This window comes from Lagenorhynchus albirostris, chromosome 2 (assembly GCF_949774975.1).
Source record: "Lagenorhynchus albirostris chromosome 2, mLagAlb1.1, whole genome shotgun sequence".
In the NCBI taxonomy this organism is placed as follows: domain Eukaryota; kingdom Metazoa; phylum Chordata; class Mammalia; order Artiodactyla; family Delphinidae; genus Lagenorhynchus; species Lagenorhynchus albirostris.
In genome coordinates, this window is record NC_083096.1 from 103,241,934 (window position 1) to 103,386,112 (window position 144,179).

The 144,179-nt window shown below is 38.4% G+C and overlaps 2 protein-coding genes and 1 non-coding gene across 9 annotated transcripts; 1 reads left to right on the plus strand and 2 right to left on the minus strand.

Annotated features, from left to right (window-relative positions):
- Positions 1–12,900: 12,900 nt before the first annotated feature.
- On the plus strand, positions 12,901–23,725 carry F3 (coagulation factor III, tissue factor). Its single transcript, XM_060139541.1, has 6 exons — positions 12,901–13,163; positions 14,246–14,357; positions 18,235–18,425; positions 20,217–20,395; positions 21,247–21,406; positions 22,739–23,725. The coding sequence occupies exons 1-6, from the start codon at positions 13,064–13,066 to the stop codon at positions 22,873–22,875; spliced, it is 879 nt and encodes a 292-aa protein (XP_059995524.1). The 5' UTR covers positions 12,901–13,063; the 3' UTR covers positions 22,876–23,725.
- Positions 23,726–37,319: 13,594 nt separating this feature from the next.
- On the minus strand, positions 37,320–119,220 carry ABCD3 (ATP binding cassette subfamily D member 3). Of its 7 annotated transcripts, none has more exons than XM_060142465.1 (23): positions 119,055–119,220; positions 95,372–95,408; positions 89,022–89,120; positions 85,084–85,172; positions 77,407–77,476; positions 75,905–76,002; positions 75,424–75,547; positions 73,204–73,260; positions 71,109–71,251; positions 68,358–68,427; positions 66,012–66,081; positions 65,830–65,927; positions 65,626–65,717; positions 63,965–64,056; positions 63,815–63,878; positions 63,623–63,686; positions 51,060–51,137; positions 50,889–50,954; positions 50,698–50,787; positions 50,100–50,219; positions 43,466–43,570; positions 40,449–40,505; positions 37,320–38,328 (listed from the first exon to the last, which is right to left on the minus strand). In XM_060142465.1, the coding sequence occupies exons 1-23, from the start codon at positions 119,162–119,164 to the stop codon at positions 38,251–38,253; spliced, it is 1,971 nt and encodes a 656-aa protein (XP_059998448.1). In that variant the 5' UTR covers positions 119,165–119,220; the 3' UTR covers positions 37,320–38,250. The 7 variants fall into 7 exon arrangements, 4 of the variants coding, with proteins under 4 accessions (XP_059998448.1, XP_059998449.1, XP_059998451.1 ...); XM_060142466.1 differs by lacking the exon at positions 77,407–77,476 and adding an exon at positions 79,155–79,224; XM_060142468.1 differs by lacking the exons at positions 37,320–38,328; positions 40,449–40,505; positions 43,466–43,570 and adding an exon at positions 48,528–48,917 and having other exon boundaries at positions 50,091–50,219.
- LOC132516646 (U6 spliceosomal RNA) lies at positions 91,440–91,546 on the minus strand. Its single transcript, XR_009539453.1, has one exon. It is a non-coding gene; the product is annotated as a U6 spliceosomal RNA (small nuclear RNA).
- Positions 119,221–144,179: the final 24,959 nt, after the last annotated feature.

The window sequence follows — 144,179 nt, forward strand, 5'->3', positions numbered from 1 at the left end:
CAGCGTCTTCTGCGTTATAGCACATATTTTTGCCTTCACCTCCCTAGGTCCCTTTGAGGGCAGGGGGAATATCTTGGTCTTCCTGGTGCCCCCGCAGTACCTTGCCCCGAGCTGGCACATAGTGGGTGCTTAGGGTAGGATGCTAGCAGGCTGGATCATGGTCAAATATACATGCTCTGGATTCAAATGACCTGCTTTGAGCCCCCAGCTCTGATGCATCCCGGTGTGCGATCCTGAGCAAGTTTCCTTAGCCTTGCTAAAGGCTAAGGTGGAGGACTTACAGCACCTGCTTCTCAGGATTTTCATGAGAAGTAAATTAGATAATCCTAGTGCACGGTAAGCACTCAAAACATCCTGTGACTAAATCATGATGACCTAGACAGAAAAGTTTATCAATGCTGGTAAAACAATTGGTACTTCCCTGTGAAATGTTCAGGCAAAGGGAAACCTACTCATTTTAGACCGGTGTTTAGTACCGATGGGAGTGTTAGGAGGTGGGTATGAGGAAAAACGCCATTACCTATCCAGTATTATCAAGAAGGCTTTAAGGAATTGAGGTTTCAGGAGCTCTTAGTTGAAGGGAGCTTGCCCGGGAGAGTCTTATAGGTAAGTGGGAGGATCCCAGAAAATTGCTCTTCGCCTCGCTCTCTGAACTCCGCCTCTCAAGTTCTCTCCTCCCCAAAGCCCTTCCCAGAACAGCACATCGCTGCTGAACTTGGAAAGGGATCGACACCGGGGAGCAGGTTCAGAGACTGTCATTGTCATGCAGTCATCTGCCTCCCAGTCTTGCCCTAGGGCATTGCCCACCCTGTCTCCTATGTGTAATGTGCCCCACAGGTGTACCTGATTACGTTATTCTGCCCTGGGAGCTGTGTGCTCATTGTGTGTCGACTGCATGGCTGGATCTCAGTAATAATGGACATTGCTAAGCCTGCAATAACTAGAAACAATGCATTTGCCAATGCGGAAATAAAATAAGCAGACCCACAAGCGAGTGGCCCGTAATATCTGAGTTAATTCTAGTGACAAAGAAATGGTGAGTCTGGGTGCTTTGAACCATGTCAGTTTAGAAGGTATATTCACAGAAACGATGAACTATAATCTTAGAAGATAAATATTAAAAGCTTTAAAAAGTAATTTGAAAAGAGTAATATTTGATACAACTAGTATATATCAGCCATGAATATAAGCTCTGGCCCACATTTCCAAGTCTCTAAGAAAACGAAAAATGGACTATGAGGTTTGGACCACTGTTCCATTGTGCCCATTTTACAGGTAGGAAAACTAAAACCCTGAGAAATCAAATGGCTTACATACCTGCATACATGCACACACAACACATAAATTTCTCTCTCCTGGGGGAAGGAGTGCATGCCACTTTTCCATGACCACTTTTGATTTTAAGACTCAACCATTTCACAAGGCCTCAAAATCCAGTGTGCTTTGCTCTTGGATTAACTGTGCTATTTGAACTAAAGGCTTAACTTGTTCTTAATCTTCTTTTTGAAATGTTGACTTAGAGAATTAGCTTCCTGCCCATCAGGTCCCAGGCACAGATGAAGCAAACAGCCAGCATGCACAGTTTAGCAACAGATAGAGCCTGGGTCGGAGATCTGGGGACCAGTTTGTCATGGCGCCTGTGTCAGAGCCAGCATACCAGGGTTAGAGATCAAGGCAGAGACAGAGATAGTGGAGGTTATCTGAGGAGGCACCAGATATGATCAGGAAAGAGCATCGTGGCCACAGCCAAGACTTCAGTGACTGCAGCAGCCCTCTTGGGTAATTCAGAGTGGGTGGACTTTTCCATGAAGGAGAACCAGAGATGGTGCCTTTCACACACCTGTTGTTATCGTTATCCATCACTGATGAGGCTGTGGTAACCATCCCTGCCCCACCGGGTTAACGAGCAGCTGGGAATCAGAATCTATGAGTATTGCCCGGCAGAACTGGATTAATATTTCCAGTCATAACATGACCTTTCTGCCCTATGTAGACAGAGTAAAGTGACTTTCTCAGGCATGGGGACAAGGCGCTCCTTTCCCTCTCTCGGGGTATTTGGGGGCAGCTGGTGAGAGCTTGTAGTTCATGACCATACAGTCAGCTCCCAGCTCCTCTCCTTTATGACAAGAAAATTCTCTCCATCTGACCCCACAGCTCCCTGACATCCCATACACTATCTCACTCAACTCCTGCTGCCCCCGTGGGGTTTTTCTCTCCTGGCTGCCCTTAATGATGATTGGAACATTATTGCCACGTGATAATCATGTTTCTGATGGGAGGAAGGGAGAGGGCCCAAGGGGATTTTTCCTAGCATCAGCCTCAGGCACCATCAACATTTTTCTAAGCAGCTTTAAAGGTGATGCAGAGGGATTCCCTGGTGGCGCAGTGGTTGGGAGTCCGCCTGCCGATGCAGAGGACATGGGTTCGTGCCCCGGTCCGGGAGGATCCCACATGCCGCGGAGCGGCTGGGCCCGTGAGCCATGGCCGCTGAGCCTGCGCGTCCGGAGCCTGTGCTCCGCAACGGGAGAGGCCACAGCGGTGAGAGGCCCGCGTACGGCAAAAAAAAAACAAAAAAACAAAACAAACAAACAAAAAAAGGTGATGCAGAAATGGCCACATAGGCAGGGCACAAGGCTAGTGATGGTTTAATAAGCAAAGCCCAGATACCCAGGTGCTGGTGCCACCTGACCTGCCCCCAGAGGCAGGCTCAGAGATTGGCATGAGGCAACCTAGCCTGGGTTTGGGGAAGTGACGCCCACAGAGGAGTCAGGTCTGTGGTGCAGGCAGCCCCTGGATCCCACAGGGGAGGAACTCAGCTGAGAAGCCTCCCTCCAGGGCTCTCAGGTAAGGAGCAACCATCCTACAGAGACAAGTGGAAATACAAGGGAGTCCAACAAGTTCCCTCTTGAGCCTGGACATTTGCATCATGTGTGAGAAAAGGCATGTGGAAGGCGGATAAGTGGAGGTGATTACGGTTTAAACGAACTCATCAGCTCCATTATGCCATAGCAAGAAGTAGGTCAGAAGGGTCCTCCTGACCCACACTCTAGTTTATTCATCATAATCATGACCCATGTTTCTTAATGAGTAACAGAAATGCTGAGGGACATTTATTTCATGCTGTCAAGGCAAGAAGAAGCCATTTTCAGGTAGAATCTCTTTTTATTCTGCTCTAGAGAGGGGAAACAAATCTGAATGTGGAAAAACATTAAGGACCATATGAGTTGGAAACAAAGCAAAAGAAGGAGCCCTTTATTCTTGAATAAGACCAGGTTTTGGCTTAGCTTCCGTTTGGAAATTCCCTTTTTTTCCGAAGCCTGGAACTTCAGAGAGGGCCAGCTTCACAAGGTAGGAAGCACTGAGGAAAAAGAGAAAAGGACTTGAATCCAAGCGTCAGTTTCCGTGGAGCTTTCATAGGACCTGTGCATGCTTTAGTGCTGTCCTTGGGGAGAGTAGCATGTGTGGTGGTTAGGGAGTCGCACCCCGGAGCTCAACTGCCTGCTTTCAAATCCCAGCTCTGCCTCTTCTCAGCTGTGGAAACTTGGGCAAACTCCTTAACCTCTCTGGCCTTTGGGTTAACTCGTGTTATAAAATTCTATCTACCTCTCACAGGGTTGTCATGAGGATTAAATCAGCTATTACCTAGAGGATGCTAGAATGATATCTTCCGGCCATTTTCACTAGTTGTAAATAATAGAAATAGATCGCTGAATATTTCCAAATGATCATTTGTTTCTCCACTGGCATCATGACATCAGCTAAGAAGAAATAAGAGGCTATTTATAGAGGGAACAAAGATAGTTTGCAGATTTCCTGGATTCTCAGAAAGTGACATCATGTCAGAGCTATGTCTAGTGTGTTGTCCATTCATCTAGCAAATATTTGATGGGTCCTGGCCTTCTGTGGAGGAGCAAAGGCAGACATGTTCTCACCTGTGTGGTGCTTAGACCAGGGAAGAACAGAATATCATCATAATAACCTCAATATAGGGCAATGAAGGTGGCAAGAGGGTAAGTACGGGATTCTGGCTGCTGACCAGGTGGAAGACTGTGTCTTTAACAGCCCCAGCCCCCCAGGTGCCCAGCACAGGCTAGACACATAGTAGGTGCTCAATAAACATTCAAGGAACTAATGCATACAGTACTTATTGTGTGGGACTGTGTGTCTCGTGTTGCCCTTTATCTCCTACTCTTCAGAGCAGGAACACATCTTCATTTTTGCGACCCCAGCACCTAACGTCACGCCTAGCACATAGGGTAGGGGGCGATAAATATTTGTTGAATTGATATGAATGATTGATAAGCCTGATGTGTCTCTCCCCCTGTTCAGCGGTGGAGGCCTTTCTTGCTTTAACCCAAAGAAGTGAGAAACTTGACAAGATGGGTAGCCAAGTTACTTTTAGGAGCTGAATCTTTTCATACCCATTAAAATTATATATGTAACTGGTTTTCTGCTCACTCTCAGCTGCCACGACCTCCTCCTTCTTATGAAAACTCTCTCTCTTTAGGGTTAGGGTCCCACCTGCCCTCCCCCATCTCTCTGGAAATTTCTCCATTTTTTTCCCTATCATCTCCCTCCTCCAGCTCCCAGCCTCAGTCCTAAGCCCAGCGGTCGCCATTGCTGCTGTCGGGCCACTAACGCTATCAACCCCCTCCCTCCAAGAGCAGACCCACACCCTGGCCCCAGGAGCCGACACGTGTTCCTCTGGCAACACTGACTGGCCCAAGGAGTGGGCATGAGCCTCAAGCAGGGACAAAGTCCTTCCCTGGCATAACGGCTGCACCCTGGGGTGATGAAGCTGACAGGACATGGCCCTGGGGCTGTTGGCAGCAACCAGGCCATACCACGTGGAGTCTCCCTAAGAGACAAGTGGAGGCCAGCTGAAATGGGAGATGGGAGAGAGAGCAGACAAGAATGAGAGAGAGACCCAGTCTCTGCGACTTCCCTGGTGGTCCAGTGGTTGAGACACCAAGCTTCCAACGCAGAGGGCACGGGTTCGATCCCTGGTCAGGGAACTAGGATCCTGCATGCCATAGGCACGAGGCCAAAAGTAAGTAAATAAATAAATATGACCACATACATTAAAAAAAAAGAGAGAGAGAGAGAGAGAGAGAGCACGAGAGAAACCCAGCCTCAGAGGGCTCTGGTTTCTGTAGCCCTTGCACTGGGCTGTGAGCTTACCAGACGCATAAACCCGTGCCTTCCCCTTTAACTGAGCTGGGCAGACTGGAGTGCTGCTGTCTGCAGAGGGATTTGCTGCCACCCTAACCCTCCTTGGGGGCCTTGTCCACTTTTACAGCTTTGACCAGACTTCTAAGCAAATGGCTCCCAATTTCTATCCCTAACCTCAGACTCTCCACAAGCCTGTGCCCCGGTTCCAACGTTCCGTGCAGGGCACGGTTCCTGGATGGCCACTGCCCGCCTCAACTTCAACTTGTGTAAGGCTCTTCGCTGCTGAGCTGCTGACCTTCTCCATGCTCTACCTTGAACTGCGGTGCCTCGTTTCTCTCCCCCGAGGCCTTCCTCCTCTCTCTGCTTCCTGCCGCCACCCACGATCAGGCGCTAAGTGCTGCGGCTTCCTCCTTCGCACTGTCTCCTACGGCTGCCTCCTAACTCAATTCTTCTTGGCACGGCATGATCAGAGGAATAAGCTTCTTGAGGTTCTCTCTGCTGAATCACGTCCAGGCTTCTTAGCGGAGCCCACAAAGCTGCCCGCCAGCCATCGTCCTGGTTTCTGGCCACACTCCTCACCTACAGGACCCCTGCGCCCCAAACCCATCGCGCATAGCACTCTGCTCATGCAGGCCTCAGCCCTTGCTCACCCCTCCTCCGCCCGCCATTCCTCTGCGGTCCAGCTCAGATATTGCTTTCCTCCAGGGAACCTTCTCTCTTCCCCCGGAAATGTGAACTCTCTCCTCAAAGGTCCCAAATACATTTTAGGTCTTTAAACAAAGTTTTATGGCTATGGAGGAACTATTACGTGCCAGGCCCCGGGGACCTGACTTAAGGATAACGCAGTCTCTGCAGGCACTGAGGCGTCAGTGGACTAGCAAGAGACATGGCGACACATCCCGCTTCACTTATACCGCCTCCTCCTGTGGAAGCTTCCATATTAGTCTCACTCCCCTGATTAGCTTGAAAGCCATTTTAGAGAAGGGACCCATAGTATAGTTCCTGGCACATGGCCCTACACATAGGAATTCCTCAATAAATACTAACCTATATAAAGCAGCGTCTAGGTTAAAAAATCCATAAAGGATAAGAGATGTAAAGAACATTATTCTTTTTAAAAATTAATTTTATTGAAGTATAGTTGATTTACAATGTTGTGTTAATTTCTGCACACACACACTCTTTATCATATTCTTTTCCATTATGGTTTATCATAGGATATTGAATATAGTTCCCTGTGCTACACAGGAGGACCTTGTTGTTTATCCATTCTAAATATGAGTTTGCATCTGCTAATCCCAAACTCCCAACCCAGCCCTCTCCTACCACCCCCCGCCTTGGCAACCACAAGTCTGTTCTCTATGTCTATGAGTCTGTGTTTCACAGGTAGGTTCATTTGTGTCATATCTTAGATTTCACATATAAGTGATATCAGATGGTATTTGTCTTTCTCTTTCTGACTTCATTTAGCATGATAATCTCTGGGTCCATCCATGTTGCTGCAAATAGCATTATTTCATTCTTTTTTAACAAATACTATTCTTAAAATTAAGGTCCAGGCTTAAAACTAATCTTTTCAGTTTGGTCATTTTAACAGCTGTGTATAAAATTTACCAAATTCTGAAAACTACTGCCTTGGTACCACAAGCACCCTCTAGAGTATATGTCCTGTTACTCCACTCACCACAGGGAATAGGAGTCGTTTCATGGTTTGTTTGTAGCTGATTTAGAACTGTGAGTTGCTACAATATAGTAACTTAAAGGGTGATCGTTTAGGACAGCAATTACAACTTGCCAAACATTATAAACATGCTTCCACTGTGGAAATAACTTGGCTTATTCAGGAATTACTTACAGGCTTGAAAGCTCTGTTTTCAAGAGTAATTGATGTAATAAGACAGAGCATCATTCACTAAAGGCAGCAAGTGATTGGATGAGTGATGGGCTAAAATTTTGGAGCATTTGTGACCTATGCTATTTTATAAAATGTCAGCAAATGAATTATCTAAAAAAGAATGAATCCTCCTATGCAAATGTTTTTAAACTGGTTATATCATTATTTTTTAAATTTTTCATCTGAGGTGGTTATTTCATTATTTTTAAAATTTTTCATCTGAGGAATTCCACACCCAATTATCTTTTTCTATTAGACTTGCCTTTTAATAGGGTTGTCTTTCTATATTGGAATTCATTTTTTTCCATGTACAAAACTTTGAGAGTTCATCGATACATCCAACCTGATAAAGTATATGTACTTCAAGCCCACAGATAATTTTCTGAGTTAAAGACACCTGTTTGATGGACTGACCATGACATACCTAATGGTTATTTATTTTAATTTGCATGGAACAAAATTTATTAATAAATAACATTGTTAAGATTGTTCATATCCAAACTAAAATGCTGGCAGAAAATTGTACAAATCATTGCATAGGATGTAATGTATGTACATAGGAAGGATTCTTTTTGTTTTATATCCAAAGTCTAGCAGAGAACTCAGCATCAGGCAAGATACTCACGCATTTATTGAATGAATAGATTTCTGTTCATCAAATTAGTGCATATGTCAGGGTAAGTCCAGGCCACTCAAGACGGCTGGTCTCTTGCTCTTGGTACATCCGCTACTTGACCAGTGCCTGCTTCACTCACATGACTATCCAGTCCTTACTTATAGGGCCTAATTTGTCCCTGGTAACTGATGAGACAACCTGATGTCAATTCCCTCTATAAATGGTAGCCTCCTTCTTCCCTAAGTAGTAAAGACTGCTGCCATTTCCTGTTCACTGTCTGCCGCACATGGTGAGGTGTTGCTCCAGGACACTTTGGGTAAGAATCCCCCATCTATTAAACCATTAATGTCTCTGTCGCTGTCTCCAGGCTTTTCATCTCCAGGCTGGGCAACTGCAAGGCTTGCAGGCCTGTGGGGTTCAGCCCACAGTCAGGTATAAGGAGATCTAGAAATGGGGAATTAAGGGATGTTTTCATAACATGATACCATATAAAAACTTTTAAATCATATGTGTTATATTACTAAGAACATATGTTAAAGGCTTTAATTTTAAATGACTTTTTCTAACTAAAACAATGTCCACAATTTACATTTATGATTTATTTATTTTGTCAACATTGTATGTAGATAATATATGATGAATATTTACTGTTCATCAAAATGAAATTTGGCAGGAAGACTGATAAGTCTTAAGCTTATAAAGATAGTTGTGTGCTGAAAATAATAATCCTGTCTAAGATTTGAACTGGAAGCTTTTTCTCTAAAATTATACTTTTCAGAATACTGGTGCTATGGGATAACATTTGGCAAAGTTTCTTGTAAACTATTCTAGACAGCTAGTAGGAGTATTTTGAATGACCAGGACAATAGATTTCATTTTATGGACTCTCAACTATTTAATTTCGGTCTAAAGGTTAACTGTTAGACTAGTGTATAATTATTTTCACAAAATGCATAATCATGACTGTCAACTTTTCCATGACTAACTATACCCTGCCAGATGTTTTTAAGGTTCTGCTAAGTCACATTTTCTTTCCGCCGGACTCTGTGTTCCCACACTTATTCCCTCTGGTCTTTTTTCATACTTTGCCTTTTACCTGAATTTTGGGTAAATGGTTTTATTGCTCTTTTTACTATTTCATATGAATATAATAGTTTCATATAAATTACTCTCAATTTCACCTTCTATCATAAAGCTTAACCCATCCCTTTCCTTGGGAGAGATACAGTTTGTGCAATTTATTCTGAAAAGTTATTAAGCCTTTCTAAGCAAGGAAAGCTAGCAACAGCTCATCAGATGACTGAAAATCTGCTGAATCACTCTAATATCGAGTCTTTTAGGAAAATGCTAACCATTTCCCAAACTTTGACATTTGTTTTCTGCTCTTCAGCCACTTATCCTGATTAGATTTTCTGGCTGTAGCAAGGATCATTAATCATTAGACAGCTGGGGCTCACTGTCAAGTGAGACCTTGTAACACATGGTGGATTTGTATTTTCTTACCAAGTTGAGCTTTTAGGGAACATTCGCTGCTGGCCACTAGCAGAAGAATTTCGATGACAAATTTCATCTCTCTAATGCCAGTGAAAATATCTGGCTGCATGCATGGTTTCAAAGTGTTTATTGATTCAAAATGTATTAAAGCCTACCAGGTGCTTGTAATTGTGTGAGAAATGTGAAGAAAAAAACCCAGTTCTTATTCCCCGAAGGAGCTCTAGTGGGAAAGACAGATGACAAACACACAGTTGAAATCAAGTAAAGTATTCAATGAGGTCAAGTCTGTGAAACAGGTGGGGAGAGCTATAAAAGTATAGAGGAAGCGCTGCAACATTGCCCCAGTCACCTTCAGAGTCTTCACCAACCACATTTCATCACTGGTTATGCAAAGGCAATGCAACCCTGCTACATGACTCCATGCATGCATGTTTGAAGGAGAAAACATCAGAATATTTCTGCGGGAGAACAGTGAGGTCTCCAAACTGCAAATATTTTCTACACCAATGGCAGAGCATTGTTGAGCACCTACGGTTGAATAAACTAATTAAAGTGAGCTTGGGTTTATGACCTAATCTTACTTCCATGCATTGGGAGAAGAAAGCATGGTCGTGCAAAGAAATCTCCTGGGGTCAGAAAACCAGATGTGTATTGTGAGATTAGGCAAGCGGGGTTCACTCAGGCCAGCTGAGCACAGGATCGTCATCTGTGAAGGCATGTCTGTCAGGTCCCCCCAGTCATGTGACATTCTAAGATCTAATCATAAGGGGATTGGTCAGGCCAGCCTGATTATCATTATAGTTTAGGACCATTTCAAACATCTGAATCTCCAAGGTGTATCATATAGGAGGAAACTCTGGTAACTGCTGAGCTCCACTTTATTGAAGGGGGTTAAAAAAAACTGTTTTAATAATCAATCGGTTTCTGTGCAAAAAATTATCAATAATGAAATTTTAACCGTGCAGAGCAGCACTAGAAAGCATTTGGCCACAGTCTGATCAACCAGGAAAAAAACTTTACTATGAAATGTTACTTACCATAGCCAGTTTTCTTCCTCTTCTTGAAAGTGGTCATTCTTTTTTAGCATTTTTCAAATCTTTTATTTTTTTTTACCTTTGATAATTGACTTTATTTGTGGAGTTTTTTGTATACACAAAAACTTTAATTTTCACATATTCAAATATGCCTTCACATTCTTGCATAGCTTTGGGGTTTGCAGTTTTAATTAAAAAGGTATTCCTAACTCCTATATTGTACATGTGTTTTAGACTTGTCTACATTTAACTCTTTTTTTAAATTTATTTTTTATTTATTTATTTTTTAACATCTTTATTGGAATATAATTGCTTTACGATGGTGTGTTCGTTTCTGCTGTATAACAAAATGAATCAGCTATACATATACATTCATCCCCATTTCTCCTCCCTCTTGTGTCTCCCTCCCACCCTCCCTATCCCACCCCTCTAGGTGGACACAAAGCACCAAGCTGATCTCCATGTGCTATGCGGCCGCTTCCCACTAGCTATCTATTTTACATTTGGTAGTGTATATATGTCCATGCCACTCTCTCACTTCGTCCCAGCTTACCCTTCCCCCTCCCCGTGTCCTCAAGTCCATTCTCTAGTCTGCGTCTTTATTCCTGTCCTGCCCCTAGGTTCTTCAGAACCATTTAAAATTTGTTTTTAGATTCCATATATATGTGTTAGCATACAGTATTTGTTTTTCTCTTTCTGACTTACTTCACTCTGTATGACAGTCTCTAGGTCCACCCACCTCACTGCAAATAACTCAATTTCGTTTCTTTTTATGGCTGAGTAATATTCCATTGTATATATGTGTCACATCTTCTTTATCCATTCATCTGTCGATGGACACTCAGGTCGCTTCCATGTCCTGGCTATTGTGCATTTTTCAAATCTTAAAGAATGTCATTCTATATTCACTCAAAAACCTATGCTAACACCCGACAAATTCTTCTCTTTCCTGCCTGATAACTTTAGTGAATATGCAAAATAAATATTCTACTTTGTCAACATTTATGGCACCTTTGGTATCACAGTATAATGTTAAACATATTTTTCTTATCAAACTGCTGATCTTGACAATTTAAACAATGCTGATTGTTTAAAGCCCTTTATGATTTCAGGACAGTCAGTGGCTCCAAATACAATCAATTACTCTGCAGACAGAGCAACAATTCCTTGGGTCTTGTAAGGCACTTGATTGAAGTGTAACATTTTCTCCCAGCTACCTTCAACTCCAGAGCACAAAGAATCACAACCCATGTGGGGCTAAAGATCCGTTAGGAAAAATGACTCCGGCCAGAGACTGCAAAAAGGAGGATTGCATGGCTTAGTTTTGCAAATATAAATTTTGTTTTAGAGTTGGAGGAGAACTCAAAGAGGAAACCAGCAAGTGCAGCTTTCAGCCTCCAGGAAGGAAGGACTACAAGAGCTAAACCTGGATGTGCTATTTCAGTTCGAGGAAAGGGGGAAAATTTAATTTTGCAAAGTTTCATTTCTTTTAAAATAAGTGTAATGCTATGGCTCAGCAGGCTATATGGAAATGTGTATAGAGTGTGCACTAAAGTGCGAGGCTAATTTCCCTAGAAAAAAACTGGGAGAGAAAGAGAGAGAAAACAGACTCCACTCTCCTAAAAACTCTCCAGTCTGTCGAGGAGGCAACTACAGAGTACAGTAAAAAAAATGACGGCAATACTTTGACAAGAACGCCTACAGAGCCGCTCAGTAGAATAAGAGTTAACATTCTCCTGCCTGACAACTTTACAGCAAAGCCCAGAAGAGGAAGCCAGAAAATTCAGAAAAACCAAAGCTTAAGTCTGTCTATATTTTTAAATTTCATTTTTGGTTTCTTTATACTTGAGCAGAACTCAGTCCCGCAAACGTCTTCTTCAACGGCGGCAGATGTCACCTTGGAATTCTCCCAGAGGCAAAGTGCTAGATTTGGGGCAGTTCTTCTTCGGTCACTAACCCGAGGTGGGCTGGGTTGTGCCTGAGCTGACTGAACTTCGGACCCGTAGAAGCACCTGCATTGGCACCATCTCATAGGATGCACCCAGGCTAAGGGCCCGGGGAGGTAGGCGAGCCAGGTATCATTGCCTTCGGGGCGAAAGCCGAAATCACAGCTAGGAGAGGGCTCTGCTCCTCGTCACGCTGTTACTGGGCTGCAGATTCCAAGGCTCAGCCTGACGCGCGCAAAGCGCCCGGGAAATGCCCTGGGGGCCGGAGAGGAGCCCGGAGCCAGTACTTTCTATTAAACTCGGTAAGTACTGCGCTCCCGCTGGCGGGGACACTGCATCGCCAAATGGAAGGGAGGGTTCCCTCTCCTCCACCTCGAACTCCTTCCAACCGCCACCTTTTCCTTCCCAACAGACCTGCCGCCCATTCAGGCGGACATCTGGGTCGGTGGCCTGAGGGCCAGAGCTGGGAGTCAGGGGGTCTGGGCGGCTGGGACCCTGGTTCCCCTCAGCACCTGGAGCCGCCACTGGCCGAAGGACACTCGCGCTTGACGGCCGATTGAATCACGGGTGAATCAGCCCGTGCAGGGTTTCGGAGTTTCCTACTGGGAGGAGGCGGGGCCGGGGTGTGGATTCGCCAGAAGCAGCCCAGGGAGGCTGCTGGAGCCTGGCTGGGGGCGGGGAGTCGGGAGGAGGGGCGGGGGCGGCCGTAGGGCCTGCGGAGGCGCGGGCGTGCGAGGGGCTCTTTAAAGCGCGCCGGGCACGGGCTCCCACAGACTCGGGGTTCCTCGCGCCCCTCCTGCTCCATCCCGCAGCCCCAGGCGCCTCCAGTCCAACCTCAGCAGCCTCCCCGCCTCCCCAGCCTCCGGGGCGCAAGGAATCCTCCCGACCTCGCCGTCAGCCCGTGAACATGGCGACCCCCACCGGGCCCCGGGTACCCTGCTACGAGGCCGCCGTCGCTCGGGCGCTCCTATTCGGCTGTGTCCTGGCCCGAGTGGCCGGAGCCACAGGTGAGTAGCACCCTCCCCCCCACCCCCGAACCCTGGGGCCCGCCACCGGGAAGAGGGAGGACAGTCCTGGCTGGCAGCAGGCTCGCCCTGCCGCCCTGAGGTGCCACCCGCCCGGGACCCGCCGCCCCTTCTGCTAGAGATGCTTGCTCGTGGCGTACAGCGTTGCCTAAGTGCGTTCGGGGCTCTCGCTTGAAGTTTAGGAAAAGAGCTTCCCAGGGAGCCGACACCTTGAAGGTGGTGGGACGTGGCTCCTCACCTGCACGGGTCGGCGTGCAATGTTTGAATGTTATCCTTCATTATATATGCACTTTCCATAATAAAAAGCGGCTCTCGGTCTTATCTTGATCGTCTGTGTTTTAGATTGCGTTAGAGGCAGTCCCTGCAAAATGTCGCTTGGACTGGAGCAGGCACCACATTGTGCATGCCCTGTAAGCCTGTTCTGTGTGCGGGCAGGGCAGAGGCTGATCTGCTGAGAACTGGCCAGGCAGACCTTAACACTAAGGCATCCTAACCGAATACATCCGACGGTGTTAACAGGCTTAACGGCTGCATGGTTGTCTGTGGAAGTTTCAGTATAGAGACATTTTAGATACAAATGAAAAAAGTCAAGGTTTGGGTTTTTTATTGGATGCAGTCCTAACTCTTCTTACACATGTGGGCTTTGTCCTTTAACGTAATTTATGGAAAACCCTTCCTAGCCGGCTTTCCCTGCTAAGTTGAACCTGGAGTCCTGCCCTTCCCGAGTTGGGCCGTGGACACCCTGGGCCACTGATGGCTCCTGGGCTGTGCTTCCAGGTCATTATCACAGGGCTTCCCCCATGAATAATTTCAAACAAGGGTTTCAAGATCCTTGTGTGTTTCCTCAGATTACCCGGTCAATCTTGCCATGAGGAAATTCTGGGTTTAGGAAAAAATTGCAGATTTTTTCTTATAATTCAGTTAAAGCTTTTGTGATTGGAAAAATATTAATGTGAGGTTTATGATGGTGTTGGGGAGTGGGAAGCTGTTTTATACCATCAACATGAAATCGTGTGCTGAGAAGTTCATGTAAACATTAATAGCTGTTTCTCTGTTGTTTAAAGGCACTACAGATGTAGTAGTAGCATATAATTTAACTTGGAAGTCAACTAATTTCAAGACCATTTTGGAGTGGGAACCCAAACCCATCAATCATGTCTACACTGTTCAGATAAGGTAAGCCAGGTACCAAAAAAGAAAAATAAGATTTTTGCTGTTTCCTGTGCTGAATATAAATGTCTTTAAAGCTGATTGATGGATGAGATTATTTAACAGATAACAAAGAAGAGGGCATTCATCATAATTTGCTGGCCAGAGCCATACTCTGTCAAGCCTGCAACATTTCCAGACCTTAAACTGATAGAACATTTTAATTGTTTTTGGAGATGATGGGGAAATTTGTAAGTGGAGTATAAGCTATGGATAGGAGAACCTTCTTGAGCAAGCCACGGTGGCACTGATCGCTGATAATTCATCTCATCTAAGTACACAGCTTTTTTCCGTGCTGTCTAGACTGGTAGCGGGATTTAACATGTTAGAGAAGAGGTGGGGAGGAGTTTGGATGTATACATTGCCTTTAAACAGTGTTTGATTCATTAATCTTTGGATTCATGATTCAAAATTCGGTTGCATACATGATCTTGGAGGGGGTCAAATTCATGACTCACTGAGCGGGAATGGAATACTCCTCTGTCTGCACCCTGAGCTGTCAGGGCTGCTCTGCTCATCCGTCCCCATCCCCGATTGGCAGCTGTCCCCAAGAGCCCCTAATTCAGCATATTCAGTCTCAATGTCCTCTTTTTGATGGTCGTCACCATATTCTTAGCAAGTTTTTGGTTTCTGAAATGTTCTAGGAAGCTTGGTAGAGCTCTTATTAAGTAGAGGAGAGCAGCTGTGGAAATTAACACTGCTTGTAAAAGGCACAAAAGTATCGCTGGCTAAAATTAAAGGTGCTTTGCCATTTTGTTTAGCTTGTGCCAAGCCTTTTGTAGCATTTGGAATGCAGCTGCTAAGTATGGAGTGGGGCTTTTAGGTGGTTTTTTGTTTGTTTTTTTTTTTCCAAAATCAACTTCATGACAACAATTGCCAAGGCAACACGGAAGAGAATTTGTGTGTGCATGCATGCTTGTATAGATACATAGAAAGATTTAAAGGAATTTCATAACTCGAGGTAATAATTACTATTATGGTCAAACTTGTCAAATCAGATTCTACTGGTTGAGAGTTAGTAATTCCACTGATACAGAGCTGAAGTTTACCTTAGTAGATGCTTTCCTTCTGGGTAGTGAAAATAAGATTTTAGGAGGAATGCTTACCTCCGAAATATATTAAGTTTGGTGAACACGAGGAAACATATTTCTGAGTTACCAGCTTTTGAAACATAAGCCTTTGTCAACTCAAAGTTCTTGGACTTTGCATGGCTGTTGTTACATAAGTGGACGCAGTCCCCTTGTGCAAACATCCTAGTGCAGAGCTGCCTCTTGGGGGCGCCCGCGGACCCGGGCTGGGGGTGGTTCCCGCCGCACCGGCCGTCTCCACACCTGTGCTGGAGGACGTGTGAGCAGTCCCTCGCCCCTGCCGGAGATCCGCACTCTTCGGCGACCAGCCCACGGGTAAATGGGATTCCTGGGTGAAGGGACCGTAGCAATCATTTTATAGAAGAGGAAACTGGCCCTGGGAAGGTGAGGGACTTATTCATGACTGCGCTGATGGGGCTCGCCCAGCAGGGTCGGGTACCACGGTCTACCCAGCGACGCGCACCACCACCCCTCAGTGGGTCTCCCCCGGGTCTGATGTGGGGCTCCAAAGCCGGGAGGAGGAAAGAAAGTCATTCCCACTGGTCTCCTCAGTGCGCCTTCCTCCCTCCCGGTTTCTTTCCCTAGAGAAAGCGTCTTAACCTGCTGCTCCTCCTGACCCACCCACCTCACCACCAGCCAGTCCTCAAACACAGGGTGCCGCTGCTGTGTCTGAAGCCCCTCCTTGGAGCGCCAACTGCCTTTTCCCCCTTTGGAAATGTTCACCGGTGGTTGCAAAGTGTTACTGGCTCAAGCCTTAGCACCGACCATCCCTTGTAGTATTGATTCCATGAAACGTTCTGAATTCTAAAACAGAACTAACTCCCCAAGCTTGTAGAAAACAACTTGCTTCTTAATTGGAGAGTCTGGATTCTGTTGGGATTTTTTAGAAGTTCAGGCGGAACTTTTATTATTTCCAAATCAGGAGATTTTGCAATACCCAGAGGAACCTTGGAGGCGTTTATATTGTTCATGCTGATTATAGCATTCAGAGGAAATGAACTGCAGAATTGCCCCTTCCTAACCTGTTCACAGCACTTCATGGCTTTATTACTTTTGATGATTTAGTTGCTTGTGCTAAATTTTGTCAGAGGACTGTGGTTGCTACTGTGAGCTGGAAGGAACCAAATGCTATCTCTCAGGCAGAGTATAGCCTCAGCACCCAGCAGTGTTGCTCCTGTTATCTGAACCATTTGTTTGCCATAGCAGTGGAGAAGAATCATCAGGTTCTCATTCACTTTTTAAAATAGAAATGATGTAATTTAAAAAAATGCATTCTGGTCATTCTGGAATTAAGACTGCATCTCTACTTTTATCACAGAAAATTAGAGAAATCTAAGAGTATGTAAACTGATATTTCTGTATCAATCTTTATCTGTGAATTTAAGGACCAAGAGTGTGTTTACTCACACCCTCTTAGCCCGATTACTTAGTTCAGACTTTTAAAAAAATACTTATTTATGGTTCTCATGCCTGGATTTAGACAACTGAATCCATATGGCAGCTTGTTTTCCCCGGTTCCACCTGGAAATGTAAACCATCTAGTATCCAGCAAGGCCTGGCCATGTGCAAGCCCTAAAGCCCCACTGCGTGATGGGGGAGCACAAGGGCGTGGAGCCCTGGTACCACCCTCACCTTAAGTGCTTTAATGAGATGTCAGTGCTGGGGGATGGGGAAGGGAAGGATAAATTCTGAGCAAGGAGATCTGGAGATTCCTGCAGAAGGTGGGATTGGAACGTGGCCTTGAATGAAGGGTAGGGAACGCTAGTGGTTGATGATGGGGAAGGTCAGGGTAGCTGTCAACTTATGTGGGACAGATGTGTGTGGATCCAGCTTCAGTGACATTTGTCTAGGAATTGTCTTGGTTCTGTAGAATAATTTCATTTTTAGAAGCTCTTTATATCATTTCAGGATACTTTCATTTTTGGCAGTACTTTAAATCATTTCCTCTTCAATGACATCTTACAAAAGAAAGCTCTGTCTTTCGTCAGGTCTCTTAGTCTCAGACTTTGACAGATAACCACCTGTGTTGTTGCTCTATAGTTTTTGACAGCACATCTTGTGAAAGTGAGGGAGGCATGTCGTATAATGAGAGGAACAGACCCAGCTCTCACCACATAAGCTGTGAGACCTTGTACAAGTTACCTAGCAGCTCTGTGCTTCAGGGTCCTCATATGTGAGGAAGATCCAATACCTTCTTGGAAGGATTATACCAAACAAAGTAACATGGCTGAGGGTCCAGTACAGTGCCTGGCTTATAGTAGATTCAATAACTGTTAAATAACCACACCAAGAATGGTCACAATAGAATGTAATAGGATAGAATATATTACATAGAACATAGAATGTGGTAAACAGAATATAATAAGTGGACTGTAATAAATAATTGGGTCTTGATGGAAAATTGCCCTTTATCCCACATAGTCATGACAAATCATCTACATTTTAAGGAAGATATGTAACAAAACGGTTCAGAGCACAGACCCAGTAGTCAAATTGCTGTCTGGCTCAAAATCCAGCTGTGTGACGTGGAGCTGGTCACCCAGTCTCCCTTTGCCTCCATTGCCTTATCTGTAAGAACAATTACAGAGCCACCCGCAGGTTGCTGTGAGGATTCAAACTCATCTGAAGTGCTCAGCGTACCAAACGCCTCCTCGGGATCGCTTGTGGGAAGCTGCTATTGTAACAAGGCACCCCAGCCAGAAACCAGTTTGTCTTGTTGGATGCAAATCAATAATGTTCCATTTCTCTTCCTTCAGCTCTAGATTAGGAAATTGGAAAAACAAATGCTTCTACACAACGGACACAGAGTGTGACGTCACCGATGAGATCGTGAAAAACGTGAAAGAGACATACTTGGCCCGGGTCTTTTCCTACCCATTGGATGCCATCGGTTCTACTGGGGAGCCTCCGTTTACCAACTCCCCGGAGTTCACACCTTACTTAGAGAGTAAGTAGCTCGGTTTGTAGTAACCATTCATTCTTCTTTTAAAAACTTCTGAATATTCTTGTGGGCTTGTGACCCTTAGGAGCCATGACATAAAAAAATATTTATCCATAAACACATCTTCTTTCTCAGAAACTGGTAAGTGCCACAGGCCTCTTCGCTCATTCCAGATGTGGCAGGAGGTTCACGGAACGTGAACTTTGGAGTTGATAACAATGTCATCAAGTAGGTTTCTCCACCAGTCTGTCCCCAGACCCTACCAGTAACTGGCTGGATGAGGGGCAGGGAGTAAGAAATTCACCAAGCCTGGGGTTCCAGTATTTCCCCATATATATTTAGGAGATTCTATATACCTCACTTCTGAATTTTCAGAAGTCCCAGATGAGGGTTTTTCACAGATGGTCACGAGTCCATGGGGAGAGTTCCGTCTCCCTCCAATCTCATCATCGGGCTTGCTGACCTTTCTAATCGCTTGACCATGACCTGAGTCCTGTGATGTGCTGCCACTTGCCGGGCCAGCTCCCATCCTGCTTCCTTCATGCTGGTCTTGAAAACGCAGAATGCTTTTCTCCCCAGCCTTTGGCCCAGTAAACTGACTTGAGCGTCTACTAAGGGAGAGCAGAGGATTCCTGCCAAGTAGGAGACGTAAATTTTTTGTCACGGCTATGGTTCTGAACTAGGTATTTTAAATAAACACATGTAGCACATTGAGAAGAGTGAAGTCAGCTGCTCTAGCAAGAAGACTTGGAATGAAAGTGCTGTGTTATTGGTGCTTTTATATTTACCCTTCTGACACCCAGAGGGGAGTTTCTCAAAGCAGGGATGGAGAGAAGGGGCCAGAGGGACAGGCAGCTGCCTTTTCCCTTAGCACCTACTTTGAGGGTGGAAATAGGCCCAGCCTCACCCCAGGTGAATCTGGCTGCCTGCCCTGAGCCCCCGTGTGCCAGAGCCCGCCTTCAAACTCCCCTAGTGCTTCTACCTGTGTGCCTCTCCCAGCACTTAGCTAGAGTAGCAACCCTGCCCACAGCCGCCTGCAGGGTCACTGACATTTATTCTCCCTCCACTGGCAGCATCCTCATGATTCCTTTTTATAGTTCTTGAGTTTTTTATCAGCCACTGCAAATCCTTTTTCGGTGCAAGAGGGAAAATAGTTTATTTATTTATTTATGTGCTCACACACACACATACTTGCACATAGTTCCTGTTAAGTTATTGGGATTTGTTTTACTGTCCTTCAACCAAAGCACATGAGATAATCGAGCCATCAAAGAGACCTAGTGGTTAAAACTGGTTCCTTGAGGTACCAAGGACAGACATTTCTTGGGCTTTCCCACAGCCTCTACTTTATTGTATGTAAGATCTGGAACCTTATGCAGTTGGTTAACCACATGTGGCTGCTGAGCACCTGAGATATGGCTAATGCCCTAAGTGTAGAATACACGCTGGATTTTGAGAAAGATCTCCAAAAGTTTTTATATTGATTAAATGTTAAAATGATAATATTCTAGCCATATGGGGTTAAAAGAAATATATTATTAAGATTAACTTCACCTGTTCCTTTTTACGTTTTCTAATGTGACTCCAAGGAAACTTAACGTGACATCTGTGGCTCCCACTACATTTCCGCTGGACAGCACTGCTGTAGAACGTCTCGGGGCCCAGCTCTGGGGCTAGGGAGTTGGTTCTATGAGCTGTTTCATGAGGGATGACCAAGTTGTTATTAACCGTGATTAATGGGATTCTACGTTGTCTAGAATTCTTTGATTCCAACAAAGCTCATTTTCTGTGTTTTAGCAAACCTTGGACAGCCAACAGTTCGGAGTTTTGAACAAGTTGGGACAGAACTGAATGTGACCGTACAAGATGCACGTACCTTAGTCAGAGTGAGCGGCACATTCCTAAGCCTCCGCGACGTTTTTGGCAAGGACCTGAATTATATACTTTATTATTGGAGAGCTTCAAGTACAGGAAAGGTGAGCGCTCTCTTGTTTTTATGACTCGTTTTAAATTGTAGATCCTTGATTTTACAGCCTACTTCTTTTCCAACTCAAATATCAGAGCGGGTGGTTGAGAGGACAGGGTGGCGGAGTGGGAGGGGCCGCTGTCCTGGTTTTACCTGTGACTTCCAGCTGCCTTGGTCAGGGCCTCCTCAGATACTCAGGTTCCTCAGCCAGGGGGCTGGACCAGTCATCTCCAAGGTTCCCACCAGCTTCCTCATTTCTTCCTCTACGGAGGATCCCAGAGACAAGATTTGTTTTCCATTCAACAGTTAATACTTCATTCCTATTTTCCTTTACTGCAGATATCTTTTTTTAATTAATTAATTAATTTTTGGCTGTGTTGGGTCTTCATTTCTGTGTGTGGGCACTCTCTAGTTGCGGCGAGCGGGGGCCACTCTTCATCACGGTGCGTGGGCCTCTCGCTACCGTGGCCTCTCTTGTTGCGGAGCACAGGCTCCAGACGTGCAGGCTCAGTAGTTGTGGCTCACGGGCCTAGTTGCTCCGCGGCATGTGGGATCTTCCCGGACCAGGGCTCGAACCCATGTCCCCTGCATTGGCAGGCAGATTCTCAACCACTGCACCACCAGGGAAGCCCCAGATATCTTCTAAAGGGGCTAACAACTGGGTTGGATGTGCCCAAACTGGATATCTTCATCCTTGGGGAAAAAACATCCTTAGCAGTTATCGGGGGAACTTGGTGAGCCAACTCACTTCCAATCCTTTATGTCAGATGTGTCCATGTAGGCTTTAACTACCACAGTGACTTAGTAAAGGGGGCAGAATTCACGGAGCCCAGATGAATAAAGGACTCTATCTTTTAACAGAAAAAGGCCACGACGAACACTGATGAGTTTCTGATTGATGTGGATGAAGGAGAAAACTACTGTTTCAATGTTCAAGCAGTGATTTCATCACGAAGAGCTAACCAGAAGAGTCCAGAAAGTCCCATCGAGTGTACCAGCCAAGAGAAAGTTCTGTCCACGGGTGAGTGGCTCTACCCCTGATCCACCTGGGAGGGAGGGAGGGGTGCCTTCCAGGACGAGGATGTACTTTCTTCAGGGGAAAACTGCCTCGGTTTTTTGTGGTTTTGGGGGTACTTATAATTTTAGGCATTTAGAGATGTTTCTATGTTGTTCCCTTGTATTAGCAAGTGTTTTTCTGAGCACGCACCATGCGCTAAGCTCTCTGCTGAGCCCTGGGCCCATGGTACATGTTTAGGATTTAGCATCAAATGCAGATTTCTCTGAGCATTTCTTCATACTTAAATTCTGATTTGGGGAGCTTGGGGGGGAGCTTCTGGACCAGGTGCAGCAGCACCTGATGCACATTTATGAGCACCTACTGGGGGCTGTTGCCACAGAGGTTTTAACCCACGAAGGGAAGGGACTGAGTCTATCAGGTATACCACGTGCATGTGTGTGTCCCTGGCCGGCACGTGTGTGTGTACATTATGTGCCACACCAGGGCCCTGACACCAAGTGAGGAGTGGATCTTATCTGGAGATGCCACGGAGGCTCAGACACGTGCATGAGGGTGAGAGCCCAGGAATCTCCCACCAGGCTTGAGCGGGTAGTGCTCTGAGTACTTTTGGGAACAAAAAGTCAAAGGATAGCAATAATGACCTAGTGCCTTGTTAAGATGTAATTTAAGCCTTTTAAAAACACTTCTAAAATTCCCTCCTGTTTATTGACACTGACAGAAGGAAAGGGCTCTCTTTCCCTCTGGTTCTGCACCGTCTGGGCCCTCATACCCACAGCCCTCAGGTCCATCCTCCTAAAGCCAGCTTGAGTTCCGCTGCTCTCTGACTTCATGCACACCTAGATCGCTGCTTCCCCTGCCTCTTCTCTATCTGCTGAATTGGGTCCTTTGAGAATCATTTCAAATGCCACCTCCACCAGGAAGCCTTCTTATTGCCCCAACCAGTTACCATCTCTTCTTTACTTGAATGTTGGTAGTGCTCTGTATCTCTGCACTGAGAGTTCAGCTTCTATAATCGTTGCCACCAAACTCAGCATCATTTTCAGCCACTTGTTTCTAACAGCCGTTCTTGCTTCCGTCTTCATGCATCTTTCTAGACTGTGAGCATTATCCAGTTTATTAAATCGTTTTCACCATTGTCAATTGCCCGCAAACATCTAGGGTTTGACAGATTCTTTCCTAATCGAAATGTGTTGTGGTGGAACGAGCGCAGGAAAGAAATTTCAAGTTACGCAAAAGCAGGATGGTGTAATTTGGGGTTATGCCTTCAGTTCTGCCCACTGATAAATGGGATTCAAGCTCTCTCTCTGAGTTGACTTGGTACCTTTTATTTTTCAGAAATGCCCTTCATCGTTGTAGCAGTGATGCTTGTGGTCATCATCTTCATCATCGTCCTGTCTGTGTCTCTGTATAAGTGCAGGAAGGCGAGAGCAGGGCGAAGTGGGAAGGAGAGCTTGCCCCTCAATGTTGCATGAAAGATCCTGCTCTTGGATCTGCCAACTCTGCAGAACTCGTGTTGCACTGTGACCAAGAACATTTAAGGCAGTAGAATACATGGAAACACAAATGAGTGTTTGAAGCTTAGAGACCCTTGGGCTCAAAGAAAGCTCTTATCTGACCTGTTCTCACGATTAGCATTCTGGTTTCAACATCAGCATTAGACACTTTGGGACGTAATGAGCGGTACAACCAATTCCAAGTTTTTTAAATTTCTATTTTAATGCTGCAGCACCTTTTGCACATATCATGCTCTAGACTGTATATTTTCTACACTCAAGTTGAAGCCAGATCATCTAAGGAAAAACAAATGAGCAAATGCCCTAAAAAATCCTGGGTGGATTTTTGGAGAACTTTTGAGAGGCCGACTTCAAACCATGTGGGAGAGTAAAATGGAAACTGGGTGGACTTTCTAACGTATGTCTGTCCTTTTGTAATATGGTGTTTAGGGTTTTTTTTTTTTTTGAGTACTTTTGGAGGTTCGAAACAATTAGCAAACATTTATATGAATGTGTTAAAAGCAGAAGACTTGTATTTGGGGCACATTCGTAACATGCATTACAGTTTAGCACTTTAACTGACTTAAATGCTGTTGATGAAACACTTGACAGATAGCTGTATTTTTATAAGACTACTATACCAACCAATTACATAGAGTTTAAGATTTAAGGTACTTCACACTTTATGGTCAACATTGTACATATTTATAATTTGAAAAAAGGTTTTATATATGGGGATTTTCTATTTATAGAGGTAATATTGTTTGTATATATTGAGATTATTTATTTAATATACTTTTATATAAATAAAGGTAACTGGGAATTGTGACTATTTATTATATCTTATTTATCTTATTTAGTTATTATTTATGGTTTGGCCTTTGTATTAGTTGGCTCTGCTGCAGTAACAAATGACCCTGGAATTCTCAGTGGCTTATGACAATGGTATCTTTACATTACACTTACAGTTTGGTGGCTGTGGATTGACTACGGCTCTTCTTAATGTCTTCTCATTCTAGGACCAAAACCAAAGGTGAAGCCCCTATTTGGATCAGGGCAGAGGGAAAAGCAAAGAACTAGTAGAACGGGCAGCCATGTCTTCAAGGTGTAAGCCTCCTCCTAAAACTTCCACTCCAGAGTGGCTCAGTGTCACTTCTGGTCACATGCCACTGGCCTAAGCAAGACATATGACCAAGCCTGATAACACTCTGCCTGCCGGGAGGCACCACGAGTCACACAGCAACGGGCAGGGGTGTATGGTTTCCAGGGGAGGGAGGATCTTATACCATCTACTGCAGCCTTAGCGGGAGAGAGAGCTTCCCATGGGCATCAGTTTGAGTTGCAGATGAGGGTTGGAGAGGAGAACAGAAGAAAAATTCTTCAGATTATTGAAAGAAAATTTGATAAAAGGACAATGTAAGATAAGGAGAGAGAGAAGTGGAGTTTCTAGAGTTATTAGAAGCAAACTAGGTTGAGAGCTCTTTGTGGACAGGATGGGCTCACCGTCTGCTGCTCCTTGAGGGTGACCGTGCCAGTGGGCTCTTAGACGTGGCTGAGTCGAACTACTTCACTTCGTCTAGAATGTAGAAATAGTGAGTTCTCCATTCAAATGCAAATAAAATCTAGCAGAACAGTCTTGATCTCACAACTGCACTGAAAGAGGATTCTAAGTAGAGATGAAAATGAGGCTCCTGGCACCTGGTTGAGCCCAGCCGTGTTTGCCTCCTGTTGTGGAAGGCTGGGCCAGTGCGGCCTGAGAAAGGCTTCCAGAGGCCACCCCCCCTTGGACATGGTCCCGCCAAGGAGACACTTAGCAAGCACTGAAAGCCAAGACTCAGCTCACTGTCCAGCTGTTCATGAATTAAGTGCATTTTGTTCCTTTGCTCCAAAGAGTTCAAAGCATTGTCAATAAAAATCTAAACATGAAATGTTAGGTATAACACCATATTCTTAGAAAGAATGGGGCCAAACAACCTTTCAGGTCCTCAGAAAGATGGCAGCCTGAAAAAAAAAAAAGAAAAAATATTTTTGAGAAATTAAGGGAAACAGACCAGTGGTTGGTTTATTGGCTGGTTCTGATGGGTTGTTTGCCAGTCTGTGTCAATGCTGGAGTGGCATTCAAGCCAGAGAAAGAGGGCGTGCATTTGCAGCAGAGTCAACAAAAGAGAGGTTGGCATGGGAGCATGTCCCCAAAGAAGTATGCTTTGGCTGTTATCTTGAATTCCTGCTCACATGGGGCTATCCAGGACAAAGAGCTTAGTGCATGGGGGTAGAACAAGCTCCCAGAGAGGGTATCTGACTGGGTGGTTCCATCAGGCTGCTCTATTCTCGGCTAGGAATAAGTACAGCATTATGCAATTCCATGGCCTCATAACCTAAGGAACTTGAATGGTCCCACTAAAGAAAGTACTGGCAGAGTGAAAGCAGGTCTGGGTAGTAATGAGGTGTCTGGCTGTTCACAGGGAAGGAATTCATTACAGATCCAAACGAGGCTGCACTGCAATGATCGGGAAGCTTCAATATTGCACATTTTAACCACGACTCAGGTTTCCACCCCCCCCCCCCTTATCGCTGAGACTAAAGAGCTGCTGCTCAAATCAACATCGTAATTAGCACTGGAGCAGAAAACCATACTCTAAATTGTTGGCTGGTATCCAGAAACTACTGCCCTCCAGTGGGCCAAATTATACTTCATTATTTATCCTGGTCTTTAAAAGTATCCCATAAAGCTAATTGTTAGTAAACTAAACGTTCATGCTTTGAAGACAGATTTTTACCATCTTAAATTATTAACCAAGTTTGACTTACATATAAGAGACTAATACTTGTGAAATCCAAAGACATTTTACCTTAGTTACAGCTGAGAGCCAATAACCTAAGGACTTGTCTCAAACAAAGGAACAATTCTATCAAATAGTAAATAAACTCATTACCAAATGCAGTTTTGACCTGTTCTAAGACACGTGTATTTAGCATGTGTTATTTTTCTTCGGTGGTTGCCTGAGAAGCTTTGTGATGGTTACAAGGTGACTTTCACTCATACCACACACTTATAGTGGACTCTAGTTCTTCTTTCCCACAGCCCTGCTTTTCAACTGCAGACAGAGGTGATTCTGGCTTTGCCATTCAGCACATTCCTTCCTCATGACTGCAGAAACTGGTTTAGGGGTAATCACATGCCCTAACTTGGTCTAGGAAGGGTGAATCTCAGCGCTCTTTGTGGGAATGTTGGGATGCTCTCTTTCTTGATGAACATAATGAAGAAACATGTAGCCCCAATGTTAGCTTAATCTGATGGTTCTCAAAGTGTGGTCCTGCATCTCAGGTGATGGAATAAGAATTAGCATCACCTGAGAGCTTGTTAGAAATTCAAATTCACAACCCTGACCTCAGACTTACTGAATTAGAAATCTGCATTTTAACAAGAAGCCCTTCAAGTGATTCTAATGCCCAGTAAAGTTTCAGAACCACTGGCTTAATCTATAATCTACTGCAATGAGAGACTACAAGTAGCTCTAGACACAAATGGGGCATTCCTAGTCCTGGGAGAGGTCAGAAAGCAGCTTGCTGTGAAGCCAAAATCAAATTAAGAATACATAGAGCATAGACAAGATCCTCTGTCTTTAGCTGCACTGGAAGGTCTGTCATATATGGGTCTGTTAGGATTTTTTCTGTTGCAACGTACCGAAACTCTTTCAAGAGAACTTCAGCAAAATTGGGGAGCCTGTTTTCTCTTTTGTCAAGTGAGCTAATTGGTTGAAAGCTCTTCAATCTCTTTTAGCCTAAATTCCATGATTATGTATTCATTAGACAGAGCATGAATAATTAACAGCTGAAAGGCAACACTTTCTCTGGGAGAAACGAAAATACTTCAAAACAATCCAGGAATTTTGTAACAGAAATTGCAATTCATCTTGAATATACAAAATTTAATAAACATTTAAAACAGGGTTCTAAAAAAGCTTTAAGAAAAAAGTTTTCACATAATCTTAATCCAGCCTGATTTTCAAAAATCCCTGGAAAACTATGCTCCATCTGCAAAGAAACTTGTCTTCTCTAAGCATGTATCAGGCCAGAGAATAAGAAACATTCAGAGGGGCAGGAAAATGCTTCTCCTCTGCATAACGGCATTTAGGGTGGAAGTGTCCTTTAATGACTAAGATTGCGGTGCCACCTTCAGTTCCTGAGGAGGATAGCAACTTAACCAGAATTCATGAACTGGATTGCAAAAGCAAAGGAATAGTAAATAAAACCCAAAACACCTGTAAATGATTAAGAATGAAGGAACATGGTGGGGGGAGTGGCCAGAATCACTGAACCAGAGAACCTCCTCCAAGTTGCTGCAACTCCACCTGTGATGGTCTCTTTAGTCCACAGCTAGAGCTCCACCCCAGATCCTGCTACTTAAAGTGTGGTCTTGGGACAGCGTTTGAGCATCACTTGAGAGGTAGTTAGAGATGGAAATTCTCGGACCCCACCCCCGACCTACTGAACCAGAATCTGCATTTTCCAGGTGATTTATATGCACATTGAAGCTCTGTGCTTTCCCCAATCATTTAGCCCACTCTTCTGATTTCACAAGGGCAGGGTAGGGGAAGTGAGGTGGAGAAGGGGAAGAGACACCTCACCAATGGATAGAACTGCACAGCCTTGACAAGAAGTTGCCATTTATTAAACTTCAATTTTAGCAAGTTATTAATCCATGCCAAAAGTAAAAGCAGAGCCATGATCATACTGTAAATACTACACATTTCACTAAGACAATACTCTGAGGACCTCTGCTTTAATCCACAGTTTTCTAAAGACCAAAAGCTTTCCTGCCTCAATCTCACTGATTCATGTGCCCTGCTTCTACCTACCCATCCTTCAAGACTGGATAATAATTCCTGGATCTCACCCAGGAGCTTTCCTCTCCCATATTCCCAGTGCACTCTTCCTACCTCCTTACTGCATTCTCACAATTCTTTCTTACCACCCTTAGTATTGTACAGATCTTTACCTGTTATGGCCCCTTTCTAGATGGTAATTTTTCTGGCAAGAACCATGCTTATGCATTTGAATTCAATTCATTTATTCTAATATTAAGCACCTACTATGTGCCAGGCATTTTGGATTTGATAAAATACAACAGGTATAATCTCAGCTCATGTATTTGCAGGGTAAAATGTCAAACAATAATGATAAAATGGAGCTCATGTATTTGCAGGGTAAAATGTTAAACAATAATGATAATAGAACGTAATCATTATGATAGGGGAAGTATAGGGTGCTTTGGGAACTCACGTGGGGCAATCTAACTTGGAAGGGCTACCTAAAACCTCAGCTGAAGGACACAGTTAACCAGGCAGATGGAGGAAAGGGAGAGGAGAAAGTGTGAGCAGTGTTCCAGGAAGACGGAAGGCTTGATCACAAAACAATGTCTTGGACATAGGATGATGCCAAAAATAAATATGTGTTTGAAAAAGCTTGGAGTTTTGTACTGCCTTAAGCATCCCAAATTCAAAGCCATTTGGCAAAATATCTTTGGCTAAATAGTTTGGCCAATTAATTTATGTTTAAAATTTAAATTTCTAATGGATATGTGTATAACTAACTCGCTTTGCTGTACAGCAGAAACTAACACAACATTGTAAAGCAGGCTAGGATCATTAGCTAAAAGCCCGCCTGTGACAAACTCAAATCCTCACACATCGACTGCTTTAAATATTGTCCCAAACCATAATTTTAGCCGATTAGAGCCTACCTACTTTACATACCTACTTTACATACAATGAAATTGTATTGAACATCTGCTGACCATAGATAAGACAATCCTATAGCTGTAAGACCCCAAACCACTGCTTGTCCTTCAGAGCAACTGCTGCTGAGGGACATCACCTAGACACATGAACCCCTCTCTGATTTCCCTGTTGCCCCTGGGAGTCCCCTTGTCCTATTCCACTTATAGGCGGTGGTCTCACGCCACCATCTCTGGAACTAATTTTTTCTTAAGTTCTGTCAGTTCTCACGTGTTGAAGGACTTCCTCTCTCATGCAATCCTGTCCAACTGCCATCCAAATAAAGTTTATGTGTTTAAAGTTTATCTTGTCTCTCCTTGATCAACACCCAAGCCCCTGACTTACCACAAGAAGTTACGAAGTTCACAGGTTCAAGGGATGGGATTATAAATCTCACTTCTCTTTGGAGGATGTTCATACCACACTGTAAAGAGCATGTGGGGTGGGAGCATCCTTGGAAAATACAATCTGTCATAAAGATCAATTTACAAAAATTAACAAGTAGAAAATAAAATATACTATACTAGAATCAACAAACATCAAATGCCTAGCAATGAAGATGTGCAAGACCTCTACACAGAAAACAACAAAATATTACTGACAGAAATTCAAGAAGTCTTAAATAGAGGGATCTATCACGTTGGGTGAATTCTGCAGTTGCTGGGTACACATGTTAATTAGGTCAAGTTGGTTAATTGTGTCCAATATTTATGTGGGTTTTTTTTTTCCCCCACTACTGGTGGATCAACCTTTTATCATCATGAAATGACCTTTTTAATTTTTAGAAATGCTCATTATCTTAAACGTCTACTTTGGATTCTGGGACAAGATGATAGAGTCGAAGGACTTGAGCTCACCTACTCTCATGAAAACACCGAAATCACAACTATCTGAAACACCGAAATCACAACCATCAACAAAAAAGACTGGAACCTACCAAAAAAAGATATTCTATGTCCAAAGACAGAGAAGAAGCCACAGCAAGACAGTAGGAGGGCATATGTGTGATATAATCAAATCCCATACCTGCTGGGTGGGTGACCCACAAACTGGAAAGTAATTGTATCACAGAGGTTCTCCCACAGGAGTGAGAGTTCTGAGCCCCAGTCCGGCTCCCCAGCCTGGGGATCTGGCATCAGGAGGAGGAGCCCCCAGAGCTTTTGGCTTTGAAGGCCAGTGGGGCTTGATGGCAGGAACTCCACAGGACTGGGGAAAACAAAAACTCCACTTGTGGAGGGTGCACACAAGGTCTCATGTGCACTGGGACCCAGGGAAAAAGCAGTGACTTCATAGGAGCCTGGGCCAGACCTACCTGCTGCTCTTGGAGAGTCTCTTGGGAGGCGGGGGGTGGCTGTGGCCCACTGTGGGGACAAGGACACTGGTGGCAGAGGTACTGGGGATTACTCATTGGCGTAAGGTCTCCTGGAGGCTGCCATTCTGACACCAAGACCTGGCCCCACCCAACAGCCTGTAGGCTCCAGTGTTGTAACACCTCAGGCCAAACCACCAACAGGGTGGCAACACAGCCCCACCCATCAGCAGACAGGCTGCCTAAAGTCTTCCTGAGCCCACAGCCACCTCTAAACACAACCCTTGATGTAGCCCTGCCCACCAGAGGGTCAAGACCCAGCTCCACCCACCAGTGGGCAGGCAACAGTCCTCCCACTAGGAAGCCTGCACAAGTCTCTAGACCAGCCTCACCCACCAGGGGGAAGACACCAGAAGCAAGAGGACCTACAACCCTGCAGCCTGTGGAACGGAGATCACAAACACGGAAAGTTACGCAAAATAAGATGGCAGAGGAATATGCTGAAGGAATCAGATAAAAACCCAGAAGAATAACTAAGTGAAGTGGATACAGGCAATCTACTCAAAAAAAGAATTCAGAGTAATGATAGTAAAGATGACACAAGATCTCAGAAAAAGAATGGAGGTACAGACCAGGAAGATACAAGAAATGTTTAACAAAGAGCTAGATGTTATAAAGAACAGAGTTGAACAAATACAATAACTGAAATGAAAAATACACTAAAAGGAATCAATAGCAGAATGAGGCAGAAGAACAGATAAGTGACCTGGAAGACAGAATGGTGGAATTCACTGTCATGGAACAGAATAAAGAAAAAAGAATTGAGGACAGTTTAAGAGACTTCTGGGACATTAAACACACCGACATTCACATTATAGGGGTCCCAGAAGGAGAAGAGAGAGAGAAAGGGCCTGAGAAAATATCTGAAAGGGCCTGAGATAATAGCTGAAAACTTCCTTAACATGGGCAAAGAGTCACCCAAGTCCAGGAAGTGCAGAGTCCCATACAGGATAAACCCAAGGAGGAACATGCTGAGACACATAGTAATCAAACTGATAAAAATTAAAGGCACAGAGAAAATATTAAAAGCAACAAGGGAAAAGCAACAAATAACATACAAGGGAATCCCCATAGGGCTGTCAGCTGATCTTTCAACAGAAACTCTGCAGGCCAGAAGGAAGTGGCACAACATAAAGTGATGAAAGAGAAAAACCTACAATCAAGAATACTCTACCCAGCAAGGCTCTCATTCAGATTCAACAGAGAAATCAAAAGTTTTACAGACAAGCAAAAGATAAGTCAGCACCACCAAACCAGCTTTACGACAAATGCTAAAAGAACTTCTCTAAGTGGAAAAGAAAAGGCCACAGCTAGAAACAAGAAAATTACGAATAGGAAAGCTCACCAGTAAAGGCAAACATATAGTAAAGATAGGAATCATCCACACACAAATATATCAAAACCAGCAATCGTGAGGAGAGTACAAATGTAGGATATTGGAAATGCATTTGAAATTAAGAGACCAGCAACTTAAAACAATCTTGTGTGTGTGTGTGTGTGTGTGTGTGTGTGTGTGTATATATATATGGACTGCTATAGCAAAACCTCATGGTAACGGCAAACCAAAATTCTACAATACATATACACACAAAAAAGAAAAAGCAAAAAAATAAAAAAAAAGCAACCCAAACACAACACTAAAAATGGTCATCAAAACACAAGAGAACAAAAGAGGAAGAGAAGAAAAAAGACCTACAAAAACAAATTCAAAACAATTAACAACATGACAATAAGAACATACATTATCAATAATTACCTTAAATGTAAATGAATTAAATACTCCAACCAAAAGACAGACTGGCTGAATGGATACAAACACAAGACCCATATATATGTTATCTACAAGGACCCATTTAAGATCAAGGGACACATATAGACTGAAAGTGAGGGGATGGAAAAACGTATTCCATGCAATTGGAAATCAAAAGAAAGCTGGAGTAGCAACACTCGTATCAGACAAAATAGACTTTAAAATAAAGACTGTTACAAGAGACAAAGAAGGACACTACATAATGATCAAGGGATCAATCCAAGAATATGTAACAACTGTAAATATGTATGCACCCAACAAAGGAGCACGTTAATATATAAGGCAAATGTTAACAGCCATAAAAGGAGAAATCAATAGAAACACAGTAGTAGTGGGGGATTTTTAACAACCCACTTACATCAATGGACAGACCGTCCAGACAGAAAATCAATAAGGGAACACAGGCCTTAAATGACACATCAGACCAGATGGACTTAATTGATATTTACAGAGCATTCCACCCGAAAGCAGCAGAATACACTTTCTTCTCAAGTGCACATGGAACATTCTCCAAAATAGATCACATGCTGGGCCACAAAGCAAGCCTTGGTAAATTTAAGAAAACTGAAATCATATCAAGCATCTTTTCCAACCACAACACTATGAGATTAGAAATCAACTTCAAGTCCTCGTGCAGGAAGATTCCACATGCCATGGAGCAACCAAGCCCGTGCACCACAACTACTGAAGCCCGCATGCCTAGAGCCCGTGCTCCACCACAAAGAGAAGCCACCGCAATGAGAAGCACGCACACCGCAACGAAGAGTAGCCCCCACTGGCCACAACTAGAGAAAGCCCATGCGCAGCAACAAAGACTCAACACAGCCAAAAATAAAATACAATAAATTTAAAAAAAGAGAGAAATCAACTACAAGTAAAAAACTGTAAAGAACACAAACATGTGGAGGCCAAACCATATGCTACCAAATAACCAATGGATCACTGAAGAAATCAGAGGAAATCAAAAAAATACCTAGAGACAACTGAAAATGAAAATATGATGATCCACAACCTATGGGACGCAGCAAAAGCAGTTCTAAGAAGGAAGTATTCAATATATAGCAATACAAGCGTATCTCAGGAACAAGAAAAATCTCAAACAACCTAGCCTTACACCTGCAACAACTAGAGAAAGAAGAACAAACAAAACCCAAAGTTAGTAGAAGGAAAGAAATCATAAAGATCAGAGCAGAAATAAATGAATTAGAGATGAAGAAAACAACAGAAAAGATAAATGAAACTAAAAGCTGGTTCTTTGAAAAGACAAACAAAATGGATAAACATTTAGCCAGACACATCAAGAAAAAAAGGGAGAGGGTTCAAACCACTAAAATTAGAAATGAAAAAGGAGAAGTTACAACTGACACCACAGAAATACAAAGGATCATAAGAGACTAGTACAAGCAACTATATGCCAATAAAATAGATAACCTAGAAGAAATGGACAAATTCTTAGAAAGGTACATTCTTCCAAGACTGAACCATAAAGAAACAGAAAATATGAACAGGCCAATCACAAGTACTGAAATTGAAACTGTGATTTAAAAACTCCCAACAAACAAAAGTCCAGGACCAGACAGTTTCACAGGCAAACACTATCTAACATTTAGAGAAAGTTAACACCTACCCTTCTGAAACTATTCCAAAAAATTGCAGAGGAAGGAACACTCCCAAACTCATTCCATGAGGCTCCCATCATCCTGAAAACAAAACCAGATAAAGATATGCCTAAAAAAGAAAATTACAGCCAATATCATTAATGAACATAGACACAAAAATTCTCAACAAAATACTAGCAAACTGAATCCAACAATACATTAAAAGGTTCATATACCATGATCAAGTGGGATTTATCCCAGGGATACAAGGACTTTTCAATATCTGCAAATCAAGCGGTGTGATACACCACATTAACACATTGAAGAATAAAAACCATATGATCATCTCAATACATGCAGAAAAAGCTTTTGACAAAATTCAACACCCACTTGTGATAAAAACTCCCCAGAAAGTGGGCATAGAGGGAACCTACCTCAACATAATAAAGGCCATCTATGACAAACCCATAGCTAACATCATACTCAATGGTAAAAAGCTGAAAGCATTTCCTCCAAGATCAGGAACAGGACACGTTTATTCAACATAGTTTTGGAAGTCCTAGCCATGACAATCAGAGAAGAGAAATAAATAAAAGGAATACAAACTGAAAAAGAAGTAAAACTGTCACTGTTTGTAGATGACATAATACTATACATAGAAAATCCTAAAGATGCTACCAGAGCTAGCTACTAGAGCTCATCAATGAATTATGATAAAGTTGCACGATACAAAATGAATACACAGAAATCTGTTGCACTTCTATATATTAACAATGAAAGATCAGAAACAGAAATGAAGGAAACACTCCCATTTACCATCGCATTAAAAAGAATAAAATACCTAAAAATAAACCTACCTCAGGATGCAAAGGACCTGTACTCTGAAGGGAGTACACAAAGGGTATCCAATTACATATGAAGTTCACAAACAGGCAACCTAATTTATAAGTCAGGATAAAGTGGCTTTTATGGGCTAACGATTGGAAGAAGACATGAAGGAGGCCCGGAGGCATGACAATGTCCTATTTCTTGATCTGGGGGGTGGTAATGCACATGAACACTTTCTAAAAATCCAATGAGCGTAAGATTTGTGGGCCTTTCTGCTTATGTATTATATTGCAATAAATATATTGGCTGTGGCTGGAATACGGGCAGCAGGGGATGCCTAGAACTGAAAAAGTTAAGAAGTAGCTATATAATACACTGCTTAAAAATAAAACCACCAGGGCTTCCCTGGTGGCGCAGTGGCTGAGAGTCCGCCTGCCAATGCTGGGGACACGGGTTCATGTCCTGGTCCGGGAAGATCCCACATGCCACGGAGCGGCTGGGCCCGTGAGCCATGGCCACTGAGCTTGCGCGTCCGGAGCCTGTGCTCAGCAACGGGAGAGGCCACAACAGTGAGAGGCCCACGTACCGCAAAAAATAAATAAATAAATAAAAAATAAAACCACCATAAAACAGTTACAGGTTAAAAATGGTTGCCCCACTGAACAGCAGAAACGACCTCAGCATTGTAAAGCGATTATACTCCAATTTAAAACAAAAAGAGAGAGAGAGAGATTGCCCTTAGGGTGTAGGGAGGGACAGTTATTTATGAATTTCTGGTACTAGATTTTTTTAAGTGGCATGCATACATTTATAGGTCAGAGCATTTCAACTCTTCACAAAAGAAAAATTACTGATGGAGGTAAAAATGTAAACAGCTTCCTACAACTAACAATGCTAAAGTCCCATCTGATAGGAGAAAACTCACTCTGCTTTTAGGCAAACTATGGTTTTAAACACCAAATTTAAAAGTTAAAAAATTATATAAGGAAATGATAGATGCTATAATATCACCACAGTTTTAAGCCAAATGCTAATCATTAAGGGGTGGAGGGGGAAGAGGTGAAGGGTGGTAGGATTTGTCATCCCAAAATATGCCACTTTGGCATAAGGACTAGTTTGAGCTACAGGCACTTAAACAGCAGGTGCAGGAAGGGCACTCTGACTCTCCCCTTTTTCTTCCTTAAAACAGGCGATAAAACCCCCATATGGAGTATGTCCTCACTACACCCGAAGGAGAATAACACTGTTATCAAGGACAGGATGTTGAGGCTGAGAGAATTCTATACAAAACTTATTAAAATAATTCTTACCTTCTTTTAGCCTCTCCACATAGTTATTTTCCACAATTGCTCGTTTGTTCAGCTTTGTAGCCTCAGGTTTTGCCACTTCTTTGGGGCTTTATTTCCTTACGAGGGCTCCCATGTCACATAAAACTTATATTAAATAAATGTGTATGTTTTTGTCCTGTTAATCTGTCTTATGTCAATTTAATTCTTAGGCCCAGTCAAAAACCCAAAGAGGGTAGAACTTTTGCCTCCCTTATAGAGGCAAACCCCAGATACATTTATTCTATTAGTGCATAGCATACAACCCTAGGTGTCTGCATCCCTATTTTCTCATAAAGTAGAAGCTTGGTATGATACACTTGATATGCAGTGTGTTGCTCATGGATGAAAGTCCTTATCTTCAGTTTATTCTTCAGATTAAACCACCATTTCCCAGTTCAGTCTATGAACGATACTAACAGGAATTATATGGGAAAAGATGTTCCATGGTCAATCACGTTCTGGAAACACTGGATTCCTTTACTGCAAGCCTTCCTAGAACCAACAAGTTAATGTATACTGTGATTCTCCAGGAAAGGGATCTTTCTTTATACCTCATATGGTGAGGCACTTTAACATTTGTTAAATTAAAAATGGAAGAAAAAATAAAGAAAACAAAAACAAAAAAATTTTTTTGATTGCAAGAATTCATTACAGGGCTTCCCTGGTGGCACAGTGGTTGAGAGTCCGCCTGCCGATGCATGGGATGCGGGTTCGTGCCCTGGTCTGGGAAGATCCCACATGCCGCGGAGAGGCTAGGCCGTGAGCCATGGCTGCTGAGCCTGCGCATGCGGAGCCTGTGCTCCGCAACGGGAGAGGCCACAACAGTGAGAGGCCCGCATACAGAAAAAAAAAAAAAAAGAATTCATTACAGAGAAATAAGGAGGCAGCTAGGAAAATACTTCTATTAGTAGGCTTACGATAACCTAGAAATCTGAAAATCTGAAACTTCCCCTATGCCATAAAATGTTTCCCAGGACTGATACTATCTTTTAAGGTCTCCTGTCTATTTGGTAGCATTTGTGAAGTACACTGAAGGTTTTTTCCTGGCTTTTCTAAAGAAGAAATTCATTCCACTAAAACCACATTTGACAAAAATTTTTAAAAATTAGATACTGGATGCTAAAAGGGCTTTGTGAATGTTTATTTTTGTATTTTTCAAGTCAAGGCTGTATAACTCTGTATGAACTACCTAGGATTTATATACCAGAATAAAAAGAACAAGCAAAGGTTGTATAGGATATCTGATTCTTTTTTAATCTGAACAGAAAATAAGTAAGTATACAAGTTTGCTAAAGAGAAGTGGTAAAAATTGAATGTTATGTATTATGGAATCAGTACATCAAGTTTTAACTTTGGTAGTCAGTGATTCTTATAGTTAATTCTGCAAAAAAAAGACCCAAACCAGTTATGCAGAGACAAGAATATAAAAAGCCCCTTTCTGAATCCCAGTTTGATAAAACTGATTTCATATCTAGCTTATTGATAATACTCAATTTCAGTTCTCCCTGTGCAAATAATACACATAGTCATTAATGGTGGTCTGGTGAGATGAAATGGATTTCTCTTAGGATATAGTTCAACATAATGACCCAAAGAGAAAAAAGTTATTAAAGAGTCACAGAGATAAACCAGTGCCTTAGGAAACATAATTCATTCATGTGCATAATTTTATAACATATTTTTTAAACATAAAATCACAGTCAAAGACAGTGATAACATTGCATACTCAGTGCTTTACTTCATGTAGTACATTCCTATGGCTCATCTGGAGTTTAACGCCATGTAACCACCACACTTCTAATGAATGGGCTCCTAACATACACAAATCCATCCAATTCTTTAAAAATTCTAAAAATCTTGTAAGACCTTGAGCTTGACATGTAAGGACTTTGTGTTTTCATATCCCATCACTGAGAAGATTAGGTGTGAAACACAGTAACCATCCCCTGTAAGCAAGACTGCACATATACTTTTGTTGCATCACCACAAATAACCCTCAAAACAACTCAATAATGAAGATTGCGAGTGGCACACTTATTATTTAGCCAAAGAAAATCCAAATGGCTTTCCTGGATTCAAACGTACCCCAAGACATAAGCAAGGAATGAGTATAACTGTGGCAGCTAAAGATATCTGCCACAGGGTAATAAAGGCCATTATGCCAAGATGTACATTTTGATAATACACTATGATTTGTTTGTTTCCCACTATCATGGGGCACAAGAAAATGAAACTCAAGACTATCTTGTTAGAACAGGACAAGTGATGACCCTAGTTTTAAATAGGGTTCTTCATTGAAGGAAAAGATAGAGCCATAAAAGTCAAAGTAGCTGACTTCAAATGGTTTACATCCCAGGATGAATCAGGTTACACTGATTTAAGCCCAATTTAATTTAGGCAGGTTTTTAACCACAAGAATAAGGACATTCTTAGTACATATTAATAATTAAACCAACATATACACAATTAGCAATATCCTATATAATATTAAATGTTTCAACTTATTCGTGATTATTTTATATCTAGTTAATTTGTTGTTTTGTTTAAAAAAACAAGCTCAACTTTATTTTACAATGTACTTTGTATTTCTAATTGTATTGTGTAATTATTTCATTGAAGCTGGTTCAATACAGTTCTCTGGATTCTAAGAGCCAAACTCAACTGTATCTTCTGTTATCTGTTTGAATTCATAATTGCCTCTGCCATCCATATGCAGGTAGTACTATGGGAAAGAAGGGGGAAAAAAAATCAATAACTGAGAATCTCCTTTTTGTCAGGAATTTATGTAGAGCTTATTATACGAGAAAATGATTGAAAATAATTATTTTAAGCCACTAAAATCTTCAAAAGTTTATACTCAGAAATGCATACCATTTTCCAAGGAAAGACTAAAAGAAGATGTCCGCTCTCTTTAAAAGGAGCCACAATATACAACTGCTTGTAGTGGATATAGTACTTTCCATTAAGAGAACTAAAACACCAGACTTCCTTATTATTATTTTTTCCTTATTATTTTAAAGGAACCAAATCTGTAAGCATCCCACAAATTAGAAAGCTTCTACCACTCCACAACCAACAATCTGATCTACAGAGGTGCAAGTGCACTAAGTGCAAGCCTGTCATATAGGACAGCCTCTAAAATACTTACTTTAGCTGGTTTCCCAGATCAGCTCAGAACCTCTAACTTAAGGCTTTTTGTTCATTTGTTCTTTGACTAAGCAGAGGAGGATGAGAACTAGAGAGTGAGCTCAAATATTTCATCCTATGAAGATGCTTAGGACAGCAGTTACAAAGCCTTCCGTTTTATTTAGTGGCTTTTTGTTTACAGAAAAGACTTTTGTTTTTCCATTTTCTATATTGTTATTTTTAAGCTATTCTGGACTCTTTAACATTGCAGTTCTTTGTGTTACCCCTCCTGCACATGATCAATGGCCTGACGGTTATTTTGATAACTGTCTATACACCTCCAGGAGAAGAGGAGAGGGGAAACCCAAGTCCTTTCACTGTCCTATGGCTGTAATGTTTATGAACTTCTGAGAAAACACAAAGGCTTGGGTATATTTTAAACTGCTTTGATTTCTAGTTATTTAGTTTTTCATTCAATTCATGAAAATGGGCAAATTATAATATGTCATTAAGATAATAAAAGTATCTTTAAAAGTCAACAGCTATACAGAACTTCATTACGGTTTATTAAGAACTTTCATACAGGCTACCTCTTTGATCCTCACGGTAATCTATGAGACAGTTAGGCAAGGATCAATACTTTATTATACAAAGGAAGCAATTAATGCCAGAAACAGTGATGCCTGAACCCAGGTTTTCTGACTTCAAATCCCATGCTCTTCATTTAACCATTTATACACTATCATCTAAACCATAAGGTTCTTGAGTGTAAGGACAGTACTCTGTATCCCTCATGACACTTAGCCCAGTATCTGGTTAAAAAGATAATCAATCAGGTATGTATTTTATGGGACAAAACACCCTTACCATGTTCCAATTTTTCTCAACCCTTTCTGTATCATTTAGGTAGGAAAAAAAGGAAAGAAGAGAAGAGGGAAGGGAGAAAGAAAGAAAGGATGGAAGGAAGGAAGGAGGGGCAGAGAGGAAGGAAGGAAGGAAGGAAGGAAGGGAGGGAGGGAGGGAGGGAGGGAGGGAGGAAGAAAGGAAGGGAAAAGAAAAGAAAAGAAAAAAGAGAAGAGGAACTAAGCTGGGTTTATTTTTAGGGTTTGATTATTTTACATTAAGAGTTGAAGAGAACTCCCACACTGAGAATGGCACTATGGCACTGCTGGAGCACCTGTACCTATGTAAACCTCACTGTAATATCTTTGTAAATTATAGTGACCACCTAATGAATTCTGTTTATTACAGTGTGATGACAAATATAGCTGACATTATATAGTTTCCTCCTTGTAGTCCTGATCTCTACTAAAACTGTCTCTAAACTTTTTGCTACCTGATCCTTCTTAAAACTTTCTCCTTCTGTCAATAAAGAATGGTAAGAAAAAGTTTGTTTGGCCATAGTTGTGATAAGATTATGCACATTTTAGTCAGTTATTATACAACAGTCATTTATAAAACTGGAGAACCACTAACTGGTTCTCTAATATCTATCATATATAACAAGGGACTGTTTACATATATTGTAGCTTTCAAAATTAATAACTACAATAATATTTATGAAAATCCTGTTTTATAAAAATGAATTAGAATCACCTTTTTCCCTTAAGTTATATATTTATAAGGGAATATACACCAAGAAATCTAAAACCATAATCACCTGAATTCATATATGAAAATAAACTCTCACTATACCATTCAATAAGAAATACAAACCTCATGGTGTTTCCAAAGAGACTTTCTATGTGACACAGTGAAGAGGGTAATGCCAACCTAATACAAGGAAAATGATTTAGGTTTATATCAAGAACACAAAGTCACAAATTAAACTAGTCTATATAATTTAAGCTGTTAAGATGACTGTCTTCAGTAGCTATAGTTAAAAATCAATGCCAAAGAGAAAGAACTGTAACTGATGCCAAATGTTTAAGGTAATGCAAAGTACAGGCCATTGACCGCATAATAAAAACTAACAAGTATCAACAGAATCTTAAAGAAAAAAAAACTAAACTAATAGGTACTAGCTTAATTAAGTGTATTATTTTGTTTTGGGCAGGAAATATATATCCTAGCACATTTTGTATTTTATTGTGAAAAATATCTGAAAAGAGTATAAAGGTGGTAAAAGTAGCAAAAAGTCAAAAACAGGAAAATTAAATCAATATAGTACTGCCTACAGCAAATTTGTTTTTCAAATACAGGGTCATAATCTTTTATTGGAAACCCTTATTTTGGAATGTCTTAGAATTCAGACTTTGTAAAAGTAGTATTTACCACCCCCAGAGGGTTCTGAGGCAGAATTCAGAAATCAAACACATCAATGTTTCTGCATCAACACATATGGACATGAACATTCAGTGAGATAAATAAGAGCTTAAAAGTCTTCTGTTAGCTCAGGCCAGGTCTGGCTACCCAGTGAACTTGCTACAAAATAATGAAAAGTCTTTTGGTTTTACAAGCTTACTGGATTTCAGACTGTGAATTAGGATTTATAGATTGTTCTTCAAATTTTCAAAACAACACTAAGAGATACAGCTAGTTGCTCTGGATCAGTGATTCTCAACCAGGGAGGGGAGGCAGGGGATTTTGTCCCATAGGGGACATTTGGCAAGGTCTTTTTGATTGTTGCAACTGAGAGTGCTACAGAAGTCTAATGAGTAGAGGTCAGAAATGCCGCCAAACATCCTACAAACAGAGGACAGCCTCCCACAACTAAGAGTCATCCAACCCACAATGTCAACAGTGCTGAGATTGAGAAACCTTGCTCTAGATCAGTGTTTCTCAAAATGGATCTCTCGAGGCTGAGATACATGCTAGGGTAGCCAGGAAATCTCCACCATGAGTTCCAATTTTTATATTCATTTTGATAATTAAAAAGAATTTTGAGTAAGTATGTTCTTCTTATCACTTCTATCATGAGATTTAAGTGCCCAAGTTTGTGTTTACACTTCTGTTGGCACCAAGTGGTGACTTAAAGTGGTATCCTTTAAAACTTTTAATGTATCATAAGTTTGGATGCCGTGGGAAAGGTTTTCAAACAGGTTAGGAACTGCATGACAAGTATACGGTCCGTTATTAATAAAACATATATTTCGATGGTGCAACACATATCTGATTTTTGAAAGCTCACTTCAGATATTATTTCTCTTACAACTCTAAAATAACTGGATTAGATCTCAACTGAATGAAGGCATTCTTATAATAGAATTACTTAAGTCAAAATACGTAAGCAAAATTCAAAACATAAGATCTGGACCTCCTATTATTTTTGGACCTCAGATTAAACCTAAACCAGTGGTTTAGTTTCAGCAAAACAGTATCATAGGTCTCTCTAACGCTGCAGTTTTGAAACTGTGTTTTAAAGTTTTATCTGTACTTAACTTATAAGTTTATATTGGTTTTGTAGCTTTTGTAAATGAGTTTTAAGTTTAAGTTCATACTTCATTTCATGCTTATCCATATTCAAGTGCCATTATAGTAATACAATTTATCAACTGGGGGCTCCATAAGAATTTTTTTCTTTTAAGTGGAATCTACACATAGGAGAATTGCATCCTTTGTGGGGACTTGCAGCCTACAGCTAGATATAAGAGGAAACTGTATGGACAAAATTACCAGCAAAGTGCCTCTAAATCACTAATCAAGTAGAGACTACGTGGTTTTATGTGTAAGAGATTCCACAAACACCTCTAATGCCTATAAATCTGAAAATATGTATGGACAAATGGATAAAAATTATAAATGACTAAAACTGATTAAGAACAGAAAACCATTAAAGAAATAAAATCAGTAGCTATAAAATCTTCCTAAAAGATGAACGTAGCAAATTTATTCCTTCTTCATTATGCCAATTCTTCTCAAACTTTAATGTGCATTTGAATCATCTGGGGGTTTTGTTAAAATGCAGGCTCTGATTTAGTAGTAGGGCTTGAGACTGCATTTCTAACAAGCTCCGAGGCGATGCTGCCGCTGCTGAGCTATGACCAACCACACTTTGAGCAGAAGGAATTGATCCTGTATATATGCATCGTGACTTTTTATATTTATTGTGAACTCCCAAAGAGCAGTTACAAAATGTTAAAAGACCCCTGTACTTCATTTGCTTACACTGAAACTCTAAAAAACAGTTAGGATACACTGCTCTTGTTCTCAAAATCCAACACAAGTATAGATGATGGTGACAATTCCTCACAGGAAAAAAAAACAAACAAAAAAACTGAGATTACTGGATAATTACTTAAAGAATGGAACCAATGTAGACAGCCTCAGAAAAGGCTACTAAAAGAAGCCCTGGTAAAATACTGGCCAGGCCAGAGAAAAAAATGGATAAATTAAAAGTTGCCAAATAATTACTATCAAATTTTTTTAATTAAAATTTTTTTTTATTTTTTGAATTTTCTTTATAAAAAAACAAATGATATTTAGGTAAAGTTGATGGAACAAATTAAGAAAATATCAGTTTACTAACTCTGAGTATAGAGAATGAGTTAAAAGGAAAAAAATGTAAACACTTATTTTATATCTAATACACGGCTAAAAAGAATTATATTCAGAATTCATTGATAATTTTTTTTTACTCATATCTATTAATTATCAGTTTAAAATATTAAAGCAAGATATCATCCTATGATAGTAATTTTGTCCCTTTATAACTTGGAATCTTCTCTTTGGGTAGATATTTGGTTGGACACAGAGTAAACTGAAAGGGGGGACTGAGAATTTATCACACTTACCTTTCGACAATGACTGTAAATGTAGTCTTCCACATCCACACTAACTGCACTTGTGCATTCATCCAAAATGGCAAACTGGGGCTTATGATAAAATAATCTTGCCATCTGAAGCATAAAAAGAAATATTCTGTACAATCATTTAGAGAGCTAAAATTAATATGCGAAAGTAGATTTACTTTAAATGAAATACTCATTTACAGTCTTCTAAAGCAAAGATGAAAATTATTCTAACTCAAAAAATCTACTTCTCAGAAGCAAAAACAATATAAAGAAACCTGATTGTTTTTATTATCGTCCTGAACAAAGGGAAAAATGTAACACATGGGAAATATTGTTAAGAGTAAAGCAAAAACTTTTAAGACTGATGGGAGATGAAGTTGAGTTTTAAACTAGTATTAAAGAAAGCTCTCTAAAAAAGGTCAGAGGGTACACTTTTTGATGAAATCTTAGAATTCAGACTATAGATGACTCATGCAAAAACTGACTATTTTTAAACATTTTGTTGCTGAAGTAATGTCAATATTATGTTGCCAATTAATATTCCCACCAACAATGTTTGAGTGCACCTGTTGTATATATCCCTGTGGTCAGCATTGGGCATGCTCATTTTTAAAAGGCTGTGCTAATTTTATAAGTGAAAATTAACATCAAGGTTATTATAGCTTACATCTCTTTGATTAGCAGTAATGCTGAACATTTTGCTGTTTATTTTCCATATGTATCTTATTTTCTGGGAATTATTTATTCTGATCCTTTGTCTAACAGATACTCCAAATTGTCATCTGCTCCTAACAGTGATCTCCATGTTGCATGACCATGGACACTTTCTATCCTTGCCCAATTTACCTTCTCTGCAACATTCAACGCAGGTGACCAGTCCCTCCTTCTTGAGAAAGTGAAATCATGGTTTTAAGTTTCTTTCCATTTCTTATGCTGTTTTCTCAGTTTCTTTTCCAGCATTTTCTCTTTCACTTGACCATTAAATGTTGGGGTCCCTGAGGGTTAATTCCTAGGTCCTCTCCGCTTTTTCCTATGTTGTTTCTCTCTGAGTGATCTCATCAAATCTCATGATTTCAAATATTATTTACATTTGAAAACTCTTGATATATCTCCCTCACCCATACTTCTCTTCTGATTTCCAAACTAATACATAAAAATTCCTATTTGATCTTTCTATTTGGATATCTTACAGGACTCGTAGACTTTAAAAATCTAAAACTCAACGGATTTTCTAGATTTTTCCCTTAAATCCATTCATCCATTTCCCCCACCCCATCTTGAACATTTCAGAAATGAAGCTATCAAACAAGCTGCTCAAGCTAGAAAGCTGTGAGTCCTCCTTGATCTTTTCCCTTCTCCTCCTCCCTTCCCCTCCCCCCCATTTTTAGTCCATTCAAGTCAGTCCTGTGGACCCTATTCACTTTCCCCCAGCTCACAATCATGTCCTTAGCCCAGAGCATAATCCTCTCCTGCCTGGACGACCACAAAGAGCCTCCTGCTTCCTCTTTTGCACCTGTTTAACCCATTCTCCATGTAATCAGAGAGGATCTTCCAGAAACGTAACAGAGAATTTCATTCTTCTGCTTAAAACCCTTCAATAACTTCCCATTTCACTTAGAATAAAATTCAAACTCTTTACCATGGTCTACAAGGCCCCGCACAACCTTATTACTACTCACTCTCTAACTTCAACATTCCAGCCACCCTCTCCTCTCAACTACCAGGACACAATGTGTCACAGGTCTTACAGGCTTAGCACGTCACTTTCCTTGTGTCTCAAACGCCTTACTCTGCTCCTTGCATCTTTCAAATTTCTGCTTAATGTCACCTTCTCAGACAAACCTACCCTGATCCCTTTCCCCAATCCAAGTAGGTCCCTTCTGTAACATCTCTGCAGCTCTTCACATACTGTAAATTGTATGTTGTCTCTTTGTCTACCCCTTAGGCTATAATATTCACAAAAGCCGAGACTCCGTTTTAATCACTACTGTACACCCAACACCTGTATAGTATAGGAAACATTCAAATATTTGATAAATGAATGACTAAAACATAAAAACAGCTTTCTTGGGGTTTATATCTTATTTATGAGAGATGTGAGGAAGGGGAAGCAGCAAGGACAGCCCATCAAGAAGTTCAGTTGTGCAGAGAATGAAAGGTATAGGCTACATGGGACCTTTGGTTAAGGCAGAGTTTGCTTTTTAGATCACAGAGACCTGAAAATATCTTTCTATAAGAGGACTAGAAGAGATTAAATATGGGGGGGGGTGTCGGAGGGGGTGCATAACTGAAGGAGAGGGATGTGATAAAGTTGGAGGAGGGAGGGTCCAAAAACATAGATGGAGACATTTAGCCTTTCTCAAGAGGAAGGATGACATATCCTCCACTAACAGTGGGAGCAGGGAGGTCAGGACAGCCCAGTGCAAAGTTATTAAGAGGAGTGATTATTTGAAGGCATTCCACAAATGCCCCTCCTCTGTGTTCCCATGCAATGCTTTGCATACCTTCGTCACCACACTTAGCACATTATATGGAAATTGTCTCATCGTGTGTTTTTCGCTCTCCCACTATGCAGTCAGCTACCCGGTTTCTCAATACAAGGAGATTTTGGAGTATATGAACTCTGCAGTCATACTGCTGACTGAGCATGACAGGCCACTCCCACCCCCCACCAGCTTTAACATTTCCTAGATATCTTTGCCTGGCAAGCCACTTAACTGTTCTACATTCTATTTCCTCTGTGAAATGGGACACTCACAGCTCTCATCTCACAGGACTATGGCGAGAATGAAATGAGATAACCTGTGTAAAGTGCTTGGCATACTGCCTATCGCCTGTTTAGCACTCAATAAAAATTAGCAGTCATGTAACGGAAATAACAGCATCTCTTTTTTCTTTAAGAAGTAGGAGGGGGCTTCCTTGGTGGCGCAGTGGTTGAGAGTCCACCTGCCGATGCAGGGGAGACGGGTTCGTGCCCCGGTCCGGGAAGATCCCACATGCCGCGGAGCGGCTAGGCCCGTGAGCCGTGGCCGCTAAGCCTGCGCGTCTGGAGCCTGTGCTCTGCAACGGGAGAGGCCGCAACAGTGAGAGGCCCGCGTAACGCCAAAAAAAAAAAAAAAAAAAAAGTAGGAGGAGTTATTCTGCTGAGAGTGGTGGAGAAAGTAATGGGGTAGAAAGCCTGAGACTGGTAGTTTTCAAATGATTATCATGAAAAATGAGACAGAGGGACAAAAATCAGTAATAGGATTGCCAAGCCATGCTGTGAATCCCTGTAAGACTGGAAACCATGGAAGTGCAGTGCCACCAATCCATCTTATTCTCTGATTTTTTTCCAGCGGTGCTCAGAAGCCAATGTAGAGAGATGCCAAGGCAAACAAATGCTCTTGGATTGGTGTTTAAATAATATGAGAAAACAGAAAGTGGGAAAGGAAGTTAAGGGGAAGGAATCATTTGTTCATTCCTTTAAGAAATATCTCCTGTGTACCTCCTATATTCTAGGCCCTGGATTGTTAAGTCTGTGCTGGACAGGAAAGAAGGTAGTCATAAGGGAACTGATCAATTATAGAGAAGGAATGGGTCAATATTAGAGAGACCTCAGTGAGTCTGAAGAACGGGGACAGCTGCCAATTAGGTAAAAGAAAAAGAATTAATTACAAAAATGAATTTAAAAAAACACTAAAAATCTTATGACAGTGGTATGTCTGGTAAGGTGGTTTGGGCCTTTCTTTACACTTTTATAAGTGTATATATATATACTTTTTCATAATTCAATATAAAGAAACCATCACTAAAGAGGAAGAGCAAGAACAGAAGAGTAGAAAAGAAAACTATGGGTCAGAGAAATAAGACAGCCCAATTTATGATATTAGGTGGAGCAACCCTGGCTGATGTTTGGACCAGGGTTGGACTAGCTGATGGCTGGACACAAATGGGTACAATGGGGGAAAAAGACATGTCACTTGAGACTTCAAGGTACAGTGAGAGAAGAGAACTGGTCAGACAGTTCACCTGCATATTGAAGGCCATATACTGTAATGTACTGGTTAAGAGCAAGAGTTCTGGGGTCAGACTCACCTGCACGTGGATCTCAGTTCTGCCATGCAGCAGCTGTTTGGTATCAGTAAGCTGCTAAGTTCTCCAAGTCTTTCCCTCATCTGTACCTTACTTCACAGGGGCTCTTGAGAGAATTAAATGGGACCTGCCATCCCAAACCAATCTTTCCCTCATCAATATTCTACTGCATTTTCTTTGTAACTATCACTGAAGACTGCCTGCCTGGTATCACAATTAAAGGAGCATATCTGGCTCTCCTAACTAGATTATAAAGGCAGGCACCTAGCTAAGTGCCTTGCACAGAATAGATTCTTAGCTAATCCTAAACTCTGTGGCAAGCATACCATAATTAATTTTTTTGCTGTTAAAATAATGGAATATTTCCCCCTATATTTATGTTGATATTTTTCAAGGGACTTTTAGAAATGTGTTCACCAGATCTCCCTTTATTCAATAGTTTTATTCCATTCCCTCAAATTCAAATCCTGATTCTCCTTACCTAAGACTTCCTTTGGTTCATCTGTTTTATACCAACCTTCACTCATAGATTCACTGTTTTTGTTAAACCTCTCAAGTCTGTTCTTCCTAAAAACTATAATTTTTATAATTTATAAATTATAGGTTTTTATAATTTATAAAAATTATGTCTTCTCTTCCCATCAACTTTTTACTTTGAAAATTTTAATCCTACCAAAAAAATGAAAGAATAAAATGAATACACATACATTCTCCACCCAACTTCAGCCATGTTAATATTTATTGCATTAGCCTTTTCTATCTTCCTCCAAACCCTTCTAAAGTAGCAAAACAATATGCTCTCTTTTAAACTTCACATTCAATTCTCCAAATATTGGCCTACACAGAACACACCCTGTCAAGGGCTTGGCCATGCAACCGTGTTACAGGTGAGCTCTCCCCATTTCCCAGCTCTATCATGGTTCATCTAGCTTTACAGGGTTCCTTCCCCCACTCCCTATCCTTCCAAAATAACCTCTCACACCTCTAGGCATACCCTTAAATTTTGTATCTTCTAATAAAAACTACCCTCTGTGTAACATTTATACCAAACATATAGAATTCCTTAGTTTAAGCAGATTTATTTTTCTTTCTGAGTCTCCATTGTGTCCACTTGTGAATCTTGCCTTATCCTTCCATTTTCTTTGAAGTCATAGTATAGGAATGTAAATTAGTTTTCTTGAATTGCAGTTATTTCTATAGGCACCTTCTAAACTGATTCCAGAAATGCTCAATCACTTTAAATTTTCATGCCTTCAGCCCAATTTCCACTTTGAGTATGGCTGATATCTCCTCTTTCGTTTATGATTCATTCAGCACTCTAGATTAATCCCACTAGCCAGATAAATCACAATATTAAGTTGATATTAAGTTCATATAATGGGTATGACCTGGAGAAAAACAACATGCAAAACAATCATGGAATAGGAGGTAACCAAAAGGTAGAATATAACCCGAAGATAAACAGTAAGCAATTCTGAAATAAGGCCATTCTGCTGCTATCTTTCCTTGGCTACAGTTTTCTCTAATTTCCACAAGGTTATAACACTCCCTCACCAAAAAATTCCTCTGGATCTGCTCAAATTATGGTATGTCTAGTTAGAAAATGACTCCCTAAAAGTTATCCCCCTTGCGACTTCCCTGGTGGCGCAGTGGTTAAGAATCCGCCTGCCAATGCAGGGAACACGGGTTCAATCCCTGGTCTGGGAAGATTCCCACATGCCATGGAGCAATTAAGCCCGTGCACCACAACTACTGAAGCCCACGCGCCTAGAGCCCGTGCTCCACAATGAGAGAAGCCAATTCAACAAGAAGCCTGCGCACCACAACAAAGAGCAGCCCCTGCTCGTCGCAACTAGAGAAAGCCCACGTGCACCAATGAAGACCCAATGCAGCCAAAAATTAATTAATTACAAAAAATAAAATAAAAAAATAAAAGTTATCCCCCTTTACAGAGTACTCAAAGAATCACTCTTAATATGTCACATTTTGTAGTCATGTTTGATTGAGATAACTTCAGTTGATCATAAAATAATTGCTTTGAAATGCTTCTTTATATTAGGAAAATTTTAAAATTCTAAATAACTTTAGGTAGTAGATACTGAGCCCTGAAACAAGGATAAATATAATGATAGAGGGAAAGGACAAGAACAGAATAAAGAATAAAATGATAATAAAATTAACATCTCTAATACCTTCAGCTACTTTAGAGAGAACAGGCTAAGACAGAGAGGTGTCTATAGGGAAAAAATACTGAAAGGGATCTCATAACCCAACCAGGACCTATGTGCTACAAAGTTCCCCAAACTTTTGGAAAAACGGATTAACGGTATATAATTGGATCTGCATCTTTTCCTTTCATAGGAATATTTTTGAATTTTTCAGAATTCCAAATTTACATGCAAGCTATACTTCTATTATCATATAAACTAAACCACACTATAATAATTGCTAAATAAAAAGATTAAAACAAAACTGTATGCCTTGATTACCAAAATGCTGGATTCTAAGAGTGACTTTATGCAACCAGCTGCATTGCTGTGCAGTGTTTTCAGAGCACACTTACTGCCATTCTTTGCTTTTCTCCACCACTGAGTACATCCATCCAATCCTGAACACTGTCCCAGCCTCCTTCACGTTCAAGGATATGACCCAGCTGGACATTGTCTAAGTATTCCTTCAGTACCTTTCAGCAAAATGATTAAAGATGAAATCATGCTTAATATAAACCAATATTCTCTATCTTGCTTTATTTTTTAAACTAGAAGGACTATAATACTATTGTCAATATCACTAAAAAAGGCACATTTCACAAAAGAATGTGGCACAAAGGTAAACAAACTCTTTACTTCCTATTTATACTAATTTTGACAAAATATATCTAGAGGCATAAAGAAAATAATACTATTGTACATAATTAAAGGACAAGGGCAATGAGAAAACAAACAATAGTGTAAAGACAAGGTTAAACATTCAACAAGTCATATTTAAGCAAAATGGTTAACGTCTTACCTCAACCTGGAAAGTTATAATTAATGATCAGGCTGTAGAAGCCTTTACAAAAGGTTAGGATAAACTACTTGAAATCTAAAATACTTAACTGATTAAGATAAAGACTCTGAAGTGGTGTTTTCAGTAAGTCTAGGAAATAAATATTTCCTTACGAGGTCAGAAATCCCCTTCTTTCTCTGATCTTCTCTTCCATCTGGATATATCACTTGGTCTCGAAGTGTTCCAAGGGTCATATAAGGTCTCTGATAGTAACAGAGCAAAAATCATTAGAAGTGATTTTTTAAAAAATAAGTTAAAAGATCTTGAAATCAAAGATTATAAAATAACTCAAACAAGGTCTTACCTGGGGAACGTAAAATAACTTTCCTCTCTCGGGTTTAGTTAGACGTCCTCCAAAAAGAGGCCATAACTATAAAAGCAAAGGAGGAGGGGGAAGAAGAGCCGTAAATTTCACAATGTGGTAGATTATATGGCAAAATAAGACTACAAAACCTTGAGGCCAATTTTTACTTACTTCACCAAGAACACGGAAAAGTGAACTCTTTCCACAGCCATTTGGACCACAAATTAGAACGTTTGCCCCAGATCGAACCTGAAAGGAAATGAGTCTATGAATTAATTAAATAGAATATACACTCAATGAACATTTCCATAGAGTCAAATAGTTCTTCGCTAATGATAAGCTTTCTATTATGTCTATAAATGTGATATTAGGTAGAAGCAGTGGAGGGTATGGATGAAGAGACCTTTTATTTTTGTTTACTTTCAATTTTTACTCAGTCACTTTTTTTCCCACTTAAATATCACTATTGATTGATATCAACTTAATCTCAATCAGAATACAAATATCTAAAGCTTGAATTCTTGAAAACAGTAATTATGTATGTAAACACATTCTTGTTTTAAAAACAGAATTGTACTATATATACTGCTCTACAACTTGTTCTTATTTAACAATATATCGGGTGCTGAACAGACTCATCCTGCCTAGTTGGGGAGGTCAGCAAAGAATTATGTTTTATTTTGCTTTGCTTTTGAGGTTTTTAAAATGTACTTAAAAAAATCTAGTTATATATTGCTTACAAGAAATATACCATAATAAAACAGCTCAGGAAAGGTATAAATAAAGACTTGTACAAAATACAGATGTAAACAAAATGAATTTCATGGAAGGGATCAAGATGGTGGAATAGAAGGACGTGCCCTCCCTCCTGCAAGAGCACCAGAATCACAACTAACTGCTGAACAATCTTATCAACAGGAAAACACTGGAACTCACCAAAAAAGATATCCCACATCCAAAGACAAAGGTGGAGCCGCAATGTGACGGTAGGAGGGGAACAATCACAATAAAATCAAATCCCATAACCACTGGGAGAACACAAACTGGAGAACAATTATACCACAGAAGTCCACCCTCTGGAGTGACGGTTCTGAGCCCCACGTCAGGCTTCCCAACCTAGGGGTTTGGCAATGGGAGGAAGAATTCCCAGAGAATCAGCCTTTGAAGGCTAGCAGGATTTGACTGCAGGACTTCAACAGGACTGGGGGAAACAGAGACTCCACTCTTGGAGGGCACACACAAAGTAGTGTGCACATCAGGACCCGGGGGAAGGAGCAGTGACCCCACAGGAGACTGAACCAGACCTACCTGCTAGTGCGGGAGGGTCTCCTGCAGAGGCGGGGGTGGGGGGGTGGCTGTGGCTCACCCTGGGGACAAGGACACTGGCAGGAGAAGTTCTGGGAAGTAATCCTTGGCATGAGCACTCCCAGAGTCACCATTAGCCCCACCAAAGAGCCACGTAGGTTCCAGTGTTGGGTCACCTCAGGCCAAACAACCAACAGGGAGGGAACTCAGCCCCACACATCAGCAGAAAAGTGGATTAAAGTTTTACTGAGTTCTGCCCATCAGAGCAACACCCAGCTCTACCTACCACTGGTCCCTCCCAACAGGAAGCTTACACAAGACTCTCAGATAGCCTCATCCACCAGAGGGCAGACAGCAGAAACAAGAACTACAGTCCTGCAGCCTGTGGAACAAAAACCATATTCACACAAAGATAGACAAAATGAAAAGGCAGAGTACTATGTACCAGATGAGGGAACAAGATAAAACCCCAGAAAAACAACTAAATGGAGATACGCAATCTTCCAGAAAAATAATTCAGAATAATGATAGCAAAGATGATCCAGGACCTCAGAAAAAGAACAGAGGAGTCAAAGATTGAGAAGATACAAGAAATGTATCTTCTAGAACAATTAAAGACCTAGAACAATTAAAGAACAAACACCCAGAAGATTTAAGAACAAACAGACAGAGATGAACAACACAATAACTGAAATGAAAAGTACACTAGAAGGAATCAATAGTAGAGTAACTGAGGCAGAAGAACAGGTAAGTGACCTGGAAGAAATGGTGGAATTCACTGCAGTGGAACAGAATATGGAAGAAAGAATGGTGGGATTCACTGCTGTGGAACAGAATAAAGAAAACAGAATGAACAGAAATGAAGACAGACTGAGAGACCTCTGGGACAACATTAAACACATGAACATTCACATTACAGGGGTCCCAAGAAGAAGAAGAGAGAGAGAAAGGACCCGAGAAAATATCTGAAGAGATTAGAGTCTAAAACTTTCCTTAACATGGGAAAGAAAATAGCCACCCAAGTCCAGGAAGTGCAGAGAGTCCCACACAGGATAAATCCAAGGAGAAACACGCCGAGACATATAATAAACAAGCTGGCAAAAATTAAAGACAAAGAAAAATTATTAAAAGCAACAAGGGAAAAATGAAAAATACAAGAGAACTCCCGTAAGATTAACAGCTGATTTCTCAGCAGAAACTCTACAAGCCAGAAGGGAGTGGCATGATATATCTAAAGTACAACTAAGATTACTTCCCTGGCAAGGACTTCATTCAGATTCAGTGGAGAAATCAAAAGCTTTACAGACAAGCAAAAGCTAAGAGAATTCAGCACCACCAAACCAGCTCTACAACAGATGCTAAAGGAACTTCTCTAGGTGGGAAGCATAAGAGAAAAAAAGGACATACAAAACCAAACCCAAAACAATTCAGAAAATGGTCTAATAGGAACATACATATTGATAATTACCTTAAATGTGAATGGATTAAATGCTCCAACCAAAAGACACAGGATTGCTGAATGGATACAAAAACAAGACCCTAAATATGCTGTCTACAAGAGACCCACTTCAGACCTAGGGATACATACAGACTGAAAGTGAGGAGATGGAAAAAGATATTCCATGCAAATGGAAATCAAAAGAAAGCTGGAGTAGCAACACTCGTATCAGATAAAATAGACTTTAAAATAAAGAATGTTATAAGAGACAAGGAAGGACACTACATAATGATCAAGGGATCAATCCAAGAAGATTATATAACAATTATAAATATTTATGCAGCAACACAGGAGCACCTCAATACATAAGGCAAGTGCTAACAGCTATAAAAGAGGAAATCAACGGTAACACAACAATAGAGGGGGACTTTAACACCTCACTTACACCAATGGACTGATAATCCAGACAGAAAACTAATAAGGAAGCACAAACTTTAAATGACACAACAGACCAGACAGATTTAATTGATATTTATAGGACATTCCATCCAAAAACAGCAGATTACACTTTCAAGTGCATATGGAACATTCTCCAGGGTAGATCAGACCTTGGGTCACAAATCAAACCTCCGTAAGTTAAGAACACTGAAATCATAGCAAGCATCTTTTTCAACCACAATACTATGAGATTAGAAATCAATTACAGGGAGAAAAACGTAAAAAACACAAACACATGGAGGCTAAACAATACATTAATAAATAACCAGGAAGAAATCATAGAAGAAATCAAAACATACCTAGAGACAAATGACAAGGAAAACACAATGACCCAAAAGCTATGGGATGCAGCAAAAGCAGTTCTAAGAGGGAAGTTTAGAGCAACACAATCCTACCTAAAGAAACAAGAAAAATCTCAAATAAGCAATCTAAGCTTACACCTAAAGGAACTAGAGAAAGAAGAACAAACAAAACCCAAAGTTAGTAGAAGGAAAGAAACCATAAAGATCAGGGCAGAAATAAATGCAATGGAAACAAAGAAAACAATAGCAAAGATCAATAAAACTAAAAGCTAGTTCTCTGAGAAGATAAACAGGATTGATAAACCTTTAGCCAGACTCATCAAGAAAAAGAGGGAGAGGACTCAAATCAATAAAACTAGAAATGAAAAAGAAGTTACAATGGACACCACAGAAATACAAAACATCGTAAGAGACTACTATAAGCAACTCCATGCCAATAAAATGGACAACCTGGAAGAAATGGACAAATTCTTAGAAAAGCATAACCTTCCGAGACTGAACCAGGAAGAAAGAGAAAATATAAACAGACCAATCACAAGTAATGAAATTGAAACTGTGATTAAAAATCTTCCAACAAACAAAAATCCAGGACCAAATGGCTTCACAGGTGAATTCTATCAAACATTTAGAGGAGATCTAACACCTATCCTTCTCAAACTCTTCCAAAATATAGCAGAGGGAGAACACTCCCAAACTCATTCTACAAGGCCACCATCACCCTGATACCCAAACCAGACAAAGATACTACAAAAAAAGAAAATTACAGACTGATGAACATAGATGCAAAAATCCTCAACAAAATACTAACAAACAGAATCCAACAACACATTAAAAGGATCATACACCATGATCAAGTGAGATTTATCCCAGGGATGCGAGGATTCTTCAATATATGCAAATCAATGCAATACACCATATTAACAAATTGAAGAAAAAAACCATATGATCATCTCAATAGATGCAGTAAAAGCTTTTGACAAAATTCAACACCCATTTATGATAAAAACTCTCCATAAATTGGGCAAAGAGGGAAACTACCTCAGCATAATAAAGGCCATCTATGACAAACCCACAGCAAACATCATTCTCAATGGTGAAAAATGAAAGCATTTCCTCTAAGATCAGAAACAAAACAAGGATGTCCACTCTCACAACTTTTATTCAACATAGTTTTGGAAGTCCTAGCCACAGCAATCAGAAAAGAAAAAGAAATAAAAGGAATCAAATTGGAAAAGAAGAAGTAAAACTGTCACTGTTTACAGATGACATGATACTATACATGGAGAATCCTAAAGATGCCACCAGACAACTACTACAGCTAATCAATGAATTTGGTAAAGTTGCAGGATACAAAATTAATGCACAGAAATCTCTTGCATTCCTATACACTAACAATGAAAGATCAGAAAGAGAAATTGTGGAAACAATCTCATTTACCATTGCAATGAAAAGAATAAAATACCTAGGAATAAACCTACCTAAGGAGGTAAAAGACCTGTACTCAGAAAACTATAAGACACTGATGAAAGAAATCAAAGATGACACAAACAGATGGAGAGATATACCATGTTCCTGGATTGGAAGAATCAGTACTGTGAAAATGACTATACTACCCAAAGCAATCTACAGATTCAATGCAATCCCTACCAAATTATCAATGGCATTTTTTACAGAAATAGAACAAAAAAATCTTAAAATTTGTATGGAGACACAAAAGACCCTGAATAGCCAAAGCTAGCTTGAGGGAAAAAAACAGAGCTGGAGGAATCACACTCCCTGACTTCAGACTATATCACAAAGCTACAGTAATCAAGACAATATGGTAGGGGCTTCCCTGGTGGCACAGTGGTTAAGAATCTGCCTGCCAATGTAAGGGACACGGGTTCGAGTCTGGCCCAGGAAGATCTCACACACCACGGAGCAACGAAGCCCATGCACCACAACTACTGAGCCTGAGCTCTAGAGCCCGCAAGCCACAACTCCTGAGCCCACGTGCCACAACTACTGAAACCTGCGTGCCTAGAGCCCGTGTCTGCAACAAGAGAAGCCACGACAATGAGAAGCCCGCACACAGTAACGAAGAGTACCCCTGGATCACCGCAACTAGAGAAAGCCCGTGCACAGCAACGGAAACCCAACACAGCTAAAAATTAAAAATAAAATAAAATAAAGACAATATAGTATTAGCACAGAAACAGAATATAGATCAGTGGAACAGGATAGAAAGCCCAGAGATAAACCCATGCACCTATGGTCAACTAATCTATGACAAAGGAAGCAAGGATATAAAATAGAGAAAAGACAGCCTCTTCAATAAGTGGTGCTGGAAAAACTGGACAGCTACATGTAAAAGAATGAAATTAGAACACTCCCTAACACCATACACAAAAAATAAACTCAAAATGGATTAAAGACCTAAATTTAAGACCAGACACTATAAAACTGTTAGAGGAAAACACAGGAAGAAGACTCTTGAAATAAATCACAGCAAGATCTTTTTTTATCCACCTCCTAGAGTAATGGAAATAAAAACAAAAATCAAGAAATGGGACCTAATGAAACTTCAAAGCTTTTGCACAGCAAAGCAAACTATAAACAAGACAAAAAGACAACCCTCAGAATGGGAGAAAATATTTGCAAACGAATCAATGGACAAAGGATTAATCTCCAAACTATATAAACAGCTCATGCAGCTCAGTATTAAAAAGAACAAACAACCCAATCAAAAAATGGGCAGAAGACCTAAATAAACATTTCTCCAAAGAAGACATACAGATGCCCAAGAGGCACATAAAAAGCTGCTCAACATCACTAATTATTAGAGAAATGCAAATCAAAACTACAATGAGTTATCACCTCACACCATTTAGAATGGGCATCATCAGAAAATCCACAAACAACAAACGCTGGAGAGGGTGTGGAGAAAAGGGAACCTTCTCGCACTATTGGTGGGAATGTAAATTGATACAGCCATTATGGAGAACAGCATGGATGATCCTTAAAAAATTAAAAGTAGAATTACCATATGACCCAGCAATCCCACTACTGGGCAGATAGCCAGAGAAAACCATAATTCAAAAAGACACATGCACCCCAATGCTCACTGCAGTACTATTTACAATAGTAAGGTCATGGAAGCAACCTAAATGCCCATGAACAGGCGAATGGATAAAGAAGATGTGGTACATATATACAATGGAATATTACTCAGCCAGAAAAAGGAACGAAATTGGGTCATTTGTCAAGACGTGGATGGACCTGGAGACTGTCATACGGAGTGAAGTAAGTCAGAAAGAGAAAAACAAGTATTGTATATTAATGCATATATGTGGAATCTAGAAAAATGGTGCAGATGAACTGGTTCGCATGGCAGAAATAGAGACACAGATGAAGAGAACAAACGTATGGACACCAAGGTGAGGGAAACGGAGGTGGGGGTCGGGTGGGGGGCAGGGTGGTGGTGGTATGAAATGGGAGATTGGGATTGACATATACACTAATATGTATAAAAGAGATAACTAATAAGAACCTGCTATATAAAAATAAAATAAAATTTAAAATAAATAAATAACAAACAAACAATGTATCACAGATATTCTTTCAGGTCAGTATATTCAGATTCTCCCCATTCCTCTCTTAATGCCTGCAGTGTATTCCATAGTAAGGATGTATCATAACGTATTTAAATACTCTCCTTTCGTTAAATATTTAGGTTCTCTGCATTTTGCTTGCTCTTTTAATAATACTGCAATGAAGCTCTGAGAGTGCAAACTGATGCACTAGTGAGAAATACTTCTACAGATCAGATTCTTAGAAATTATGTATTGTATAAAGTACATATGTATTATAAATATTTATAAGTGCCACCAAATTGCTCTGCAACAACGTAAAGTTAAATGAAAAATGTCAAGAGTGGTTGATTTCTAAGCTTATGGTCTTATCTGAGTTAATCAACCTGGTGATGAATCAAAAAACCTGAGTCATAATTGTAGCTCACACAGCAATGTATCACAGCAGGAAAAGACAACAGAGAGATATGAGTTACCCTGGCTGTGGAACCTGCCTTTTTTAAACTGTTGAGCCTTAGGTTCTTATTTTTTAATTCAATGAATATGTATTGAATACTCAGTGTCTGGCTCTGTTCGAGGCAATGCAGCTACATTAGTGAGTAAAAGAGACCAAAGAAACCCAAAGAACAACAAAAAAACACAACAAAATCCTTACCCTTACCAGTACACATTCTAGTGGGAGAGATATACAATAAGGAACATGCATAATAAATAAGTAAATTAAACAGTATGTTAGAAAATAAGTGCTACAGGGAAAAAATAGATAAAGGTAAAAGAAACTGTGGCGGGGGGGGTGGGTTGCATTTTTAAGGTGGTCAGGCCAGGCCTCACTGAAAATGACAACTGGGCAAAGCTGTGAAAGAAAGAGTAAACCAGAAGTTTATCTGGAGGGACTGTTGCAGTCCCAACCCTACCCACAAAAAGTAGCTACAAAGGCTGAAGCAGGAATGTACCTGTCCTATTCAAAAACCAGAAAGGATTCTGCTGAAGAAGAATGAGCAGGAGGGAAGAGTAGTAGGAAATGAGCTCAGAGAGGTCAGAGGTGGTGGTAGGGTAACGGCAGATAAACACTATAGGGTGCTGTAAGCCACTGAAAGAACTTTTTCTGATGGAATGCAGAACCTTCTGCGTTATTCAAAATAGTCGAAAGTGGAAGCAACCCAAGTGGATAAATGAATAAACAAAATGTGGCATATACATACAATGGAATATTATTATTCAGCCTTAAAAGGAATGAAATTCCGGTACATGCCACAACATGAATGAATCTGAAGACACGATGCTAAGTGAGATATGCCAGACACAAAAGGACAAATGTTATGATTCCATTCACATGAGGTACCCAGAATAGGCAAATTCAGTGAGACAGAAAGTAGAACAGAGGTTACCAGGGACTAAGGGGTGGGGAGAAACGAGTTACTGTTTAATGGGTACAGAGTTTCTCTTTGCTGTGATGAAAAAGTTCTGAAGATAGAGGTGATGGTTGCACAACACACTAAATGTACTTAATGCCACTGAACTGTATACTTCAAAATAGTTAAAATGGTAAATTTTATGTTGTATATTAGAGAATGAGCTATTCTGAATGACTTTTCCAGATATTTGTCTTTTTTTCTGAGAAATTATTTTAAAGAGTTATTTTGATGGACTTCTTCTAAATACATATTTCTTTTTCCTATAAAACTGAATATAGTGAATATTCCTAGTAATACATTATATATAATAATTGTACTCTACTATAAAAGTGTTTCCCCTAGGAGCACCTTAAAGTTCAGAGAACGATTAATTAAATGGTTCCCTAGCACTCTGATTTATTTAGGTAATGTTAGCCATATGTACTCTTCTCTGCACCTAACTGCTTACTGTGGCTTTCACTGATATCCAATACCCCTCCACATTACTTGGTGCAACATGCCGGGAAACCTCAAAACCAAGTTTGTAATGATGTGTATAAATAGCAACTAGAGTTACTGAAATCCTTAGGTACTCTTCTATGCACAAATGTCTTAGACTCAGCATTAACTTTTCTTTACTCCGTGGCTTTTGATAATGTTGGACAAAACTTCCAATTATGACATCAGCCATGGTAAGCCAGCGATAATTTTTCCAAATTAAAGATTTGTAAAAACATGTATTTTTTTTTCTGGGTTGAATTAAGACTAAAAGCCAAGGGTTCCTTTCACTGAAAACCAGTTATTAAGTTCTTAATAACACTCTATTTTTAAATTTTTTAAATATAAATTTATTTTATTTATTTATTTTTGGCTACGTTGGGTCTTCATTGCTGCGCACAGGCTTTCTTTGGTTGTGGTGAGCGGGGGCCACTCTTTGTTGCGGTGTGCTTCTCATTGTGGTGGCTTCTCTTGCTGCAGAGCATGGGCTCTAGGACAGGCTTCAGTAGCTGTGGAGCACGGGCTTAGCTGCTCCACGGCATGTGGGATCTTCCCGGACCAGGGCTGGAACCAGTGTCCCCTGCACTGGCAGGCGGATTCTTAACCACTGAACCACCAGGGAAGTCCCAATAACACTCTATTATTGAGGATCCTGGATTGCTTTACTGGGGCAACGAATGCTTTGAACCACCATATCTTTACCAATAAAAATATTCCCCCAGAAATATCACTTCTTGATAAATCCTACTTCCTATGAATTTACTATAATAAAACATCAAAATATTCTACCCATAAATATGATTTAAATAAAAGAGAGATTACATGAAAGTATGCTGTTTACGAAGATTTACTTAGGCTTCTTTAAACATTAAAATATGCTCGCTTACTGAAAAGGTAAAAATTTTAGTAAGTTACAAAGTACTATTTTAATGCCCACATTATAACCTGCAAGTAGTTATTTCTTAGGGTTTCTCCAGTCTATATAAATATGCCATTGCTGAGGGAGTTTATAAAGGAATAAGATATAAAATCTCCTATCTCAAAGAAGCTTACATTATTTGATTATTAGGTAACACAAAAGGCAAACTGATCATAAAGTAGGACACATTTATTTGTGATGGCCAAGTCTCAGTTTTATCATGCCTCTTTGCAGGAGAAAGGAATCTTTATTTTCAAGTAAGCCAGATGGATAGAAAACAATCAGATGTTACAAAGAAGTGATGGATGTTTGTTGAATTAAAAAACAAAATAAAACAATGTTAAAAAAATGATAGAAAGACAAAATAAATGAGAAAAAGCCAAGTCTAACTTAGAATACCCTAAGTCAGAAAGAGACAGAAGAGGAATTTATTAACAGTGGACCAAAAGTACAGAAGTCAAAGAAACAGCTCCAAGTGGAGGAGAAAACAATACAAGAATCACAGAATAGACAACAGTGATATGGAACATGGTCACAGAGTAAAAAAACTTAAAACAAGCAGGGGTGTAACTGATAACTAAAATAAGACTTTCCAAAATGAAACCAAAATAAGAACAAAAAAGTTAGGTTCTTTCTAAGACTAAAAGTGAAGTTATCAGGACTGGCCAGAAGTATACTAAAATTCAAACATAAAGGCTTTAAAGGGAAGGGCGGCTTTGGACTAAGATGAAAGGGACAGCATTAGTGTGGTAACACTATGACAAAGTGAGCATATCACAGACCATAATCATGATCTATTTATTCCACGTGGCTGCACATACAGATCCCAAATCTCTCCTCACTAGGCTCAAGCCACGTGCGCATCTGTATTGTTGGCGTATTCTATGTCTGTGTAAAGACACAAGTGAGGGAAAGTAGGAGAAAGGGCTAAGAGGATTCTTCAATGGAGAAATCTCATGGCCCTTTTTACTCTTGGGTAGTGACAATAAAGGGGCTACTGAAAATCTATCAAAGATGGAGTTTTAAGCTCTGTTTTATTCCTGAAATCAAGCCCTGTAGGTGGCCACCTACTTTGCCAAGGGAGCAAAGCAGCACCTAGAGCTGTAGCTCTGACTGCAGCACCTGGAGCTAAATGAGAAAACACTTCTGTAATACTTGTGCCACTAAATATTTACCAAATATATTCACATTTTCTGTACTTCCCTTTTTGTTTCCTGGCTTTAAAATAAACACGACAATATATAACACTCATTGTTGAATAAGTCCAAAGTACTTTGCATAACCAACACTTTTCATCTTTACAGTTCCTTAAAAAGAAAGTGGAGACGTACATAATAAATATACATGACTAAGAGTAGAAAAACTGAAGACACCTATAACACTTTGAAAACAAATCCAGTAATTATACTCCTTATTTTATAAACTATCAGACAACATTCCTTCAATAACAGCAGTTGAAAAGAATCTCCATATACAACACAAATTACAGAGGACCATATATATAAGCATGTAGAGAATTCTAGAGTTGTGCTGTCCAATACAATAGCCACTAGTCACATGGCTATTTAAGGTCAAATTCATCAAAATTAAGTAAAATCTAAAATTCAGTTCCTGAACTGTACTAGCCATATTTCAAGAATACAATATCCACATGTGGCTACTATACTGGACAATGCAGACACAGAACATTTCCATCATGGCAGAAAGTGCTATTGGACAGTGTTATTCCAGAGTAATGGTATCTGGAACTGGAGAGACAGCCCACATGATAGCCATCTGTTACTAATCTTCAAGATTTTCAGATATGAACTATTCGTAAAGTCACAATAGACACATAACCTAAATAGTAACCCTTAGGTCTGTAAGAGTCTTATAAAATCATACAATAACAATAATTCTCATCTTTTGCTTTTTCTTTTTCATTTGGCCTGCCATATTCCCATTTGGTTAATAGACTATATTGATCAGCACCACAATTCACTTGGCTCGAGATGTTATGTGTCTTGGGTGAGTGGCAATCTGCAGCACTATTGTGCTGCTCTTCCACTGTTTTCATCAGTAATATGAAAGTTTATGTTTTGTTTTTATAGGTACAGATCCTCCTATACCATCAAAATACTACCAAATGGTAAATTATTTTAATTTAAAGAGACTGTTATATTTGCATGTTTAAATATTCATCTTACATCGGAGATTCCAATTATCTATATCTTCTATGGCTTTCTTCAGATGGACTTTATTTGCAAAAGATTTTTGATAGTAGTATTTGAAACTTTAAAGTCCTGTCAAATAAGAAAAATAAATTTCTATTTCAAAGACTTACTTTTTATTTTTTTCTTCCAGTTTTATTGAGATATCATTGACATGCAACACTAAGTTTAAGGTGTACAGCATAATGATTTGACTTCCATACACCATGAAATGATTATCACAGTAAGTTTAGTGAACATCCATCACCTCATACAGATACAAAATTAGAGAAATAGAAAAAAAATTTGTGTGTGTGATGAGAAGTCCTAGGGTTTACTCTCTTAACAACTTTTCTATATGACATACAGCAGTGTTTTTATATTGGTCATGTTGTACATTACATTCCTGGTACTTATTTATCTTATAACTGGAAATTTACAGTACCTTATGACTACCTTAATCGAAGGCAGCCCTCCTTTATAAAGACTTACTTTTTAAAGCAATTTTGTGGGTTCAGAAACTAAGCGAAGCCTTAAAATTATGTTAAATATTCAGACAACAGTTCTCCATTTCACATTCTGAAGATGATTTAAGCTTTTATATAACCATGTAAAAACTTACTTCAAAATTAAGGTCTCGAATCAAGATATCTCCATTTGGCGTTGCTAAAGGAACATGATCAAATCTATAAAGGAAATTAATAAAAAGAGAATAATTTTACATTAAACACTAAGCAGATGTAGCTGAAAGAGAAAGGCTACTGTGTAGTTTAACAGGTGTTTATGGTGCTAAACAACCCTTTTCTGTACGTACTTTATAATGTTATCTGCATTGATGATTTCTCCAACACCAGGTATCAAGGGAATGCCTTGTGCTCCTTCAATACATTAAATGGAAAAATCAGTATTAAAGCATCATGTCATGTCAGCAAAAACTTATGTGACCTAGTGCATTCATATTTACCTTTTTCCTGTTGTGAGACCATGGTGCGTTCATATTTGCCCTGATTTAAATCCTTTAGTACTTGCATTAATTCTGTAATCCGAGCAGTAAAGCTGAAGAAAAAAAGAAGTCATAATCAAAACTCCAAAGGCTATATCTTTAATTTTTATTATTTATTTTGAATATAATTGACATATAACATTAAGTTCATATTTTTTACTTTATACAAATCTAACTGAAGTTTCTAAACTTATCATTTAGTTTAAATGAGATAACTTAAAAGACATCTCATCAACATAAAGTATTAGTACACATTTTATTATTATGCTTCAATAGGAGAGGAGGAACATGCGGCTAAGAAAAGAGGTCTCATAGGATCCCACCTCAACAGATACTTCATTAATAGGCAAATCAAGAAGGTTCTCTGCCACTAGAATTTTAAGGAATTTTCTAGTAAATACTATAAAAGGACCAATGCTAGTGCATTCCTTAGGTCCAGGAAGCATGGACCCTGAGTTCCTGCTGGAGCGAGTTATAAAGCCTTGGATAAAGTTGGCTTTTCTCTCTGAGGACATCATTTATTTTAAGTATGCCAAATGCACACTACTTCCCTGCAAACATGGAAGAATTTGGAGGATTCCTCTCTTTCTTCCTCTGAAGAGGGAAAAAAGATGAAGTGTTCTTAATATTAGAAATCACTGTGGTGACAGAAATCAAAACTAATGACAAGAAGTTGAGGAGGAGAAGAATGATATGATGGTCGAAGAGAAAGCACTCTAACCAGAGAAGCAAACAGGATCATTCCGTGAATAACAAGCAGAAACTTGGAACAGAAGCATCCCATATGCTAGGAGCTGTAAAGGCATGAGAAAGTTATTAACAAGTAGGAAGAATGTCAGCATTCTCAAGAGAGAGACTCCTCATAGTAGTTTATAACTCCTTCTATCTTGCCATGAAGACCTTAACTGCCAAAGGAGTAGAGAAGAAGGAACAGAGGAAACAGGCAGACTAACCACAGGCCTGGGAAAGATCCAAAGACATCTAATTTCTTCAGATAACCTGAAACTTACGGTGCTCTTTTTTTACATTATCGTTTTTTTGACACCATACCAAGCCCTTTATATTAGACCCTGAAATTTTGAAATATTTAACTCCATTTGATGGTCTAAGAACAATTTTACTAGACACCCTGACCATATTTACAACTGGACCTACAGCTACCATAAAGTAACTTTTCACTTTTTTCATTAAAATCAACTTCATCCTTGTTTATCTTTTGCTGAGTTGCCAGGTATCAAAGACCTAAGGACAAAAAAGTCTGGTAGGGGACAAAAAAGTTCAAACGAGAAAATTCTATTCACTAACTTAATTTTCTGTGAATCAAGGAAAGACTGCCCCAATTCGACATTTCCCAGCTTACTGAATACCAGTGTCCACAGAACAGACAGCTTGAGAACAACTAACCTAGTTTAAGGCTCCAAACAGCTATCTTAAGGAAACATGGAAAGTTCACTATCAAAGAAAAATCTTCCTACTTTTCTATCAAAACCAGCTTGCAAGAGCAAGAAATACGGGGCTTCACTGCCCCTTATCTCAACCTCAACTGGGCACAATTATTAAGGATAACATATTTGAAAAAAAATTATTCTCTGCAATTGCTCATTATTACTAATCTTACTTACCCAGCCAATCTTGTCATTTCACGGCCAGCCAAAACTATTCGACCCAGAGCTTGAGACATTCGCAAAAGCATTCTTCCACTTTGGTAGTAATCCTGACAAAGAAATAAATATTAGTTTTCACTTATATTTCTAAGATTAAAACTAGCTTTTCTTTATTGTTATATTTAAAATTTCAATTGAGTATGACTACTACTACCACTTTACCTCCAGAAGTTCTGAATGTGAGCTTTTGAGATGTCGAGGATGAGACAAATCTAGGAAAGGACGACTGACAACTACATAACCAACCACAGTGGCAAAATCTGAAACAAAACAGTTAAAAACATCAACAATACTTCACTTTTCCCACAAATTCCATTCCACTATCTCTTTTAAAGCATACTTACATTTGGCAATTATGCTATCAATGAAGCCCATAGAAAACCGAAACAAAATGAAATTATGTAGGTGCTCCACCTGGCAGAAAGCAAAAACAAAAAATATATATACTTTCTGTATATTAAAAAAATGAATCTATCATGAGGACAAAAGAAACTAAATAATTTTTGTATTCAACAAGTATTAACTGAGTGCCTGTGATCTCTGATGACATTATATACATCACATTTCATTGAGCACAATGCTGATCACAGAACAGTTGCCAAACAAATACTTCATGAAACCATTTTTATGCAAACAGAATGGAAACTACTTAAAGAATATCAATGTGGTGTCCCTTGCATGTAACAGTACAATGACACTGTATTCATAATATTGTCAGATACATACATGTTAAAATTGATCAATAATCAAAAGAAAAAGAACAGAAAGATGAGCTAATTTAGGTGAAACACCAGCTGTCTGGAAATAGCACTCAATGCTTTGCCTTAGTTGGAAACCTCTGGTCTGTGCTTTCTCTAAGAATTATATTACACTCAATTTGAACCAAGCGCTAGTGATGCTGCACAGCCCGAGTCTGTAGCTTTAATCTCAGCATGCATTATCTCAAAATTACAAGTCTAAAAATGTATTTTATTCTGCATTTTTAATGTTCTTGACTTTTCCATCTATCATATTACTCAAGGCCCTGCATGATCCGGCACTGGTCTCTATCTTAAACCTCATCTGCTTCTACTTTGCTCTTTCTCACTGAGCTCCAGAAATATTGGTTCCTCAAACATGCTTCTGCCTTAAGGCTTTTCTCCTGCTGTTCCCTCTGCCAGGATTACTGTCTTCCTAGATATTTATATTCTGTGACTAACTCCCTTACTTCATATGGGTTTCTGATAAAATGCCACCTCTTCAAGAAAGACCTTCTTGCCATCCCCTACCTAAAATAGCTAGGCAACAGCCCCCATCATACTCTACCACTTTATTCCATTTTATTTTTGGTCACAAAATTCACTACAACCTGAAATCATATATTGTAAAATATCCAGTTGTTTACTTGTTTATTGTCTCCCCCACTAAAACGTGGATTTCCTGAGTACAGGGTAGCTTGCTCTTAATATCTTCTGTAAAAGAACAATGGCTAGAACATGTATTCAATGAATGACAGATGTTGCATACTGAGCTCAATGCTGGAGATACAACAATGAATAAAGCAGACAAGGTCCCTGAGCTCATGGAATTCACATACTAATGAAAGAGACAAACTAGTAAACAAACAAAATAATTATAAATCACAATGTACGCTTTTAAGGAAACAGATCATTAAAATGGGAAAATAACTGGTGGAGGCCATCAGAGAAGACAAGGCCTCAAAAAGGTGTTAACTTTTGGGCTGAAATCTAAAGGATAAGCATGGGCAAGCCATGTGAAGAGCGAACTAGTTAACAGCAGTCCCCTAGAACATTACCTTAAATGCATTTTATCAGTGAATACTATCAAAGTTCAGTCATGTTAAATATAAAAAAGGCAAAAATTCAATTTCTGAAATAATTTAAAATAACTTCCTTAACCTTTAAAAATCACCTTAAATATGTATTTAATTTCAAAAACTTCCACTAAAATGTAAGCTCCTTAAAGGGAGGATGTGGCCCATCACACACACCACTGTTATCACACTAATCACCTGGACAAGCACAGACACCTAGATGGTGCTCTGTATCTTTTGAATGAATAATCAATAAAATTAATTAAATTCAAATTTTCCAAGCGGCAAGTAAATAAAAACCAAGGTATAGTTTTCATAAGAAACAACGTTTATATTCTAAATCAAGGGTCAGCAAACTATGGCCCACAGTTCAAATCCAGCCTGTCACTTATTTTTGTAAATAAAGTTTTATTAGAACATAGCCACATCCATTCATTTACATACAGAATATGGTTACTCTTGAGTGGCAGAACTGAACAGTTGCAGCAGAGACCATATGGCCTGAAAAGCCTAAACTATACATGTATTATCTTGCCCACTACAGAAAATGTTTGCTGAACTGTGCTCACAGTATTTCCATGAATGCTACAGGAACAAATTCTTTCTGTAATAATCACTAAATTTATCACTAAATAAGACTCCTAAGTAACCGCTTTAAAAGTACAGATAATTATTTTAATAAAACCTACCCGTTTTTATAGTTGGGCAACTTAATACAATGATTTGATAGTTTTTAGGAAAACACAGTATAAAAATTCTTCACAGTTAGTTATTTTAAAAATAAATATTTTAAAGATTAAAGGTATATGTATGTATCTTGGCAAAGGCCCCCAATCTTTTTTCCATAAACACATGAGCCTCCAACATGTTATCTTACCAGTTTTCGGAAGACTGAGTGGATTGTCTGCTTCTCTCTTTTATTTCCATTGTAAAAGGCAATTTCTTCACTATTAAAGAAAATAATTTAGCAATTAATTTTAATGTTACCTAAGCCTGAAAAATAACTGAAATACCGTATTTAATGACCGAATATTTGTATATAACTGGACATTTTGTGACTATGAGCTTATTGGGTACATCTCAAGCCACTATCTGTACCCAGCTCAACTGATCAGAGCACAGGGATACGCACCTGACTGGATCACAGACTGCACTACTGACATATGTTGCATATGCCACATATAGCCTGGCTGGAAAAGATGTGCTGGGTTAATTCTCAGAAATGTGAACAAAGAAATAAGAAATATAATAAGAAGTAAGAAGGAAATTGCCATGACATATAGGAAGGCAGGACTAGGGCAGCCATTACTACAAACTGAGTACAGATCTAACCAGAAGGGAGAGGAGAAAACAACAGTTAGAAAAAAAAATAAGGTAGTGATGCCATGACATGCAGCCTTTAAAAGACAGAAAAGCAAACTAAGTCCTGCCCGCCTCACAGTGCCAGCTCCCAGGAGGCCTAGCTGAACAGTTGTTCTTATTCTTGGAACCCCAGCATAGCCTCGCAACTCCTCTTTCTTTGAGCTGATTTGAATGGGTACACAGGGGCCACAAGGATCTTAACTAGGAAAAAAGCGTCATTTTATGGATGAAAAAAGGTTAAATATAGTTAACTAAATTTGCAGAAGTCATGGAGCTGGAAGGTCAAATAGCTGAAATTATAACTCGTATCTGACACTTAAGTCTAGTTTTCCACTCTATTCAGTATAATGTAAACTCTCCCAGCAAAGTACCTCTTACAGCAGAGGAAAGTAAAGATTTACATAGGCATCTAGAAGGCACAGTTAAAACAGCTCTTAATAAACACACAATATTTCTTTAAAGTCTCTTTTTTCCCTTAAAAATTTATGTGAGTTTTATATTCTAGTCCAAAATGTACCTGTATTTTTTTCCATCATAAAAACAAGGTAGCCCCTACCTCAACCAATTCAAGTAAAATTAACTTTCCATAAAGTTGCTTCGTGTTTGACCTGCCTTTCACAATTTCCCTTACACAATAATACAGGGCCCCAGGGTATCAGAATCCCAGTTTAACACAATTCTATACCTATAATTTGTCTTCTTACTTCCTTTTACCTCCTCTGCACATTTAAGTCAGTGGAGAAAGATGAGGTGATAATTCTACTTCTCCTGAACGTTTTAGCCTAAACCTAAAACCTGAAAGAACAGAACATCCCAGAATACTGACAACTGCCTATCCAACATTTATTCTCTTCCATGTCCTTCTTCCTAAGAGAACCCCAATTTTCTTAAAGTTCTCTATCCTTTTCTATGCATCCAAATGGTTGAGGAATGGCCTCAACTCCATCCACAGGGGAAGAGTTCCCAATGGTCTAAGCCAATCACTTTGCTGTAATTGCTTTAGTGATAATTCTGGCCAATGAGATGTGAAAGAAAGTCTGTTGTGGGGCTTCTGGCAAAGATTCCTTGCTCTCTTAAAGAGACAGCAGAAATGGTCTGTTTTTGTTTCTGGACTTTTTGCAGGGAAGGAGGGCTGGTGAGATCTAAAACTGCTTTTGCCATCTTGTGATCACAAAGAGAACTAGCCAGAGGAAAAGGGTAACATACAGAGGAGGAGAGAGCCAAGAGAAGACCCAGACACCCCGATCATGCTGCGCCTGGAACTGCTCTATCTTTAAGAGTTTTTATGTGAAGTAGTAAATGTCTTTATTGTTGCAGCCACCTGAGTCAGGGTTTTCTGTTTCTTGCAATGGAAAGCATCCTAGCTGATACCATCTTTCATTCACTTGGCAGATCACCGCTCTACTCAACCTTCTATTCTTCTGTCTCCCTACAGCACAAAAACCCTATTTAGAACTGGTACTATTTTAGCAATCCAAGGACATAAAGGAAGAGGGAACTGTTAAAAGAATAATTTCCTAAATAATTCTGTAATGCCAACAGGGTAGTAAATAAATATTAGGACCCTCAAGATGACTTAAGGTTGACAGATCATCAATATGCGAGAAAATGTATTGAGCACTTGCTACATATTAAAAACAGTGCTGGAAGCTTTATATATATTTCATATTTAATCCTCATGACAACCCTATATTATCTACCTAGCATAAACAAGGAAAGTGAGGCTATAAATAACTTGCCAAAAGTCATATATAACTGATAAGTGGAGAAGGTAGCTTTTGAAACTAGTCAGGCTGGCTCTAACGCCCAATACTTCCTTCTTTGGATTTTTAAACTGTCTGGAAAATAGGTAGAGACACATGTAGTGAGACTGAATTAACTTTGAGTAGTCCAAATACAGTCTCGAACAAAAAACATTTGTAGATAAATTGAGACAAAATTTTCTTTGAAGAAGTAAATTCGAATTTAAATTGTTTTTTTGACTTTGCTTAAAGTGAAATCAACAGAAAGTTAGTCAATAGAAGACATGAAGAGGTAAATCAGGGATACTAAACAGTTAACAAGAAACAGGGTTAGAAACGTAGAGGATTACTACTTTATAAAACCGATATCCTTCATAATGTATATTTTCAAAAGAAGTAAATACACACAGACATAATTTCAGTAACAGTGTTACTAGACTTTTTGGAGTCAGCTTACAGGACTTCAATAGCCATACAAAGGAATTTTTAGTACAGCCAAATACATTTAATACATTTGTACACACCTGTTTGTGATGAGCCGAGAATTAACGTATCTATACTCTCCTTCAAGCTTCTGCTCAGTTATTGTCATCTTACCAATGGGTCTTCTAATTCGAGTTAGGAATAGCCCAGAAACAAGCAAGTAGGCCATCATGCTTGCTGGGCCCTGTTATTATTGGGAGAGAAAGATATACAAAGGTCAAGGATATAATAAATTCACTGAATGCAACACACACAATTTATTATAATTAACTCCAGTTACTTTGAGAGAAATTACTCTTTTGACTAATTTTTTCCCTTAATTGTTTCTTTTCTGAGAAATTACACACTGGGTCTTCTTTGTTTTTACTACTCATCTACTCCTCCTCCCACCACTCTTTCCCCAGTTCTCCCAAATTTGCTCACTTAAAAACTCCTAATTGTGTCCCCACTCTTTTTTACAGCACCTAAAACTCTTCTGATGGAACTGTTCTCGACACTCTCTTAATTCCACAATAACTCGCAAACCTCTTTTTCGCCTTTTCTTTGAATGTTAATACTCCCTGAGGTTTTCTCTTTCACTACCTTCTCCTCCCAAATTTATACCTCTAATCCCATCACTCTTAAGAATCCAAGATGTTATTTCCAAATACTTACTGTACATCTGAAGCTTACTACTCTGTAGAACCTCAAGCTCAATTCCCCCAAATGAGCTCAATCTGCCTTTCCCTTCTCCTGCGTCTTGCTTCTAGCTGCCGTACTTTCTAATGTGGTAAAGTACCTCATCACGCATTGACCCTTCTAAGAGAGAAGCTTCAAGCTTGCCTTTCCAAGCTCATCGAAGGTACTTCCCTCATTCCCATATATATATCCTATGTTCTGCCATACTGAAATAACTGTTTCCTGAACGTGCCTTTCAATGAAGTTGTTCTTATGTCTGGCAAGCCTGACATGTCTAATGGAGGCCTACTCATCATCCTCAAAGCAGCGCAAATATCACCTCCAATTCTTCTGGACAGTAAATACATTTCCACACTTCCATTACTGGACTTATCACTTATTACAATTGTTTGAATATCTACCCTTTCACCAGATCATAATCCCTCTTCAGTAGGAACTGTGTCTTACTCATCTTTTCATTCAGACAGTGTGTATGGAACATAGTGTGTATTATTTTTAAATTCAGTATGATCGATTCAATGCATTTCAACAATTACTAGAAGTATGGGCAAAAGAGATAACTAAAACATAGTTTCTACCTAAGAAATACAAAATGAGAAAATAAGAACACATGGAGATATATTTAAATATAAATATAATACTTAAGTATTATAAACATATAATAAGTACCATCAAAATATTTCAATATATCGGTAAGAGGCCTTAAGCCTATTCACTTGTTTACAGTAAAAACAAGTTTTAAGAATGATTAAACCTGGCTTACGAGATATCAAAAAGTTAGGAAGATAGACAAGAAAATTAAAATAAAAAACTGCTTTCCCCAATGTTTTGGAACAGAACAAAAATCACTACATAAATTATTTATTAATCAACTACAGAAAGTATATACGTACACATGTACACATACACATAAAACAACCACACTATTATATGACTGTTATAAATATATAACAATAATACTTCATATTAAATGAGTAAAGTTAGACTTCAACGAGAATACTCAGAATATAAAGGTCATTCTTATTAACACAAATGTCAGAGAGACACCTAATAAGGCTCATAGGATAGTCAACCATTTATATTATTATAAAATATTCTTGAAACTGTTATGGCCACTCTAAAAGTATTTAAACATTCAAATTGCATAGTAAAATAGCTGTCTCCAAATTTCTTTTTAGACATTACTTTGCAACAATAAATACATGTATGTTCAATGTTTAAGCACTTCTGGTTGTTAAAGCCACAAAAATTTTCGAAGTGTCTGGCTTAAGCAAAATTAAAAAGCTAAATTAGAAACCTTTAAAAATCTCTAGTACGGTATTATTTTATAACCAGACTTTATTACCTACACTTGTAAAAAATACATTCTTTGAGATACATAAAAATTCTTACAAACCATCCAGCTATTCACAGCACAGTACTGTAGCCATTTAGAAGACAGAATAAAAGTAAACTTACCTGAGCTCCTATTGCACTCGTTAACTTGAAGATATACAAAACTATGTCTAAAAATGGCTGTAAAATAAACATCAGAACGTTCAGAATTAAAAAGAACTAGATTGCCTAGAGTGATAGCCAATAAACATGTTAAATACAAAATGCTATTCGACATTTATAATTGTCAACATGCAGAGTTCCCACTATGTGTAATGTAACAGTATGCAACTCAAGACACAGTTCTTACTCTCAAGAAACCCAAAATGGAGACAGCCTGATCAATGTCTACTGACCATCAACTGGGAAAAGTATTTACCACTTTCCATCAACTAAGGTAGCTCTACTGTGATAATTAGCCATTACTTACTTAGCAATTTCTCAATGTAGTATAAAGACACTGAATAAAATGACCTGAGTTTTAACCCCAAATCTACTAACAGCTTTTCTGGTTTCTATATATCTTCACCTGAAAAATGAGAGACTCTTTCTGCTCTTAACGTTGTCTGATTTTATCACAACATCTACATGTTGAAATATGGTGAGTGAGCTTATGAATCTAATTTTCTGACCTAAAACTCAAGCTCCTAGAACTAAAATAATACATTAATGTACTGCTCCTCACACAGAGACAACTCAACTGACATACCAAAAGTTGTACATATTTTGAACTGTTTTTCAAGAAACCCAAACTGTGTTCATTTACTTTAAGTCCATAGCCACTCCTTTCTGACTATATTAGGATAGGTGGCTTCGTTTATTAATTGGCTTGTACTAAGATGAACCTTTTCTTTCTTGTCTTACGAATTATCAAGAAGTTAGATATATTTAGACATATACTTAGATATATAAAATTCAAGTACACTTAAGTTACTGACAAAAATAATGACTCAATTGAAGTCAGAGTTCAAACAATCAGATATTTTATAAACTAAATATACTGTCGTATATAGCACCACTACAATCAATTAATTTGATAATATTTTTCTTTACGGCAGCTGTGACAAGTCCTGAGCTATGGACTTACTCAAGTGCCAAGATGTAATAAAGAATACACAACAATGTCTACAGAATTACATGAAAAATATTATATACAGCACCTCCCCCCTACACACACACAGAGAGAACGAACTAAAATGTGGTGATGGGCGGAGGGAAAAAAGCAGCTGCATTACTGAACAACTTGCAGCTGTCTGAGTTTCTAGAGTTTGGATCAGTAAAGACTTAAAGAGAGCTAAATAAAGAACAAAGTTTGGCATGAAGTGAAAAGGTGTCCTAGCAGTGGGCCTATCAAGAGGGATACAGATCGCTTTTCTTAGAACTGCCTAACCTCCTTCCATCCACATGGTTGAAATGGGAGCATTCCTATTCTTACAATGTGACCCAGCCCCTGGTAGTATATAGTTTTTTGTCTCAAGACTGGAATATTTGGATCAATTGTGGTCAGAGGCAAGATACTACAAATGGTCCAGTTTGAGACAAGCTCCGACCACAAACCAAGAGCAGTCATGTGGACTGGATGGGAAATGGGGCATCTAAGATGAAGAGTGGCGGGGGAAATGCTGGGCAGACAGTCTTATAGATGCCCTCTACATGTGCTAGCCAACGCAGGAGGTAATGGCAAAGAAGATGGCTTAATGAGAAGACCACAGCAAAAACTGTAAGGGTGGTGAGATAAGAAGAGGAAGTAAGAGCTGACATAATCAGGAGGAAGAAAACTAGTTAAGGTCAGAGTCAAAAGCTTTGGCAATATTCTGGAAAGGGGGGAAAAACAGTAATTAGAAAAAACTGAAATGTACTAATATCTTGTGAAAAATTTTTGACTATTACTTAAATGATCTATTAGAGATACTGAAGCAGAGAATTGGGCAAGAATATGTCCTAGCCTAGGGTTATGAATGTGGAACTAAAAATAAATTGACCATGAATTTCTAACAACTGCCAGAAGTACACAGGTCAAGAGATAAAAATCCAAGTTTCTGTCGTTTTACTGAAAACAGCCTACAAAGTTCTTATAACATCTTTATAAGACACTAAATTCTCAGTTCTTGGCCAAAGCACTTCACACCAATAATATAAAAAATTAAGTAACTGTAGTTAAAACTATTATAACAACTCTATAATTTTCTTATAAAAGCATTAAATACTTATATGCTGCTGTTATGTGCATCAAATCAATTCCATATAAATTTGCTTAGATTCAAAGATAAGCAAATTAACAACAATAAAAATAGAAAAACTTACCTTACTAAGATTTGAATACAGATCAACTACACTGTTACAAAACTTTTCTACATCTTGTGTAAGCAGCTGGTCTGGATTAGCTATTCTGTTGTCCAGATTTCCCATTTTATAATACGTGAAAGTTCTAAAATAACAATAAGAAGATGACTTTAAAACAAATGATTTTAAAAACAAAAAAATTCACATTATACTATGTAGTGCAAATTCATAGAAACAGAAAAATCTGGAGCTGGAAGAGGCCCTAATGATTGTCCTAATTTATTTTAGAGATGCAGATGCAAGTCTGGAGAAGGATCACTGGCCAATTAATGGAAGAGCCAGGATTAGATTCCAAATAGCTGATGTCTTTCTCTATATGCTTCTGGGTCTAAGAGCAATCCTCTTGAAAAACATATCAAATAAAAAAGAAAAACTTCTACATCTCAATATCATAAGTATTATTGTTTAAGTATTTTAAATATAAAAATAGGTTATTACTTACTGGAGATACTCCTCATAGAGGTACTTAGTTAGTCTTACTCGGAAGCACAGTTTGAGCTCATTTAACCCAAACTTCAAGAAGTTATTAACCAGAGAAATCTAAAACAAACAAACACATATTACTGGTTTTGCTTCATTTCTACTTACTAAATTATAATTTGTTTCCCTATCATTGATTTTGTCTCCAAATCCTATAAATTTTTTATAACTGATAGTACAAATTGATATAATTCAGTTCTGTTTTACTAAACATTTCCAAAGACACAAAGAGAACATGCTAAATCAAATGTAATTAGCTATATTACCCTTTACTTGGAAATTAATTTTAGAATATATTAATATTATTAATTATGAGAAGCACCTTGTTACCTTTTTTATTTTTTTTGGGGGGGGAGGGAGATATAAACAAGCCAAAGAGCAAATCTGTCACCTTTCTATCCAGTGTAAAGAACTTACTTTAGGAGTACTGACATTTATGCTTACTATATCTTCTCTTTCCTGCTACCAGCACTACAACCCTAGACAACGGAACTCTATACCCACTGTATTTGCATTTGTTAAAAAAATTACTACAAGTTTTATACCAACTAATGCCATCTTCTAGATTATTTCTGCAGTCAACTTTACTACTCTTTTCCACCATTATATTAAAATTAATTCTTCCATAGTTCTGAGGTCACATTTATATAAAAATTTTCTCAAGGAAACACTGGTCTTCTGCTGAATCTCCATCTTTGATTGACATCAATGCTGCTTTTCTCAATTTTCTATTTTAAAAGGTCTTCCATGTATGTCTATCCTCAAGCTTTATTAAATCTGACATATGTTCTAATTAATTAAGTTCTATAATCAAGCTCCTCCCTTTTACTCCCACACATACAATACTAAAATTCTTATCGTGCCGATAAAATAGAATAAAGGTAAGACCCAAGCTAAGAAAATTACTTATGATTTGGACCACTTAACGTTTATTTTTAGTAAATTCGGACAATAAATTCCAATTACATTACATTACATTACATTAGTGGTTCGAGTTACTGTAACAGTTTATGGCCTACAGCAATGATTCTCACCCAGGATTTCTGCCCTCAGCTCACTGCCCCACAACCTCACCTCAGCCCCCCACAGGCCACTTGGTAATGTTTGGAGACACTGAAGACATTTTTTTTGTTGTCACAACTGGGGGAGGGGTGCTATTTCCATCTAGTGGGATGTTACTAAATATCTGAGAAACCCTGGCCTAATGGTCAAAGAAAAAATCATCTACACTTGTATACACCTACATATGTATGCAAAGAAACTGATCCAAACATAATTCCTTTAAATTTTTCTATCTAGTGTAAAGGTTTGCGCACTGAAAAACTCCACTATAAGTTACAAAACTAAACTTGAAAAAACTTAGTATATAAATCTTCAAAGAACTTAATAAGTAAAAATCCTAAAAGATTTCAGTAAGATGCAATTTTTTCCCTATGTAAAAATCTTTAAAGAATTAACACTTACGAGAGGCATGGCAGCGATGAAGTTGAATAAGTATTTCTTGAAATCTTTTCTGCTACGACCAATGATACCACTGCAAACCACCACATGCAATGCATTAGTTGCAAAAGAAGCAATATTTAACACTAAAAAAACCTCTCTAAATCTCTAAAACTATTTTTGGAAATTTTCATTGAATCAAATGAATCAATAAGAAAAAAGATGCTAAAAACATTTTCTTACAAAAACATTAACTTTTGAAATTTTGTCATTTTAAACAGCTTGCTTGGAAATCACTCTACAAACGGCAAAATTAAATAAGAATGATAGCTAGTTCTTTCCTTCGTAAAAATGGTAATTAAACAGCAGGCTTGGGCTTCCCTGGTGGCGCAGTGGTTGAGAGTCCGCCTGCCAATGCAGAGGACGCAGGTTCGTACCCCAGTCCGGGAGGATCCCACATGCCACGGAGCAGCTGGGCCCGTGAGCCATGGCCGCTGGGCCTGCGCGTCCGGAGCCTGTGCTCCGCAACGGGAGAGGCCGCAACAGTGAGAGGCCCGCGTACCGCAAAAAAAAAAAAAAAAAAAAAAAAAAAACCCAGCAGGCTTACACTTAAGCAGTCACAAAAGGGGTTTTATATGATGAAACAATTAACAACTTTATAGACCCAGGAATGGATTACTGTGGATAAAGTACTATTTCTTTGTTTGCCTTTAAATATTTTAACATCCTGTCATTTGTATGAACTAATGGCAAGGAGACAGACTAATGACAGATGAGCAAATTCTTACTATAAAGGGCCAAGAGCAACCATTTTAAGCTTTGTGGGCCATAAGGTCTCTGTTGCAACTACTCAATTCTGCTATTGTAAAGCTAATACAGCTAAGAATGAGATTGACTGTGGTCCTAAGAAAATTTTACCAAAAAAGATGGCAGTGGGATTTCAATGAAACCAGATCTTTTATCTATTTTTAATCTATTTTAAATATTTATGTTTTTAAAATATCCACTAAGAACTTATTTAAGGGTTCCACTACTTTTTTAAAAAGATAGAAAGCCATTATATCATTATAAGTAAAGGATCTCTGACTACCAAATGTCTGTGGTCTAGTGCAAAGATAATGTTAATATTCCCAGAAGTAAATTAACCATATTTTGAAAAACAATGTGCTAAATGATTCAAACCTAGCTCTACACAAAAAAATGACTCGTATACATACTGATAAATAATTTCTTTTTATGAGGGAGTAGATGAATAATGCCAAGTAATATGAACTGATCTTTTAGAGCAAAAAAGTTCCATGGGCAAATAAATTTGCAAAAACCTGAGTTAACGCTAACAAATGTCTTTACCAAAGGCCCTCTCAAAGCTCTAATGTATAATATGCATTGTAAAACTCTGAGAGGGCTTTGTAGCACTAGCATTTCCTCCATCATTGCTAAGATTCCAAAGAACATACTTTGGGAAATGTTACTCTAGACTGATAGAAAAATTAATAGTCCAATTTTGACATAGCTGCTAAAAAGTGTTAAAAAAATTTTTTTTAAAGCTGAACTAGAAAAAAGTTAAAATAGAGCCACACAAAAATGTTGTGTGAGCAATAAGAATATTAGAGGCGAAAAGTAATTAAGTACAAAAGTTTAGAGGTTTAAATTAAAATTATTTGAACCAAACTTTACATAAAACCAAAGTGCTTTAGTGCTGCCCAAGCTGTGAAACACACAAGATTATCAAACTTTGGTAAAGCACATGCCATCATTCAGCAATGGTTTACCACTGGAGTAGCAGCTACAAATTTAAAAAATGGTTTCTTGAATAAAGCTTTATTTCTGCTTATTATCCCACTGCAAAAGAAAAATAATCATCAATAAAGTAATTTTAGAGTAGTCGCAATCATTACTTCTAAAACATACAGGAATCCTAAGACAGTTTGGTAATTTTAAAATGCTACTTATAGCCAAGTGGTTAAAAATAAAAGATATATTTATGATTACATACGGCAGTATAGGGGAACAAACTTTGCCACCCCAAAACGTGTTTCTTTGGCATAAGGATTACTTTAGGCTGATTATTTTTAAGAAACAGAAGCCTCAGGAAGTCTTTCTTTTTGCCTCCCCCTTAGCTGCCTAAAGAATTTAGATAAAAGGGCCTGCTCCCAGAATAGAGCTATGACCAGAGATATCTGCAAAGCATATGGGCTAAGCATGTGTGGGGAAAGTAGGCAGGACCTAGAGATCAGAGTCCACGCTGTGTCCCAGAGTCTCCACGTGGCCCAGCAAACATTTGTTTACCAAACATTTGCTTTTCCATCTTCATGTGAATTGCCTTCCTCCCCTGTGAAGTCCCAAACCCCTACCCCCAACATCCTCTCTGTCGTTAGCTGAAGATGGTATTCAACATGAGGGCTTCGGCTATTCTGGCAAGTTACTAAATTCTCCTGGGTCTCTCCCATGTACACATGTTATTAAACCTTTGTTTGATTTTCTCCTGTTAATCTGTCTCACGCCCATTTAATTCTTAGACCAGCCAGAAGAACCTAGAAGGGCAGAGGGGAATTTCTTCCTCCCCAGCAGCAGCAACAAGATATGAAACATTACCTTCCATATCATAGAATTGCCAGTTTCTACCTTAAAGAAGGGGTCTGCCCTATTAAAATCTGCCCCATTCCGAAGTCATTAGTCACTGCTAACAAGTAAGCCTAAAAGATGTAAAGGATATTAAAATTAAGTACATTAAGGACCATAACAAGTCTCTTTGTGACTCTATTTTAGCAGAAGAACATAAATCTAAACATACTTTGCAAGAGGCAAAATGGAAAAGACAAAGTTTACAATGTACCTTTAGTAGCAAGTTAGAGAAATGTGTTAATTTTTCCAATAAAACTGTTCTATATTATGAATTCACAATATTTTAAAACTTTTAATTTGACCAAATATCAAAAGATCTCATGCACAGCAGAAGCTCAAAAATCTTTATTCAGGAGAAAATAAACAATTAACTTTTGTTTTTGTTTTTTGGGGGGAGGAGCAGAGAAAGGTTTATTGCAGGGCCAAGCAAGGAAAAGAGGTGGCTCGTGCTCAAAAAAAACCCAAACTCAACAATTAACTTTATTTATTTATTTATTTTGGCCACACTGCACAGTATGCGGGATCTTCCCTGACCAGGGATTGAACTCATGCCCCCCGCAATGGAAGTGCACAGTCTTAACCACTGGACTGTCAAGGAAGTCCTCAACAATTAATTTTTAAATGACTGCTTCAAGGATTTCCCTGGTAGTGCAGTGGTTGAGAATCCACCTGCCAATGCAGGGGACACGGGTTCGATCCCTGGTCCGGGAAGATGCCACATGCTGCAGAGCAGCTAAGCTCGTGTGCCACAACTACTGAGCCTGTGCTCTAGAGCCTGTGAGCTATAACTATTGAGCCCACGTGCCACAACTACTGAAGCCCATGCACTCTAGGGCCTGCGTGCTGTAACTACTGAGCCCACTTGCTGCAACTACTGAAGCCCACACACCTAGAGCCTGTACTCCACAACAAGAGAAACGACCGCAATGAGAAGCCTGCGCACCACAACAAAGAGTAGCCCCTGCTCGCCGCAACTAGAGAAAGCCCACGCGCAGCACCAAAGACCTAATGCAGCCAATAAACAAACAAACAAATAAAATGACTGCTTCAGAATCGTGAATTTGGGTTAAGAGTATAAGGAAGCTCCCTGTACTATTCTTGCAGCTTTTCTGCAAGTTTAAATTATGTCAAAATAATATGTTTCTTAAAAACTCTTAAAATTTTTGTTTTTTTAATTTTTTTCTACATCTCATAACTGAATTTTAAGGCTCAGTACCCAACAAGTTGATTAGTCTAGTAGAATTATAAGTTGGCTCATGCTACATAATAACTTTCCTCTTATCCATCATTACCAATTAAATTAATGCACCACATACTCTTAGTGATGGATTTTCTCTAGAGCATTCAGTCTTTGAGAAAATTAAAATAAGCACCTATTTAATTAAAGTTGGAAATCCCTAGCTTAGAAAATTAAATATTATTCTTTTAGGTTACAAAAACATGAAATCACAAAATATGAATAAAAGGGAAAAAACTTTAAAAGATAATCTTCTATACTATACCATGATTGTACAGGGTTCTTTATATGTATCATGTGACTGTACACAGATATCTAATATAATGTTATTCACAGTGGATGTAACCTGTTATTTTTGTCACAGGTAATTAATAACACTACAGTTGGGGAGCCTGTATTTTTATTAACAGATATGGCATTTAAATAATAAATAAAGCCATCAAAGGAAAAAAATATAAAATTCTATAATCATGTAAAAGGACATACATGTCTTCTCTATATTAATCATACAAATGACTCAAATTACTTGTACACAAAGCTCATAGAAAGAGAACTTAACAAAAGTGATCCTGCTAAAGCTGATGTGCTAGCAGCAATGAACAAACGCTTCAATTACACTCATGCTTAACTTCTTAGAATTCCTTAGAGGATTCCTCACTGGGGCACAAACACACAAAACTGACCAGACTCCCCCTACAAATTCCCTTCAGGGAAACCAGACAATCAACAATCCCACAACTTGGCTTCTAGCAAGTTAAATATGAATACACAGCCAAGAGTGACTGCTTAAGGAAAGCTCTAAACTGAATGACAAAGATCAGAACAACAAAGGACACTGAAAGTCACAGACTTGAAAGAATGACTGCTACAAAAATGAACATTCATACAAAAAGATAGCTCCTGGAAATAAAATTAAAACAAATAAAAATTCACTGGATGATAAAGTTAAAAGAAATCTCCTAGAATATAATATAAAATGTCAGAGATGTAAACAGTAGAGAAATTATAGTCAGAAGATCAGTCCAGGAAGTCCAACACTCAACTAAGATTCCAGAAAAAGTACAGAAAACACTGGAGAGGAAGAACTTTTTTAAAAACACAAGAAAATTTCATTCTTCAGAATGAAGAATGAGTTTCTAGATTGAAAAGAGCCCACCTAGTGCCTAGCACAAACACACGGAATGAAAAAAAATTCACACCAACATTCAGTGAAATTCCCATAACACCAGCAATACAACATCAACAATAAAGAAATAATAAAAGCTTCCAAAGCAGGTAAAAGAAGATCCGCTGCTAAGGGCGGGCAATCAGCACAGGAATGGGACTCAACACCAAATGTGGAAGCTAGATCAGTAGTTTTTAACCTTGGCTGGGATCAAGGTTAGGATCACCTGGGATGCTTCAAAAAGTAATGATTGATTGAATCAGAATCTCTAGGGGTGGGCCCAGGCATTAGTAGGTCTTCAAATTCCCCAGATGATTCTAATTATACTGCAGCCAAGGCTGAGAACCACAGAGCCCTATAGAAGACAACAGGATGATGCTTTCCAAATTCTGAAAAAAAGTGATTTCCAATTTAGAATGAATAAATACAGCTAACTAAATTATCAAGTGTGAGAGTAAAAGACTTTATCAGACCCACAAGGTCTCAAAATTTTACTTCCCTCGTAACCTTTTCTCAGAAAAAGACTGCATCTGCCAAAATGAGAAAGTAAACTGAGGAAGAGGAAAACAAAAGATCCAGAACATAGGAGTTATTTAATGCAGGAAAGAAAGATGAAAAAAACTCCTAAGATCATGATAAAAGTAAATTCAAACATGACTGCTATTTAGTGAAGCTAAAGCACAATCAATCCTAATGAGAGCCGGAAGACAGAAAACTAACAAGAGGTATGGGGTGGTAATAGATAAAAATCAGTTAAGTTATCTAGTGTGTTTGACATATTACAATACTGAGATTTTTTTTGTTGTTTTTTTTTGCGGTACGCAGGCGTCTCACTGTTGTGGCGTCTCCCATTGCGGAGCACAGGCTCCGGACGCGCAGGCTCAGAGGCCATGGCTCACGGGCCCAGCCGCTCCGCGGCATATGCGATCTTCCCGGTCCGGGGCATGAACCCGTGTCCCCTGCATTGGCAGGCGGACTCTCAACCACTGCGCCACCAGGGAAGCCCCCAAATACTGAGATTTTATAGTGTTGTCAATAAGCTTGAGCTGAATTAGTAAGAAGTAGGCAAAAAATTAATGTGCACAAAAACCTGCAATTTATAAATGCCAGGAAAAGAAGTTGTATATAAAAGAAACTACCAAAGAAGAGCATTTGGCTCAGCTGTAAACAAAAGTCAAAATCATGTAAACAATAAATTCTGATTTAACAAAAAACTGTGATATAACATTGAGAGAATGAGCACAGACATGGGTAGGAGTGGAAAAGAGCTAATTCTCATCTTCCAAAAGAGAAATAAATACACACATAGTCTCTAAGACTGAAAAATCTAGAGACAGTAACATAAGTGTGTTACTGTGTGAAGTAACAGAGACAAAAAGTGTGAAATGCAGAGACAAAATAAGAGATGAAACAGTAAAAAGAACAGAAGACAACTGGCTCCAGGAATGACAGTTACAGGTGGGAGGAATGGGGCACAGAACTAATGTTTTTGTGATTAAGTCCTGTATGGCTATTTGATATTAAACTATATTCATGTTTTACTTTTTAAGCTTTTCATATATTACTTTGATTAAAATAAAAAGGCATGGGACTGACCAAAGGATTCAGGGCGCCCTGAATTGAATATTGGCGTCTATACCATTTACACATATTCAGAGGCACGTGGTCGGGGCTTTAATCCTATGCAAATAAACTTCTTTGTCCTTCTAGAGAGATGAGTCAGAAAACACCTGCATAAAGCATTCTGCCTCTCCTACAAATCCTCTAAGCCACACACAAATCAAGGATGTCAGAAAAAAACTTACAAAATTTGGGAGCATTTAAAAATTTTAAGTACCGTCATTCAAACAGTTACATTATACTAAGTACTTTAAGAAATTTTCTGATAAAATACTGCATGCCAGGAAACAAAATTCCAAGAAAAAATTTTTTACTGACATTCAAATTGGTATCATGAGGATACCAATACCTTTGTTAATACCTTTATTAACAGATAAATGTTAATATCCCAACTGTTTTTTTGTTTTTAAATTCCAAATCATCAATTGCAGTGATTAATATACGTACAAAGACTATAATGAAAAAATATATAAAGCACTAATTTCAGAAACTGAAGAAAATGTCTAAGAATTTTTTTCTGTTTAATAAACATTCTCAACATGATTCCCTGAAATGCTTTGATATTTTCCTCAAATTATCTCATTAATTTCAGACATCCAGCTTGGTGACTTTTTAAGTTCCCACTACAGCATTTATTATACCGCATATTAATTTTCTTTCTTTCTTTCTTTCTTTTTGGCCGTGCCCCAGGGGCATGCGATATCTTAGTTCCCCAACTAGGGATTGGACCTGTGCCCCCTACAGTGGAAGCGTGGAGTCTTAACCACTGGACCGCCAGGGAAGTCCCATAATTTTCTGTTTACTTGTCTCTGACCCTCTATAAACGGCCAGCTCTGCAGGGCTTGGTACAGGGTCTCTCCTGTTCACTCATGGGTACATCCCTATCACTGCCTGTGGCACAAGGGAGACAATAAATATCTACTAAGTAAATGAACAAAGACATAATTTGACTTAAGTATTTATACCTAACTTAGAATCTATTCCTTGCTTAAAATAACACTTAAATATGACACAAATCAGTATTTCATACATACAGGAGGAAGATGAAAAGTACCTTTCAATGAGTGTCCCGTTCTGAATCATCCAAACATCACAATATGTTCGAGACACCAGCATAACAGCAATAAGTATCAAGTAACCTGTCTAAAATAAACCAGGTATAGTAAATTAATTAAATGCATTTTAGAAAGTTAAAAGAAACATTACTTTGGTAAAGATTTTTGGTTTCTAAATTCAAAGCTTTATTCTAGCTTTAATGTAGTTGGCTGACATTTTACCTACAGGTTATTTTTAAATATAATTTTGAAAGAAGTTTAAAATATAATGTAAATGGAAAAGGCCTTATAGATCATTTAATCTAATTTTTCATCCAGATTCAAAAGTAATCCCAGGCAGGTCAAATGACTTGCCTTCATATAATTAGTCAATGACAGAAACCAGCAGTATAAGTTAGACTACCTAAATCACAGTGTATTGTGATTGTCCTATGTTTTTAATATACAACTCTAATAAAGAAAAATGACAACTACCAATACACAGTTAAGAACAAATACTGAAGCCTAAAATTTTGCTTAAGTAGAATAAATTTGGTTCAGTTTGTTAGAAAAATCTCTTAATAGTGCTCCTGCCCTTGCAGGGCTTTCAATTTAGTTATTAAGGCAAGATTTACACATAAAATGTAAGAAAACAGACCAGTGTAGGTAAGTATATTTGCATCACTTCAATGTGATACGTGGCAGGATCGAAAGGTCTGAGGTAGCAAAAAAGGCTTATGACATTAGAAATACATTAAATAACCCAAGTAAAACAAAGGAGAAAATGAGGATTATGAGTAAAAAAAAAAAAGATGAAAGATTTAATGGAAAATAAAAAATAGATTAAAACCATATGAATTACAGTATTGCACATCCAGCAGATCTTATAAAACTACTGCAAGCTTTTAGGCAGAACAAAATATTAAAAAGTGTTGTTTACAGAGCATTACTTAAGCAATGCTGGGCAAGATGGATCATTGTGGGGGAGAGATGAGAGGCTGAGTGGCTGGCTTGGAGTCAATTGTCTTTGTGTGGGATGAAAATCTACCCTCCAGCCTCCAACTGCAACACACACCCATTCAAAGGTGACCTTAAACTTTCTAAATGGGAAAAATATGACAGCAGCATAGAAGCTAAAGTCAGAGAAGAGGGTGTGTGGCAGGGGCAATGTTTGTTGGATAAGGTGTTTGATTTCAAAGTTATGGAATTGAGAGGCAAATGCATCTATGACTTTTGTAATTTTTGCAAAACAAATCTTGTTTTTTAAAAAAGGTGAAGGTTCTGAAAATACAGCCCTTAAGTGAAAGACAAGGCAGGGAGTAATAAACATGGAAGTAATAAATGAATCCATAAGAAAGAAGACAATGTCAAAGAAAGTCTACACGACTGAGTTGTGACAGCTGCTCCCCCAACGTTTGCCAGAGCTGTCCAGCAAGGAAGATACCATCTTCCTACCCTCTCCCACCATCAAGTTAGGTATTAAACTGAGAACAGAAGAGCCTACTGATTTTAATAAATCCTATCTGTAGATGACACTTTAACGGTAATGCTAACTTTTAATTCAGACCTTAAGTACAGCCTCAATCCTAAATTAATCATTTGAGGAATAAAGGTAACATTAGACAAAGACAGTTTATTTTTTCCTTTATTTTATATACTTTGCTTAATTTTTTCTTTACATAAGTATCAAGTTTATTGTCTCATTTAGCAAAATCTGCCGAACTTTGATTACTGACAGTCCTGAAATGCCTTTTTGATGCAAAGGCTGTCCTCAGAATCACCATAATTCCATTACTGGGTTCATAGAATATGTCAGAAACTAAAGATAGGCTTGATTTAGGCAGTCCCTCACCTTATGATACAGATGAACTTCTATATGTTCATATGCAGCATTTTTATTTCATAAATTGATTAAATTAATCTCTCTATCTCTACCTCCAATTATCTGTGATTTCTACTGGAGTTTATTTCACTTTCTTGAACTGGGGTTAAGCCCGTATTTTTATATCCCTCAAAGATGGTTCGTAAAATGGCTCTGTGGCATGGATGCACCTTGACAGAACTGGGAGGTTGGCCAAGTTAGGCCCATCTACCTTCTTATTAACTCCCAGAGATCTATTCAATGTCTCACATTCATTTCATATTCAGCAAACCTCTGCTAAAAGGTTAAATGAACATTAAGCTGTTAACTGGTAAGGGGGGGGTAATACAAAAATCTTTCCAGAGAAGAAGCTTGTACTTTAAATAAAGACTCTTCAAAGTCAGGTAGATTGTAGAATGAGAAAACAATGAATTATATCCAGAGAGTCACGGGACGCCTTCACAAAGAAGATAAAGAGCATTAAGCTGTTTTTAAACGTTATTTGTTTTTGTTGGGGGTGTTGTCACAAACATGGTGTCATGAAAGTACGAGGGCACAAGGCCTGGCTACAAAACAGCAAAGGACCTTCCAAGTAGATGGTATGCAAAGGAAGGGCAAAGTCACGTTGTGATTTACCCTACAGGAGAAAAGAAGCCAAGTGTTCTTATTCGGGTTTCAGAAAGAAGACTAGTTAGAAAAGGAGAAGAGATTATAATAATCCAAGCAAGTGAGAACAGTACAAATGGAAAGTAAGGGACTAATCGAAGAGAAACTCAAGGATGCTTGGAAAAAACATTTAAAATATAAGGGACGAAGCAGATTTAAAAAGTGCATTTTCCAATTTTTTTTCAAGAAACACATAGGATCTCTATCTAATTAGAAAAAAACCAAATGTTATTAAATTATTTTTTAGAGTCTCTTTTAAGGGCAGAGTCAACAAGACATGACGCTGAAGTGAGGGGAAGGAGAGCAAGTCCAGTGTGATGGAGGAATGTGCCTTTCCCTTGAGAATTATAGTGCTTTTGGAATGTCTTATCCTTTTCCTGCTATCAACAGATTACAAGCCTAATGCTTTTTAAAATTTGAACGGTGGGAAACAATTATGTTTGAAGAAGACAAACTTGACAGAAAAGATTTAAAAAGGAGAGATTCGGGCTTCCCTGGTGGCGCAGTGGTTGAGAGTCCGCCTGCCGATGCAGGGGACACGGGTTCGAGCCCCAGTCCGGGAAGATCCCACATGCCACGGAGCGGCTGGGCCCGTGAGCCATGGCCGCTGAGCCTGCGCATCTGGACCCTGTGCTCCGCAACGGGAGAGGCAATAAATAAATAAATAAATAAAAAGGAGAGATTCTTTGAAATGAGACTAATTAAAGAACACTGTAATATCTAGGTAAGAATATTTAGAAAGAAAAATTAGCAGATACTGAAAGGATCTGTATCTGTGACTGAAAGGATGAGAGGTAGGTATGGGGAGGAGAAAGAGTCAACAGTGATAATATTTCTAGTTGTACAAAAGGAGAATATTAAGGTAATTAAAGATGGAGAACACAGCATTATGTTATTTTTTAATCATTAAAATACTTAATAAATCATGACAAAGATAATCTTGACAAAAGAGTAAATGAAAGAATAACAAGACTTTATTCTTACAACCAGTTCACTTCCTGAAAATACTTGAAGAATTCAGGTATCTTAAAAACATATTTAATCAAATATGAAGAAGCAACTCTCAAACGTATTCCATATCAATGCTACTTGTTAACATCTTAATGTAATAAAAAGGTCTTTCTAAATTTAATCTCGTTTGCATTATATTATAATAAAGCAACACCATTTAGGCTGGCTGTACTGAAGTACTCTAGTATTTCACATAAAATATAATAATATTTCATAAACAAGAGAAAATCATTTAAAAACTGGCGCTGAACAAAAAGGGTACTTGCATGACAGGCAATGACTTAGACAAAAATTTAGTCTTCATTACCTACAGAGGAGACACTTGACCTGCAGTAGAACAAAGGCTTTATAATTCTATCGTTCTGATCTCACATAAGCTTTAAAGTTGAACACTTAATATTATCGTTTCATAAGACTTACCTCTTTACAAAATGTTCTAGGGACCATGATTTTCAGAATTCGTGTGAGCCTTGAAAAAAACACCTTGTCCACCACAGCTCGTTCTTTTTTCCCCTCTTTCTACATACAGTAAAAAAAAAAAGAAAGAAAGAAAGCTCTTAAAATAGTTATAACAAATTAGATTAAAGAACCATGTTTCATCTAAGGCAACATAAACAACTACTAAGATGGATACTGCATTTGAAGAACATAGTCTTGTACTGCTCTTCATATTCAAACATGCTTTCAAGAAACTAAGATGTTACCAAAAACTGAATAAGGAAGTGAGAACTTCCTTTCAGAAGTGAAGTTGCAGAAATATCTGGAAAAAGAACACTGCAAACAGAAGAAACAGCAAATGCCAAATACCAAGGTAAAAGCTCGTTTAATAACAAAACGGCCAATCTGGCTGGAGCTGTGAGCAAGAGAAAGTAGTAGAAGATGAGGTCAGAGGACAGCTAAGAAATGGCCATTATCCATCTCATTACTGTTTGTTCATCATCCACTTCCTTATTAACAACAGAATTTTTTAAAAATCCTGAACAGGAGTTTTCCTGCTATCAATTACAGGAAACTTTTGGATTCCTAGATTTATCATTTAACATTTCTAATATGCACTCTTCCTTACCAATTCAAAGACAGACAAGGTTCCCTCACTCATACAGTTCACATTCTAGCAGGGGAAACCCAGATAAAAATAAACCAATAAATAAACTGTTACAGATAGACTAGGCAGGGTCAAGAGAAAAAGAATGATCCAGAAAACTATGAGAAGAAAGGTCTCTTTGGGGGAGGGTAGTAAAGCACAGGGAATACCAAGCACAAAACCCAGTTCAGGAATAAAATTGGTATGCACACTGAAGAGCAAGACGACAGTGCTGCTAGAGCAGAGGGGACAAAAGGAGAGACGCTGAAGAGATGGGCAGGACCTATAAAAAACAGAGCCCTGAAGCCATAGAAGGATTTAGAGTTTACGGTCAGTGTAGAGGGAAACCACTGACGATAATTAAGAGCAGTAAATCATTTTATTACCCTCAGATATTTCTTCATTTTCACTGGTCCAAGAAAATAGAGCTATAAAACCATTTGCAAGGATAAGGAAAGAGTGACACGAACTGGGTATAGTGGACGTTATTTACTTCATTACCCTTGGGCTGTCTGGAAGAACAGGCAGAAGAAACTTCTGAATAGGCAAGACTCTCCAGAAGGACCCCATCCCCAATTGAGCTCCTTTCGCCAACTCCTATAATCACAGCTCACTTATGTATTAACTACTACGCTCTTGATAAACAAATACCCATGGTATAGTAAATTCTATTTGTTAGACAAACTTTGCTGTAAATATGCTGTAATTAAATTAATATCTAACTTGATAAACCTTAAATGAGTTCTTTGTGTACTGAATTAGAATAATAAGCTACCATCCATATGTCACACACTGTGCTAAGGGCTTTATATATGTAATCCTAATAAACAGACACTGCATGTCGTACAGAACTGTAGACAAGAGATGAAGGCACTGGGTGTGTAGAGTTAGATCAGAAAGACTAAGACAGAAAGAACTGGATAAGAATCAACCTACCGTGTAACTGCTGGAACAGAGTTCAGGTCTTTCAAACCGTACAAAGGTTGTAAACCCCATCCCACTGAGTCACAGGCCCAGTCTACTTCATTCACACATGTATGTATTCATTCATTCAATATTTACTTGGCCCAAGGCACTGTTCTAAACCATGGGGACACACCAGTGAACAAAACACAAAATGCCCTACTCACAGTCTATTTACTCTAGCTAGCCTATTCTCCCCAAGCCAAACCTTACAACTTCAACCTAAATATCCCCTTTCACCTCCCCAAACTGAGAAAGTATAGGAAGAAAAGAATAAAGAGAAAGCAATGTACATCAACTACCTTTAAAGAAAGTTAGACTTCTACTCTCGTTTCCCTCCTGTCACTGCCTCCCTACCTCACTTCATCCCACCTGTAGTCAGTACCTTCTCCATCCCTAGCTTGAGCCTTAGACAGAATAATTCCAAAGTGAAACGGCCACCTTCTGACTTAAACAGAGGATAACTATTTCCAGCTGTTCTCAAGAAATGATCTAGGGCAAACAATGAGGAAGGTTTAAAAAAAAGTTATAAGAAAGTAACAATGAAGCACGTCGTATATAATTAGCAGTTTACCTGGTATTAATTCCTCCTCCTCTTTTTCTTCTGTCCCTGTTGTCACTGCTCCTATTTCTTAAGCTGTCTGAAAGCTGACTTTATTATTTTCATTACATTTGAATCCATAAAGGGAACGATATACTTCCTAAAGTCAGGAAACACCAAACATCTGGGCTGGAGGGCTGACTCAGGGTGAAGAAATAATCAAGATGCTGTACTATTCTTTTTTTAAAAAAAAAACATGGAACGCTTCACGAATCTGCGTGTCATCCTTGAGCAGGGGCCATGCTAATCTTCTCTGTATCATTCCAATTTTAGTATATGTGCTGCCGAAGCGAGCACTGTACCATTCTTGATACATAATAAAAGTCATACCTGAAACCAATCTAAATGCAAATACTTACAGAGACAGTACATCTCATAAACACTACTAGCTTCTCCTAAGGATTCATTTTAACCACAATTGACTTTCCCCACCTTTAAACTTCCCAGTAATTTTTTAAAAATATAAAAAATACTTTTATGATATAAATCTAACATGCAAATCATAGAAAAAAAAAACAACCATTAAAGACCATTTAAGAAGCTAAAGTAATAATGCAGTCAGAAAAAAAAAAATGTACCTAACATTCAGGAGGCAACAAGGTCAAAGGGCAACGAGAAGTTCCTATTGATGTGTCAATCAACTTAGAAAGGTGACATGAACCAGAACTGACCAGAAAAGACAGATGTTTGAAATAGCAAATAAAAGGTCATGTGGTGCTGACAAAAGTGTAAGCATTTCTGTATATTGTTAGACGAAGTATAAATCAACATAACTATTATGTTGCATCTATCATAATATAAAATGTACACTCATTGCAAAATGTAAAACCCAGCAAATTTACTTTTAGAAACTTATCCTAGAGATATTCCTGAACATATGCTTAAACACATAAATGAAAAAACTTGCACATTGTTTTATAATACTATAAAATTAAAAACCTAAATGTACATCAATTATGAGATATTACATAAATCATGGTAAATTTATGCAATGAAGATTCTACACAACTGTAAAAAAGGAAGCAGCTCATATTCATACAAGAGAATACTATAGAGTGGTTAGTTAACTAGATCTATAGCTATCAATATAGATGGATCTTAAAAAAACATTATGCTGAAAAAAAAGGAGAACGATAGTACAATGATTCAACTTATAAAATTTTTCAATAAGCAAAATAATTCTACCTATATTGTTTATGGAGATATACGCACACCCCAAAAGTACTAAAATATGCATGGGAATGCTGAAGACCAAACCCAGCACAGTGCTACCTTTGTATATTTTGAATTTTATACCCTGTGTATTACATCAAAAAGAATAAATATTTTAAAACAAGTCAACTATCTCTTTATACTATTCTCTATCTAAATTTTTTTCTCCTTAAATCTCATGTCTTATGAAACTTGTCTCACCTCAACCCATCCCACCAAAGATTATAAAAAATTTCAATAAAAAGTTCTTTTCAATTGCGTCCCCTCATAAGTGACACACATTCACTGTCGTAAAATTAGAAAATTCTGATGAGCAAAAATAAGGAGCCTATAGCTACCACTGAGAGACATCAACTGTTAATATGTGGCACATCTCTTACAAATTTCATTTCAGCATATGTCTGTGTGTGCACTTCCTATACATTTCACAAATGTGGTATCAGGATGTACACTGCCTTAAACCTTCTTTTTGGCCAACCATTTGATCTAAACTAAATTTATTTTGCTTACACTATATGACTAGCAAACAAGTATATATATTTTTAAATGTACAAAAAAATAGGAAGAATTAAAATATGAGTGAATGAATACTGCTGTACTGGATAGTTTCACTGATGTCCTAGAACTTTCAGATACGGTGGTATACAAATAGTAGCTATAACTAAGATAACTAAGGTTTGATTACTCAGGTATCATTTAGATATAAGAGATTATGAAGATGGAAATTTGCCAAATGACTGGAGATAAGCATATCTTGTCCCATTTTTCAAAGATTATGAAAACTGGAGAACAGCAATTTTGATGTCCATCTCCAGGATATTCAGAGAATAGACATTAATATTGAGGGTTTAGGAAGACCTAAGAGACGCTAATCCCTAGAAGCCAGCAGAAGTTTACTAGGAAGAAGTCATGTCAAAGCCTTCTAATTTCCTTCTTTGTTAAGGATACTGTGCTAGTATATTAGCTGACATGCACAACATTAAGCTCCATGAGGGTAGGAACTTTTGTTAACTGCTATACACGCAGAACCAAGAACAATGCCAGGCATATATGAGGGGCTCAATCAATATTTTTTGACAGGCTGACTTAATAAATGAATTAACAAATTAATCAAGGAATTTGATGTTTCTTATAAAACTATTGTGGCCTTAATGGAGAAATAAAGACCAGATTTTTCTGCAGCTGGATATAGTCACAGCTGAATAAACCATAACCAAAAAAACAAAGATTAAGAGATGGCACAGAGGAATTTTCTGGTCCTAACCTAGTCAATACTATCAGCAATTGTGAGGAAGATAGAGAAGACAAATTAAATTTGTAGATAATACCTTCCACTTAACACACTAGATGTTAGAATTATATTCAGAATTATACTAGGGAGTTCCCTGGTGGCCTAGTGGTTAGGATTCCAGGCTTTCACTGCCATGGCCCGGGTTCAATCCCTGGTCAGGGAGCTGAGATCCCGCAAGCTGTGCAGTGTGGCCAAAAAGAAAAAAAAGAAAATTACAGTAACAGAATAGACATTATAGAATAGACTAATAGTATAGACCCTATAGGCTGACATTTACAGGGAAACAACTGAGTTACCATATGACCTAGCAATTCTACTCCTAAGTATATACCCAAGAGAAATGAAAACATATGTCCACACAAAAACTTGTACATGAATGTTCATAGCAGCATTATTCATAATGACCAAAAGGGGGAAACCACTTAAATTTCCCTCAACTGATGGATAAATACATGTGGTATATCTAAACAATGAAATACTATTCAGCAATAAAAAAGAATGAAATACTGATACATTCAACAATACATATGAACCTTGAAAACATCATGTTAAGTGAAAGAAGCCAGTCACAAAAGGCCACATATTACATGATTCTATTTATATGAAATGTCCAAAATAGGCAAATCAATAGAGACAGAAAGTAGATCAGTGGTTACCAAGGGCCAGGAGGAGAGGGTAATGAGGAATGACTGCTAATGTGTATGGAATTTCCTTCTGGGGAATTGAAAATTTTCTAAAATTAGTGGTGATGGCTGTACAACTCTGTGAACATACTAAAACCACTGAATTGTACACTTAAATAGATGGATTTTATGGTATATGAATTACATCTCAATAAAATTGTCATTAAAAAAAGAAATAAAGAAATCAACTGATGAATACAGACGTGTGTCAAAAGAGCTGTTCATCAGAAAGACACCTGAAGGCTTACAATTTATCACAAACTCCACTTAATATAAACAGAAGTAATGGCTAAAGAAGTAAAAGCAACTTTAGGCTGAATTTTAGCAACATGATGTTCATATCAAGAAATGTAGTAGTGCTGATGCATTCCACGCTAGTCAGACCACGTCTACATTAGACTACATTCTATAGACCACAGACTACATTCTATCCTAAACATAATGTCTAGAGGAACTAACTAGTATAGATCCAGAGGAATGTATACATAATTGAAGAACAATTAGAAACCATGTCACCTGAGAAACACTTGAAGGAATGAGGATTGCTTAGCGGGGGAAAAAGATTCAGAAAATACAACCATCTTCAAACAATATGAGAGTCTATTAAGAGAAAATAGAGTAAACTTGTCCTGTGTTTCTACAAATGACAAAATAGAGGCTTAGAGAGGGAAGATTAATTCCATCATGGACTTGAACTAATACAGTTATGGCTATCTCCTAGGTAGTACTTTCCAACAAATGAACAGATTCAAGTAAATACGAAAAGTCACCTACCAAGGATTCCTATTTTAGGAAGAATTCCTATAATATGTAGTGGATTAGAGATGATATTTAAGTTCCCTTCTAATTCTTAAATTCTGTGATTTTATCCTAATTCAAAAATATATAATGAAATAAATGCACGAAATCCCGAAGAGTAGACAACATAAATTTTACCTCATTGTTCCGTAATGGTGGTTTTCCATTTTTCTTACTGCAGAGAAAAAGAAAAAAGAGCAAGACAGCTTTATTTGCAAACTGTTCCCATCATAAAATATTATTTTAAGATATCAAAAGAATATACCAAATTCTCCAAATGAATTTCTTCTTTTATATTTCATACTGAGATAGAATATATTAAATACAATAGTCCAACTGTATAATCCACAGTCCTCTTACTAAGTATAAATCACAAAAAGTGCTCAATAAATGTTAACTACTACTATAATATATCAGGCATTACGTTGTAATTTTTTTCATACACACACAATTACACTTATTTTACAAATTCTCCCATGGAGATGCAGAGTCTGTTTTTCCATCCTTGAATCAAGGCTTGGCCAAGATATTAGCAAATTGACACAAGGAAGGCCTTGAAAAACGTTTGTGCATTGGGCTCACTCTCTTGCTGCTTGGAATCTTTTCCCAGCCATGTGAGCAATCCCAGGTTAGCTGCCTAAAGGATGGGAGACCATGTGTCATTTCCATGTTACAAATGAAAAAACTGGCTTGGGGGACTTCACTGGCAGCACAGTGGTTAAGAATCCGCCTGTCAATGCAAGGGACACGGGTTCGAGCCCTGGTCTGGGAAGATCCCACATGCCGCGGAGCAACTAAGCCCGTGATCCTGCACTCTAGAGCCCGCTCACTACAACTACTGAGCCCACTCACCACAATTACTGAAGCCCACATGCCTAGAGCCCGTGCTCCGCAACAAGAGAAGCCACCGCAATGAGAAGCCCGCGCACCGCAACCAAGAGTAGCCCCCGCTCACCGCAACTAGAGAAAGACCCAACGCAGCCAAAAATAAATAAATTAATTAATTAAAAAAAAAAAAAAGGAAAGAAAAAACTGGCTTGGAAAAGTCAGTACCATGCCCAAGGTTCACGCTACTCAAAACAATATAATAGCACCCCAAAACAATATAATAACCAGGCTTGGCTTCTTTTTATACACACTACCATAGCACCCTATGCTTCTATGTAACATTAATCACGTATTAAATCTCTTGTTTAACATATATTTCCTCCCAGTATATTAGTTCTATGAGATCAGGAGCTATTGCAGGTTGGCTTCTCCAAAGTAGAGGCGAGGTGGTGTTTGGAGTACAAAATGTTTATTAGAGATCAGTATCTGTGAAAGGAAGGCAAAGAAAGAAAGTTTGGGCAGAACTCAAACTGTGATATAGGCCAACAAAATTTCAGCCAACCAAGTGGGAAGCCCTGAATCAAATACTGTCCATCATAGTGCTCTGTGATGGGATGAAATGGTCAGGTCTTTAAACCTCTTTCTAGCTCAGCATGCAAATGTATGCTGCTCCAGGGAGATCATGACCTTGAGGGAGGTAGCTCTGCAGGTAAGGCAGACCCTAGAGATGTGTGCAGAAGGGGCTACCTGGTAATCCGCACTCCTCATAGCCGGACAATGAGCCCTTCTTTGAAGGGGAATCTGGGTAGCATATCTCCTTGTCTACTACAGGGGTCATATATTACCCAACCCTGTATGTTCAATACCTAGTTGAGCCACAGCAATCTGTACAGCAATCTGAACATTTTCAGTAATAGGATACCACGTCACTGAATAACGCTAGAAAGGCAAACAACTATTGATACAATTCGGTAGATGCTATCATTTTTAAAGTGCTTAGGTTTATTACTGTTTCTAGTTTCAATTATACTGCAGGATTGTTCATCTGTTTTTAAATTTCCATGAGACCGCAAAACTGTTTCACAGAATGCCTTTTATATATATGTTCAAGCATGCACAGTTAATTATGAGCCCCTTTTATAAATAAGGCTTTCTAAATTCCTCTTTTTAAGAATTCTTTAATGTTTCCTCAATTTTGAAGATACCAGCTATATAAATACATATAAATTACTTAGGATAAATTAGAGCAGTATACTATATTTATGAGCTAAATCCATTAAAATAAAAGTATTCAACACATTCGAAATATATCATCAATATGCACACAAAATGGCGAGGTATCTATAATACCTAGAACAATCACTAAATATCAGTTATCTCGTTACATTTCAGGGTATAACCAACTGAAGTTATTTTTAAATCTAATTTTGTGACTATGTGAATGATGACCTTAAACCAGTCTATTATACCAATATCAATGTCATGTTCAGTCAGGAGCTGCTCATCTATCTTCTTCTCACTCAATAAATCAGCACACTTTCCAAAATACGACGGCACTCCTGCATCAATCCTTTTCATTGCCTTGCCCAACATCCAGGCGTGGGCAAAGGCAAGGAAAAGAGAATCGCAGTACCAGGATAAGATATATAAAAACAACTTGGTTGCTAGAGTATGAAACAAAGGCACACAGAAAAGATACATTATCAAGTGCATGTGGTACTGAAAAGACAGGTAAATTATAAAAGTGACATGGTCAAGAAGCATTCAAACGTCTACTGATTGCTTACTACATGCTAGGCACTATTCTAGATCAGCACTTCTCAAACCTCGTGGTCTCAGGATCCCCAAGAACTTTTATATATTTGTGTTACATGGATATTTATATGAAATTTCAACCTCATAAATTTTAAAAATACTTATTTACTCATTTAAAGACAACAAACACATTACATGTTAAGTAAAATTTTTATAAAAATAGCTATATTTTCTCAAACAAAATAATTTAGTAAGAAAAGTGGCATTGTTTTTACATTTTGGCAAATCTCCTTTATGTCTGGCTCAATAGACGACAAATGGATTCTCATATCTGAGTCTGTATTCGTTCTATCTACTGCAATTCAGATAGGTAGTTGTAAAACAGGAGTATTCTGATAACTGTGGATATTCTTCTGTGATACTATAATGCTGCAATGCAGTCTGATAATTATATCAATGAACTTGTACTCTGATACAATAAAATTCACTGGTCTATATTATATTACACTTTAAAAAAAATAAATTTATTTTATTTATTTATTTTTGGCTGTGTTGGGTCTTCGTTGCTGTGCACGAGCTTTCTCTAATTGCGGTGAGCAGGGGCTACTCTTCGTTCCGGCGTGCGGGCTTCTCATTGTGGTGGCTTCTCTGGTTGCGGAGCATGGGCTCTAGGCACATGGGTTTCAGTAGTGGCAGCTTATGGGCTCAGTAGTTGTGGCTCGCGGGCTTAGTTGCTCTGCAGCATGTGGGATCTTCCCAGACCAGGGACGGAACCCGTGTCCCCTGAATTGGCAGGCGGATTCTCAACCACTGTGCCACCAGGGAAGCCCCTATATTACACTTTCAATGGCTCTTTTAACCCACTCGAAATTTTCTAAGATCATGCATTAGTCATTTGGAAAATGCTGGTTCAATGAGTTATACAGTAGGCCTTGCAAATGTAATACATTTTATTATACAATATTTTTAAAATTATATTTGTTAATATTACCACCAACCTCATCAGAAAGGTCTTAAGCACTGGGAAACTAGCAAGCTCATGGTAGCAGACAAGATTTCCAAATTCTAATTTTCACTTGAAAGCTTAAACTGTAACATTAGCAACAAACACTGCCAGTTGTTTTTCCTTGAAGGCATTACAAGAAAATGTCTGCAACATTCAAGGCTGAATAACCAGAGTTATTCAGTCTTTCTCTCAAGTAAAAATGATGTTCCACCAAAAAAACAAAAAAAAAAAAGTGGCTAGTTCAGTTCACAACTCAAACAACTGCACAGTGCTTTCCCTCAAGACAACCTATGTATTTGATATGCTACAAGAAGTGCTTTTGCAAATTTCTCATTTTTCTTTGGCAAAGACATTACAAAAAAGAAAAGACAAGAGCAGTAACCAGCTATAAAAAGTATAGGAAGGTTTTATCCAAGAAATGTAAAGTCAGGTTAACATTTGAGAAAACAAGGTAATTCATCATATTAACAGTCTAAAGAAGAATAAACATATGATCATATCAATAGATACAGAAAAGGCCTATAAAACCTGACACCTACTCATCCTAAGAACTCTCATCAAACTAGAAATAAAAGGAACTTCCTCAGTCTGATAAAGGACATCATCAAACACCTACAATTATCATCATACCAATTAACAAAAGACCGAATCTCTGTAAGATCTGGGACATTGCAAAGATGCCAACACTCACCACTTTTATTCAATATTGTTATTGAAGGACGCAGTGCAATAAAGTAAGCAGAACAAACAAAAGGCACATAGAATGAAAACGAAGAAGTAAAACTATCTTTATTGCAGACTCTATAAACACTATATAGAAAAGCCTAAGGAATCTACAAAAAAGCTAAGTGAGTTCAACTGGTTTCCAGGATACAAAATCTATATATAAATACCAATTGTATTTCTACATATGAGTGAAGAACAATTGGAAATTGAAATTTTAAACATACCATTTATAAAAGCATCAAAAATATTAAATACTTAGGGCTAAAATTAAAAAGAAAAAAAAGACGTGCAAGACTTGCATGCTGAAAACTACAACACATTGCAAAGAAATGTTCAAACAAGACTAGATAGATATATATCATGGTCATGGATCAGAAGAATCAATATTATTAAAGTGTCAATTCTTTCCAAATTGATTTAGAAATACAATGAAATCCCAATCAAAATCGTACCAGACTTTTCTATAGAGAGTAACAAGTTGAATCTAAAATCCGTATGTAAATGCAAAGGACCTAGAACAATCAATAAATTTTTACAAAGAAGAACAAAGTTGGAGAAATTGCACCTAATTTCAAGGCTTATCATAAAGCTCTACTAATCAAGAGTTTGATACTGGAGTATAAACAGAGATCAAAGAAACAGAAAAGTCCAAAGTAGACCTACACATATAAGGTCCATTGATATAAGACAAAAGTGCCAATGGCAACTCAATGAGGAAAGGATAATCTTTTAACAAATGGTACTGGATCAACTGGACAGACATATGCAAAAAAAATCAAAAGGAACCTCAGATGTTATTGCACACCATATACAAAAATTAACCTGTAATGAAACAGAGACCTAAATGTAAGAGCTAAAACTACAAAATTTCTAGAAGAAAACAGAAGATCTCAGTAATCTTGAGTTAAAGACTTGTTAAATAGAACAAAGTACAAACTACACACAGAAAAAAAAAATCAATAAACTAGAATTTATCAAAATTCTAAATGTTTGTTTCTCAAAATATACTACTAAGAAAATTAAGACAAGCCACCAACTGGGAGAACATATATGCAAAATACATACCCAAGAAAAAACTTGTATTCAGAATACATAACAGACTCTTATAATCAAATAAGGTGGCAATTCATTTAAAGATTTAAACAGACACTTTGCCAAAGAAAATGTATGGATGGAAAATAAACACAAGGAAACATGCTCCAAATCATTAGTTCTTAGGGAAACTCAAATTAAAACCACAATGAGAAACCACTACACACATCCACTAGAATGGCTAAGATTACAAAGACTGATCACAGCAAGTGTTATCAAGGATGTGGAGCAACTGGAATTTTCTTATACTGCTGATGGGAATATAAAATGGTACAATCACTTTGGAAAACAGTTTCTTAAAAAGTTAAACATACACCTACCATACAAGCCAGCCATTCCACTACTAAGTATTTACTCAAGGAAAATAAAAGCATATTTCCATAAAACTTACACACATATTCATAGCTGCTTTATTTTTAATAGCCAAAACCTGGAAACATCCAAATGTTCATCTACAAGTGAATGGATTTAAAAAATTGTAGGTATTTCCATAAAATGTACTCAACAATTAAAAAAAAAACCTATTGATGCACGCAACATGGATGAATCTCAAAATCATTATGCCGACTAAAAGTAGCTAGACAAAAATGTACATAGTATAGATCCCACTTAACATGAAATTCTAGAGCAGTCATATCTAATCTACAGTTATAGAAAGCAGGTCAGTGGTCGCTTCAGGCTGGTGCAAGGGAGATTATTGACTACAAAGGGGCATGAGGGATCTCTGGAGTGATGGAAATGTTTGCTATCTTGATGGGTGTGATGGTTTCACAGGTGCTTACATGTCAAAACTCATTAAGTTGTGTATTTTAAACATAAGCAGTTTATTGTACATCAGTAAAGCTTCAATAAAACTATAAAAGAAAAAGATGACCAAAACCTAGGGGAGACTTTTTCTTAAGAACACAATAGAAAAGTACATTTTCTTTGTTCTTTATTGTTGGAGGGGTGAGGGAGAAGGAGATGGAATTAACTATTCCTTAATAATGCCAACAAAATATGTAAAACTAATAAGCAGAAATTTCCCCCAACAAACTATGAGACTAGGAAAAAGAAATTGACAAAAATTAAAAGAGAAGTTTTCAGATAACTTTCAGACTAAGTAAAAAAAAAAAAAGAAAACAATTCTGAAAACTTTGATCAGAGTTTTGTTATCCAGAACAATAATTCTGACCCTAAAATTTCTCACTTAGTTCATTTTTCTAGGCCAGTGTTTCCTGGACTTCAGATAATATATGAACCTCTCCTGAAGGAAAAAAAAATTCTTACAGACCCCAGCGTTGACTTAATTTGGTGCTTCCTTAAATATGTAGAAGCGGGCTTCCTTGGTGGTGCAGTGGTTAGGAATCCGCCTGCCAATGCAGAAGTCACGGGTTCAAGCCCTGGTCCAGGAGGATCCCCCATGCCGCAGAGCAGCTAAGCCTATGCACCACTGAGCCTGCGCTCTAGAGACCACAAGACACAATTGCTGAAGCCCAGGCGCCACAACTACTGAAGCCCATGCACCTAGAGCCTGTGCTCCACAACGGGAGAGGTCACCGCAATTGGAAGCCCACACACCGCAACGGAGAGTAGCCCCCGCTTGCCTCAACTAGGGGGGCCCGCGTGCAGCGACGAAGACCCAACACAGCCAAAAATAAATAAATAAATTTTTAAAAAATGTATAAGCATAAAATTAAGTTAATTGACCCTTAAACATGAAGACTTAGGAGCACTGACCCTCACTGCTGTTGAAAATTCACCTGTAACTATACAGTAGGTCCTCGTATCCGAGACTCCAGATCCTTGGATTCAACCAACCATGGATCATATAGTATGGAAGTACGTATTTAGTGAAAAAAATCCACACATAAGTGGACCCTCGCAGTTCAAAAACATGTTGTTCAAGGGTCAACTGTATACATTCCTTTTGTTTACAGCTCTTCTACAACCACAAAATAAAATTTATCACTTAAAAACTAACAAAAATTTTAAAGCCAATAAAAATGGAATCAACATTCATTTAAAGTGATAGGTGAGATAACATTGCTACAACTAATCACCAGTGCTGGGGTAAAAGAGTAGAAGGAATTATTTATGTGTTATATGTTCCAGTTAATAGCCAAGATTTTTAAATAATCTTCATTATTTTTCTTCTGTAAACAATGAACTGGCTTTAAATGACTGCTTCATTAATGTTGATGGGATAATCAATTTATTAGTACACCCCAAAACAAAATTCTAAAAATTAAAATACTCAGTGAAAATGTCATAGAACTTACTGCTAATAATACTACTAATAATAAGTGTTACAAATTGGTATTTATAGAAACAAATGGCGATCCATGCAATGTAACTGCTCACAAAAATATAATTTGCATATATATAACATACATATACATACATACATATATACACACATATCCACCCACAATACATATATATACACACACCCACAATGGGCCACATGATCAGTCGGCTCTCCCATCACTTTTCTCTCTTCAAGCTACCATGAAATACCTTATTCAGAGTATACCATGACATCTTATGAGGCCTTCACTTGGTGTAAACACATAATCTACATGTCAGCCCTATGTTCTTTTATCAGTTTGTGACAAAGTAATACACTACTCAATTGCTCTACGTCTTTTTCATGATTTCAAACCAAAGCTTCATTATAAGATTTCAGTTACTTAGAAATTCTATGAAAACACCTTTCACCCGTAATTATCACTACAAAAGAAAAATTTAATAGCAAAATAATTCAGTGTGAATACTAAGGTTGAAGATGATTTTCTTAGTTTTACATTACTACACTTCAGCCTGATGTAAGTTCTAATGCAGCAGATTTGTCTACCATACATGTCTCTTTTGATGGTCACTTAAGCAACAATTCAAACACAAATACGGGTACAAAAATCTGCAATACTATGGTAGTCATTCAGACGATCCAGAATGTGCTTATACTAATTTATTTATAATTTATCACCAAGATGAAAACACAAAGTTAGAAAATTCTCATAGAACTTTAGGACCCTGAAGAATGAATCATTAGATCCATTATCTCTAGGCCCTAGAGATACTACATTAGAACACCTCGGTCAAAACCATGATATCAGCTATCACCCATTCTCTAATGACTCCCCAAATCTCTAGCTCCCTCATCTTTCCTAAGCACCTGACTTGAATAATCTATTTTTTTAAATAAGGTATCGGTACCTGGATCTACTGAAATCATTTTAAACTCAACATGCATTCTATGTCTGAACTTACCTTTCCACCCCAAATCTACCTTTCCACCTTCTCATCCTGAGCTGGGCCCTAACTCAGTGAATATACCTTCTTCTATCCAATCACCTAAGCCACAAACTTGGGAATTATTCTTAGATATTCTCCCTTTCTCATACTCTCCCTATCCAATCTCTCTCTATGCTCTCCTTTTCCTCTATTGCAACGACTTCAGTTCAGGCTATCAAAATTTCTCATGTAAACTAACAATTTTCTCACCTGCTTTCTAAGTAGGTTCCTTATCATTTCTATTGTCCCCCAGTTCAAGTCCTTAGCCATATCAAATATAGCTCTGTGTGTGTGTGTGTGTGTGTGTGTGTGTGTGTGTGTGTGTGTGGGCACACATGTGCACGCACACAACCAAGGTCAATCAGGGCCCAGAAATGATGAAGATGTGAACAAAGGTGGTGGCTATGGAAATAGAAAGATGAAACAAAATTGCTAGAAATAACAGGGTGAGAGAATAGATAAGAGCTAAGACCTAACTGAATATGGAAATGAGAGGAGAAGAGCAAAGACTTAAAGAACTATGTAAAAAGATACAGGAAGTATTAGAAACCTTCCGCTCCAAACTTATGCCCTGAAAGGCAAAGATCATTTTTCCTCAGGTCTCGCAGCTTGCACCCTAAGCGACCCGAGGACAGTCATTCCATTTACCATAATAAAGAATAACAGTAGAAGCATGCAGGGAAATAATAATTGGACTCATTATAAATGTGTTAAATTTCAGGTTCCAATAAGATAACGATACGGAATTGTCCAGAAGATTTTTTTTTTAAGCTTAGATTTGAAGTTCAAGAGTGGAGATGTTGATTTGAAAGGAATTAACATGACAATACTGCGAATATACAATGATATAACTCCTTTGGGAAACAAAAATATGAAATCTGAAATGTGAGTCTTACACCTGTTTATTAAGCTACTGTACTAAAAATTTTAGTATGTGCTCTTAAGAAACTTGGTTTAAGTTCTTCCCTGACTGATACTGCTCCCAGGTACTTTAACAAGTAAACTTTCCTCTTAAAATGAAAGTATGTTTACTATAAGCCTCAAAATTATTCCAAGTAATTTTAAATAAAATGTCTAGACCATAATCAAAAATAACCAAGCACATAGGAAACTACACTCCATAACCAAGAACCAGTAGAAATGACAGAAAACAGGAGCAGACCCAAAAAGATTTCAGATGTTGGCATTTCCAAACATACCCTATAAAACAATGCAGACTATATTTAAAGAAATAAACAGATAAAATAAAACAAAGTATCTACCAAGATAAGAAAATAATAAAAAGCTACACAGACTTAAGAAAACCAAATGGAATTCTTAAAAATAAAAATACAATTAAAATTAAATATTTAATCAATAGGTTTAACAGATTTCACACAGCTGAAGAGAAAATTAATAATCTAGCAGCTAAGTCAGAATTGACTATACAGAGTATAGCAAGGAGAAAACAAAAAGACAGCAAACAGAGAAATAAGAGACAGTGGTTACAATAAGACTATCTCAGTTGGTGTCCAGGAAGAATAAAGAAAGAAAATGAGGCATAGTTAATGGCCGAGAATATTCCAAAATCGAAGAAAGACACCAATCCACAAAAATTAAAAGGCCCAGTGAATTCTAAGCAAGACAGATAAAAAATAAATCCACACCTAACCATTACTGCCAATCTAGAATTAAACATTCAGGAAAAAAGACACTTACATGAAAGAAGGCAAATAAAGACATTCCCTGGCAATATGGAGAGGGTTCATCATCAGCAGACTTGTACTAAAGAAATTTATAAAGGACATATTATGGGGGAGAGGAGGGTTGATCTCAGTTGAAAGGTATAGATTGCAAGAAGGAATGGAAAGCAAAGAATGTGGTAAATATATAACTCTAAGTAAATATTATATAAAACAATAATAATAATGTCTTATAGTACTAAAAAAAAAAAACCCACAACAAATGCATCTAAATAAGGAGGAAAAGTTAATGGGGTCACTGCTCTGAAGTTCTTTTACTGCCTGGGAGAATTATGAAGTATTTCTTATTGATTAATATTTAGACTTGAAAAGGTAAACAGATGGCAAAATTTCTAGGGTAACCAGTAAAATTTAAAAAAAAAAATTTATATAGAGAATAACTTCCAAACAACTAAAAGAGCTAAAAATAAAATGAGGAAAAAAATCAATACTCTAACCACAAAGCAATTATGCTGGTAATTAACAGCAAAAAGAAAAATACAAGAAAAATTCCCAAATGTTTTGAATTTCTGGTATATTAAATACTGAGACAAATTCCTAAAAAGGAGGAATCTTTTTTCCCACCCTTGAATCTGGGCCAGGCTTGTGACTTGCTCTAGCCAACAGAATGGGTGGAAGCCTTTCTGCTTTCACCCTGGCTTCTTGGAATGCTGACCTGAGACCACCATGTAAGGAACTGGTATAGCCTACTGAATGATATAGTCACTTAGATGAAAATCAAGGCATCCCAGACACCAGCCAGCACCAACTACCAGATATGAACCTTCCAGTGCAGCCAATCCTCTACTGGTTCCTCATAAGGGAACCCAAACAAAACAAGCAAAGGAACTACCCAGCCATCCATAGAAATAAGGGGGAAAAATAACTGTTGGGGTGGTTTGTTATACAACAATAGGTAACTGACATAAATAAAGAGATTCGCTTTGGTTTGTGAAAAGTCATGGGTCAAAGAAATTTTTAAAATATTTGAAACGAATGATATACATATCAAATGATATGTTTACAACATAAGAGTTTACATATCAAAAAAACTGTGGGATGCAACTAAACAGTGCTTAGAGAACTTTATAACCTTAAACGAATACATTAGAAAAGACGGAAAATTCATCATCTATGCGAACATTAGAAAAAGAACAAAATTAACTGAAGTATAAAGAATAAAAGAATACAGATAAAAGCAAATAAAAATGAAATAAAAGACACTCAACAGAGGTAAAGCAAAACTGAAAGTCAGATTTTTAAAAAAATTGACACCTTACAAACTCATGGCAAGATTGATCAAAAAAAAAAGGGCACTATAACCAATTTTAGAAATTAATCTATAAATTAGATGAAATCCTCATCAAAATCCCAACATGCTCATTCTAAAATTTAAATAGAAATAAAACCAATGCAAGAGTTGATACCTGAGGCACATTTCATATTTTTATAAGATTCACTGCATTCATAAAGGTTCCTCCAAAGCATCTATAAGAGAGCATTAACTACTTATTTACAAGTAGTGAATCATTAGGTTCATAATGACACTTAAGAAGAATTCATTGGTCACCTCCAGAGAATAACAAGAAACTGATGTATAATAAAGAAGCAAACATCCATCCTGCCTTTCCTAACTGAACTGTACCACTGGGGAACCAAATAGATGAAGAAAACTTCCTTTTTACAGAAGCATTCCACCTTATAAATGAAGTAATAACCGAATTCAAATATCATCATTTTGTAAGACCTAATAAACTCATTGTTCTAGGTATCAAATATCAGTGGCTGCTCAAATCACAAAAAGAAACCTTACCAGACCTTATATACCTTGTGACAGAGAGTATACCACATCAACACCTAGGAAGCATTCTTGTCCAAAAAATAAAAACAAAATCTAAACTTTAGATCCAACTAGCAATTTACAGGAAATAGAGAATGAAGAAAAATTATACAACTGGCATAATCCAAATTACAGAATATGTATAGGTGAAAACACCTGGTTGCTTCAACAAATAAACTATAACAAAGGGGAAAGAGAAATGGCATGCAGACTCATAGATTAAGAGAGACCTGAACAAAAAATCCCACAAACACATCTGAATTATACTGCTTAGGAGCGCACCTTTGGGTGATAAAATTATAAAGAAATGCAAAAATGTAATTACTATAGAAGTCAGGATAGTACAGGGAAGGGGCTGTGACTGGGAAGGGGCATGTGGCTTCTGGGTAGATGGCAAAGATATTTCTTGACCTGGGTGGCAGTTACAAAAAAAGTCATTAATTTATATACATGTTTTATGCACTTTTCTATATTTGCTGTATAATATACAATAAAAATGTTTTAAAAATCTTAAGAGTATTTCACCATGACTATATTTTAAAATTAATATACCACAATAAAATTGTTAATCTAACAATTAACATAACTTTGAATTTAACATTTTTTCTTAGCCCCTGAATGATTCTTGACTGTTCTTCTGAATCTGAAACCGAGTTCCCTTACTGAGTCTATGATTACTCTCTCTATCCAATTCTTTATTCCCTTTTTTGTCCCCTCTGACCTCAATCCTGTGCTAACTGAACACTAATCAACCAGAGTCAGAGGACGAAGACTGCTACTGTCGATAACATCGTTAATGTACTAAAATTCCTATTATGTATATCATCATTAACATACAAACCCAGGTTGTTTCTCCAGGGCAAGATGAGCTGATGGACCCCCAAGCCACGGACCACCTGGTCTGAGCCTCATAAACCAGAACATCCCGACTCCCGAAACTATGATGAAGAAATGTCACAAGATGATGATTAGTCCCAGCTTTCGTTCTTCCCCTTAAAAAAAAAAATCCCTAACTCAAAGACCAAGATGGAGTGGATCTGAAGCTTGTCTCTCTCTCTTGCTTGGCGCCGTGTAATAAACCCTTACTTTGCTGAAAACACCTGCTGTCAAGAGTTTGGCTTTCTGTCCAGGGGCGCATGAGGCCTTGCTTGGTTACAAACCTAAGTATATCTGAAGGATCTGATAAAAATGTTTTATTCTGTCTTTTACCCTCCACATGGCTAATTCAAACGTAAGAACTCTTATAATCAGGTACCATTTTTACCTTTCTGATTACTCACCGATAAAATAAAGATAATAAAACAACTATCTCAAATGACTGTTGTCAGGAATAAATGCAAAGTATTTAGAACCTATAATATGGCAAGTGCTCAATAAATAGTTAATAGTAAGGTTACCAGCTTCATGTCTTTGCAGTCCCTTCTTCTCAAATCATAACTCCACTAACGCCATCCTTTGCTCATGCTACTTTCTCTACCTAGAATGCCTTTTACGCCTTATCTCTTAAGATCAGGCACAAAAGTGAAACCTCCCCAGGTAACAACCAAAACAATCAAACATTCCCAATTCAGTGCTCCCTCCCATAGAATTATTATTAGACCACAGGTCTAGTCACACTGACTTGTACGACTTTTCTATATATTTGTATTTCCAGGGGTTAGAAATAATGTTCTAGAAATAATGTTCATCAATTTGGTATCTCAATGCCTAGCTTAGAGAAATACAAGAAGCATTCAATAGAATGTATTGGATAAACATTGTATTTCCTTCCACATTGAAAGTTTCTTCACTGAAGTAAGGGGAAGTAGCTATTTTGTTGAGCCGGTGATAAAATACAGAGAGAAACGTATTCACTCATCAATAGTTAAATTGGAAATTATCTGATACGTTAAAAATGGGATCATTTCATTGATTCTGTCCTACACTTGCCTCCCACAGTGCCTCCACTGTTTTACTAAACACATCTTGGGCATTACTGCAGGGGAAAGAAAATGAATACCATAGTTGAAAACACCTTAAATCTAATTTCCTGATGCAACAAAATTGTATCACAGGTAAATGGAGAATAATATTTGAAATAAAATATACCAGGAGTTTCTTTTTTTAACTAGAAATTTGGTGTGAAATGTCCAGACACAGGATTCCCTCTTTTAATAGTCTGTGGGTTTCTTAACAGCAAAAATCTTGCCTAATTTAATTTTTAATCTTCCCAAGTGCCCAATACAAAACTAAAATGAAATGGGTTCTGTCTTCTCTCACTACGGGATCCATCTAGGAAACAGACCTACTCTTATTCACTACTGTGTGTTCTCAGCACCTAGCACTAAATGTTGAATGAAGGTACAGACTTGTATCATATCCCCCAACGCTCGAGAATAGGACCTTTTTTTCATCTCTATAAACCCAGCATCTGACATGTAGCAAGCACGAGATGTTTTGTGAGTTAGTGCATGATCTTTGGGTCCCTTTCTTTGAGTGGTTCATTGATTCCCATGCCACCCTACTTCCTCCAGTCCTTGCTCTGGAATGAGGAAAAGATCTGATTCTACCTCAACTTAAGTTAACTTCAGTTAACCTCTAAGATATAATGAAGAAAGAATGACAGTAACACTGAATATGGAGTCAGAAGATTGAGTTTGATGTAAATTACCAAGAAGCATTTTTATAAGCAAATTAAAAACATGCACAGTAAAACGGAAATGTAACAATATGCCAATACCATATTAATCAAAGCTAAGATGCGTCGGCTGTAAATTGCATCCTAATTTCAGAGAAGCTGAAATGTAAGAACGTCCTACTCACTACAGTATGATAAATTTATAGGACCATACTTTTTCCTTCTGAGGAGACACTATGTGTCTCGTTGCTTACTTCATAGGTTTATGAAAGTGTAAATGTTTTAAATAGCGACATGCAGTGACCTACAGACACAGTATGCTGATTAAATAACCAAATTATGATTTACCTAGAGAAGCTGCCTCATTCCACATAGTACATTTATTCTTAATGCCAACAGATAACTATTGGCACTAAATTAATGCCAATAACTTCTTAAGCAGAGAGTAAATCATACAACCCATGTTTATGTCTATTATTATGGTGCCATTACAGTGGTATGTGAGATTGTTACGTCTATTCACAGATACCAAATTAGCTGAATGCTTTGATGAGCTTTATTTTCAATTTTATACTTTATTAATTTAATTGCAATCATTCAGGACTGCTAATTAGCCAAACAACAAATGCATGTTTTTTTTAAAAAAACACCTTTACCACACTCACTAGTTTTATCTAGCAAGGCTTCAAACTATCTTAATATGCATAATAGTTCCCAATGAAGAGTGCAACCATCAGTTATCCAGACCATTTTATCCTAATGCTTATGGAAGGTTATATTCTTAAAAGAGATGCCTAAAACAAAAGTTATTTCCTCATAAAAAGAATGTTATGATAAAAGCCATATTCTTAAGCAAGGGCCTTATGTCTAATTTTTTGTAGAAATGACTACAAATGTCATTTATAAAAACTCTAACATTCTGTAAAAAAAACACTCCAAAAAAAATAACAATAGGGAAATACAGTACCCATTTTGCATAAAATTTAATTTGCCACATATAACTCTAAAGAAAATTATAAAGAGCGCCTATCTCTCTTCTTCATAACTCCAGTTTAGGGAATTCCCTGGGAGTCCAATGGTTAGGACTGACTCCATGCTTCCACTGCAGTGGGCATGGGCTCAATCCCTGGTCAGGGAACTAAGATCCTGCAAGCTGCGTGGTGAGGCCAATAAAATAATAATAATAATAATTCCAGTTTATATTTTATTGCAACAGATTAGAAGGTGGTGATATTCATCATCCATGACCGAAAAAGGAAGACCATTTCCCACTGACTCCATAGCAGAAACATCACAGAGGAGGAAGGATTCTGACTGGCCCAGTATGGATCAAATGCCTAGCCCGACCGTCAGAGTGCCAAATATCACCAGAAGGAAAGGTGTGAAAAGGTACCAGGTAAGTTAAAGATGAGAACCAATACAACTCCCAAAAGGTATCATTTAAAAGAAAGGTTATAGTGACATAAATACATTGTTCTATACTTAGTCCTGTCCGATAACTTATTGACAAAATATACAGAAAGAATACTAATTAAATGTGCAGGATCTACTGTATAGCACAGGGAACTCTACTCAACGTCTGAGGTGACCTAAATGGGAAGGAAACCCAAAAAAGAGGGGATATATGTATATGTATAGCTGATTCGCTTTGCTATACAGTAGAAACTAACACAACATTGTAAAGCAACTATACTCCATTAATTTTTTTTTTAATGTGCATGATGAAAAAAAATTTAGGAGAAAGTGATGTGCCCAAACAAAGATAAGTTGTAAATACTCACACCCAGGTTTAAAAAAAAAAAAATCAAACACAGCAAGCTAAGAAGGGGAAAGGAAGGGAAAACAATTGTGCAAGCTAAAATATGAGTGAAGAATACTGACTGTCACAAAAATGAACGTAACCTCACCTATTTTAACAAAAGTTTTGGATTTACAAAGCAGGTAACAGCCCACTCCACTCTGTCAGTCAGACCACACTTAGAATAATGAATTCAGTTTCAGACCTCCCTTTAAGGGGTAGAGAAATAGAGTATCATATTCAGGAAGCAACAACTGAAAAAACAGAGGACTGAAACCATGTCACATAAAAGTAACTTAAATACTTTCCAACTCTGAATGAGTCTATCAATTTGAAAGGTTTCTTTAGGGAGATTTTGGTGGGCATATTTGAGGAAATTTTTATGAAGGCTCAATAGTTACTGAGTACATAACAATGGGATGTTTTGCTGTCCTTTGGCAAGCACAGGGAAAGCTAAAGCTATCTTCTATTTACTGAGCATTGTTCCAGCTATTGAGTTAGGACATTTTCTCATTTGATCCTCACAACTACTGATTAAGTAAATACTATTATCCCTGTTCTACAGATGAGAAAACTGAGGCTGAAAGAGGCTGAGTAAATTGACCAAGATCACAGGTCTAGCAGATGGCTGAATAAAAACCTGAACCCATATCTAACACCAAAGACCATGTTTTATACTATGCTGAGTGCCTCCATAATAAAGACAGGTTTCTGCATATAAAAATATGCATTCTTGGAAATTAAAATAATCCTGAAACATTATTTTACATCTCTAAAGTAGTTCCCCCTCCAAAAAAATTCAAACATCCCTTAATGATGATTAGAGAATTAAATTAGCACTCATTCATAGTACTCTATGGCACGATTCTTAAAAAGTAATATGTGGAATTTGTGTAGCTCCAGAATGTTTATGCTTTCCTTTTCCACAAAAACTAAAGAAAGCTTATAACCTTCATTCATAAATCCTAATTCTGGCAATTTATTCCAAGGAAATAATTCAGCAGAGACAGAAATGTTCACTCACAAACACACACAGTATTATCTGTAAAAATTACAGAAGCAATCTAGATACCAAATATTTAAGGGTAAAATAAATTATGATATAGTCACACAAAGGAGTATTTATGTATTTCTTTTAAAATATAGTAATGAGGTTCATGTAGAAACACAGGAATGATGTCTATGCTTTAAACGAAAATAGCAAACCATGTATATAACTGTGTAAAAATATATGCATATAAATAATAAAAGGTAATAAAAATAAAACAATATGTGTGTTATGGTGATGACATTATGCATGATTTTTAATAGATCTTTATTGGCGTATAACTGCTTCACAATACTGTGTTAGTGTCTGTTGTACACCAAAGTACATGATTTTTAATTTCTTAAAATTGTCTTTAATGTTTCTACTCTATTGTTAACTGTCAAAAGCAGGTTATAAAATAATGATACTATTTTTATAAATTTCTAAGACTTGCTTTACCCATGCATATAGAAGGGGCCCGGCTCCTAAAGAGCTCATAATATACTTCAGGACACATTTACATGTGTAGCAAGAAAAAAATTGTTATTTAAAACAAACAGTAACCACAGCTCTAAGAAAAATGGGAGGGAAAACAATGAGGATGTATGGGGAAAGAGAATTCCAGGCAGGGGAAAAGCAACTGCAAAAGCCCTAAAATGGAATGCCTGGCCAATGATGCTAATGTGCCCAAAGCTGAGAAGTTTAATTATAATAATTAAAAAGTCAGTACCCAGTTACCCCCAGCATACCACAGACAGCTGCACAGTTCTGAGAACATGACCTGCATCAGTTGGTTTCTGTATAGAGCTGCTTTTCCTGGCAAATCCTTTAAGGCCTTCTTTACCTATAGCTGCTTAAGCATCTCCTTTTTATTCTGAGGATCCATATGGCGATGAACCCTACAACATCCACTCATGGTTCATCCTAAGGGTCTCATGCAACTCCAGCCCCTCACCTGACACACGCCTGTACTTTGCAGAACATTCAGTGGGCCTGTGAAACTGAGAAAAGTGAAGCCAGCCCCTTCTAAAGCTTGATATGAAAGGGGCAGATCTCAAGAAGGAAAGCTGAATTCAGTATGCAGGAAAGCTGTAGGGAGGTTAGTGGGGACAGAGTACAGGGAGTAGAAGCTAGAGATATGGAAACATCCAAGGGGTACAGAAAAGACCCAGCAACAGGCCACAGGGCTGAGGCTCAGGGGAAAACAGACAACAAATTTCCAACAGTGGGAATGTACAAGAAACTTGTAAATAAAAGAACTTCTCCATTTTAAGCTGTTCCCTATGTTGCAATATAATCCCTGCCACTACTCCCAAATTTTCAGTAAAGCTCTACTACAAATACTGCTTTGTGACTGATGCTTTGGAGGAATCAAGGCAGATACCAAAATGACAGGCTCAAGAGACAACATACAAGTGGGTTCTAAAATAGAGCAGAAGCACAGAAGTAAGGCATGACTAAGAGAAACACAAGCTCCCTGAAACTCTCCAAAAATATTTGGTTATTCCTACCATCTATAGATTGGGGATTTGAAAAAGGACGAAGGAGGACCCCATAAGCTGGTGGACATGGCTACACTCCGATGGCTAACAACTAGATCATACCCAGTCAAACAATTAATAGATGAAAAAAGAAAAGCACCTAAATACATGGTTCATAAGATTAAAAAGGGGTTGTTTAAAATTACTTCATGGAAAAGGTGACCCTGATGTAACCCTTAAAGGATAAGAGTTGAAGAACAGAGGATACAGGAAGAGATATTCCAGGCATGGCTAATATCATGAATAAGGCTCCAAAGCCAGGAATGAGTGTGGCCTGTTCAGAAAACAGTGCAGAAACTGGCCTATTTGGAACAGAGAGTAGTCACTGGCAGGCAATGGAATAAAAGATTAGCCAGGTAAGGTGAGACCAGATAAAGGAAGGTTCTGAAATCCAGGAAGAGAAATCTGAACTTTGACAAGCATTCATGGGAAGAGAAAGAAAACTGCTTTGTTCTGTTTTTGTTCTTTGTTTGGTTTTATTAAGATTATAAAATAGTTTGGCAATGTAGACTGGTCTCTTCCCTGCCTTATAATACTGGCCCACTGATTTCCTACCCCTCCCTACCCCCCCCCCGTTCCTGTTATATAATCTCAGGTACACAACTATCACTTCTCTGAAGATAATGCCTTTACTCATGTTTGAACTAGTACCCCATCTCCAACTGCCTGTCAGACAATTACCCTTAAAAATTCTTCAAATGGGCTTCCCTGGTGGCACAGTGGTTGAGCGCCTGCCTGCCGATGCAGGGGACACGGGTTCATGCCCCGGTCCGGGAAGATCCCACATGCCGCGGAGCGGCTAGGCCCGTGAGCCATGGCCGCTGAGCCTGCACGTCGGGGGCCACAACAGTGAGAGGCCCGCGTACCGCAAAAACAAAACAAAACAAAATTCTTCAACTATCCTACATCATTTGTCCACCCTATAAATACTTACTGAATGTCTATCCTATGACATGTGCAAACTAGGAATTTAAAGATGACTCAGTCCATGTCCTCCAGAAACTCACAGTCTGATGCAGGTAGAAGCCAAGAAAATAAACTACCATACAGAGTGGTAACTAGAGTAGGGGAATGCTTAGAGCAGCCTGAGAGCAGAGGACAACAACATCAGTTTGGAGATCAGGAAAAGACAGGAAAGTGCTAACTGAACTGAGTCTTGAAGGAAAATAAACATCAGAGGGTGGGAAGAAGTGGTGGGGATGACTGTGATTACAATAAGACTGCAACGGCTGGGCAGAGCCTGTCCTGCTCAGAGTGTGTTAATTCCATATGGCTGGCTGAGTCGAAGTAGCAAAGGACCAGATCATGAACATCATTCACTCATGCTAAGAATTTTGTATTTTAGAATAGCTGAAAGATTTTAATGAAGAAATAACATGATTATATTTGTGTTTAAACTGAAAGAGTACCACCAAGCTTCTTCCTCCCATAAAATGCAACAAAAATCTAATAAGGGCTGCTACTGGCATTCAATTTATCTCCAGTTATTCATTCCTACCCTCTTTCTAGGCTTAGCTCACATTCTTCATAAAACCTTCCCTAACTCTTCCCAAACACATTAATCTCTTCTTTCTCAGAATTTTTAATATATGACTGTCTGTACACTGCATTGTCATCATCTTACATTTTTAACTAATTCACACTTAAAGATGTCATATATTTTTTTAATGTATGTGTAACACACACGCACACATACACACACCTCTCCATCCCATAGCACCTAGTAATACAACATTCAATACTTCCTTTGCACTGAAATACATGGTCTCCTTTATCCATGAGTAAAAAGATTCCACTGTTCCCCATATAAATAATAAACAAAATAAGATGTACGATTAAGCAAAACTAGGGTGAAAAAGGTTAGTACGGTGGTCATGTAGAATGAATACAAGAGAACTTTCTGGGGAGATGAAAATGTTCTAATTTATGAAAGGGATGTGTTATACTATCGTACCCATTTATTTTAAAAAAGTACAAGATGTGTACAGCTCAATATATATAAATTTTACCTAAACATCTGTAAAAATCAGGGGCGGGGAGCAAGGAGCTATAAGAAACAAGAATGGTAAGATGTTAACGGCACTTCTTGTGTGAAGTGTATAGGAGGTCCATTATATTATTCTGCTTACTTTGAATGTGTGTGCAATTTCCCATAATAAAAAGTAAATTTCACCCAGTCAAATCATATGTAACTAAAAAATTATTCAGAACATTAAATTACTCATTCTCCCAATGTCTGGAATAAAATGACACTGTAACTTTTAAAGTGATTTTATTATCTTTATTAACTATCTGGTTCTAAGGAATATCTTCTAAGACAAATCTACTGTCAATAGCATAGACAAATAAAGGTCAAGCACTCACAGGTTCCTTCATTAGGCAACAGATAGTAAAATTAATTCGCCCTGTTACCACAGTCACCCGACAAGCCAGTAAAATATAAAGTTAGAATTTTCTCATCTTCAAACTATGATGCCAAAGATAGCAACTGAAAGATATCCAAATGATTATGGAAGTATATTATCTACAAAGATAGATTTGACACCATTCTTAATGGTTTTATAGTAATTCAACCATTTTACCTCAGTAATTTAAACATCATGCTTATCTGCTCATAATTTGCACTCTCCTCCCACAAACTAATGTGTAAAATAAAGATTTTCCTCACTACTGCCAGTGCAAAAGATTAACAACAATCTTTTGTTCAGTAAATTAACTGTTGCATAATTTAATCCCCCAAAAAGTTTACAAAGTTTCTCAAAAAGAGGTTTGTAAAGCATTTTATATAATAATGAATAAACACTTAAATTATTTAATAAAACTGATTGCATTATACCATCTTGCTATTATTGCTATTTCCCATTAGATTATATTTAAAATTTCCCTCGCTCAATAATCTATGGCCTTATTAATCAGTAACTACTTTAGCTGTGACTGGAAGGGACTTGAAAAGAGCTTCTGGGTTGCTGATAATATTTTTATCTGGGTGCAGATGACGGTGATGATTACATGAGTGAGTTCTATTTATGAAAACCCTTCAAGCTCTACACTTATATGTATTTTTCTACAACTATGTAATACTCCAATAAAACAAAGTTTTTAATTAAAAAAATCATAAAAGCAAGCCAGAGCTGTTAGGGCTGTCCTCAAATCCCCCTCTCCCATACTAAAACACCTGTTCTATGCACTAAAACACTTCTCTGTAAAAATGTAATTCAAAGTTATTTTATAGCATTCAGCAATTTCTATTGGCATATTCCCAGATAATAAATAACTTCCATTTGCAACTGGGAGATCAGAAAGCACACAATCTAACAGAAAATTTTGTTTATATTTTCCAGAATAAATCATTTTAAAAGCAAACTGAAGAGAGGAAAAGTGAATAGGTACTGTACTGTCCTGACAAAGAAGCAAATCATTTTCAACTTTGTTAAGCAGATTTAGGAAGGAAAAGAAAGACCACTGCTTCAGACTAATAAGATAAAGAAGCCAGGGGAAGGTTAGTAAGAACTTCATGGGAAGGAAGGCCACTTGTCAGTGTTTTAGTCCAAAATCTACTACTAATAAGATATATTAGGCAAGTCAAAACCGAAGGCAACAGTACCTGCCCAAAGAAATGAAGTAAAATGGATGAAAGCACTATGCTAAGATTTAATATGAAATATCCAATAGTAGCAAGAATGCGTTGGAAGTAGCCTTTTCTCATTCATTTGCTGAAGGAAAGTGACTCCCAGCAAATAAAAAATTATGTCTTGTAACGCCACAACAGTAACTCAATTCTCTCTCTTCCTTCTCTAATCTTACAATCTCCCAAAGTTAAATTTAAACATTAAAATTCTCGAGGGAGAAGCAGCGGAATATTATCAAAAGGGATCTGGATCCTTATCTAGAACACACTTTCACGTTCCACCTGCGAGTCAGGGAAACGAACCTTGCCCTCCAAATACCTCGGAACCGATTCAGCTTTTCCGATGAAATGCTCGGGCGTTCACTGGCCAACTCGAAGGGGACACCACTTTAGAAAGCAACTTTGCCAAATGGACCCAGGATAGTTCACACAAACCATCCTCGCGACTTTCAACAGCAACTACTAAGGAATCGTGCCAAACCTCACTCATCCAATGACTTAGACAACAGCCTCCAGCCTGGTGAGTCCAATCCCCTTCCTCAAATCACATATACACGTCCACAAAGCAAATCCACGGTCTGTCAGGAGATGAGATGGCAAAACAAGAATACACCCATAAAGTTGATGCAAAAAGGAGGTGGTGGTGCTGATGCAAGAAAGGGGAGGACATCAGGGGCGACGGCCTCGGGGCAGAGGCACGGGTTTGCTAGCGAGCGCAGGAAAAAGACTCGCACACCCGGGGGCAGAGTGAGCAGCCGGACAGGCCGGCGGAGCGCAGGGAGCACAGGGGACGCCCGCGCCGCGGGGACACCGGACATCCTGACATTGGAGCCTGGCAGCGGCCGCAGCCGGCCCCCTCTCCGCTTGACCTCGCGGGGCAAAGGCACTCGTCCGCCGGGCGAAGAAGAGAGCGCGGGGAGCTCACGTTCGGGCCCGGGAAGGCGGCGCGGCCACGGGCCTTCTTACCCGTGCAGGCCGAGGGCGCGGCGCCGCTTGTGGAGCAGGCAAAGCAGCAGGAACGCGGCCCCCGCCAGCGAGGAGTTTCGCACGGTCAGGTACTTGCTGAAGGCCGCCATGGCACAGCCTTTGCTAGCGAGACGGGGACAGGAACGGGGACACGGCGGCGACTACCGTAGTGCAGGAAGCGCGGGGGAGACTGGGAGGAGAGGAGCGCGCTGGGGGCGGGCAGTGCCGGCCGCGCAGGACCGCCCCCTGGCGCGCGCCGCCGCACCGGCCGCGCGCCGGAGCCCACCTCGGACTTTGGCTCGTGGGGAGCGCGCGCGGGCGCCACGGAGGCCGGAAAGGTCCCGGGACGCGCTCTGCGCACGCGTGGACCCTCGCAGGGTCTCTGGGAAAGAGGGCTCGGAGACGGCCCTGGGCCTGCCTCTGCTGCTCCTGGCTGCTGCTGGGTCAGTGTGTCGTCCCTAGCTCACCCCTACCCCCCACCTCCGCGCGCACACACGCGCAGGCTTTCACACGAACGGGAAAAGCGGGCCTGGCCTGCGCCGGGGGCTTCGTGGGACATGCCACTCCACCTCCAGGATGGGCCGTTACCACCCTCTTAAAGGAGCCAGGAAGAAGGGAAACGGCCCCGTCACAGAGCATTTACACAAAACTGAGGGCACAGTAATCCTTTAGATGAAAACAGCCGTCGGGAACTCTCCGAGGTGTACGGAAATGTGGAAAGAATGACTACAAATCAAAAACCTTTTGCCAAGCCGGTGTTTTCTAAACCATAGATTATAGTCTCTAGGGGATTGTGATATCGGTTTGATAGATGGAGACCACCACTTCTTTTTTTTTAATGAAATCTAGAAGAATAGAACACAATAGAACAATCTGAGAGTGCATTACATGTAAAGGAGTTGTTTTGAGAAATTTTTATACCAGTCTTTTATATCTATGTGTCCTGAGGAGTGATACAAAATGTATTTCTTGGGCTTCCCTGGTGGCGCAGTGGTTGAGAGTCCGCCTGCCGATGCAGGGGACACGGGTTCGTGCCCCGGTCCGGAAAGATCCCACATGCCGCGGAGCGGCTGGGCCCGTGAGCCATGGCCGCTGAGCCTGCGCGTCCAGAGCCTGTGCTCCGCAACGGGAGAGGCCACTACAGTGAGAGGCCCGCTCACCGCAAAAAAAAAAAAAATTATTTCTTAATGTGGATCTGATCAAACAAAAAGTTTGAGAAACACTGTTCTTTGCAGAGGGACATTCAGACATAACAAGAGTGCATTGTATTAATGCTGGCCTTACTCTCAGAATCAGAAGGGCATTACAGATTACAGCATTCTTCTGTCAGGCCCGATGATACAGAATTTCTTATCCTTAGCATTTAGACTCGGGTATGTACAGTGACTAGCGAGTCCCTGTCTTTAGTTGAGGAAACGAGAAAAAAGCAAGTGTGTCAGAAAATAAGTACATAAAACCTTGCATAATACACATATTAAAGTAGCCCACTCTGAAGTAGCCCACAAAACAGTGGTTTCCTAGGTGTTTTCTCAATATAAATTGGTAGTTGCCTAATAAAGATTACAAGAGTCACTCAGTAAGACAAGAGGGAAAGTTACTAATTCACTAATAAATTGCATAGTACTGTGAAAGTGTTAGGGACCTTGGGAGAAAGTGACTGTATCATCTTGGAGTTTGTAGCACTGAAGGAAGGGCATGCAAGTTTAGTCCAAAACATGTCTAATTAGTAAATAGATTATATTTCAAAGAAAAGATATATTTAGGAAGTAGACTATAGTTCAGAGGAAAGATAAGAATGACTCATTGGGCAAGATTTTCTAAAAGATACCCTTGTTCAAGGAGCATGAGTGATTCTTAAAAAATGAAATTAGTTAATAATGAGCTCAAATAATTTTAGTTGTTCGTAAAGCCCATCATATAAAGACCACCAGGGACAAACCTGTAACCCAACAAAGTTAGGTTTATTAACTTACTGCAGCAAAGGAAACCCCACACAGCAGAGGAAGCAGAGGAATTGTGGGTATGTCTCCAAAACAGGGAGGAAATGGGGATCATTATGGTATCAGGGGAAGGGAAGTGTTTAGGTAGATTCTAAATAAAACAGTACTTAATAGGCTCAGAGCAAATCAGATCTGTATGTAAAGGGGTTAATATCAGACCTGGCTTGAGAAGCAGACTAGTGGTTCTATTTTCTTGAGATAAATTTAAGATTAACGTAGAGTATTGTGTCCAAACCCCCGCACTGAAAATTGAAGCCAATTCTCTAAATCAAAGTGACCTGTAGGGTATACACCCCCCAGGCAAGAAAGGAATGTTCTGTTCTCACTAATATGAGTTCCAAACAATGAAGTTTCTGTCAACCTAGGATTTTAGAGAAGGTTCCTTAGCACTGTGTCCTTTGATAATTAACCAAAGCAATTTTTCGGATTTATACTTTATAATACTAAATGATTTTTTTAAGTGTGAATTAATTGGGAGATCTTCAGGATCTCTGATTTTTAAAGAATTTGAACTATTGGGAATAGGGAGGAGGGGGCATATGGAGCTAGGGAATCTAGAAAGCCTCTTGAAGAGATGTTGTGACAGCCAGCCTCCAACACTGTCCCAGATGATCCTTGCTTCCTGGTATTTATGCCTTTGTGTAATCTCCCTCATGCTAGGACTGGTCTGTGTAACCGAAAGAGTATGGCAAAAGTGATGGTATGTGACTTCTGAAACCAGATCATAAAAGGCATTGTGGTTCCTGCCTTGGTCTCTCAGATTGCCTGCTGCTGGGGAAGCCAGCTGTGCAGAGAACAAATAGCCCTAGGGAAGAACTGAGGACTACCAAGAGCCAGCACCAGGTTCCCAGCTTTAGGAAGCAGATCTGCCATCCCCAGTCAAGCCTCAGATGACTGCAGCCTCATGAACCATCCCAAGCCAGAACACTCAACCAAGACGCTCCTAAATTCCTGACTCACACAAACTGTAGGAGATAATAAACGCTGGTCGTTGCTTTCAAATACTAAATTTTGGAGTAATATGTTATGCAGCTGATGTGATTTGGGCCAGGCCTTGAAAAATGGATGGAAGAAAAGGCTTTAGGAGAAGATATAATAGGAGCAAAGCTACAGAGACAAGAAGGTACAAAGCAGATTCAGGAAGATGATTAACTCTGGTGTGGATGGAGGTTCAAGAAGGGGTGTGAGGGCTTCCCTGGTGGCGCAGTGGTTGAGAGTCCACCTGCCGATGCGGGGGACACGGGTTCGTGCCCCAGTCCGGGAAGATCCCACATGCCGCGGAGCAGCTAGGCCTGTGAGCCATGGCCGCTGATCCTGCACGTCCGGAGCCTGTGCTCCGCAACGGGAGAGGCCACAACAGTGAGAGGCCCACGTACAGCAAAAAAACAAAAAAAGAAAGAAGGGGTGTGAAATGAGAGAAAAGGATGAAATGTTTAATGGAAGATCTAGAACACTAAGTTAACCAGGTGGGATTTTATTCTGCATGTAAGAGGGAGTATCGCAGGTTTGGGGGAAGGGTAGTGACCTCAGCTATCATTTAAGGAAGACCATGCTAGTGGCAGTGTGTAGGGCAGATTGAAGGAGCGAAGCATCAAGTAGAGAAACCAGTTTGAACGCTCTTGAAATAATCTAGGTGAAATGTTGTGGGCATCTGAGAGAGTGCAGCACAGAGCAAACAGGAAGGAAAGGACTTTGTGGATTCAAATTGGGTGGGGATGGGCGAGATCATTACTTAGTAGGAAGAAAAACTTTTTATTAACTCCGAAATTTCCTGGTTGAGTGCCTGAGAGGATAATAATATTTCCCAGAGAGCAGGGGCACACAAATGGCACACCTTGGCAGGAAAGATATTGAGATGCAGATGAATAAATTCCTCACTGGCTCCTCATCACCAAGATAAACCCCAAGACCCTTAGCATCTTACAGAAAGGCAGTTATGATATAAGCTGTGCCTACCTCTCTGAATTCCTAACTTGGCACTCTTCCCCTCCAACAGGTATACTCTACCTCTGCCCCAGGACACACTTCTATTCCCCTCTGTGGTTTTCCCTCGAGTATGCTATTCCTTCTACCTGAAATACCAATCCCGTTCTGCCCCTAACATCCTTTAAGCTGAAGCTTTGATGGTCTCCGACCCCAAAGTGTTTTCTGACCACTTCCCCCCACTGCCACCCCCACTCCCTGCAAAGTTAATCACTCCCCTCTTTGTACTACTTATGTTCATATGTAGTTCTATTAATGTAGAACTCGGGTGTTGGGGAGGCAGATCTTAAAACTTTTTTAAAGAGACACAGCCAATCATTTCTCTGACAAGGTAAACACCTCTAGTCACAAGGAACAGTTCATCTTTGCTTAGAAAAGAAGCACTTGAGAAGCCCTTCTTACTGACACATTTATAGGAGAGTTTGGTACCCATTGGATTGGGGAAAGTATGTAACAGGACATCTGGACAAGACCATTCCTCCAAATAACCCTAGTTAGCCCAAATTGGTAATGTGAAAATTTGCCTAGGATTGCCTTCTGGGAAGAAAGACTGAGATGTCAACCTCTTTCCTTTTGAGGTTCCATATTATTAGAACCTTCTGATAGACTGAGATAGTCCCGTCTTATAAGCTTGGGATCCTAAAGAGAAACTCCCAGGGGAAATAGGAAGACTGGGCTGGTGAACTAGTTCAAAAACAGCCTCATGGCCACAAGGAGAACTGGTTCCCGCACAGTACTTGGCTAAGTCATGAAGGCCATCCAAATTCAGCCATCTAGGAATACCCGTGTTCTTTGGGAACAGTATCAAAGCATAGAAAAACTTTGGGAGTCCATGCTTCAGCCGCTCTACAAGCTGTGCACCCAGGACGACATGACAGGGGAGCGAGGATGCTGAGGACAGCCAACTCGCAATGGCAACAGCAGCTAGTACCCCAAGAGTTTTGGCAGTAGTTCCCTCTCTTACCTGGAGACGGACAACTTTTAACTTCTCTGGGCTAAATTACTGCCTGTGGTTTTCGGTGAATTAGGTGAGAAAGGCAGCCTCAAGGGTAAGACACAGGTTTTCCTAATAAGGACCTAACTGAGCAATTAATTGGAAAAATAAATGATATGAAATGATATGTGACTATTACCCCAAACTGATGGAGCAGGTCATACTGATTAAAAGCATTCACACACACAATTGTGCTTTTTGTTTCTTTAGAATAGATATATCTTTAGGCCCTATATACTGTTGGCACACGGCATGTGTTTGTTAACCTGAACAAATATTTTGGAGTGTTAAGAGGAATACCAAGTGGAAATGCCCAGTACGTAATCAGAAAATTAAGATCTAGTTCATAGGAAAAAAGGTTAGTATTAAACATTTATTCATATGAAAATATTTGTTAATGACTTACTGTGTGCCAGGAACTGAGGCCATAGGTGAGAAAAACAGAATAGTCCTAACCCAGAACAGTCTAGTAGGTGAACAGATATTAAGCAAATAAGCAAATAAATATAAAATTCCAAATATAATAAGAGTTTCAAACACACATTTAGAAAAAATATACATGGATTTAGAGGTCTTCCATATACAAAACAGATGAATCCTTGGAACTGAATAAGAGGTAAAAAGAAGAATGGGCAGTTGAGAAGAGGAGTGTAATCCTATGAAACACCTACATTTTAAGGATAAAGGAAGGAAAAGGAGCCAGGACAGTGAGAATACTTTAAAAGGTAGTATGGGAATGCAGAGACATGAGAATCAGAGAAGTCAAGATAAAAGAGAGTTCCAGTAGGATATAGGAGCATTAATTCTGATCAGTAAGTATTGGAGATACATTCCTTTGTGAAGCCTTTTCTGGACTCTCTTTTCCTCTCTTTGGTGTCCCCAAGGCACACTGTTCTGATTTCTGTCACAGCTCCTAAAATGCTAATTTATTTAAATGGCAGTAACCATTACAAGGGAAGAAACCAAGTCTTATTTTTCTTTAATCCTGCATCATCTCAATAAAAAGAATTGGATCCATACCTCATAAGCCAAACAAAATAAAGAGAATAATTTCCAAATTGATCAAAGGATGAATAAAAAGAAAAAAGAAATTTAAAGAAACTATAAAACTATTGGAAGGAAACATAAAATAATTCTTCATGAAATAATTTTCTTATAACCTTGGCATGAGAAAGACCTTTACAAGTATTAAATCCAGAAACTGTAGAAGAAAAAAATTGATGCTTGGCTACTAAAAATAATTTCTTCATGACAAAAAACACAATAAACTGAGCAGAAAGAAAACTGTAGGAAACAATTGCACTTTATTTCATAGACTAGTGGTTCATTTTCCTAAAAGTACATCAAATCAGTAAGAAAAAGACCATAGCTAAATAGAAATGGGTAAATAATATGAAATATAGTTCATAGAATAAAAAATTAAAATTAATATGAAACAATGCTTTTTGTCACACGATAAGTGATACAAAATAAAACTACACTAAAATACAATTTTCACCTACCAGATTGGCAAAGATCCCAAATTTTTTAAAACATACTATGAAATTTTTAAATTAATATTTCTGAGGGGCAGGTAAATTAGAGCAAACTATAAAATAATTGATCAAAAGCTTTAAAATAGTCACAAATGCACATACTCTATGACCTAGTAATTCACTTCAGGGAATTGATTCTGTAGATGTACTCTCAGATAAGTGAAATGTCATAGATATAATGCATCTTTGTAAAAGAAAGGAATTGGGAATATTCTTTAATTCCTATCAATGAAAAACTGGTTAAATAAATGTAATGGAATATTGTACATGCATTAAAATAATGAAGCAATTCTGTATGTACTACTATGGAATGATATCAAAATATAATATTAAGCAGAAAAAAAAAAACCAGGAACAGAATAGTATGTGAAATGTGTTACCATTCATAAAAGGAGTGGGGAGGTGAGCAATATATACTTACTTGCTTATAGATGAATGTAATGTCTTTGGAAGGATACTCATGAAGTTGATCGTATTGACTAGTTGCAGGAAGGGTAAAATTGTGGTGAAAGGCAGGAAGAAATATTTGCACCGAATTAATTTGTACCTTTTATATTTTTCACCCTGTGAATATATCGTCTATTACATTTCAGAAAAAAATTTAATGAGGTGAAATTCACATAACATAAAATTAACTATTTTGAAGTGAACAATTCAGTGGCATTTAGTACATTCACAATATTAGACAACTGCCGCCTGTATCTAGATCTAAAATATTTTCATCACCTCAAAAGAAAACCCCATACCCATTAAGCAGTTACTCTCCACTGTCCCCTCCCCTCAGCCTCTGGCAACCACCAATCTTCTTTCTCTATGGATTTATCTATTCTGGATATTTCATATAAATGAAATCATACAATAAGTGACATTTTGTGTCTGGCCTCCTTTACATAGCATAATGTTTCCCAGGTTCATCCACATTGTAGCCTTCCTTTCTATGACTGAACAATGTTACATTGTATGGATAGACCACATTTTATTTATCCACTCGTCAGCTAAGGACATTTGGATTCTTTCTACCTTTGGGCTACTGTGAATAGTGCTGCTATGAACATCCGTGTACAAGTATTTGCTTGAGTACCTGTTTTCAATTCCTTTGGGTGTACACCTGGGAGTAAAATTGCTAGACATATAGTAATTCTATGCTTAAAGTTTTTGAGGAGCCGCCAAACTGTTTTTCACAGCAACTGAACCATTTTGTGTTTCCACCAGCAATGAATGGGGGTTCCAATTCTTTGACATTCTCACCAACACCTGTTATTGTTTGGGTTTTTGATCATAGCCATCCTAGTGAGTCTGAATACTCATTGTGGTAATGATTTGTATTTTCCTAGTGACTAATGATAGTGAGTACATATTTATGTGCTTGTTGGCCCTTGTGTATCCTCTTTGGAGAAATGTCTGTTCAAGTCCTTTGTTCTTTTTAAAATTGGGTTGTTTTCGTTGTTGAGTTGTAAGAATTCTTTATATATTCTGGATACTAGATCTTTATCAGATATATGATTTGAAAGTAGTTTCTCTCATTCTTTAGGTTGTCTTTTCACTTTCTTGATCATGTCCCTTAATGCACATTAGTTTTTAATTTTGACCAAGTCCAGTTTATCTGTTTTTTCTTTTGTTGCTTATGCTTTTGGTGACATATCTAAGAATCTATTGCCAAATCCAAGGTCATGAAGATTTATCTGTTATATCTTCTTCTAAGTGTTTTATTGTTTTAGCTCTTATATTTAGACCTTTGATCCATTTTTAGTTAATTTTTGCATATGGTATGAAGTTGTCTAATTTTCTTCTTTTTTGTGTGGATATCCAGTTATCCCAGAACTATTTTTGAACCTATTATATTTTTTTAATGAAATTTAAGTATAAAAAAATAAACTTAGTTTTTTCAGGCTTTCCTCCTTTTGGGGGATGTAAAAGTTTTGGGGTCTCATACATAACTAAGGAATTGTAGAGGCCCCTTCATTTATCAGTCCTCTGTCTGTACTATCTGTGACTGAAGCGTCATTGTCTCAGCCTGCACAGTTCCTTCCATGCCAGGAGATTTTGGATGAGGCTAGGATCTTCCAACCTAGCATTTAGCTGACCTGGTACACTCTGCAGCTAAAGAACCCCTCTCTCCTCCTGTCTCAGGCAAGATCTTTTTATTCTCTTCAAACCCCAGTCTCAGTTTAAGCTTTGACAATCAAAAGTCATAAAGCCATCCTACCAAGCCCAGCTGAAACAATGAAGCATAGAGCTTGCTCCATGAATGGGAAAGGGAAAGGGGAAACGATAGGGAGAAAACATAAACTGATATTATGCTGCTACCCATGTATTGGGAACCTACTTACAAGAAATTTGAAAGCAAAGAAGATAGTCCCCACCCTCTTGAAATTAACAATGTAAGGACAAACACAGGCTAGGGAGTTATAAGGCGCCAAGTTTCTGATAACATTTATTTCTGTATTTACTTTTACATTTACATTCACTTCAGTTCTCTGTCTGGTCCACTGTGCCCCACACTTGCATGCTCAGTTCCAATCATTTTTAAGCAAATTCTGATTCAAATAGTAGTTACAGTATTGATGCCCTATCTGACAGGCTAAATTCTCAGTCATCCACTTGTATGTGGGATCCAGTCAACCAGACACAGCTCCTGGGCCTCTGTAAAGCAAAGTTTGATTCATTATTCAACTGAATACCACCATCTCTCTTTTAGAATTATTGTGCTGCCCTGACCCCGGCTGGGACCGGACACTATGCTGAGTCTTCTCAGACCTCCTTCGCAGAACTAGAACTTTGCACAATTCCATGGCCAGCCTAGGGTCCTGCTCCCCAGTCCCTTTATATGACTATTGGCCATTGTCTGATTCCTGGATTCTCTACCACTCTATGCTATCCATCAGAATGGAAATTTAAAAGGCTGCTAGAATTTGGTGTTTCAGGAAAACCATAATAAAGCCAGAAAGATATGAAATAAAAAAGCTAGAAAAAGGCCAATGAAGTCTTTACTATTTTCATTTATATAATTTTTAAAAAACTGAAAATGCATACTGTTTTACCAATATAGTTGACCCTTGAGCAACATGGATTTGAACTGAGTGGGCCCACTTTCATACAAATTTTTCTCAGTAAATATAGTACCTGTGTTTTCATTTTGCAGGTCTTTAAATTAACAAGTTTGGAGGAAAGTTTGTCTTTGATAAGGGGTCACAATATATGGAATCAAAAGAAGTAGGGTTTGAGTCCTGATTCTATCCAAACTGTTTCACCTTTCATCTCAGGTGAGTCATTGATCAATTCCTTTGTTTTTGAGGCAGAGAAAGCAGCACTGATTTTCAGCTGGGCAGCGGGGTCAGTGCCCCTAACTCCCACATTGCTCAACGGTCAACGGTGTGGCTGTATATTGTAGTGATAAATTGTGAGATAAGAAAAATGTAAATTGGCTTATAATTAAATTGCAGATCTAAATTAATTCATCCTATGTTGTCTCAATTGCCTATTCATACAATGTTTCAAAGATCTATCAGGGATATTTAGGGAAAAAGGACTGAAACATAAAACATTTAAAACTATAAGGTGACTTATTTAATGTAAAAATGAGCATAGGCAAAAATGCCTTAGAAGTTTCCAAAAGGAGCAGAATAATATGAATGGAATTAGCATGGTGAAAAGTTCTCTGTTCTCTGAATGTTCCTTTTATAGACTCTTATTCTTACATGATGGTTGTGGTATCATTTCTTGTCTCTCTGAGACTATGAATGATAGTTATTTTTAAGTTGTCTTCTCTCTGCACACTCTGTTTTCTCCAAGTTATTATTTCTTTTTTAAAAAAATTTATTTATTTATTTAATTTATTTTTGGCTGCGTGGGGTCTTTGTTGCTCGTGCAGGCTTTTCTCTAGTTGCGGCAAGCAGTGGCTACTCTTCATTGTGGTGCGCGGGGTTCTCATTGCAGTGGCTTCTCTTGTTGTGGAGCACAGGCTCTAGGCACGTGGGCTTCAGTAGTTGTGGCACGCAGGCACAGTAGTTGTGGCTCGCGGGCTCTAGAGTGCAGGCTCAGTAGTTGTGATGCACGGGCTTAGTTGCTCCGTGGCATGTGGGATCTTCCTGGGCCAGGGCTTGAACCCATGTCCCCTGCTTTGGCAGGCGGATTCTTAACCACTGCGCCACCAGGGAAGTCCCCAAGTTGTTATTTCTATCATGCCTTTATCTTCCACATAGGAGATTTTCCTTGGATGTCTAATAACCCTTGATTGTGTGTTCATGATCCTTGATCGTGTGGAACAATTTTTAAAGCCTAAAAATTAGCACTGATTAAAAAGAAAAATACCACCAACATGTAGGTATTTTACTTTATTCAACTGACTTAGTTTACTTTATGCCTTCGTGTCTATTCCTATATTTACTTGGGCCCTACTTTGTGAAACAGGTTCAAGAAGATGATTATTTAAATCATAATGATAACTATGAGGGGGAAAGCTATAAAAAGGTAAGCATGAGCAGAAGATTGTAAAGCTACACTGGACCTTTTTTTTGATGCTAATGCTTTTTTAAAATTGAAGTACAGCTGATTTACAATTTTGTGCTAGTTTCAGGTGTATAGCAAGTGATTCAGTTACACATGTACCTATATCTATTCTTTTTCAGAATCTTTTCCCTTATAGGTTATTACAGAATATTGAGTAGAGTTCCCTGTGCTATACAGTAGGTCCTTGTTGATTATCTATTTTATATATACTAGCATGTGTATGTTAATCCCAAACTCCTAATTTATCCCTCTCCTTTCTTTCCCCTTTGGTAACCATAAGTTTGTTTTCTATGTCTGTGGGTCTATTTGTTCTGTATATAAGTTCATTTGTATAACTTTCTTTTAGAGTCCACATATAAATGATATCATATGATATTCGTCTTTCTCTGTCTGTCTTACTTCACCTAGTATGATAATCTCTAGGTCCATCCATGTTGCTGCAAATTATATAATTTCATTCTTTTTATGGCTGAGTAATATTCCATTGTGTATATATACCACATCTTCTTTATCCATTCATCTGTCAATGGGCATTTAGTTTTTAAAAAACTAAAAGTAGAGCTACCGTATGATCCTGCAATCCCACTCCTGGGCATATATCCGGAGAACACCATAATTCAAAAAGCACGCCAATGTTCACTGCATCACTATTTACAATAGCAAGACATGGAAGCAAACTAAATGTCCATAGACAGATAAATGGATCTTTACATCTAGACCCATGGCCTTATTTACAGATGAAGAAACTGAGTTAAGGAGAGGTGAAGTGACTTGGCCAATGTTCTGTGACTAATTAGTGACAAAATCAGTATAATCTTCCCTATTCTATTTTTTGTTTCTATATTCTTCCCAGTTCCTTCCTCTGTAATATAGTTACAGGAAGACAGACCCATTCAGAGTAGTGTATAAATGTTGGTACCCACTTGAATTCAAATATTTCTGTTTAAAGTTGTTAACTTGAGGTTTTAATAATCAAGGCAGGATTATTAGAGAATAAATAATGAGATTCATTAAACAAATTAAGAAATTGCCAATTAAATATATCTTTTTAAAGAAAGCTATACATAGGAAAGTTGACTTGATTACCAATCCGTAACCATTAAGAAGGTTTTGATTGTTTTGTTTAAATTTTTTGTTTATTTTCATCTTATGATCTATTTATTCTATTCTCTTGGTCTCAATTAATTGCTCCCTAATATCCCTGATAGCACCTTGGAGCAGCTTTGTTCATAGTTTCATTTGTGCTACAAGAATGAATGGAGGGCTTCCCTGGTGGCGCAGTGGTTGAGAGTCCGCCTGCCGATGCAGGGGACACGGGTTCGTGCCCCGGTCCGGGAAGATCCCACGTGTCGCGGAGCGGTTGGGCTCGTGAGCCATGGCTGCGGAGCCTGTGCTCCGCAACGGGAGAGGCCACAACAGCGAGAGGCCCGTGTACAGCCAAAAAAAAAAAAAAAAAAAAGAATGAGTGGATATTTTTTCATCATGACAAAATATATGAACCTTACTCCTAAAGTCAGCTCCGAAACAAGGAAACTCTAGCAGCAATCTCACTAAAGTCAAGAACAACAGATGCCTGCTATCTCCACTATTATTTAACATTCTCTGGAGTTACTACCCAGTGTAATTAGACTACTGGAAACAATGAGGCAGAAGAAAATAAGAAGTAAATCTATCTATTTGCAGATAAGATGGTGATATACCTGGAAAACCCTAGAATAGGGGTCAGCAAATTATGGACCACAGGTGAAATTCAGCCCCTCATCTGTTTTTTAAATAAAGTTTTAATGGAACACAGCTATGTCTACTCATTTCTGACTTGTCTATGGCCGCTTTTGCACTACAATGGCAGGGTTGAGTAGTTGCATCAGAGACCTTTACACCATCAGGTCTAACATATTTACTCTCTGGTCCTTTACATAAAATGTTTGCTGACTTCTGCCCTAGAGAATCAATGGTAAAATTATCTCAAACAATAAAAGAATTACAAAAGGTAGCAAGATATAAATTTACCATGCAAGAATCAATAACATTCATATATACAAATAACAACCAGTTAGAAGATATAATGGATGAGAAGACCCCATTTACAATAGCATCAAAAAAGAAAAAGTATTTCAGAATAAACCTAATAATAAATGTTCAAAACCAATATGAAGAAAATTATAAAACATTCCCAAAAGACACAATAGTAGTTTTGAACAAATAGAAAGACATCCCTGTTCTTGGTTAGGATGTTTCAACATCATCAGTATGTGAGTTCTCCCTTAGTAAACACTGCAATTTCAAGTAAAATTCCAACGAGCTTTGTTTGGAAGTAGATAAGTTAATCCCAAAGTTCATATGGGAAAATAAACATGCAAGAACAGCTGACAAGAAAGCATTTAACCCTTTCAGATATTAAAATATACTATAATGCCTCTATAATTAAAAGTGTGGTATTGATACATGAATAGATAGACCAATGGAATAGTATAGAAAATCCAGAAATGGAGCCAACTGCATATAACAGTCTAGCATATGATAAATGTGGTATCTCTCATCACTGGGCAAATATAATTTTTTTTTTTAATAAATGGTGTTGAGACAACTGGATAACCATTTGAAAAAAGATAAATTTAAGTCCATTTCTCACACCATACACCAGAATAAACTCCAAATGGATCAGATATCTAAATGTAAAAAATAAATTACACAAGTACTGCAGGAAAACATGAGTGAATTCCCCTATAACACAGATATCAGAAAAGTCTTTCTAACTATAATTAAAAATCCAGATGCAGTAAAAGAAAAAGATTGATAAATATAAGGACTAAAAATTTAAAAACTTTGATATGTCCAAAAAACAGCATAAGCAAAGTCAAAAGGCAGATGATAAACTAGAAGAAAATATTTGCAACTTACATTCCAGTTAATGGGATAATATCCCTAATTTATAAATAACGTATAAAACCTGAAAGAAAAAAAGCCTATAGAAAAATGGGCAAATGACAAAACACAGACAATTTACAAAAAGAGATATAAAAAATGGCCTTTAAACATATTGAAAGATGTCTAATAAGAGAAATTAATGGAAGTAAATTTCTTACCAATAGCAAGTTACCCTCTGGCAATAATATGAGGAAAACAGACACCCTCATACATCACCGTGGGAATGGAAAAAAAAAAATGAGGGAAGTTGGGAAATACAAATACAAACACAAAATTATACATGCATTTACCCCTTGCCCAGAAATCCTACTTCTAGGAATTTAAATGCCCAAGGAAGTAGATCCACTTCCAGAAATACAAAAATCCATGCGCACAAAATTCTCTCTTGCAGCATTATTTGAAACTGCAAAATAATGGAAACCAGCCGAAGATTCAAGCATAGGACATTGATTGAAGAATCTTTGGTACAGGTACACAAAGAAATTCTATGCAGCTTTAAAAAAAAATAATAGAGAAGATTTCTGTGAATTGAAATGGAGTAATTTTGGGAGGTACGACTAAGTTTAGAAAAAGCAGAAGGGCTTACATAGGATATTATCTTTTACGTACAAAAAAAGGGAAAACAAGGATACATACATTTTTTTTGCTTATCTTTTTTTTTCTTAAATTTATTTATTTATTTAACTTATTTATTTTTGGCCGCGTTGGGTCTTCGTTGCTGTGCACAGGTTTTCTCTAGCTGTGGTGAGCGGGGGCTACTCTTTGTTGTGGTGTGCAGGCTTCTCATTGCAAATTGGAAAATGATCATTTTGCAACAATCACAGTAAAGATTGTATCAGGTAAGAATCACCAATGATGCTAAATCTAGGAGGAAATTTTCATAAGGAATAGGATATTTTCTCGATTCTAAATTATCTCTGCATAGTCCACCCATGATTTACAACGGAGAGGAAAATAGTAATTTTACACTGAATAAATTAGACAGCATCTTGACAGGGCAATCCAAATTAAAATCACCAATGGGGGAGAGATGGGCAGTTCATGCCTCTAACTGTGCTACCCTGAGAAAGAGCATCTCCCATGCAGTATTCTGGTCTAGACTGCATAATATAAATCTAATTCTGAGGAAACATCAGAACAACCTGAAATGAGGAACACTTTTTTTTTAAAGAGAAGGGGGTACCAATTTGTCAAAAATGTAATGTTATAAAGACAAAAAAAGGCTTTAGAAATACTCCAGATTAAAGGAGGCTAAAGAGAGGTGACAGTTAAAAGCAATAGCTGATCCTAAACTGGATTTTTTATTGGGGGAGTAGGGGACTTTGTTAAGGACATTATTGGGTCAATAATTGACAAAATTGGAATACAACTGATAGATTAGAGTATTACACTGATGTCACTGAAAAAAAATTAAAAAAATAAAAAAAGTATTACACTGATGTCACTGAAATTGGTAACTATACTGTGACTATATTAGAGAATATCCACGTTCTAAGGAAGTATAGACTGAACTTTTTAGGAGTAAAAGGTCATAATTTTGGAGCAAAGGACCTTCAAATTGTTCAGGGAAAACACACACACACACACACACACACACACACACAAATGATAAAGCAAAGTTTAAATAATTACAATAGATAAATCTGGAAAAAGGGTATATGAGTGTTTTGTGCAACTTCAATTTTTGCTACTTTTGGTAAGTTTGAAATTATTTTTTAAAAAGAAGTTTTTTAAAAAGAGAAAATTTAGGGCTTCCCTGGTGGCGCAGTGGTTGAGAGTCCGCCTGCCGATGCGGGGGACACGGGTTCGTGCCCCGGTCCGGGAAGATCCCACATGCCGCGTAGCGGCTGGGCCCGTGAGCCATGGCCGCTGAGCCTGCGCGTCCGGAGCCTGTGCTCTGCAACGGGAGAGGCCACAGCAGTGAGGCCCGCGTACCGCAAAAAAAAAAAAAAAAAAGAGGGAAAATTTAAAGACATTCGAGAACATCCGTAGCAGCCTTATTCATAAGAGCCTAAAACTGGAAACCCTCGTGTCCATCAACAAGAGAATGAGTAAACAAGCTGTGATATAGCCATACAATGGAACACCACTCAACAACAAAAATGAAGAACTACTGACAAGTACAGCAACATGGATGAATCTCAGAAACTGAAAGAAGATACATGCACACGCACATGTGCACACACGCACACACACGCTACTTGGTTCAATGAATATGAAGTGCAAGAACAGGCAAAATACTATAAACGTATCATAGAAGTCAGAAAATGGTTGCATTTGGAAGTGGGGTAAAATCGACCAGAACTTTCTGGGGTGATGAAAGTGTTCTATATTTTGTTTGGGGTCAGGGTTTTATGGGTGTTTACAAATGTCAAAACATCAAACTGAACACTTAAGATCTGTGTCTTTTATGGTCTACAAATTATAACTCCAACTAAATGAATGAATGAATAAACAAACAAACAAGGTAATTCTTTTTTAAGGGCAATAACTTAAGGTAAATTCAGGTTCAAAGAGAAGTTAATATCCCTGGAATTTGTTCCAGTGTTAAGACCATTATGTCCTGAGAAAGATCTGGAGTTTCTAAAAATAGCAAAGGGAAATAATTTATCTTAAGAAGACCTAGAGTATCTGAAAACATGGAAGGGAAATAATTTATCTTAACCATCCCTCAAGCAACTTTTAGAATATTTAAGAATGTCCTGTGGGATGTATGGTTAATTTCAAAACATAACTAACCAGTTTGTTAACCCCAAAAGATGCATATTTTGCTACACTTGTGAGGATGCCCAGATTTTGCTGCTACAGTTTTTTATTTTCTCTCTTACATATAAGGAGTGGCATGCCTTTATAGAATTGGGGCCTGTTTGGGCACCATTCTGTGCTGGGAATGTTCTCCTGATTTGCTCACACTGGGCCCAAAGCAGGGCTGCAACTACGTGTGTTACCTGAGTTCCACCCAGTTCAGGCATCTATCTTTAGCAGTACATGAAGGAGTTCATTTTATTCAAGCGATAAAAGGATTAGTCCACAAAAACTAAATTGTGCAATGGAAATAATGCTAGTTTAAATATCTGTGCCATATTTCAAGTACTCACAGCTATAATCATAGCATAGCTTTAGAGTTGCAGCAGCGCCTCTCCTCTAGATGCTGGTGTAGGCTTCATCCAAGAGGCACTAGGGTGATGCTCTATTCCAGTCCTGTGGCAGCTCTGCATCTTTGGTCAGGCTGGCTCTGAGATTTCTCTCCTTGACCTCTTTTGTTCCAGAATGCCACACTGGTGCAGTTGGGGGGTCATTTCCTATTATCACAGCTAGGATACAAATTCTGAAGTTTTCCAATCTCTTCAGTTCATCAAAGTTCAGTTTCAAGGGCACAGATTTTATCAATAGTTCTTTTATCGTTCTAGAATATTGTGCTTCTAATTGCTACTGCTCCAATCTTTGCAAAACAGGGACTTCCATGAGAAAATCCTTGCTGGTGCCTTCTGTCTGTGAGCTGCTCTATGAATCCCTACTAAACCCCTGCTGTGGCCAGAGTGGAAAGGTTTTTTATAGACCTCCATGGCATAACACGGAAGATAAAAATCATACTCCCCCAACACATGACTGCCCCTTTATCCACAGCTACCGCAGCTGAGGTCAAAACGGTCTACTTACCACCTCATGGGTGTTTTACAAGTTGTCCATTTCACACTCATCTATATTTGGGTTGCAGATTGATCTGAGTACGTGCCTTTGAACAAAAACACCAGGAAGTAGAAAGAACAATGACCTGGTAGTCTTGAGTCTGAGATCCAGCTCGGTTTGTCATAACAAAACTTGTGTGACCTTAATCTCTGATATGTGAAATAAAACAATCAATACCAGTTAACTCTGAGAGTGGGGCTTGGAACCATTATTAACTACTAGGCCAGATATGGACATACCAATGGAGATAAAAAGAACTACAGAAATAGTCAAACCCTTACATATTCACACATACAAACAACTGAGGGAGAATTGTTTTCATATTATACCTTTCTTTACCATTAAACAAAAATGTGTGTGTATTTTATAAACTTTAAAAATACAAAAAAATTATAAAATAGAAAAATTTTGGACAAGTTGATTCCTAATATTCTTTATTGCTTAAAAATGTTTATTATTTTACCAGAAGGTGTTAGAGCAGGGGAAAGAATATATGAAAAATAAATGATACAACTGCATGGGGATGGGAGAAGAGCTGACCCATCTGGGAGAAGAGTGTTTTTACTGGAAACTGTAAGACTAAAGACAAAAAGAACTGATGAAAACACTGATATATTTTACTTGGTAAATGTGTGTCACACAAGAGTACAGTTTAGCAATTCTGATACTGCATTACGAGTATACTAGGGTTGAACAAAAGTAAGTAAATTGTAGATAATGGAAATCATGTTTCTCATTGTCAGAGAAAGTAAATTACAAATAAGTAAGGGAGGAAAGGTTAGAATGAACCCTGTGGAGTTGAATGAGTCAAAGATATCAGCATAAACTCACAAAGTTGTTAGATAGATGATAGATAGATAGATAGATAGATAGATAGAAATGATACAGAAATAAAAAGAGCTTCATTGACCAAACTTGGAGGAATTTGAGCAATAAAATTAATAACAATAGTATTGGATTATAACTCAAAGAATAAAATAAGTATCTATTAATTCATATTGATATAAATAAATAATTGAATAAATAAATGGAGAAGGGAAAACTCTTCCTTACAGAAAAATTCCAAAATTCCAAATAATAAATATAGAAGGAATGAGGGCAATAGAAAAATCACTATTTGAACACCAGAGTAATAACTACTGTGGGTAAGATTCAAGGATGTGTGCTAAAATTAGTGGGTGAAACTTTAAGGAGAAACAGCATAGTTGCACAGCCTCAATGTATCTCCCCCCAAATATTTACTAAATGCTTTAGTGGTTTTAACATATGTCCACAAATTCTTTAATACTCCTCCCTCCAGAAGGTGTCATTTATTTCCCCAGATCTTAAGTGTTGACTGGACTTAGAAAGTCACTTCTAATGAATACAGTATGGAAATGGAAAAAAAATTAGTAATTTTACAGTGTAGAAACCTGGCAGATACCACTGTAACCAAGTGATCACCAGTAATAAGTTGATTAGTACATGCTGATATCATGTATCCTTGATATGATGCAATGAGAAGGACACTTCATCTCTGTGGTATTCTAAAAACTCCACAACCCCAGTCGGATCATGAGAAAACACTAGACAAACTCAAATTGAGGGACATTCTGGAAAATATCTGGCCAGTGTTCTTCAAAAGCGTCAAGTTCATGAAACACAAGGAAAGACTGAGAACCCATCAGAGATTAGAGGAGACTAAGGAGATATGATGACTAAATGCAGTATAGAATCCCACTCAATCCTGGAGCAGAAAAAGCAGAAGTGGGGAAACTGGTGAAATTCAAATGAAGTTTGTGATTTTGTTAATAATGCTGTACCAAGGTTGATTTATTAGGCTTTGATAAATAGAATATGCAATGTAATAACATTAAGGGAAGCTGGGTGAAACATATGCAAGAATTCTCTGTACTATCTTTGTAACTTAATCTCTGCACTACGTAAGTTATCTTTGTAACATTTGTAAATCTAAATTGTTTCAAAATTAAAGTTCAGAAAAATGTCATGATAAAATGCATTCAGTGTTGCTATACAAAATACACATGTCTAATCAGGAGCCTTACTGTTGAACCCAGAAATCAAGAAAGAAACTAGCATTAAAAAAATCCTTAAAAAAATGTTAAATGTAAAGAAATATAGACGACTACACTCTTTTTTCTTGGAATACCAGCCAACAACATCTTGGACTTATCAACAAAGCCTGGGCACATACCTTGCACATCATGTAAGGCTAGAACTCATCATTTTGTCATAAGCTTGCTTTTCATATCTCTAAAAGAACCTCAGGAGATCATTGAGTCCCAGGCTGGGAGACCATTTCATTCCCATCCACACGCATAGACCCATAGAAAAACATAAGCACTAGGACAAAACAATTTAATGCTATTTCACTTGTTAGTTGTTTTTTTTTAGAGATAGAAATGTGTAACATTATATTCATGTGCATCTAAAATTAAGAAGAGTTTACATAAAATTGTTCCATAAATGTAGAAAGAAACGACCAAACAAACTTCTATCCACACTAGGAACAGTGTATGGAGTGAGAAGGAAAGGAGAGAGGAAGGGAGATGAGGATTAGCTACCTGCTACCCCAAGATGGGCACTGACTTCATGGCTAAACTTCTTGTGGTGCCCTAGAGAATGAGGTTGGATGAGGTGTGTATGTGAAGCAGCCCTTGAGAGTAGCTGCAGTCGGTGTCCTGGTAAAGAAGAGTGTTAACGTTCACTATCAAGATTTTGTTGTCTGGTCTGAGGGGTGAAAAGGGAAAGACTGAGTAATTACTAGAGCCTCCACTTATAGGAACATATCTCATTTTATTTATTTTTAGGGAAACTAAAGCTTAGGGACAATAAGGAACTTGCCCAAGGTCACACAGTAACTGGAGAAGCCAGAACTGGAACCTAGGTTTATGTGACCTCAGAGTTGGAGCTCTTAACCACAACACAAAAGGAGTCAATAGCTGAGCAGACACAGAAACAAAGAACAGAAAGAAAGCCTGGACAGGAATAATGTGAGAGAGTTTAGCATTTGCCTCAAATACCTGAGATTCACTTCTAATGGTTGCTGGATTTTCCAGGTTGCTGGGTTATCACTGGCACAAACAAAGAAATGTCAGTGGACATAGAGACGTAAAAATGCTCCCTTTCTCTCTCTCTCTCTCCCATACACACGCACACACACTCACACACACACATACACACACACACACAGAAATCTTAGCCTCACAGAGGATGTGGAATTGGAGCCACCACATGTAACCACACACACACCTACAGAAGCAGTTTTTCTCCTTTTCTAGGGCCAACCTTCCATCTGGCTGCATCCTGTGAGGGCCTTGAACTTGGCAGAGTCAAAGCTGGTTGGGGGGCTTCCCTGGTGGCGCAGTGGTTGAGAGTCCGCCTGCCGATGCAGGGGACACGGGTTCGTGCCCCGGTCCGGGAAGATCCCACATGCCGCGGAGCGGCTGCGCCCGTAAACCATGGCCGCTGAGCCTGCGTGTCCGGAGCCTGTGCTTCGCAACGGGAGAGGCCACAACAGTGAGAGGCCCGCATACCGCAAAAAAAAAAAGCTGGTTGGATAGTGACTGGGAACTCTTTCACCAAGACAGAGTGGTATCTGGAAGTGGTTTGCTGCTCTCACAGCTGCCAGCAAGATACTGTTTCTAAACTGGCCAAAACATCTAAAAACCTAGAGAAGAACAAAATGGTGTTCAAAGCCTCATGCTTCTTGTGATCCCCTTCCCCAACCTCTTTGTCTCAGGTGACATCTTGTGTGTCTTCCCCAGAAGGCATCTTGTGCTCAAACTCTACCCCCGTGCCATCTTCCTCTCTCCTCCTCTGTGAAAACCTGACACCTTAAAATCGGACCCTCTGAGAATCCAAATGCACAACCCCTAATTCTGTTTCTAAGTTAACTGGAGCAAATAAACAACTAGAAGGAAAGATTAAAATAGCAATTACCCTTGATTTTTCATAATAGACAAATATACTCCAAAACTCCTAGGAGAAAACTTGCTTTCTGTTTCTGTCAGTCTGTTTGTTGAAGGCTTTTGGCAAGTCACCCATTCCTTTCAAAAGGGGGAAACTTTGTTTTAAATAAGTCTACCTTAAGGAACATCCTTAAAAGACAGGAGACAATGGAATCTATTTCTTAATTTTTATGCAGAAGCTTCTGAAAGACAAACTGACTCCAAAAAACAGCTCTAAAAGGATCCTTACAGCATACAAAAACAAAAACCAAACAAAAAACTTTGACCACCTGGGCAAGTAAACTTAATTTAGTTGTTGGTTTAATTAAAAACAAGCATGTCTTTGGAGTTATCAAATCTGAAAGTAATTGCAGGCATACAATTTTAATTCTATCTGGATGTATTGACCAGAGAAGTTCATGTTATTTTTTTTACAAAATTTGTCAGCCAGAAAAATAACTTAAGATGGCTAGCTGTTTGAATGTCATGTGAAAGTTTTTGTGAATAATCTAAACATAATTGTTGGAAACAAATGATTTAGGTAGAGGAAAATAGAATAAGAGTTTTTGGTATAATAATTATGTTTTGAGGTATATGTGCTTGAAAAGTAAATTCCTGAAACCTTTTTGGTAACTTGAAACTTTGGAGTCTTGCTAAGATTAAATTAAATGATGAGTAGTTTAGATCTCTATATATGGAAATATCTAGATCATTTCCAAATAAGTTAAAATACTGAAACGTTACTAAAAATAGAGTCATCAACTTTTGGCTTTCTTTACAAAGAAATTAAAGGTATTTGGGTTTATTGGTTTTTTGGTGCCACATTGGAAAATTTACTATGAAGGAAATATACTTTTATACTGGTCCACTCCTGATGACAGATTGTGAAGGATTTTTCTTTACCTATTAAGTAATCTGCTTAGAAAACAAAGATTTGTGTTTTATGAAAATAATTTCTTGCCCTTCATGTGGTATTCTTTTTTTGTCCGGGCCTTATGGCTTGTGGGATCTTAGTTCCCCAGCTAGGGATTGAAACCCAGCCCTGAGGAGTGAAAGCACAGAGTCCTAACCACTGGACTGCCAGGGAATTCCCACCCTTCATGTGGTCTTAATCAGGTGTTTGATTACTAAAGGAAACTGAATCTTCTCAATATTCAAAGAGCTAAGTTTTGCTACAACTATGTAAGCTATTTGTGTTTGCCTTTGAAATCTTTTGTTGTTACTTTCGTCAAATAGATAAATTAAGTACCATTTCATAATGAACTATGGTCCTGTTTGGTCAAGTGTCCAAAACTTTTTGATGTTTTTGACCAATTTCGCAAAAGCTGGGTTCTAAACGAAGTCTTCTTGTCCTTGAACTAACTTTGGGTTCATACAGAGGGCCAAAAATCTTAAAGAATTTGTCTCTCACCTGTAAAATGTTAAAGTAATCAATATTATGTTATATACAGAATTACATGGGAAGCTTGTCAAGAAGGAATACTAAAACTTTTTTTTTAACATCTTCATTGAAGTATAATTGCTTTACATTGTTGTGTTACTTTCTGCTGTATAACAAAGTGAATCAGCAATATATGTACTTATATCCCCATATCCCCTCCCTCTTGTGTCTCCCTCCCACCCTCCCTGTCCCACCCCTCTAGGTGGTCACAAAGCACCAAGCTGATGTCCCTGTGCTATGCAGCTGCTTCCCACTAGCTATCTATTTTACATGTGGTAGTGTATATATGTCCATGCCACTCTCTCATTTCGTCCCAGCTTACCCTTCCCCCTCCCCTGGTCCTTAAGTCCATTCTCTACATTGCTTCTTTATTCCTGTCTTTCCCCTAGGTTGTTCAGGAACATTTTCTTTTTTAGATTCCATATATATGCGTTACCATATGGTATTTGCTTTTCTCTTTCTGACTTACTTCACTCTCTATCTGTCATACAGAGTGACAGATAGAGAGTGAAGGTCCATCCACCTCACTACAAATAACTCAATTTCATTTCTTTTTATGGCTCAGTAATATTCCATTGTATATATGTGCCACATCTTCTTTATCCATTCATCTGTCGATGGACACTTAGGTTGCTTCCATGTCCTGCCTACTGTAAATAGTGCTGTAGTGAACATTATGGTACATGACTCTTTTTGAATTATGGTTTTCTCAGAGTATGTGCCCAACAGTGGGATTGCTGGGTCATATGGTAGTTCTATTTTCAGTATTTTAAGGAACCTCCGTACTGTTCTGCATAGTGGCTGCATCAATCTACATTCCCACCAACAATGTAGGAGGGTTCCCTTTTCTCCACATCCTCTTGAGCATTTATTGTTTGTAGATTTTTTGATGATGGCCATTCTGACTGGTGTGAAGTGATACCTCATTGTAGTTTTGATTTGCATTTCTCTAATGATTAGTGATGTTGAGCTTCCTTTCATGTGTTTGTTGGCAGTCTGTATATCTTATATGGAGAAATGTCTATTTAGGCCTTCTGCCCATTTCTGGATTGGGTTGTTTGTTTTTTTGATATTGAGCTGCATGAGCTGCTTCTGTATTTTGGAGATGAATCCTTTGTCAGTTTCTTCATTTTCAAATATTATCTCCCATTCTGAGGGTTGTCTTTTGGTCTTGTTTATGGTTTCCTTTGCTGTGCAAAAGCTTTTAAATTTCATTTGATCGCATTTGTTTATTTTTGTTTTTATTTCCATTTCTCTAGGAGGGGGGTCAAAAAGGATCTTTCTGTGATTTATGTCATAGAGTGTTCTACCTAGGTTTTCCTCTAAGAGTTTGATAGTTTCTGGCCTTACATTTAGGTTTTTAATCCATTTTGAGTTTATTTTTGTGTATGGTGATGGGTAGTGTTCTAATTTCATTCTTTTACATGTAGCTGTCCAGTTCTCCCGGCACCACTTATTGAAGAGGCTCTCTCTTCTTCTTTGTATATCCTTGCCTCCTTTGTCATAGATTACTTGACCATATGTGCATGGGTTTATCTCTGGGCTTTCTATCCTGTTCCATTGATCTGTATTTCTGTTTTTGTGCCAGTACCATACTGGCTTCATTACTGTAGCTTTGTAGTATAGTCTGAAGTCAGGGAGCCTGATTCCTCCAGCTCCGTTTTTCTTTCTCAAGATTGCTTTAGCTCTTCAGGGTCTTTTGTGTTTCCATACAAATTGTGAAATATTTTGTTCTAGTTCTGTGAAAAATGACATTGGTAGTTTGATAAGGATTGCATTGAATCTGTAGATTGCTTTAGGTAGTATAGTCATTTTCACAATGTTGATCCTTCCAGTCCAAGAACATGGTATTTCTCTCCATCTGTTTGTATCATCTTTAATATCTTTCATCAGTGTCATAGTTTTCTGCATACAGCTCTTTTGTCTCCTTAGGTAGGTTTATTCCTAGGTATTTTAGTCTTTTTGTTGCAGTGGTAAATGGGAGTGTCTCCTTAATTTCTCTTTCAGGTTTTTCATTATTAGTGTATAGGAATGCCAGAGATTTCTGCGCATTAATTTTGTATCCCGCTACTTTACCAAATTCATTGATTAGCTC

Coding starts and splice junctions, on each gene's coding strand:
- F3 (XM_060139541.1), top strand. CDS start 13,064: ATGGCGACCCCCACCGGGCCCCGGGTACCCTGCTACGAGGCCGCCGTC. Junction 18,426..20,216: donor GTTCACACCTTACTTAGAGA/GTAAGTAGCTCG, acceptor TCTGTGTTTTAG/CAAACCTTGGACAGCCAACA. Junction 20,396..21,246: donor GAGCTTCAAGTACAGGAAAG/GTGAGCGCTCTC, acceptor ATCTTTTAACAG/AAAAAGGCCACGACGAACAC.
- ABCD3 (XM_060142465.1), bottom strand. CDS start 119,164: ATGGCGGCCTTCAGCAAGTACCTGACCGTGCGAAACTCCTCGCTGGCG. Junction 73,261..75,423: donor TGTATTCAAATCTTAGTAAG/GTAAGTTTTTCT, acceptor TTTATTTTACAG/CCATTTTTAGACATAGTTTT. Junction 43,571..50,099: donor GAGAAAAGCAAAGAATGGCA/GTAAGTGTGCTC, acceptor TTTATGCTTCAG/ATGGCAAGATTATTTTATCA.